This window comes from Azolla caroliniana, unplaced genomic scaffold (assembly GCF_043228905.1).
Source record: "Azolla caroliniana isolate FFs.n. ecotype wild unplaced genomic scaffold, voAzoCaro1.0.p SCAF_3, whole genome shotgun sequence".
Lineage (NCBI taxonomy): Eukaryota > Viridiplantae > Streptophyta > Polypodiopsida > Salviniales > Salviniaceae > Azolla > Azolla caroliniana.
In genome coordinates, this window is record NW_028230438.1 from 6776555 (window position 1) to 6920733 (window position 144179).

The 144179-nt window shown below is 41.1% G+C and overlaps 7 protein-coding genes across 14 annotated transcripts in view; 3 read left to right on the top strand and 4 right to left on the bottom strand.

Annotated features, from left to right (window-relative positions):
* LOC147866085 (uncharacterized) overlaps positions 1–3808 on the bottom strand; it is a 4509-nt gene extending 701 nt beyond the window's left edge. The window contains exons 1-4 of the mRNA XM_087316450.1: positions 3364–3808; positions 1828–1965; positions 564–632; positions 277–464 (exon numbers count right to left, since the gene is read on the bottom strand). Coding sequence (XP_087172576.1) covers positions 277–464; positions 564–632; positions 1828–1965; positions 3364–3657 — 689 coding nt within the window. The 5' untranslated portion in view covers positions 3658–3808. The remainder of the gene's footprint in view (positions 1–276; positions 465–563; positions 633–1827; positions 1966–3363) is intronic.
* Positions 3809–14371: 10563 nt separating this feature from the next.
* LOC147866086 (uncharacterized) lies at positions 14372–24784 on the top strand. 6 transcript variants are annotated; one of them, XM_087316453.1, is made up of 4 exons: positions 14372–14520; positions 14625–14702; positions 23091–23907; positions 24345–24784. In XM_087316453.1, exons 1-4 carry the CDS (start codon positions 14500–14502, stop codon positions 24449–24451), a joined length of 1023 nt encoding a protein of 340 aa, XP_087172579.1. In that variant the 5' UTR covers positions 14372–14499; the 3' UTR covers positions 24452–24784. The 6 variants fall into 6 exon arrangements, with proteins under 6 accessions (XP_087172579.1, XP_087172580.1, XP_087172578.1 ...); XM_087316454.1 differs by having other exon boundaries at positions 14373–14520; positions 23086–23907; XM_087316452.1 differs by having other exon boundaries at positions 14390–14520; positions 14630–14702; positions 23086–23907.
* Positions 24785–41893: 17109 nt separating this feature from the next.
* EMF1 (embryonic flower 1 (EMF1)) lies at positions 41894–42717 on the top strand. Its single transcript, XM_087316708.1, has 3 exons — positions 41894–41982; positions 42214–42662; positions 42704–42717. Exons 1-3 carry the CDS (start codon positions 41909–41911, stop codon positions 42715–42717), a joined length of 537 nt encoding a protein of 178 aa, XP_087172834.1. The 5' UTR covers positions 41894–41908.
* Positions 42695–51590, top strand: LOC147866088 (uncharacterized). 2 transcript variants are annotated; one of them, XM_087316459.1, is made up of 7 exons: positions 42696–44515; positions 46712–47999; positions 48173–48318; positions 48399–48798; positions 49240–50061; positions 50374–51347; positions 51385–51590. In XM_087316459.1, the coding sequence occupies exons 1-6, from the start codon at positions 42812–42814 to the stop codon at positions 51102–51104; spliced, it is 5091 nt and encodes a 1696-aa protein (XP_087172585.1). In that variant the 5' UTR covers positions 42696–42811; the 3' UTR covers positions 51105–51347; positions 51385–51590. The 2 variants fall into 2 exon arrangements, with proteins under 2 accessions (XP_087172584.1, XP_087172585.1); XM_087316458.1 differs by having other exon boundaries at positions 42695–44515; positions 49237–50061; positions 50374–51590.
* Positions 51591–65437: 13847 nt separating this feature from the next.
* Positions 65438–67752, bottom strand: NPQ6 (YCF20-like protein (DUF565)). Of its 2 annotated transcripts, none has more exons than XM_087316460.1 (2): positions 67147–67752; positions 65438–65862 (listed from the first exon to the last, which is right to left on the bottom strand). In XM_087316460.1, the coding sequence occupies exon 1, from the start codon at positions 67709–67711 to the stop codon at positions 67190–67192; it is 522 nt and encodes a 173-aa protein (XP_087172586.1). In that variant the 5' UTR covers positions 67712–67752; the 3' UTR covers positions 65438–65862; positions 67147–67189. The 2 variants fall into 2 exon arrangements, with proteins under 2 accessions (XP_087172586.1, XP_087172587.1); XM_087316461.1 differs by having other exon boundaries at positions 65438–65904.
* Positions 67753–70980: 3228 nt separating this feature from the next.
* On the bottom strand, positions 70981–74097 carry LOC147866090 (pentatricopeptide repeat-containing protein At2g39620-like). Its single transcript, XM_087316709.1, has one exon. The coding sequence runs from the start codon at positions 74095–74097 to the stop codon at positions 70981–70983; it is 3117 nt and encodes a 1038-aa protein (XP_087172835.1).
* Positions 74098–77815: 3718 nt separating this feature from the next.
* On the bottom strand, positions 77816–79947 carry LOC147866091 (uncharacterized). Its single transcript, XM_087316462.1, has 2 exons — positions 78950–79947; positions 77816–78774 (listed from the first exon to the last, which is right to left on the bottom strand). The coding sequence occupies exons 1-2, from the start codon at positions 79820–79822 to the stop codon at positions 78166–78168; spliced, it is 1482 nt and encodes a 493-aa protein (XP_087172588.1). The 5' UTR covers positions 79823–79947; the 3' UTR covers positions 77816–78165.
* Positions 79948–144179: the final 64232 nt, after the last annotated feature.

Here is a 144179-nt window from a genome sequence, read left to right on the forward strand (position 1 = left end):
GCCATCACTGATCCCGCAGTTGTTGATGTGCAAACCAAGCCCCTCTATTATATGTTCTATGATTACGTCTTTTAATTGTGTCTAACTGATCTTTCTTGATCTCACGTAGAACAATTCCATGTTAATTAAATTCAATTGTTAGCATTGCATTGTATGTGCTATTTGACCCATGTTTTGGCTTTCATATATCCACTTTGATGATGTAAATGATATTCCAACTCAATACACCAATAACATTGATTGAAATGCATTTGATTTAACACATGAGAAACATACTTCGTCAGCAGAGACGGTTTTTGTCTGCCAAACAATGTACTGCCATATGTTGTTCTTCCTGGTAAAGCCATCAGATTTGTGCCAACCAGGTCTATCTTCATTGGTTTCCCATCAAGCTGAACATTATTGTACCGATTCATTGCAGCAATAGCATCTGGTTTCCTTAGATATTCAACATCAGCTGTTCCCTGTTTGTTTCAGTTCAATAAGGTTCTTGGTAACACACTACTCAACACATGCATTATTTTAAACAGCACCAAAACAAAAGTGGAATGATCAGCACATACAATTGATCGTCCACTCCTATCATAACGAACTCCATGGTGCTTCAAGGTTCCCATTTCTGCAAAAAGCTCCTACATTTAATCCAATACACCTTGAGTTTTAATAAGAATCCTTAACAAGAGATTACCAGCACAATCCTAAAAAACTCGTTCAACTGCAAAACATTGTCTATCCAACTTTCCTAGCACATTAAATGAGAAACCAGCCAACATATGAATGCGTCAAGAAACAAATCAAAGAGAAAAAATAGCAGTCGGAAAATGCCAGTGTTCCCAAATAGAAAGCAAATTCTGAAACGGTCATGTAAGATGAGAATATTCAGCAAGTGAATAACGTAATAATAAAAAAACTCGCAAATCTGATAGACATCAGATAAACTAGCTTCCAATATAATGGATGATTTCCAATTTCCTACCTATTTCTTAGAGGTGGTTGGATATTTTAGAATTTCTGAAGAAACCTTTCCAGGTCATTGCACATGAATAGTGCAAGTTTCAACTTCCAAAATGGTCTAAAAAATATTTATGTTTTTATTGAGGATTCAAGATTAGGTTAAGGATAATTCTCTGAATTTCATTCTCATTTAGTAGATAATGTTTCATTTCAGCTAAAAGTCAAAACTCCAAAAGCATTGCTGTTTGAATCGCAGTCATATTGCTTGTATGAACAAGGCTTACAATGTAAGGGAAAGTAAAAATGTCAATGAATGAGAATGAAATAAAAGTACAAAACGTCCAGGAGTTAAATAAGAATATCAGCAAAGAACATTGCGTCTTTGTAAAAAAATTTGAAAGATGTTGGATTCATAGGTAAAACATAATGAACATTCCCAGGATGCTCCTGTTTCTTGCTCCAGTGAGCAAATTGAGAGGCAATATCAGCATGTACATGGTAAAAGTTCTCTCAAAGAATCTTCAGATGGACACCTGTCAATGTGGCAGGATAAAGTTAGATTCTTATTTCCAGAGTCTTTTAGTGCGATTACATTTGATTGATGAGAACAGGTGTGGAACAGTCATCACAGTGGTAGACTTTTCAAGACCATTACATGCAGACTTGTTTGTTCCCGGTAGTCACTATTCAACCATATAACTATTTACCAATTACAAAAATATGCAACATGCTCCATTTCACCTATTTGAGGATGATGCTTATGAGAGTTAGATGATTATTACAGCCCAAAGTAGCATCAATCATTATGTAAACAAATGCAATGAACATCACACACAAAGAACGTCAAAAAATGACGTGAACGGCCAAAATTACCTTTATATCTTCGTTGGAAACTCCATAGTCGAGATTTGAGATGAACAGCTTTGCACCAGTGTCAATTCCAAGGGCACACCCAACAGCATCTTCAAATAGATCATGTCGCAATCCTCCCGGCCGCCTTGAGATAAAAGACTGGCCATTGCATATAGGATACCGTATCAGAGACGCCGATTTACTATCTTTCATAAGGAAGCAATCTTCAAACATATCCAGAATTTATTCCAAGCAAGATATTGACTAGACCAGGGATCCATTTCAAAATTAAAGCACAACACTGACCAAAAAGAGCATGACCAGGCTCAAACACATTCCATGGATGGAAAAGACTAAATAGGATATGAAAATATTTGTTTTGTGTGTCATGTCAGTAAACGAGAGTCACCACCATTCAGAGAGAGCGTGTTTGAAAATAGGCCAAATAGATTAGAAATATCGGTTTGTGTATCACGTCAGAAAAACAGATACACCATCATTCAGAAATCACTGAAAGAAAATTTGAAAATTGCCAAAAGAAATATCATGGAGCAAAAGAGAATCATGTTCATCTCAAGTTAGACAATGTATGTAAAATTCATGCACAAGCTTATGTGAAAGCATAGTTCCACGAGTAAAAAAATCTAGTTACTCTGTTTTCTCTTCTGGCACATTATCATGTCGGCAAAAATGATTCTTCATATTCCAGAAAGTATGAAAATGAACTATGTCAGAGAAACAGCATTGAGCACAAAAATCATGTGCCTGCTCAGAATGATCTGCACTTTGCCAATTGAAAAGTTCTAGTAGCTAGATTTCTCCCAATATATTATGTCATCAAAACTGATTTGATATCTTTCAGGAAGGCCAATCCAGGAATTCACTTGAAGCATGAAAACATTAACATAGAAGCTGTCCCAGGCTTGAAGGGCCTTAATACCACTGATAATGAGAAAGACTAAGTGAACTGTGAAAATATTTATTTCTTCCAAGGAATCATGTTAGCTAGAAATGATTTACCATCAAAAGACCAGAAAAACTACAAAGAAAACCGATATCTTGTATATATCAGATAAGAGAGAATGATTTATACAACCTATCAAAAAGACCAGACTGAGAATTCATCTCAACTAGGGAACTGAATATTTATAATCCATGTCAACCCTCACAAGGAATCACACCATCAAAAGACCAAAGGAATGCTGATTCTTAAAGAATTACATGTCATAAAAACTCACTTTCCATCTACCATAAAGACCAGACCCAAAATTTATTCAACCAGGAAAATGAACACTTTACAATCAATTTTGAGGATGGCATGGATCCACATCGAAACCAATAAACCTAAAACTCTACAAAAGAGTGACGATTTCTTGCTTGACATTGTATAAGTGAAACAAAATTACTACGTTTTAGCGAAAGGAGTTCATTTCAAACCAGGAAAATAGAAAATAAAATCCATGTATATTAGGTTAGCAAAGGATCCACTTTATATATGATACAAAAGACGTAGAAATCTACGAAAAAAACTGATTTCTTCACAGATTCTTCACTTACTTTTGCAATATCAGAAGCCGCGGGACGTTTGGGACGAAGAAAGGAGACTAAGGCACGGCCATTACCGAAAGTCGAACCAGAAGATTGACGAATAGGAGGAGCAGACGGAGTAGGAAGGTCAACGAAACTGCTGGCAGAATCACCGAAACTTCTGACTTTTTGTCCTCTTCCACCACGTCGACCTCGACCTCGACCTCGATCTCGACCTCTTCCATCGCGCCTGTCTGATCCTCCTCCTCTGGAGCTGTGATTGCTAAGATTGATGATCTCATCGAGCGGCATGTCCAGATTCATATTCGCTCTTCGGCCTCTTCCGAAGCTTTCGAGACGGGAAGAGACGTGGTCGCAGGGAGGGAAGAAAGGAGGCCTCCGCAGTTTCCTTCCGAAGCTGGGAAGCGGAAGAAACGTAGATCCCTGGCAGTTTCCTTCAGAGCTCGAAAGCCAGAAGAAATGCGAAGGAAGAAGGAAAGGAAAGCTTTCTGCGCAGTTCAACTGTTCGAAAGCGGAAAGGAAACGCGAATTGCAGGGAAACGGGGAAACGGGGAAACGCGCGAAGGAAACGGATTTTTGAAAAATTGAAAAGGAAACGGCAAAAATGTTATAATTCTGGCGAAACGGCCGCTTAGTGTGAAATCAATGTTTTGGGATTATTTCAAAATTAGAACCGTACTAACTATTCATTGACATGCACGGAGAAAATCTGGGTTGTATGTTGGTTTCTTTGGGACAAAGCGGACACCAACGGTTCCAGGGGCGACCAAAAGAGAACCCTCTCACGAGGTGTTAAAGGTAGGAATCGGCAACAGCTCGGCTCAAACCTGAATCGAACCGTTAAACCATCTTAAAACGGTTGGGTGGTTTGGTTCGGTTTGGTTCGGTTTAGGCTTGAGCTTCCTTAACAAGTTTGAGCTCGGTTTGGGATGGGTCAAGACAAACCAAACCATTTTGGGCCAAACCGGTTAAGGGTTAATCAACTCGGTGAAAAACTGGCTTAGGAACCAATTTGATTCAAGTTTGGAAATTCCCAAACTAGTTAAGCCGAAACCAAACCATTGTCGATTCTTGTTTGAAGGTGAGGCGGTCTGCTAGTGTGAAGGCTCCATGAGGTAAGATTTCGTTCAGAGTGTGTGTGAAACATCGGATCCAGAGGACGATAGACAACAATATGTATATAGCTTGCACATGTGCGGGTTTTCACTTTCCCATATTTGTTGCATGCTAATGCCCATCATCAGTGTAGATCCAATAGGGTTGCATAACGTGCAAGTTTTCACTTGGCCATCTTCAATCATTACTATGGGCATCATCAATGTAGATTCAACGATCTTGCAGTTTGAAAGAGATTTGTGTCGAATACTCCACCTAGTTCATTCATCGCGAAATTCGACAAAGCTACCCCTCAAACCCTCTAAAACCCCCATCCTTTTTCATGTCATGGTTGTATCGTTCTTTAGCATGCCATGTTTTTACATATACACCCATATGCACCTAGATATAAGCATCTCTCCATTGCACTAGTTTTACTTATGATCTTTGTTGAACAATATGGTCAATTGAGGATCACCCTCTCTTCCTTTTTATTTTACGATACTTGTAATCTATTAGGTTATCATTGCAAGGTCTTAGGTTTCACACATTGCAATGCCTTAAGTTACAAACACTTCGTTAAATAACATGAGTTTTTATACTTTATTCAACATCTATGTGATAATTAGAGTGCCATACACCTAGCAAAGAACGTTGCTTACCACTCCCGAACTAAGCATATACATAGGAGGTATCACTGGTTGCGGGAGAAAGTGGATGAAGGGGACTTTACGGTTGTAAATATTCATACTGACGACAATGGATCCGACATGCTCACGAAGAACCTACCGATGGACAGACTCGGAGTTTGTTGACAAATGATAGGACTAGTTGATTCCCTCCTACATGAGAAAAGGGGGAATTTGCTAGGAATATGTCCCTCCTGTGGGAGGAGCCAACTGTTCGACCGAGTAAGAGCCGACTGTCGAAGACAAGGAGTAGATGTCTGGTCAGGATCCGACATGCTCACGAAGAACCTACCGATGGACAGACTCAGATTTTGTTGACAAATGATAGGACTAGCCGATTCCCTCCTACATGAGTGAAGGGGGAATTTGCTAGGAATATGTCCCTCCTGTGGGAGGAGCCAACTGTTCGACCGAGTAAGAGCCGATTGTCAAAGACAAGGAGTAGATGACTGGTCAGGCTGGTCGAAGACATGGAGAGTAGACAGTAGATGATTCAAGTCAAGAACAAGACCGACTAGTCGGACCGACCGGATGGTCGACGACAAGGCCGACTAGTCGAACCGACTGGATAGTCGACATAGGAGTCAACTAGTCAAATCGACTAGTCGATCAGTCAGTTGATTAGCGACTGTTACTGTTATTATTAGATAATAATAAGAACAAACATATTTGTAAATAGCCCATATTGTATATAAGTATAAATACACCTAGGACAAACATTATGAGATGTTTTGTAGTTGTAGAACAGAAAGTGTAGAATATAACGAAGTGTTGCGTAGATTGAGAGCGTGTGAGAGAGAGTGGCGGCAGTGTTCAACGAACTTGCCAAGAACCCTAAGTGGTTATCCTCTAAGTTTTAGAGAGAGTTGTGATCGTTCTTTATATTCTATGTTGTATAGTGGATCTCTATTCCCGTGGTTTCTCCCCGTTTAGGGTTTCCACGTAAAACCTGTGTATTGTGCATACTTTGTCTATTTTTTGTTGTTCTCTAATCCGAGTTGTGTATTACTGCATACTTTCCTCACAGATCTATGATCCCATCTCAACACTTTGATGGACATTGAGGCCACAAAACCCTACCCTACATTGACATCAATGAATGTCCAACGTACGAAGCCAAATGTTTTGGAGCCTAAGGTTGGTCTACTAGAAAAAATTGATGGGGCGAGGATGCGCTATCATTGGTTTATCAATTAGATCAAACTTATCATCCAACTTAGCCCAATGTTAATATGATGATTTTCGTCGAGTCAATCTCGTAGGCTCTCTTCCCTTAGGTCTGACACAATCCTCGTTCTGCATCTCTGGTTGAAACATCATCACCTCCTATACACAACATTTCATATGCTTTCCTTGTAGAGTTTGAATTCAAATTCAGGGATACAAATCATCATCCAATGACCCTTACAAGGCTCTGAATTCATTAATCAAGATATGTGTGTGGTCTCTATTTATATTGCGTGTAAATTTTGATAACTGGCATGTGATCTTCAATGGAACAGTCAAGCCAAGTGTGACTTCTTGTGGATGTTGAACGGAAATCAAGAATCTTTTGTTAAACAATCAGAACCTACATCATTGTCACAAGAAAATTCGCAAGCAAATTTTTATGACAATCAACTCTTTGAACTTCACAAAGCAAAGCGAGTGATGCAGGGGTCTCAATCTTTGCAATGATATGCAACATTGATATTAGCCCCACATGTCTTGTTGAGCTCACCGTGTTCTGAGGTAGCCAATACTTGTGTCCCAATAGAGATAAACTTAGCTCGATTCAAACCTCTTATCGATGCACAACATCGATATCAATGAGAAAATGATATTTGCCTCTATTGTGGTGACTCTAACCATCTTATTCGCCAATGCCCAATGAAGGGTTCACGACATAAAATCTACCAACCAAACACAAGTCAAAACTCCGACCAATACGAAAATGATAATGCTACCTACAATATGACCATGCAACCGGACGACACTTGGTATCCACCTTTATTATGCTCCTACCATTCATCTACATCCCTTAGAGGCTCTTTATTCAAGCCAAGTCTTTGTTTTGGATATTCCTTGATAAATTCATTATCTTTACTAGATTTTGGAGCGACAACTTGTTTCGTCTACATTGCATTCACCCGAAAACATAAAATATTCGTTGTTTGACTATTGAAACCAATATTGGTCAAAACCATTGATGGGCAAATGATTTCGTCGATTGCAGTTATGAAAGAAAATACCCTTTTAGTCTTTAAAATAGGTTCCCACCAAGAATAACTCATTGCCTCACCCTAACAGTTGATTATCCTCGGGCTCTCATGATTGGAGAGGCATAATCCATTAGTGGATTGGTCTAGCTACTCCATGACCTTTAGGATGAAGACATGTCCACAAAGTCAAGAAAAGCTAAAATTGAACCTTTGCACTTTGACCCCAAGGAAAAAAGTCTTAACTCGAACACTTTAACCTCCCCGAGTCGGCTTAGCCGACTTAGTTATTGGTCGATTTTCAGCCGTGGCCGAGTTTGCCATTGACTAATTCGGCTTATCTCTCCCTAGTCAGTGCTTAGTTGGCTCCTAACGATCCGACTCCTTGCGCAATATACGAATTCCGATTCGGACAAGCCGGCTACCATTTGGCTCTTCAGTCGATCAGCTTCAAGCCGATCTAACTGGCTCTCCATCCCATTTGTAGGGACTAGAGTCTCAACAAAGAACGCTCTATAGAGATCTTTGGTTGCGTCTGTTGCCGCATGTTGCCGCATGGACTTTCCATCCATAGTTTTTCTTGATAGGCCACTTCCTACGATTGTATAAGTTAGACGAAATGATATTAATTTCGGAACCGCGAATGATCAATGCAATACATGCTTCCATCACTTCCCCGACCTTGACTAAGGCCTTTGTCATTGCTTGGGCCCAGTGAGCATGGGTGTAGTGACTACAGTTTTGTCTTGATTAATATCTTTATTTGCACCCCTTACTCTAGCTAATAATATAATTTCCTCATTCACATCTTCTAGGATTTTAACTGTAACATTTTCTTCTCCATCCACCACTCACCTCTTTCTTTGGATCATGACAATTATAACATCATTAAATTCTTTATTCCAATTCCTACCAGTTCCTTAAGAGTAAGTTCTAGCTCACTATCAAGGATTCTATGTGGGATGACAATCTCTATGCTTGAGAGTAGCTCGAATGTCGGGGTTGATTTTGGCTTTGCTTGTTTGCGTTTTTCTTTCTCTATTTCTTTTTTTATCTAGGTTTTGGTGTTCGAGAACGATTTGCTTCATTTGCACTTTTGCTCTTCTCTTCTACTTGAACTTCATGGGTGTTCATTACAACAACTTTTTAAAACATGGTTAATGTGTCTACTAGGTCATTCCTATCATTCTAATTGTTGACCTCCCTTAAGTTCTTTGGTTAGACCTTTTCCAATACTTGCATTGTCAATCACCTTATTCCAGGAAACAATGCTAATATGAGGATGTTGTTGAGTAGTAAATTGTTTGTATCCTATTGGCTTCCATGTCTTCCATTAACTTTTTCATTCTACCTTTTGCAAAGTTGAATTGGAGAGGTTGTCGAGTTTTGGATAGATAAATCTTCCCATCTTGATAGATGATCATATTTCCATCAAGAGCTTCTTGATGACTCATGTAGTTCCTCTTTGATGTTCAATGTGACCATGGGGGCACTTGAACTAAAGAGGATGTAGTTCCTCTTTAATAATGAAAGTGGTTTAATTGAAGATTAGGAAGAAGTTCAAAGCATATCTAACTAAGATTATCCAAAGTCAATTGCAAATCAATATTTATTAGTGTATGTGTTGCTTCCCTGTACCTAACTAAATGTATTTAAAGATCAATGGAGTTTTGCCTCCCATCGATGTCATTAGCCTTGAGTCTGAACCAGCCTATACCCTTTTGATGGCAAATCGGGTGAAGGTGGTTGTCATGCACCTTCGAACTACTAACTTGCTAGCACTTGCCTATTAGTACTTAGTCTCTCTCTCTCTCTCTCTCTCTCTCTCTCTCTCTCTCTCTCTCTCTCTCTCTCTCCCCCCCCCCCCCCCCCCTCCCTTGCTTTACTCTCTCTTACACAAATAAGACATATTATCATTAACACCACTTTTTTATACAAAGAGGTTTAGCACCATACACGAGGAGGAGATAAGGGTTCGACTTACTTAGCACTTAATCCTAAGCTCTCTTAACTCTAATGAAGGATTAAGGGGATAGAAGAGGAGATCTTAGTGTAATAATAGAATAGACAAAACCCTAAGAATCAAGAAAGTGCTCAAAAGTCACCAAATGAATCATGGCTTTTATAGTTTTTTACAAGGCAGGTGTCTCCCTTTCACACTAGGTTTCCCATTGGCCTACATTGTTTCCTCTTTGGTCTCTTTTATCACCCTTTTTCCTAAGGTTGGTTGAGCTCGAAATCTCTTGCTGGCGCCACAATCTCCAACAACTAGTGTGCCGAGTGTCAGATACTTAACAATGTCATTACATAAAAATACCAAAACTCGAGGGAGAAAATGTGGCACACACCTCCTCGTTGATGCCAAAGAAAAGAAAAGAGGGTGAATGCAAGCATAATGGCCATAGTCAATAGAAAAAAATAAATCTAAACAAAAGAGGAAAAAAATGTAATATATTAACAAGAAAAACAATACCCCGAATATTGTTGTTGAACCAAAATGGTTCATCAATAACTAGAGCACTTGCTCATATATCATAGTTGGATAGATGCTTGTTTTCCCCTAGCTTGTATCCATGCATGGCTGTCACTTGGTTTTTTGGGATACTTGAACTAAAACTACAAGTTCCGTAGCATTAGCAAGATTATATGCAAGCACATGAGTTCAAATAATAGGATGTGTATAACCTAACCAAATAACAACATAATATAATTTTTCATGCACAATCTTGGATTTGGAAATGGTTGCCACTTCGTATTCAAGGCCATCAAAAATCTCGACGAGGGGTAGGGGAGGAACAATCAGATATGGAATAGAGCAGCTCAAAGCATAAGTTTCCAATATATGATACATGGAATACTGGATGTCACTACATATGAGGGAGATAATGACCAAATGCAACTTCATCGATTTGGTTAGAAATTATGTATGGACCAAGACGTTGATAATCCTACCTGTTGTAGGGCCTACTAGTTTTTATGTTACTTCATAAGAGCCATAATCAATCCCCAACTTGAAACCTATATGTTTTTGGTTACAAAACAAGACAATGATTATCTACAAAAAAACATTTGTGTGTCGTGAACGCCGTATAAGTAGTGAGAAAGAATAGTGTGAATATGTTGAAGTTTTTGTTTGTATATATACAATTAGGGGTAAAATCCTCAACATCCTATCCTATCAAATGATTAGAAATATTGCTTGCTTGGACCATAGAGGTACTAGGCATGCAAAGAGTATACAACTATATCACAAAGGTCGAGAATATGGTTGATCATATATTGCCAAAACACACTTGGAGATAGGATATAAAGTACAAAAAGCTAACAAGTGAAACATCATCTCATCTAGTTTGGTGCTTGATATTATGTAATGGCTTAAAGGATTTGGAATAAAAAATATATTGGAGGTCTCATGAGATGATGTTATAAAGTATGTGATAATTGAGGATAGATTACTAGAGGCACTAAGGATGAAGATGCAATATGTTGAAATGTCAAATTTGGACAATTACATTGCAAATAATGACCCCCAAGTTGGCCCCAATACACGACAAACTACCAGAATGTATCCAATCACATCTTATTGCCCCCCATGAACCTTTGCTCTAGTAGGGCCTTTTGTTATGGGCATGACAATATAATATCTTGTGGTAAGTTGTACCGTAGTATTCTTTACACACAAGTTATCCTCGTATGTAGAATACTATGGTACAACTTACCACTGGATATTATATGGTCATGCCCGCAACAACCTTAGCCCTTCTTCAAACTCACTCAGTTGTTGAGGTAGCAACAAGGCATCATCACCTTAGTATGGATATATGAAAGGTGTGCAAAGAAAACCTAAAGGAAGAGGATTATCACGTAGTTATTGCATGCTCAAGATATAAGCTTATTTGCAAAAAGTATGACTACTTGTTCGACATGTGTGATAATTTAAGTGTCATATTGAAATCTCCACCAAGAAGGGTGAGCACATATGTTTGTGCAGTGTCATCTCATAGAGAGATTTTACTATAATAGTAACTCCCCATCTTAGGAAAGGAATGATGTAGCATGTTTATTAGGTCCTGTAAGTTAAAACTGACCTCCTTGTGGATGATAAAAAATCTATTCGACAAATTGGATTTTTAAGAATGTTCTTCTTAAAATGTTACTTATTTTCAATAACAAAGTCATGTGCAGCATAGAAATTTAAGCCTCTTATTAATAACAAATTAAGGTTGCCAACCATTGATAAGGTATCGTCGATGTTGTGGCATTTCTCAAAGTTTGTGCTCAAAGGAAGGATCTTTGTGAAGGTTATAGAATACATGCATATATTGTGAGAAAAGGGTTGCTTGAAAAAAGCTTGTATCTAGCAACCAATTTGGTCAACATGTATGCTAAATGTGGTGTTCTTTTGAAAACACAAAAAGTGCTCGGAAAGTTGCCAACCCGAAATGTTATATCGCGGAATGCGTCAATTTCAAGTTATGCACAACAAGGCCGAGTTTATGAAGCTTTAAAAGCTTCAAAACAATGCAAAATGAGGGCATCTCTCCTCATACCATCAACTTTATTTGCATTTTCAAAGCAGGTAACATAGCAAGAGATGTAGAAATGGGCGTAAAAATTCACGTAAAGATTGTTTCTAAGTGGTTTCCATTAAAAGATATCGCACTTGGAAATGCACTAGTGGATATGTATGCCAAATGTGGTTTGATTATTAAAACGCAATATGTACTTGAAGAGCTTCCAGTCCGAGATGTAGTTTCTTGGAATATTATTATTGATGGATGTGTGCAAAATGAACAAAATAACAAAGCATTGAGAATCTACGAACGAATGTGAGGTGAAGGTCTTACTCTAGATTCATGATGAGGTCATGAAAAGGAAATTGTTGGAGAATAATGTTTTCTTGCCACTACTTTGGTTCATATGTATGTTACTTGGTATGCTTGAGAAAACAATAAAAGTACTGGAATACCCTCATCTTCGATATGTGTTTGCTTGATCAGCCTTTATTGTTGGCTATGCTCAACAAATCGGCTATGATGAGAGTACAAGGGAATCGGTTGGTATATTTGTTTATCCAACACAACTTTTGTATTTCTTATGATTTCATAATACCAAGGTGTATCTTTTTAAGAAGAAAAAAAAAACCATTTATTATATTTTCACTAGAAGAAAAAGAAAACCATCTAGAATTTCCCCCTCATGTTCCGTGACATACTAATTGTGACATCGATAGACTTTTCCACATATCGACAACATTTCAAATTATTCTTCTTAATAGAAAATTTGAGAAATTCAAGATTTTTTCATGGATCCCAAATTAGGTCCGCAAATGTTGCCAAACTTGATGACCCATAATCAAGACATATGTCATTGCATGCACTAATTCAAAACACGAATTATCTGCACACACACAAATGTACAATCATCCATGTTGCTAATCGTGCATATATGTGATTCAAACCGAAACCGAAATCGTGTAGACAGCCAACTCGGAAGACTATACTTGTAAATAGTCAAAATATGCCCTTATGGGCTACACTTGTGAATAACCCAAAAGGTGTACTAGTATAAGTACTTAGGGCAATCATAATATGATGATGTGTTACTGTTAAAGTCCACTCAGAAGGTTGTTGCCTCTGTAACTGCGTAACAGTGAGTGAGAGCGAGAGAGTGTGTAACTGTGTAGCCGTCTGTTGACGAAGTAGAATCTTGAGGTCGTTGCCTCAAAGCTTCTAGTTGTACTCCTCCTTTTAGCATAATGATTTTGTTTCTCGAGGTTTGTGGACCCCCGTGGTTTTCCCATTTCGGGTTTCCACGTTAAGATCGTGTGTCTCTGTCTCTTGTGCTATTTCTGTTTTCGTACTCTGTCTGAGTGCATTCTACTTTACGTTTCCTTGCACTTGAACATTCGAACGATAAGTCGGTTGTGGCCGGTCACGATTCTCAACAAGGTATTGAAACATGAGTAAACATAGGCAACACAAGCACAAACATTGGCACATGCACATGCACAAGCACAAACATTGACACGACAATTGACAAGGAAATAGAGACTTGGTACCCTCTAGTCATGGAGTCGAGATGGCACATAGAGGTATCGGAACATGAGTAAACATGGGCAACACGAGCACAAGCATTGCTATGAGTTTAAGCATTGGCATAGGCACAAGCACAAACATTGATATGACAATTGACAAGGAAATAGAGACATGGTACCCTTTAGCGATGGAGTTGAGATGGCATATAGAGGTATCGAAACAGGAGTAAACATGGGCAAGCTCAGACACAAGCATTGGCACAGGCACAAGCACAAACATTGACATGACAATTGACAAGGAAACCGAGACATGGTACCCTTTGGTCATGGAGTTGAGATGGCACATAGAGACATGGTACCCTCTAGCCATGGCGTTGAGATGGCACATAGAGGTATCGAAACATGGGCAACACAAGCACAAGCACGAACATTGACATGACAATCGACAAGGAAACCGAGACATGGTACCCGCTGGTCACGGAGTTGAGATGGCACATAGAGACATGGTACCCTCTAGCCATGGAGTTGAGATGGCACATAGAGGTATCGAAACATGGGCAACACAGGCACAAGCCTAAGCATTGGCACATGCACATGCACAAACATTGACATGACAATCGACAAGGAAACCGAGACATGGTACCCTCTGGTCATGGAGTTGAGATGGCACATGGAGGTATCAAAACATGAGTAAACATGGGCAAATTGAGACACAAGCATTGGCACAGGCACAAGCACAAGCACAAACATGGACATGACAATCGACAAGGAAACAGAGACATGGGTACCCTTTGGTCACGGAGTCGAGATGGCACATAGAGGAATCAAAACATGAGTAAAAGACACCCATATGAGGCACACACCCCCCTCCTTCCTCTTGGGAGTAAGGATTTTTCATTCATTTTTGTCCATGTTCTGCTAATAGTAGAAGAATTGTCTCTATATTTCTCAGTTCCCCTAAAGTAAGTAAGAGAAGGTCTTTGACAATATGCCTCTTTTCTTGTTCCTCTCATGGGTCTTCTTTCCTTTCTATGTTTTTTTTTCACCATCATGACCCTATGAGGGTCTCTGTCTCTGTCTCTGTCTCTTAAATACCCTGCAAAGCTTGCCATAGCCGTAGCCATTGATGCATGTCTGCTTGCTCCTGGTAAGAAGAATCCATCTCCTCGCTTTCTTACTTATTCTCTGCATTATACAAGAGTTTATTTTGCCGTTTTTCTTCTGTTTTGATTGGTATTGACATAGTTGCAGGACAGATGCAAGGAAACTGGGGATGGGATGCAAGCGAGGAGGTCCATCTCTCGACTACATCCAACAATCACTGGCAAGGTATTTCATCGAATTCATTAATGTATTTTCCATTCGAATGCTTGCATTCCTTGTGCTTATAAATAAATAAATAAATAAATAAATAAATAAATAAATAAATAAATAAATAAATAAATAAATAAATAAATAAATAAATAAATACATATATTTTATGTTCGTATGTATATATGCATGCATCTATGTATATATGCATATGTATAACTCTAACCTTCTTCCATAGTATGGGAACCCATGCAAACATTTTAATCCTTTACATTGAGGTGTAGTATTAACCTTGTCTCACGCGATTATAACAGTTGGAATGGTAGAGCTTAATCACATGTGTTATAGATAGCCCTATTGGAAATTTATTTGACATATTGAAAACAATTTTTCTTTGTTGTCTTCACATATTCCATTTAGAGGCACATGTAGTAGCCTTAATGAAGGCTTTATACGTAATCAGAGACGTATATTACAAGGCTAAGGTAAAAACCTTCATATTGTGTGATAGTAAAGTGAAAGGATGCTAAACATGTGTTAAAGTATGAACATCAGAAGATTTCTTAAAAGTGATAGATAATGTACACTCGTGCTCAAAAATGCTGCCCATTCGAGCAATGATCTCATGCCACATCAAAGTCCTAAGATTTGTGAAAGTACGTACAACACTTAAATTATGACAGAAATAAGGAGTTAAGATTTAATACATTTATATTCCACAGACAATTTAATGATATAAAATTTTTCCTTCTGCTTTTATACTGTTTGCATATGGAACTAAAAACCATTATTGACTTAGTTTCTTCAGTAAAACATTTCTGGAACAGGCTCCTTCCATTTTGAGGGGTTATTCCTTGTGTTCATAAAGCCTCAACCTTGTAAAAGAGATAACATGGTTTCAATGTTGGAATATGGTACATTGTGTACATAGGTATTGGAGGTTCTAGTTTGCTCTATTTGATGGCATTGCTGTTGCTGTTGACTTCATGACATCTGATCTCGTAAGGTTGAACTAAATATGAAGCTTTCAAGTGAAGGGATCCCTAAAACCCACTTAAGTGTCTTTAGTGTAAGGAACTTGTTGGTTATACAAACAGCCCGCTTAAGTGACTTTAGTGTCTTTTGTAGAGTCTTGAGCTCTCCGGGTCATGGATTCTATGATCGTCTCCGCATTGGAGTTGTGGGTGTTTGTTTCTTTACATTCTGTCATGTTGGGCAGTATAGATGTGAAAATAAAAATTGTTGCTTTTCTATTTCTATTTTGTTTCTTTTTAATCTTGAACTGCACCCACAGCCTAGTTTCCATCTTGAACTGCACCCTCATAAGAAAAGAAAATCTTCCCCTATGTAGCTACATATTGTTGGGATTTGATTTATTATCTTCTCTTTGCGAGGATGATAATCAACCTCCACTTTCCCATAGATGTTGATTTTGCTACATAACTGATGAAGAATCCACATGTAGTTTTCTTTATGTATTTGCATATGTTCCTCTCTAGCAAGTTCTGAACCTTAAAAATTGGCTATAATTTTCTGATTTGTTAAACATTATACACATGAAATAAGAAGCCAGACAAAAGTACGATACATCTTATCAAAATCTTTGAGGACTGTCCTTGCAGTATGGATCATTTCAACCTAGATGTTGTTGGTTAAGAACCATGGGACTACCTCAATATCTCTATCTATGTTTTTCTCTATGTGCAAATGTACTAGTGCATACAATGTTTGTATTTGCTCTTACACACTTATGAAATCCATTTTATTGTTTTGGGATAGGAGAATCCTTGTTCGCTTCTGTCTAATAATGTGTGGAATGGTATTCTAAGCAACATTTTTTCAAATTCACTCTTATGTATACAAACCTAGCTTTTGTACATGCCTTAATAATCTGTTCGGTGCTTTCAAAATACGAGTGCTTTGATAGTTTGCTGAGTTTCATCCACATTACTTCAACAATGCGCAAATTTGCACTGTTGATTACCATTAGTATCACACTATGTCATCCTAGTGGTAAATGATTGATGTCAATTAGTACTTAAAAACTGAATGCCATTTTGATACTAGAAAAGAGATGCCATGCATGTATGTTTGCATGCTAACATCATCATGTTATGCACAGGTTTTGTAACCCCTTCCTAAGCAAAGAAGAACTATCATAGCCATACTAGGATTTGATCTTTGTACCACAACTCTTGGGCATACCTAAGTCTACTTGGAAAGAGTTTTAAAATGTCTAAAACATTTTTTACAAAGTTTATTGAAGTCGAGAAACAAAGGCCGTATACCCTCCTATTTCTTGAGATGGGATCACATCCCTTTGAGATCATGGCCATGGAAAGAGTTGTCAAATATATGCTTAAGGTTCAAAAAAGACCCTCACATCGACTTCCTAGAATCTCATGTGAAGCAAGCAAAAGGTCCAAAAGACTCATAAAAGTAATTTTTTGTGTTCCGGTTGTGTGCAAGATATAGAAAAATGGTTTGGACGATGGGATGCAACATGCTTTCTTCATAATGCATTAATAGATTCCTCTATAAATGAGGTGTTTTGCAACACTAATGTGTCATGGCATGGGAAAAATGTGGAGGCTCACGCTTCACAAATTATGCGACATATGTTGCACCTAACTTGGCTAATGGGGAATTTGCACACATCAATACATATTAGAGTCCATCAAGTTGTTTGACATCTGAATCATGATTTCATACAACTTAACTCACACTCTCTACGATGTGAGATGGGATGTTGGGGTAGAAGTGGTGAGATTAGTGGACTAAACAAGTTTGGGAGTCTGAGTATCATAGTTTGATACAATGCTTTGCCTTTGATCATATTCGATTATGTTTCTCACACATTTTCAACCAAACCCAATCCTTAACACAAATTTCTCCCAAAATCATTGTGTGCATCCTCAATTGCAGCATTCATTAGTAAAGTTCTTGAACATTGAGAGTTGCTACTCACTTTCGCATGTATTACGTGAAAATGTTATATTTTTTGGTCTCATAGGTCATATTTCACCTCCAAAGGTGATAATAAAATCTGTGTCTTCGCACTCTATATGTCTATATAATTTGTTACATCAAACATGCTTATTTTACTTTAGATCTTCTAATCTCGTTGTTTTTATACTCTTGGTGATTCTTACCTCTTGGCATTGCAACACTTTGGGATCACAGGCATGTTTTGATAGAAAGGATATATTAGCAATTGTAGTAAAGACACAAATGGTTAAATCAAACAAGAACCCTTATCTACAATAGCTCTACAATGAAATATTTTTGCCATTTTGGTAATTGTACTAATACCTCAACTGGATGCATAGCTAAGAAACTCTAGAAATAGATTTCATTTTCTGTCTAAATCTAAGTTGAACACTACACTAATTTGGGAAAGGTTTTATTAATGGATTGTAGTTAGTACATATTTTAATAATGCCGTCATTAGATCCTGTCAATGTGTTTGGCTTTCCGTTTAAACATCTTTATACTGATCATCCCAGAAGTTCTATCTGTATCTCTTGAGAATCTCAAGTTATTTGTATTGTCTACAATAGTTATATGATGTATGCTGGCTAAACATTTAGAATGTCTTTTATTAAGTTCAAAGAAAATGTTAGAGAATCTAGGAAAGTTGTTTGTAGGGATGTTTTGCCTAATATAATTGGTACCTCAAATAAATATGGTAATGAGTCTTTTCTACATTTTCCATCAAACATGGTGAGGACAACTTTGCTAGTGCAAGCGATTTTTATTAATTGGGCCTGTCATGTGTTGCGGTTTTTTGGATGAGTGCTTTCCACCCTAGAAACTATAACCTAGAAGGTAGAATTCAAAAGCTTCATATTAAACTCCTGTTTTATAGAGAGTTCATTTGGATTGTCCATATGCTGATTGTATCTTTAGCCATAGTTCTCCAGCTTAGAACTGGCTAATATTGATACTTGCCTTCATGGGGAAACTACTCCAAAAAATCTTAATGTAGCACATTTAGGACTTTTAGGAAATTTGCCTATAGACCTAATTACTATCTGTCCTTTGCATATAAGGATAACTTGAGCTTGATTTGATCCATCTTAAAAGCTCTTGAAGTTTTAGAGATTCTTCCTTCTCATCTTAAAAAGATTTGGTTTCATATGTCCATAGCTTTAGCTAAAAAGTATTTGTGAAAAAGTAAAATTAGAGATTCATAATAAACCTTGTTGATGTGGCACATGTTATAACAGTTCACTATTTTATTTTTCTTTGATTATATCTCTAATCTGTTGTAAAGATACTAAGTTTAGATTATATTCCTCTTAAGGATGCATGCATTTATAGTACTATTGAGCAAAATATCTAGTTTTGGCCCACACATGTAATGGAGCTATCTATAGGAGTTCAAAAGGCATGCTTAATACTTACCTATTTAGAAAAGGCTTGATTTTGAAAGTAAATTTATTGAAGATACCTTGTTTAAAACAAACCTTTAGTGAACTTTAAGCTTAAGTAGCAATCCCTCCCACATAGTTAAGCTGAAGTAATTTCTTCTCATGATTATTTCACAAGTCTTATAATTTTAGATCGAATCCTATGTTTACCTTATCTTTATGCAACTTGAAAGTTTCACAAGAAACTTAGAAAACTGAGGTTCATTGCTAGCTTCTTGAAATATTTCGTTCACAAAAGTTGAGTCTTAGTGGATTTTAAAGCTTTATTAGCTGGAGTTAACGAGCTTCAATGCAACTAATGAAAAGAAGTCAAGTTTCTTATGAAAGTAGTTGTATCTTAGATTAACTTTGAATGAGTTCTCAAAATTATAAGAATCTTTTGTTTCTTGTACTCCGGAAGACCTTTTTGTGTTCCTATGCTGTTGGCGTTACTACTATCTTCTAAGAATAAAGCTCTTATTTTTTATTGGTTATTCATATCACCTTATTCATTTACTTTTGTCAAGCAGTTTATTCTTTTGATTCACTATGAAGAATGTTTCTTATATCATGAGTGGTGTTTTATGAGACTTCAGCTAATGGATAACACAAAATTATTGGAAATATGTTTTGAACATAAAAGTAGGGGTCTTTTGGTTGATCTTGTATATTTTTTAACAATGTATTCACCATGTAAATGCTTGTACACGTGTGTATAGTTTTTAGCAGAACTTCATCTAATATAGTGCTAGACTTGTTTATGGCTGAGGCTACCCCACTCTTGAGAGAAGTAATAGAAACTTAGTATGGTGTAGATTCTCTTTGCCTACATGATAAGGAGCAAAGCATCGGTGTCCATGATATAATCCGGGCAGAGATGGGAACAACTCCTATAATCACCGAGGCATTGTTCCGATCAGTGACATGTATCCAACATCTTTGGGAGCTCCCTAAACGAAGGTATCCAAGTGAAGATGAGAGATAGAGAAAAGATAGAGAGGAGAAACAAAAGAGAAAGGAATGTTATATTATAACATTAGGAGAACAATACCAACTTCTTAGATTCCAACTAAAAACTCAACTCTACATAGAACTTTTTTCTTTCTATGACTCTAAACGAAAAATAGACTTCCCTTCTTCCCTCCTACCAAGACTTTTCTCACTTCTTATGGACCTTCTATCCTCCCTATTGCTAAGAATACCCTCCTATTTATAGGTTTTTAGTTGCATTATTCTTGCTTTTTTCTTTTCTTTTTCTTTTTAAATATCCTTGAGTTTATGTGAGGCGTTTTTTATATCAGTATTTCTTCTCTGTTATCCCAAATTTGTCATAAAAGACGTTTTTGGAGAGCTCTTGTTATCAGCTTTTTTATGCATCTTTTCTTTTGAAATTTGGGTATCCGATATAGAATTTATGAGCTTTTTTCTCTACCTAAATCTTCATATCCACACTTTGCTTTTTCTACCTTTTTCCTGTTTTTTTTCTTTTTTTTTCTTTTCTGCTTTTTTCTACTTTTGAAAAACGCCTCTAACTTTATATCCCTTCAAGTTTCTTCGTCCATTAATACTTGATCCTTTTATATTTCTCTTTATTATTAGACATCTTAGCATCCTGCATATTTGCAATAGTCTTTTCTTACGAACAAAGATTGACTTCACACCAAGGTTGGCACTTAAGTCATCAAGACAATTGGCTGAAAATGGAGACATTCATTGTTGGTATGCTGAAATGCAGCAATGGTTTGAGTCACACGCCATAAGTATAAATGCACTATCCCCGGTCCAATATAGCTTGGACTCTCCCCATCTAATTATGACCAAAGTGGAAAAGAACAGAGTGATCCAAACTGATATTATTAACTTTGAAAACAAGATAACATGGATCAGCCCCAACATATCACTTGGTATGAAGATGACCCACTACAAGACACACTTTTTACACACATCGGAGAATGGATTCATCATCAAGCCACCTTATATGGACATACATCTATCCTATGCGTTGCACAGTGTGATAGGGCAGTCGCAAACTTCATCATATCAGTTAGAGATTGAGGTAGGTAGATATACATGAATACTGCTAGAAGAAAGAATTTGCCAATTGTGTCATCAAGGAGTGAAATCCGAAGAACACTATGTTTGTCATTGTACTGTCTTTTATGAAATCAATGAGAGATACCATTGCCTCTTTGAACAAGGCTTTGGCCCGCCACGCAAGGTAATGGAATATGAGGACCAACGGTGCCTAGGAATTTTCTTGCTAGAACTCAAGAGACATAGGGAAAAGTTGTTGATTGACAATAATACAGCCACACAAGCTTATCCACAAAGAACAATCACAACTTTCTGTAGCCCCATCACTCCTAATGCGACAAGTCAATCAAGGGATACACAAATGGGCTGCCAACCAAGACATAACAAAGGGGCTACAATAGATCATACAATAGCAATTTGTCATGCACGTAGGCCCCAAACCCATGGACCATGACTTCAACACCCTTGTCATTGATAGATAAAGGCCACTATCTCCTACCATTGCAGGTGATTCCCTTGCTTCAGAGACCTCTCCATTCTAGATTGACCTATGCCAGAGATCTTTCAAAGACAAAAGTTATAATATATCTAACTTCAGAATCTCACATGTGCTGAAAACCAGATTCCCTCTTCTCTTTTTATCTTATTTGCTTTTATATCTACTGGCGAGATACTAAAAAACGAACAAGAGCAAAATCTGCTCATTGGCTTGGGTGTTAGACATCAAGAAATGGTTTAAAAGATGTGGATTGTAACATTATTGGAGCTCCCAACTGATGCTATGAAGTTTGTAATCATCAAAGGAAGGGTAATGGAGGCATTGAAGACAAAATGGCAAGATACTAAAAGTTCAAAACTGCAATGTGACATTCAAAACATCAACCCTGAATGCTGGACCCAGTACAAGGGAAGAGTGCTAGAAAGCATCGAAGCACATCATAATACATACCACACCCATGAGTCCTCGTGCACGAAGAGCCCTTTCACTTCTTCGAACTTGCTTGCACGAGTTAGGCATGGAGGTAGCATCATCGTGTCAAAAAACAAGAAGGATGAAGATATGCAGTAAAGAGAATGACTCTCACTTCTCATTTGCTTAGCATATAATGCAATTCATAAAATTATGAAGACTTGTTAAGGGGGTGTGGTATCATGGGTGCCATACTCAAAGCACCACATAGAAGGTTGGACACATATGTCTGTACAAAGTAGGATATAGGACAGAGACATACAATGTAAATTCCAGTCCCATGAGTGTAAGTTGGCCTCTTCATGGGCAATCACAACTTTCTTTAGCCCCATCACTCCTACTAATACTCTGGCCCCATGGACCACGATATCACCACCCTTTTCAGTGACGGATAAAGACCATTATCTCCCGTCATCGCAGGTGCTTCCCTCGCTTCGGAGACCTGTCCATTCTGGATTGTTCTATGCTTGAGATCTTTGGAAGACAAAAGTTATAATATATCTGACTTGAAAATCTTACATGTGCCGATAACAAGATTCTTTAGTCTCTTTTTATCTTATTTGCTCTTTTTCTTCTACATAGTAACATTTATTTTATTTTGATTTGTTGTTCCAAAGATGAGACAACACTTAAGATGTAATCTCTTGTTTGGTCTTATAGGCCATTTTGGCCTCTTAAAAGACGTTAATATATATCTTTCACTGTGTCTTTGTGGCTGGGGTTTTACACCATAGAATCAAAGTCACAAAATTGAGATAACCAAAGTTCAATCCTCAACATGGGCTTGGCCCACCCCATCCCTGAGATCGTATTTGTATCCCATGGTCGTCAATTATATATCTATTTATCTCAGATGCATGCACTTATTGCTGTCTTATAAAGGTAAAGGTATTCTTTTTAGCATTGATGTGGAGGTTTTGCGTTCCTTCACAAAATTATCACGTTATTGTTTTTATTAAGAGAAATTTGGCTTTGATTTTTTTAGGACAGTGGGAGACAAACAATCATTCTGACAGACCTGGCCATTGGAAAGAAGGTGACAATTGGGATGGTTGGAATACAAATAGAAGTCTTGAGTTTGAGAATATAATGACATGGGATGATTCAGGTGCTGTCGAGGCTTATCACATTTCAAATGAGCGCCACAAGGCCTTTTCAAGGGGTTTAAAATATCCGATCCCTCTCCCTGGTCCTGATCTCTACATCCAAACCATAGATTGGGATATCCATGAATCGTTTGAATTACCAGACTCAGGTGAAACCACTTTAGAAACGGAGGAGAGAAGTGGGCAGAGGAAGAGGGGCAGGAGGGGTTTTAAGGGTGATAAGAGAGGAAATAAGCAATTTAATAAGCAAGATGATGAATCCTCTCATTGGAAACAAGCAAACCGACTGGCCAGTGAAAGTGGCCAGCCGCAAGCTGTGAGTGGATGGGGGCGAGACATATATAGGGGCTCCTCTAAGGCTGAAATATCTAGACAGGAAATGTATCATACCACACCAAATGCTGAAAGACAAGAAAGGCATGATGGAGAGAGATATTATGGTGCATCAGGTCCAGCTTTTATGGAAAGACCCTCGTATTGGAGCCATACAGATAGGTTCAAGACCCCCCAAGAATCACAATGGCAGCACCCAATAAGCTATAATTATTCCCCACAAAACCACTATAATTACCGATGGCAACAGCAAAACATCTCTGGAGATATACCACGAGGATGGTCATCACCACTGGTGAAAGGTGTCCGTGAGAGTCATGAAGGCGTCAATCCGCATTATCGTTATCAAGTTGGGCAGACTTCCTCAGGTGGCAGATTACATGCTGAATTTATTTTGGGTTGTATAAAGCCTAATATTCCAGTTTGTTTACCTATTCTAAATTGGATCCTAGTGTTGTGCATGAACCATTTAATGTCATATTTCGGATTCTGCAGTGCTATATTTCAGATGGCTAAGTGTCATATCTTCGACCAATCATTTGGTATCATACGTCTGATACTTTAATGCTATAGTTAGGATGTTCAATGTTATATCTCGAATCATTCAATCTTATGTTTCTGATTATTTCATGCCTTAATTTGGATCCTGTCGTTATTTTATTTTGGTTTGTTTAATCTTATATTTTGTATCATTCAGTGTTATAGTTTGGATCCTGCAGTGTTTTACCTTTGAGTCATGTATTTGGTATGTTTCATATAATGCTACATAAAAATGATGAGCTGAAAATGAGGATTTTGACTCCAGGAGATGAATGGGCAGGGCAATATGGATCAAACAATCAAGTATTCAAACCATATGGGCAATCTAGCAGAGGACAGAGACATTTGCATCCGGCTCCAGGCCCATGGTAATGGTTTGTCACAAGAGTTACGGGAGCTGTCTTGAAGTGGGTTCACGTATGAAGTATCAGGTGGCTAGCCCATATATATATATTTGAATGGGATGTCTATTCTATTGTAAATTAAGTCTGTTAAATTTAGTGAATTTTGCTACTTGCACATGCAGATTGAGTGGCTATGTTATTCCCTGTAAAAATAAATAAATAAAGCATACATAGTACACTGAATTAGTCTACACATTAATGATGATTTGCTTCAATAAGAATAATGGCAGACTGACTGTATATAAGAGATGTTACCTATACTATGGATTTTTGTTCGTAAAAATGTGAACTTAAGAAGTTAGGACACATGTTGGTCCTTGTCAAGGAATGTTGTATGTTGTATTTGCACATCTGTGGATAACGTGAAGGTTATTAGAACACTTAAATAGTTGATATACTACCTTTGAATGAAAATCCATTGAAGTCTATTAGTTGTCTTTGTTTGATAATGTAGGATTGTTATATGAATAAGCGTTGATCTTATGTAGAAGCCTCTAGGTCCATCATAGCTTGTAAAGGAAGGTGTTGTATATTTGAAAGGGATTTGTTTTTTATCTTGATGTATTTTGCTTCTTGATGAGCTTTGTGTAACGACAATTTACTGTTTGTGACACGAGAGCATTTTTGGTAAGGTTCATTTCTATGCAAAGGCCAAATTTAAATTTACTCAAGCATATGAATGAAGCATGATTGAAGTTCTAGATGCTCATTGATCTAGATTTGAGATAAAACCATTTCGGTAGTCTTTTCAGACTCTGGATGGAATGCAAAAGATGTCTTTGTGATTCTTGTTCATAATCCAACTGTTGTGAAGATTGTTGAGGTAAATAAAAATGCATTTGCTGCTTTCATGTTTAGATGACTCCTCATAACGGGTATCGGTTTTTCACTGAGTGTAGAATATATGTGACTATGAGTCGTATGTATGCATAATAACAAAGCTAGTAAATCATTCTCATACACAACTTCTGGAGTATAGTCGTTTTGAGAAGCAGAGACATGTTAGTACATTGAACCGTTTTTTTGGCTGAATTGACTCAAGAAGCTTTTTTTCTATGAAGAACAAGTAAACTTCTCTAAAACAAAAGGTTGATCAGTTGGGTAATAATGTTCTCATGGAAGACACAATAATTGTTCCTATGGATGATATAATATCTAAAGTGAAATTGGAAGATGTATTATTTTTCTTCAAGTGTTATGAAGCTTCAGATTTGTTGGTGTGCGAGAATGTTTGATATTCATATCTGAAACTGTGTTATGGAAGGAAATTGAATGGTGTCTAATCACAGGTCACTATTTCTCCTTTTACTGTTGAAGATCAAATCAATATTAGAATCATATGAATTTCATTTGCTACTATTTGAGTTTGTAGATGTAAATTTGTCTTCTTGTAATTCTAGTGATTCTAACAAATGATATAAATTGCACCAATGATAGAACAAGTCTCGTTTCAACCAAAACGTTGATATCATCTTTCTATCATTCTTTCTAAATGGTAGCCTTGTGCTCACAAAACCAGCTGCTTGAAATGTATATTTTAGGTACTTGCAGCAAATTAAAGTTGGATTGAAATATGAACTACTATATTGGAATGAACCTATGGCAATGGTTAAACTTGAGTTCTGTAAAGAATTTATGTCTTTTAATGGTGCCATGACGCCAACTTGAGAGGGAGAGAAAAGAGTGGTATCATTATAGTGTTTCACATATATTAATTAATATAATGGTATGTTTTCACACATGCACAAACAAAACATTATGGTTGGGGGTCTTTCTTCATTATGGTTATCATTTCAAGCAAAGTTCTTTGTTTGGAGACTATTGATAGGGGGACTTATCAAGATTAGCTCTAAAAAGACATGGAGTAGCAACACACAATTATATCTTTTGCATAGTTCAAGTGGAAGATAGTACTCATTGTTTCTATCCTTATAGTTCAAGTCGTCAACTATGCTTATATGTTATCTTGAGTTCATAGGTGTGTTAATCAGCAAAGAGACGGAGAAAAAGTATCCTTTGCAAGATAGGGAAGAGCATACCAACATTCAAGTCATGATAGTGATATACAACATCGTCTAGTAGCAAATTGCTGGTTCATCCTTTTGTCCTTTGGGGCAAATCAATTTAGTTTTTTTGTTCGTTGTCTTGGCTCACTCAATTAGCCCCACCTAGATTGCATAAATTCCCATAGGGTTGCAACATGGAACCTCGCCAAGTCTAATGTTTCTTTCGAACTTGATTACCAAACCATAGGGGATAAATTTAAGATTTATTAATGGTGCTTTGTTTAGGCACATTAGAGTTAAATGATATCCTCCTTTTTGTAAAGGGTAAAAAATCTAGAGAAATATTGAAATTACCACAAAACAAAATGGCATTCCAAAAATTAGAGGATGTCGTGAATGCAACCAAAGGAAAAGTAAAGCAAGACAATCACCTTTTCGTAATCTTCGAATTTTGTTTATTGTTGTCCTCTTACTATTAGTGTCTCCAAAGCTAGCTTCAAACTCCTTTATAAATCCTTCAAAATATTCTAATAGTGGTGACTCCTTCTCCAAGAGTGGTGCAAACCATGCTAACGCAGTACCGGTTAACAAGCTACCAACCAGTCCCACATGAGCAACATCTGTTGGGTAACGACTAAGATGTAATTTAATCACAAGTCGTACCTGATTTAAAAATCCATGAAACCGAGACCTTGTACCATCAAACGGCCGGAAGACTAATCTTTGGTTCTCTTGATGGGGTTTGAACTTCCGCTGTATGTCATTGGAGTAGACTAGTCTCCAATTGATGCACTTGTTGAGAGAAATCTTTATATTGTTGTTCTTCTCAACACTTGTTGTAGGTTCCCAAGCAGTCTTTGATTTTCTTGCTCCAATGCCACGAACTTAGTTGTTAGCATGTCGAGCTCAGACAATATGCGCATATATTCTTGCTTGCCCACAGGCTCCATAGTTATGAGAGAAATTTGCGAGATTTCTTGAATAAGAAAGATAAGAAGAAGAAGTTGGAGAAGAAGAAAGAAGATTCGGTTCCAACTGTCGTGACTTGAGAGCAGGAGAGAGAGAGAGAATAGAAGAAAGATGATGATAGATGAGAGAGAGGAGAGAGAGAGAGATGAAGCAACCACCTTGGTTGAATCGAACTTGCATCCCTTGCTCCACAATTTGGCCGACCAAGACCAAATTCTTCGTTATGGTGGGTACATGTAAGACATTTTTGATGCAGGTTTGTTCGCCGTCTTTCCTGAATGGGACATTGCTGACATGCCAAATCAAATGAGTGGTGTCGTCTCCGGTCTCGACATAACCGGGTCAATCCGGCTCTCGTAAGTCTCGGAACCATTCTTGATGGGATGTCATATGGTTCGAGGCACTAGAGTCGACAAACCATACATCTTCCGGATTCGAGGCATTAGTCGAAGTAGAGGCCGACATAGAATTTGCTCTATGTCTCATCATGAACATTCCGACATAGTCTTCATAATCGGAGTTGGTGGCGTAATTTGTGAGTTGTCGGCTTGTGGAAGCCGACTCATGCTTCTTCCTTCGACACTCTTCTTCATGATGGCCAATTTTTCCACAATATCCGCATTCGATCGAGGTTTGTCGGCTCGGACCGGAATGTAAGCTCCCCCTTCTTCCAAAGGTTCCTCGATGGCTTCTGTCTTGTTGCTGAAGTTGGGAGTTGTTGTCGTAAGTCGGACCTCGTCTGCCTCGTCCTTGGCCGAATCGGCCTCTTGGTTGACTGTGTCCTCTTCCTCCATTTGAATGTGTGTAGAGCATGTGGCCTTCCGAGGTGTTGCTCCTTGTTCGAACATGGTTTTGTTCAACCAACAACATGGATTGAAGATCGAAGAAAGAGGGAGGATTCTCCATTGCTAGGACGACGGTTCTCATCGTGCCGAACCGTGGTGCAAGGCCGCCGAGGCATATTTGCACCATCTCATCATCATCCATATTGACGCTTATTGAGCTGAGCGAGTCACAAAGCTCCTTGATCTTCAAGGTGTAGCTTGTGATGGACATGTCCCGTTGTTGGATGTTGTTCAACTCTTGGTGGAGTTGAAGCTTTCGTGCTGTCGTATTGGCGGCAAATATTTTCCTTATATTCTCCCATGCTTCCTTTGGCGTTGTGGCTTCTCGAATGTAGTCGAGCATGTGATCATGAACACATGTCGCCAAACAATACATTACTCAACTCGCCGCTTGCTCCCATGTTGAGTAGTCGACGTCCTTTGGGCCAGGTCAATTTTCTTGTGCTCCTTTGATGTAGCTCCAATAACCTTGACCGACAAGGTATTGGTGCAGCTTGTATTCCCAAGATGCGAAGTTGTTTTGGTCCAACCTCTCGCTAGGGAGAGCGCTCCCCATTTGAGTATTCCTAGTGTTCGATGTAGATTTCTTCCTTCTTCTTTTCTCTTGAATACGAGCTATGTAGCCGCACTACGATAACGATGAGCTGGTTCTTCTTGAACGTCAGCGTAGAGCACAACACACACGGATGGGCTAGATCGAGCTACCAAACCGCTCTGATACCATGTAAAGAATCGATGGTGATTCTTGTGCAGTGGAATAGGTTAGAGATGTGTGTGTTGTGTGTGTGTGTGTGAGAGGAGAGAGAGAGAGAGAGAGAGAGAGAGAGAGAGAGAGAGAGAGAGAGAGAGAGAGAGAGAGAGAGAGAGAGAGAGAGAAACACAAGATAGATAGAATAGACAATGGAAAATACTCAAGAAGATTGTATGTTACAAAGGAGATTAACCGACCTATTACAAAGTAGGAGAAGAGTGTTTTATATAGTCACTCTCTCTCTTCATTAACTACCGAAGTTCATGAGTCATGGGAAATTTGGAAACTCATTGTTATGTGTCATAGTTAATGTGTGAAGAGTAGTGATGTGACTTTTGACCTTTGAGTGTTCATACACTCTCAAGGGTATGTTCATACACTAGGCTAGGTTGAGCTTGATTCTCAACAGTGGATATACAAAATGTTCTTCTTTGTCATGTAGGGGTTATTACAACACTCTAACCCGGCCACAACTGAATGCTTAGAGTTTTTGTCTATGCTGACATATGACAACAAGAGAGAGAGAGAGAGAGAGAGAGAGAGAGAGAGAGAGAGAGAGAGAATTGAACCTTGTGTAATCACTGACCCTCGCCATCCCAAACATTCCAAATCACTCTCCGTACAAGAAATAAGGCGAGACTTCCATTGGGTTATCCATTGGGTATTGATGTTACAAATGTTCAATTGATTGATTGGATTGGTAGTAAATTGAGGGACAAATTTATGTATTGGAAGTCTCAATTATGGCCCTTTCATGTATGACTCAAAGTGGTGCAATGTATCTTGATACCCATGTTATTATATTTTTTGCCTTTACTTCCTTGGACTAAGAAGGCATTACAAAGCATGTTACAACCTATTCAGTTCATGTTGTGGCAGAAGGGAGAAATGATGGGAGTTACATGGATTTCATGGGACCATTTGGCTACTCCTAAAAGGTTAGGTGGTGCAACAATATTGGATTTGGAAAGGTATTTGATGGCTCATAGATTTACATTATTACAAGATATATGTCAACAAGATCAACCATGGATATCTATGATGCAATATTTTATTGAGCATGAAGGATTGGTGCATGGGAAAACAAAGATTCAAGCATCATGGTGGTCACTACTGAATGGAAACATTCCTTTAAGAGATTCAACATTTTGTATGTGGACAACATTTGGTAAGATCATGGCAAGATGCATTATCTCTTTTTGAATGGGGACCATCAAGTGATCGAGAATATTGTAATTCATTACAAAACGGATTGCTTGTTTCTTCTTGAGTGTTGTTTTGGCATGGGAAAGAGAAGTTGCGATCTCAATTCAATTGTTTATTTCGATTGGGGATTGTACATTTGGAAGATGTGGTTGATAATGAATCTGAAAGGTTGTCGGATTTTGAAGATGCCAAGAAATGGTTATGTATTCCCCCAAGTTATGGATTTATTTGGGAGAAATTACATGATATACCATTGTTGCAAGGATCTTTGCCATTGAAAACCAATTTTACACCTAGGGTAGATTGGCGGTTACAAGATGGTACACGCTTGTTACAGGTCACTACAAATGTATTGTATCATCATGTGATGACATCATTATCTTGGTTATCTCCTAAAGCAACGAAAGTGTGGAATGTATATAAGTCAGATGCAAGGTGGTGGAAAATATTACAACATGGTTGGCATTCCCATCTACCATTTCATGCAAAGGTATTCATACGGAGAGTCATGATTGGTGGGCTCCCATTAGGTTCGGCCTTAAAGAGACGAGAACCAGGGTCTGGCACTTGTTTCTTTTGCACCGTTCCATTGGAGGATAGTACTCATAGGTTCATTAAATGTCCTATAGCGTGTACCATTTGGAAGTACTTATCGGACATTTGGCAAGTTTTAACCCGTTGTTGTTTGAGACCTCAACAATGGGTTTTCTCTCAATATGTTCAAAATGGATCAAATGATGAGATGGAGATATTGTTCCAATTTTTACGTTATTGGGGTCTACAACACAAATGGAATATGCGTAATGCTTTCATGTTTGATAATAGACATGGGGTGAAAGCCTATATAAAGAAGCTTAAAGGTATTCTCATGTGGAATTTTTGGATGTTAGAGCATGTGGGGATCATTTCCTCAAATGCATATTCAGGTTTTTTAGTAGCATTCTAGAACGTCCCTCTCCCTACATAAGCATATGATAGGTAGAGGAGACTAAGAAGTGTTGTAACAAAGTGGATTTTACATACAATTAATATAATTGTGTGCTTTTACAAAGAGAGAGAGAGAGAGAGAGAGAGAGAGAGAGAGAGAGAATGCCTTTAGCCATCACCGACAGCCACAACTATATGACCACAATCCCCAACTCACTCTCTAACTACCTATTTGCCCTAGCTATATTTATACTTACATACTTATATCTCTATTTACAAATATAGTCCACAATAGGCACATTAAAGCTATTTACAAATATAGCCTAGTCAAATGAGTCTGATTCGACTACTAGCCGAATCAGCCGAATCGATTTGGACAAGCTAGCTATCATCCGACTCTTTAGTCTATCTGCTTCGACCGATCCGGTTGGTTCTCCATCCCATTCAGAGGGACTGGATTCTCAACATGATGAAGACGATTAATTCTTGAACTTATAAATATACATTTTGTATTTCTTGCATAATTTGTAATTTTTGACATACGATTTGATGCAAAAAACTCAGTGTGAAGTGTTTACTTATTTGGCATAATTCTTGTGCATTTGCCAATTATTGAGAGAGTTGTTGAACAAATGAGAGAGCAAAATCCTCGTACACTAAGAAATAAAATAAAATAGCTCGAGAATTGGCCCCTAAGCACAACTAGAGGCGGAGAACAAGCCACGAAGCATAGTAAGTGAGCAAGTAGAGAGCAAGGGAGAGTTAAGGTATTGCCTTTTGAATCTTTCTATCTTTCTGTCTATCTATGCATCGCAAACACGTCATGCTAACATCGGGCAAAGCATATAATGTAACATGGCCCCTATCCTATAATAGTGACACCTAAAATCATGTATTTATAAATCTATGTATGCACGATTGTGTATATATTGTCGAGAAATGAATCATCAATCCACAAGAAAGAGAATACGTTGAAATATACAACTCTGAAACATAGAAAATAGTGTACACAGATTTAACGTGAAAACCCTAAAACGGGAGAAAAACCATGGAGAACGGAGCTTCACTATACAATGGATATACAATGACGAGATTGGAGTACAACACTCTCTACACATAGTGTAAAACAGCCTCGCAGGGCTTTTGGCGTATGCTGTTTCTGAACACAGCTATGACGCCGCCCGCTCTCTCACCTCACGTTCACACACACTCTCTTCTCTGTCGCACTACTCTACAGAGACTCACACACTATTCTCTTCTACCTCGCTACATGTGTCTGCCCTAAGTGCATTTATACTTATACACTGTATGGGCTATTTACAAATGTAGCCACCATTCCTATTATTATCTAATATTAATAATAGTCTTACTAATCAAATGACTCATCTGTCGACTGTCGGAACGGTCCGACTAGTCGGGCTAGTCATCGACCATCCGTTCAGCCCGACTAGTCGGTCGTGTCTTCGAACTCGATCAGCTCTCTCTGAGTCGACTCCTCAATCGTCGGTTCTCATCCGATCAATCGGTTGCTCCCTGTCTTTGACTGTCGGCTCTCTCCTAGCAGTCGGCTCCTCCCACTGGATGGACATATTCCTAACATATATTTATTGTGTCCATAATATGCATATGCATGCAAGATTATGTATGAGTATGTATGTTCAAATGATTGCACATGTATGATTATATGCGCTTAAGATTGTGTGTATGCATGATTGCATGGACATATATGTGCATTTATGTTTAAATTATATGGTATGGAAACACCTCCTAAGGATATTTACTAATTACTTTCCCCCATTGATATTCACATGATTTGGTCATCGCTTCTCTATACTATTTTCCATTATGATGATGAATCTATGAACCATGGTTTTAACACCAACTTCGGAATAGTTCGAGTACTTCCATTAGTGTCCATGCAGTTTTAGGGAGAAGGAAGGAGGTGCAACCATAATGGGAGATATATATGGAAGGCACGTTGCTCTCTCGTTTTTCATCAAGTTAGAGCCTCACCAATTGAATTGGTAAGTAATATTTGGTTGGACATGGTTCATACTTTAAAGGACAATGGGATTTCAAAAGGTTTTGTAATCATTTCCCTCATTATAGTAATATAGTGAACATAGCTTACAAGGAAACTCTTATACTAGCATAAGTTTAGTTGTTGATAATGCTCTATTCCATTGTAGTGTCGTCTATTCTACTATAGTGTCATAATCCTCGATGAATATAACATTATATTTTTGCACATTGATCGTGAAACAACTATTTGATCAAATGATCTAGATATAATTGTCTATGTACAAGTTTTGGAATAACCCTCTTGTTATGATGATGCACATTGAAGAGATCACAAACTATCCCTCTTTTCGTCAAGCAAATTGTGCTATTGTTGAATAAGGCACATGAATTGATCTCACCCATTTTGCTAAAAACATTTCTATGTGGCAACAATAACAAAATGCTTTTGCTTTTCTTTTCTCTAAAGACCGGGTGATAGTAAGTACCAAAACAAAAAGGAGTAACTTTTTCTTGATATTAAATGATAATCATGAAAATTTGACTCATTATCATTAGTGGCATATTATAATTTGGCATTCATAGAAAGTTTGTAACCTAATATTTTTTATATGTTAGAACAAGAGGAAAATCTTGGGTTCACATGAATTTGCAAATCTACAATATGTTGACTTTTAATTGTATTCTTTATGAAGCATGCATCATGTAATTAAGATGCTTGGAACAGTTTACACCGAAAATCGAGTACTAAGGAGTGGCATCAAAGGCGATGATCAAATGGTACACAAGATATATGGTGATAACTTGGGGACACAACCATTTTTATCTATAAGTAAAGTTACCTAATGATGTAGTCTACTCAATGTTTGAATATGCATGGCACTTGGTGCCTTGTAGGTATTCGACATTGGGGTTGGTCATGGATCAAGTGCCCATTGTGAGACATTCTATGTGGTTAACGCACAGTGGCCCTCTTTCATAGTGACCCGCAACAACAGTTTTGTGAAGTCTGACAATATTGCATGCACACTTATATCATGGCATGCACCATTTCATTGTGAGTTTTTTTTTTTTTTGTATCTTCTTGAATGTTCTTGAAATTTGCCTACCGACAGTGATCTACGCTTAATGTGTTTAATGTACGCCAATTGTTCACATCCTTGGGCAAATATTGAGCCTCATAAACAAACAATATATACTTGGATGCCATGAATATAGCTTGAAAGCCCACATGAAGTTTCTTTATAAATTCCCTTTCAAAGCATAAATGATATATATATATATATATATTGTTCATAATACTTATGCACATGTGGTCCATACATTTTAGTTTTTTAATTGTCAACTGCCCACTTGCCTTTTTATTTTGCTACTATGTGGTCATGACCTCATTCCTAATAACAACCAACACATGCAAACCTAATGAATATATAAAGAACTGGGTTGGGGGAATTAATGTCATACATTTTATGACTGTGAAACTATGAAAAGAAATTTGGGTTGTGATTTCCAAATCCTGCAATAGTTAGCTCCTTTTCTTGGCAAAATGACAAGCTTCATTAATTATATTGTGAAATTCACGAGATCTTTCAAAACTAGGTTTAAAAACAACGAGATGTTTCCAAAGTACTCCCTTAAAATTTAGCCATTTGGATATTTAATGATTTTTTCTCTCCCTTGCTCACTACTCCAAAAGAATTGGTTGATTCCTATAGTATATGGATCCGATTCGATGTCAATGCTTTTTGACCGCATTCAAAAGTCGCAAGTCTATACGTGTACAATTATGTGATTTTAATTACACATAGTACATGTTTACATCCAATATAAACAAATGCATGGATAGAGAGAGTAAACAATTAGAAAATCAAGACTTTGGAAAAATATCCCCACTATCCAATGTCGTTAACGCATATCGTCATCACTTTATTTAATGGAGTTGGAATGCATGATCTCGTGGCCAAAGTAGCCACATAAAAAATAGTCAAATGTATATATGTATATATATATATATATATGTATAACAATGCTTACTTGTTCTTCCATATGAATGTGAGCATACTCATTTGTCACCCTTCATACTTTATCACCACGAACCAAAGTAATGGTCATTTGTTCAATCTGTATGAAATAAATTTATAATCAAGGCATTTAATGTTGATAGTAAGTTTTAATTTCATGTTGGGGTGCACTTAGGTTCACATGAAACCATTTGTTAATTCTTGAGAATTCTCTCTTTCATGAGAATATTCTTATAATAAAGACTTCATAGTTCTCATGGTTATGGTGCTACACTTATATGATCACACTACCTTTCTTATACTATTCAAGCGATTTGGGATCACTTTCAAGACAAGTTAATATATTCACTTTTAAGACACTACTATATTGATTCCCTATAGGTAGATGATATGTGGACATTTAAAAAATATAAGTACAAAGTGGTGTGCTTTGGAGACAATGATAAAGTATTGTAATTATAATAATAACATTAATAAGTGAGATCATAGTCTAGCTCTTTTTTTCTATTGTTAAAACTATAAAGCCTTACACTAGTGCTCTCTTTCAATAGTTTGGGGAATCCGAGACTTTGACCAAGAAGACGTGTAAGGAGTGTAACATACATAAGTGTATTAGTAACATTACCAATAATTATCTCCAATTCGATGACATCTCTGATGTGACTTAACATCATGAAACTGAAACAATCTGGTATGTCATGTTAAAACAAGTTAATTTCGCCTATTTAAGAAATGGAAATTGATCTATGAATGGAGAAATTGGCAACTGATCTAGTAGAGCCAATGCGGCCTCACGACACATGTTCGTTATGGATGGGTCTATATGGTCGCAAGATCAGTGCCATGGTGCAGGCTCTTAGATTGTACATCTCCTGACTGGTTTCACACCGGTTCATGGATTTCATTACGTAGTAGGCATGCGCCAAAGCTTTGTCGGATCGGTGCATGTCTCCACCACCACAAAAGACCGTTTGATCGATCGCTCAAGTATATCTATAGGAAGTGCTCCCGATGTACCGCACCAGGTGGTTAGGAGTAATCCGAAGTATGTTGACAAATTGGGCTTATAGAGAGTAGGGGTGGGGCTTGATTTTGTTGCCAATGATACTTGTTGATGATTCATGATTATTATAAAGAATTGAGGAGAATAAAGTGGCATGATTTGTTACTTATACAATAAGATGGATAGAGACTTTACATATACATATTATATATACATATATACATACCATATAGATAACTTTAGAGACTTTACATATATGTACATACATAAAACATATAATATGTATATTTGCCAAGTTTGTATATAAATTTGTTTTGAAAATCTTCAAACTATGTATATATATATGACAGCTTTATTCTCCATATCCTTCCTTTTTTATATGATAACATTTTCCATATCCTTTTTATATGCCAATCTTTTGGGAAAGAATAATGACCCCCCCCCCCCCCCCCCAAAACATAAAATATGATTTGCAAATTTATGCAGGCAATGTGTTTTTCATGATCAATTATGATGGATAATGATTAATTATATTGCCTCATTGAATACATTAGCCAGTATATATTATTTGTATATAAGCTAATGTTTTTATAATGTGCTATTGTTGAATCAATTATTATAGCCAGCGATACATAACATCAAAGCTTTCTGAGTATGAGAAACGCATTAATCCATATGTATATATTTGTAGCCATACATATATCGTTGGTGCTTCAAATGATTATAGTTATGAATTAATTAACTGCAAACAATTATGGGACGATTGAACCCATAAATGGATACACAATTATTGGACCATTGAACATAAAATTAATCCTCATATATTTGTAGCAATATTATCGGTGCTAAAAATTTGATTATACTTATGAATGAATTAACGGCAAACAATTATCGGACGGTTCTATGATATAATCACGAGAATTATAATGGAATAGCTATAACAACATATAAGTATAAGGTAGTTCAGAGAACCAGCTATTTAATATAACCAGTATGTCGATATAATTAAAAGAGGAGAATTGAAGGATCGATGGTTAAATTGGGTATGCATATAATTTTGTGTGGATTAATTATTACACAATTTGATCAAAATGCTCACAAACATCAAGCAAATAAATTGATGAATAATGTAATGAGTAAATCAGATGGGGAATTATAGATAAGTCTCTGATTCATTTATATGATCAAATAACAAGGATCACAAATATGTACAGTCAGAGAAAGAAAATCTGAGGGAAACAGTATCAAATTCTTTGTTCTGGCTTAAACAGATGATTATTCAGGGAATCGTGAGCATGTCGGTTGATACAGTAGAGAAATTTCTGGCATTTCTCAACATGCAGTAAATTATAACCGAATATTGTTTTCGGTAATGAGACAAGATTATGCAGGGGGATTAATGATAACGGAAGTTTAAAAGAGAACAAAAACTCTCGCAGAATAATAACAAAAAAGAAGAAGAAGAAGAAGAAGGAAAGGAGAAACATGGAAGAGAGGTGATTTAAGAAGGAGATCAAAATCAGTGAGACATGGTTGATTAGACAGACAATAGGAAGGAAGAAAAAAAAAAACCAACAGACAGTAACTGGTTTTTTTGTTTTTGTTTTTAAAGAAGAGAAAATCAAACCCTAAACCTACCAAATGAAGAAGAATTGATGATGATGACGGTGATGGCGATGGCGATAGAGTGCTGCTAAGTTTCCATGTTGAAATACATAATAACATAACAAAAATTTGAATGGAAATACATAATAACATTACAAAAATTTGAATGGTTTATATGTTATTATTATTATGTTAGTTAATGCAGATCCCTATACATACATACTGATGAAATAAAAGAATTGATTAAGTAGCATCACTTTGTCTGTCACTTAATTAATTAATACAGTACCCGCCTCCTCCACCTCCACCCCCACCCCCCACCCCAGTAATAATAATAGCGCCTTTCTCTCTCTAATTCAAATGCTTGTACTGACTGTAGTAGTATGTATGTATTCATCTGTCTCTCTGCTTATGTATATATGTATACATATGTATGTATGTATGTAAAATATGTATATGCAGGCATGTATTTTCTATGTAATTATGTATGCATATATTTATGTGTAATTCCAGCATATATTTATGTATGTATGTATATATATATATATATTTATGTGTAATTCAAGCATATATTTATGTATATGTATGTATAATTTAAGCATAGAAGTGGTCGCAGAGCTACAGAGTTGCAGAGGAGGAGGCAAAGAATACAGTATTATTAATTAAGCTATAGATTAGGCAGGCAGGCAGAATTAGGAGCAGATCCAGGAGAGCATGACAGTATTAGGGTAAAAAATTACTATGTATTAATTCAAGCATACATATATGTATAACTGAAGATATATATATATATGTGGTAAATGTATGTATTAATTCAAGAATACATACATACATATATATATATATAAATGAATACATATATGTATATATGTGGTATGTATGTATTAATTCAAACATACATATAAATATGGTATGTTATGTATTAATTCAAGCAATACGTATATATAAATGAATATATATATATATATATATATATGGAATAATTCAAGCATTACATATAAATGAATATATGTGTGGTATGTTATGTATTAATTCAAGCATGGATGTGGTAGCAGAGAGTGCAGAGTATTAATTAAACCCTAGATTAGACAGGCAGAGCTCTCCATGTGGATGGAGAATTAGGAGGAGATCCAGGAGAAGGCATGCAGTATTTTTTTTTTTTTTAAATACATTAGGGCAAGTATTTTTTTATACAGAGGGAGAGAATTTTAAAAAAAAAGGAAAGAAGCAGACTAATTACTATTATAGTCTATAGATATGTATATATGTATGTACATACATATATGAATTGGTATTAAAAAAAATAGAGATTGATATAGATAAATAAATGATTAATGAGCGATAAAAAAAGAGAGCAGAAGAAGCAAAACACATGTGAATGAGTTGGGAATTAAATGAATGAATGAATGAAAAAAGAAAAGAAAAGAAAAAAGACAGAGATGATCAGACTAGGAACCAATAAAATATGTACATAAATGCAACAGAAGAAGAGAAGGAAGAAGATGGAGATGGAGAGAGAGAAAGGAAAGAAAGGAAGGAAGGAAGGAAGAAAGAAACAGAGATTACATAGTTTTTATTACATGCATTATTATCAGAATCTTTGGGAAGTAGCAAAACCCTAGACAAGAAAACAGACTAGTTATAATTAGTATCAGTATTATTATTATTATCAATCAATCAAAATTTTATTATAAAGTAAGGGGGCCAAAAAAGAAGCAGGAAGGATTTTGGAGATGGTGGGTGTGATAATAATCTCTGTGTTGTGTGTGTGTTCATGATTTCTTCTTCACTTTCTGACAGAGAGAGAAAGAGAGAGAGACAGACAGACAGAACTGAACTGACAATTAAATTATATGTACAATACACATTACATAGACAATAATATGTATATATATATATATGTAATGTATGTATATAAAAAGCATATATAAATTATAATCAGCCATGAAAACAGAAATGAAAGACACAATTATATTGTATGCATAATAAATATATATCATCATGATCATCAAAAAGCAAGCAAAGCACCATTAACAGAAAGGAGCAAAAAAGCAAAGCAGAAACCCCTGGGAGAACAAAATAGATAAATAAATAAATAAAAAAGCAAAAAAAAAAAAGAAGGAGAAGAGAAATACATAAATATGTATGTACATACAATAAGAGTTTTTAAATAAAAATAAAAATAAAAATAAAAAAGCAATAAAGAAACAAGAAGAAAAAGAAAAAAAAAAACAGCAGAGAAAAGCAGAAAAAGAAAGCAAAAAGATGGAGAGAAGAGAGAGAGAGAGGAAACTTGCAGGAGAAACGAAAGGTGAAGAAATCAAAAAGCAAAACAAAGAAAAAAAACAAGGAAAGGAAATGAGAAGCCCAAAAAAGAAGAAGAAGAAGCAGAAGAAGAAGAAGAAGAAAAGCAGAGATGGAGAAGCAGTCCTTTTCTAAAAAAGCTGAAACTGAAGTCTGAGACCTCAGATTTCTCTGGTTTTTATTTTTTATTTTTCTCTCTGCATAGTACGTAATATACTCGAATGCATTCGCAAAAAAACATTCTTTCCTCAAATGCATGGAAACGAATGCGTATGTTATCAAAATATTCTCCATGTTTTTTTTTTTTTTTTCCTTTACATTTTTTTTTTACCTTAAATTGTTTTTTTTTTTTTTTTTAAACCTTTTATAAACAATGAGTACAAAAAGTATGGTATTTTTACCATACATACTTTTTTGAGGTTGTTTACCATTCTCGAATGACTGACTGAAGCATTCGCGAATGCTAAATGCACGTATGGTACGTATAGTTCATGGTGATCTTATTTTCTTTTTCTTCGTCACTGATTAATTTAATGTGTTTTTTTTTTTTTTTTTTTTCCCCCGGGAATAAAAAGAGAAAGAAAAGCAGAAAAGACAGACAAAAAGAGAGAGAGAGAGAGAATCGAGGGCTTGCCAGCTCAGCCCTAGCAGATGCGCCAGCTCACCTGCGCGCGACACGTGGCCTCAGGGGATTAGCCAGAGAGAGAGGGAGGTAGAGGGAGAATCGAGGGCTTGCCAGCTCAGCCCTAGCAGAGGCGCCAGCTCACCCGTGCGCGACACGTGGCCTCAGGGGATTAGCCGAAGCCGCAGGATCGTAAGGTACGTACCCTGCAATAAATTGCCTATTATTTATTATTTATTATTTATGACTTAATTACTTCTATTTATTATTTATAACTTATTGCTTATTATTTGTTAATTTGCTATTTATTATTATTATTTTGTTTTTTTTATGGTTCGCCGGCTGAATCGTTTTTCTATTTTATTTATTTGTTTTGCTTTTTAATGTTTTTTTTTGTTATTTATTATTTGTGACTTATTTTAAATAAATTTTTTTTTTTATGGTTCGCCGACTCAATCGTTTTTTTCATTTATTTTATTTTTGCTTTTTATGTTTTTTTTTAATGTTTTTTTCGAAATGGTATTTTTATCGCATCTGCGCAAATGGATTATGGAATTATGCAAATAATAATAATAATATTATTATTTTTCTACATATATAATAATTAATAATCTGCGTCCTATTATTCTGATAATTCCCGATAATTCGAATAATTTAATACTTTTTGAAATAATAATAAATGGGAAAAAGCAAAAAAAGCCGTACAGAGTCAACATCAAAGGCTGCCTTCTTTTTCTTTTCTCTTCTTTAATTTATTTTTTAATTTATTTTTATTTTAATCCTCTCTCTCTTCTCTCTCTATTTTTCTTCTTCATTTCTGATCTTTTTCTCTCTGTTTCTTTCTTCTGTGTTTTCTTTCTTTCTTCTTCTGCCACGTTTTGGAGCTATGGTTTCTCTGATCCTCCTCTCTCCACTACTGTTTCTTCTTTAATCTCTCTGTCTCTGTCTCTGTCTCTGTCTCTGTCTCTCTCTCTCTCTCCCTCTTTCTTGCCTGTAATTTGATGCATTCATTCCTACTTCCTCCCTACCAAAATCGGAATTAATGATCCCAATTGCTGTTTCTGTATCAATCGGCCTCAAATTTAGGTCAGATCTAAGCAACCTGTATCATCGGGTGAACCAGAAGCATCACCATATATAGCTAGCTATGGAGGATCAATGTAATGGCGAGATGGAGGAGGAGCCTAAACTTCAGAGAGAAGATCAAGCCTTCACTATAAGGTAAGAAAGCTCTCGTTTCTCTTTCTTTCTGATTCCGTCTCTAAATAGATAAATAAATAAATAAATAAATAAAAATAAAATAGAATATATTGATCTACTTTTAACCTAAAAAAAAGCTTGAACAGTCTGCATATGATAATGAAAGTCACATATGTATGTATGTATGTGATGATAATGTTTGAAGATCTATATTTTTCTGCAAATGATAATGAATTTGAGCCCCTTTCTCAGAGGCTATGTGGCAGCCATGAGAGAGCGAGACATTAGAAAATGCTGGCCTTTCACCTCTGCACATCTGGAAGCTTCAATGAGAGGATTATCACATGGCCCCAGCTATGGCGATGAGGAAAGCAAAGACTCACCTCATCATAAGCATCATCACCACCATTTGCTGCCACCATTCTCCCCCCCTGTTTCTAATTATAAGCTCAATTTTAATGAGGGTTTCTTCACATCAGAAAAGAGTGCTAAAAAATATAACAGGAATACTGAGGATAATGATGATGATGATGATGGTGAGGATACAACTCTGGAGCCGCATGACACAATCCAGGTACAGATTGAGTTATTAAGCAAATCATGCGACAATGATAATCAAACTATTTGTGCTACCACGATTGCTACACATGATCATGATAATCCAACAATATGTCTCCCCAAGAAGAAGAAAACCTTGAATTGTAAGGATAACAGTGAGAAAACTAGTGGATTGCATCATCAGCATGGTCATGTTGATCACCATGTCATTGCCAGTAGGCCCTTCCATTTATTAAACCCAAAGCCTACTCTGCAAAGCCGGCAATCGATCCGAGAAATCCGGCAAAGCATTATGGATCGAGGATGCCAATACTGCTCCGGCTCCGGATTAACCCATATGATAACTACTACTAACACAAGAGAATCTCCTGGTGATCATTATCATCATGATCATCATGTCATCCTTCACTCGTCACCCCGGACATCATCATCAGTAATGATGATGGCGACGAATTCTTGTGGTAGCATCAATGATGCTAATTGTGAGTGCCATGCTTCTACTATCAGTACTACTACTCATGGCTTTAGTAATCAGGATGTGGTAATAATGCCAGAGAATGTGAAAGAAGATCACATATTATCCGATATGCCATCAATAGGTCAGAAATCCTATGTTGTCATGGATACTGATGCATCACTAACTAGCACTACAAGAGAAGTGGCCGATGAGTCTCAGAACTGCGATATTACTCGTACCAAGATTGCATATCGCGAACAATATCTCTTGGCCGATATTGAGGCCAACAATAGTATTAAGGGATCCGCATCAAATGAATGTGCGACTGTGACAAGATGCCCATCATCGCGGACCACGGGCCTGGATTCTTCAGCTAATGTGCTTAATGCTGAGGTTCCGCACATTAATTTACATGAAAACAATAGAAATCCAGGGAGTAATAAGATTATTGATGATAAGGGCGCTCGGTTAGAGGAGGAATTAGGTGAGACTGTGATGGAGAAGAATGGATCATATGACCGCAAATTGGTGACCAAAGAAGATAGAAGAATTAGTGCTAGACTTGGTTGGATTCCGAAGACTACAGTTGAGCCAAGTATGCAAGATTCAAGTATTCGCGATCAAGGGACACCGCAACTATCCAGGACAAGTGCTATTAATTCAGATTCTAATGGTCATCAAGCAAGTGATGATAAACACCTAATTGATGGAACAACCATTTCATCGAATTCTAACCCAATACTACGTACAAATTCCACAACCACACCTGATCAGAATGTAGTGACGAATAATAATAATACCTTGATACAGAAGTGCCCGATATGCCTTCGTTTCCAAGCATCATCAAATACCGCCTTGAATGCCCACATTGATCACTGCCTTGCGTCGGCATCGCCAATGATGGCACTGGAGCCCGTCGTGTCTTCTGCCAATGACAAGACAAAAGCAAAATCAATTCAAAAGGTTAAATCCAGGAAGATCAAATGTCGGTCTATAGCTGAACTATGCGCCATTGACAATAATCGAGTCGCAGCTCTTACCGCGCGGAAATTGTGCCCCATTAATTATACAGACCTGAATCATCGCCATAATGATAGGCAACTTTCCGATGATCATGAGGATCTCGTGTTGAAAGCCAAACTAGACGTTGGAATGAATACAATGTCGCCCACGAACCGAATACATGATCACCGTCGGAAGCGATCAAAGGTTGGCACTGGACGGACTAGAAGCTCATCATTCGATCATGACTCACAGCTTAAGATCAAGGAAAATATATCTCATGATCATTGTAGCAGAGATTCAGACAGTAGTCGCCATGATGATGATGATGATGATGATGATGGCGACGGCACTGATGATCATCAAATTATGAGTGAAGTGCGGTACAAATCTAGATCACAGGTGCAAGCATTGAAGTTGCTAATGCGGCGGCAGAAGCAGCTGAAGCAGGGGCTTACCGATCCATCTACAACCTTAGTGAAGACTCCCAAGATTTCACCAATGTCAACAGTTGGGCCCGCAACCTGCAAGTTAATAGTAAGAAGATCTCACTATGCCCTTATACATTAGTCTTTTTAATGTAATCTTCTCTCATTACAATTTACAATTAACAAAAGTAAGTTGAACAATTAGTTTGAGCATTGAATATGTATTCAAATGGATGTATGCAGAATACATTTTCTTAAAGAGATAAGAAACACTAGGTATAGATAACACAAGAAATACATTCTCAGTCCATTGATGTTTGGACTACATAAAATCATTTTCTAATTGAGCGTTAGTACACAAGTGACAATACTGGATTGAACAATACTTTTTTGTGTCCACAAGATGTAAGAAGCTTGCTATTAGATATTTTAGCGAGTTTAACATTTTTGAGACTATCATAGTAGAGACCGGAAGAGGATTCGTATGTGCGCATGCACAGAACAGATCATTATGATAGTATCATTAGAAGTGAAGAGGAATTGAAGTTGGTATATACATTAGCTAATATAAATGATATATATATATATATATATATATATATAGCCTTCGAAAATGGATTTAAATAAAGAATCAGTTGTCTTACAGAGATTATCTCATGATGGTGATAGCATCATTAGAAGTGAAGAGGAATTGAAGTTGGTATGTACATTAGCTAATATAAATGAGAAATATATATATATATATATATATAGCCTTAGAAAATGAATATAAATAAAGAATCAGTTGTCTTACAGAAGTAATCTGATGGTGGAAAGGGTTTGCACCAGTCACATGAAATATGCATAAAAAAGCTGCAACATGTTTGAATATGTATTTGGAAGCTTAGAAAATTCGAAACATAGGGAAGATTGGAAACTTTAGATTTAGCTTGGTGAATACTGTTAACATATACACCAACAAGCGACTCCGCCAAGTTAGAGTTGATGATCTCATACTATCGTCAATATAGCTTATGGAATCAGGATGTCACCTTTAGAATCCATGTGGGTTCATATCGGTGGAACTAGAAGGGGCAACTAGGTGAAAGAACTGATGGGTAGTCTCTATAAACTTTAGTGAAGTTGGAATTAGAACCCATGATGCCGTCGATAGAAGATTGTGCTGGTTGCGCTGTCTTCGCATTTTTCCATGTGCATGAATAGTGTTATATTCACACATCGTCAAAAGCATATCAAGGTGGAACTACATTCAAATCAGAAGAAACTGAAACTTGTGAATGGAGATATGGTTTTAATATTATGACGACACACTTTTGTGAAAGTTCCCCAACTTAGGGACATAAATCTGAAAAGTGGGATGGTTTTGTGTGGAATTATTTGATGTATCTTACGAAAATTTTAGTGATATATGCAACATACTGATTAAGTTCACATCCTCTTACGTTAATAGTATTGTTTGAAATTGGTATGAATACAAAAGACTGGTATTATCAATATCTTTAGAGCTGAATCCTTTTCAAGCCTTTGGTATTGGCATGATGCCACGAAAAGGATCTAACAGGGAATAGTGGATTCTAGTCAGCCAGACAATCGAAGATTGATCTGATAAGACCTGCACAATATCCTTATTGCCAAGGATAATTCAAAAACAAGGTAAGACATCACAATCACATAGCCAAGGATAATCTGAAATACATACATGAGTCAAAACAAATTTGTTTCCTTTTTCTGTTGCAAAATATTTGTATATCAACATGGACCAAATTCCATGCAAACAAAAGGAAGTGATATTGACTCGTATATTTCTTTATTCATATGACAAAATGTTTAGTGATTGTCTAGATCTATATGCTGCAATCATCAAAAACAATGCAATGTGACAGTCATTTGAAAAACCTTCTAACAATCCTCTCCATTCCAAAGCAAACTGCTACAAATACAAGGACAATCCAGTCTGTATTCCGTTCTCCGGTTCACTATTTAGTCTTCGACTGTTCCAGAGAATTAGAACAGATGGAGTTATATATAGAAAAAAGACATACAGCTTTGGCTGCTACATAGCGATATCGCTGGTCAAATTTTATATCTTCAAACATTCATGATAACAATTAATTTGCTCCATTCCTAATAATTATATAGCCTAAGCAGAGCTGTTATTTTCTCTTTCAACAATTGACCTGTACGCTTTAGCCAACTATAACATCATTCATCTTCATATAAAAAATGTGTTTCCTTATGTATGAAACAAAGGAAATGGATTTATCTAAGGCTGACTTGACTAAATCCTTTTGTTGTCTTCCCTCAGGATCAAAGCAAATGTCAGCTTGTCCCAAAATCAATTACTCCGTCAAGCAGGTCAGTGCTGTCCCAGCAGTTTAAATCGAAGAGTACAAAGAATCTTAATGGGAAAAGGAGGGGAATCATCCCAGGTTCACATGACAAAGAAACTGGAAGTGGGAAAAAGCAAAAGATACCAAAGATTCAGAACAGATTCCGTAAATCCAAGAAGAATGCCATTGAGTCCCTAAAAGCTACGGGGGTGGAGCTTAAAAAATCATCTAAGAAGACCCTGAAAAATGCCCGAGATGACCTGAATGGCAAAATAGGTCAACCTTGTAATAAGAATCTAGTTCAAGGCTCCTATAGGCAAATGCTTCAAGCCATTAGGGCTGATGCGCCAGCGATAGATCAAGCCACAGAACTGAGTTCTGCTTATCCAGACCTTTCGGCGAAGCGTTTGAAAACTGCAGGAAATACAGAATCAGCTGAATACTGCTGCAATCACAAGGATGCGAAACAATCCTCAAACATTCAACTAGCAATCACGGAGCACCGTCCATGTGATCCAAACGTTAATCACAATGTAGAACATTCGACAGTTGATATGTGCAATGTCCAAGCACCAGTCAATGAAGTTAACCACCCAAAATCAGATGTGGATCGTGCTATCGCATTGGAACAGTCCATAGTTAAACCACATGCTCTTGTAGATGAGATCTCTGAAGTACTAGAATGTACTGGCTCCATCAATCATCGATTGTTACCTGCAATTTCATCCATGAATATTGGTGCTGAAGTGACGATAGGTCAGGAGATGAGCAACAACATTGGGGTTTCTGCATTACCCGGATGCAATGCATCTGCCTCACTTGATCCTCTTTTGGCCCTAAATTCTGGAGGACCACAACTGACTACGAGTGTGCCACCTTTGCAAGGATTGCACCACTCATGTCGTGATCCAACGGGGAACAATCATTCTTCAGATCAATTTACACCGCAGAAGTTGGACCTAATACAAAGGATAAGGTCTGCCCCTGGAACACTTGATAATCAAAGAATGCTGAAAGCTACTAGTTTCCCACCAGCTACAGTTGCCCACAATAAAAACTTCCAATATGCAACTGTCTCAAATCAATGTGAAGGAAACAACCAAAAGAACCACTTATCACTCAATGACCAAGAAGACTACAGAGCACTTGTCCTAGTCAACTTGATCAATCCTATACAAACAAATGGAGTTGGCCACACATCAGCCCCAATTACTATTAACCATGGACATCCAACAATGGAGCTTATCAAGACTACAGCTGCAGGTTTTTTGTTTTATTTTTGTTTCAAGATATCTTTCAATGGCATCTGCACAATTTCTCTATTTTTCCTTCTCCCTTGTATTGGTTACATACATCTTTCAATGGTATCTGCACAATTTCTCTATTTTTCCTCTTCCCTTGTATTGGTTACATACAGAAACTATTATTGTCTGCAGGAGGACACTCTGGAAATCATCCTACCTTGAATGAAACCCATTTCCCAAATCAAAGTTCTTCACGATTTGTTTTCCCAACAAATCATATTCCTATTCAGAATGTAGCCCAGCTTCATACTAGTGATCCAGTTGTTGGAACACATCAGGTATGCTTCTTGTGAACTACATGTTTTTTTGAACACATTTGATGCAAAAGTGTATGAAAACAAAGCCTGCCCAACTACAGGATGCCGAGTTAGGTTTTCCCAGAAGCCTACCTCCATGGATGGAAGCTGCAATCAAAGACACACAAGCACCATCATTTCCACCAGGAAATAACCCTGACAATTGCTCTACTTGTGCATCAGCGCTGAGATGCCCTATCAATACCGAAACATCCAGAGCCTCTCCGGTCTTTGACATTAATGCAAAGCCAGTTCTCCGCCTCATGGGTAAAACCATGGTTCTTACACAAGGTGGAAATGGGCAAAACCAGGTGATTGACACAAGCTCTGGTTGGTTGGATAGTCGACAACCAAATCTAGAGTACATTAATTTTCCTCAGAAAAAGGGGCCTCAAGAACAGTATTGTGATCACCTAGGAGTTCGGAATGTGAATCTACAGCAGCTAATCGACGGTCAAATTGGTAGGTTTCCAGCTTGATTAGTCTTCTTTTTCCTTTTACATAAGAAACAGCTAAATTAGTATAAAAGACATTCAAGGAAACTCAAATGAAGTACATATATAAGTATGCTTGTCTGTCTCTGTATTGGAATGCATAGAAATCTATGAATATGTACAGACGTAGAAGATTTATGACTAGTACAAAAAACTAAACCTATGATCAGCGCGTATTGAAATGAAAGAACCCTGATTCTGGACAAAGGAACAAAAAGCTAGGAGTCATTGAGATAGGAAGATTTCCACATGTTTTCTAAGGTCGAACAATCAAAATGGATGATCTAGATGAAAAAGCTATTTTGCATTTGAGAGATTGTATGAAGGGATGCGGTTTCTATTTAACACGAGAAAAGAATTTGACAATTTCACGTTTTCGTGCACATCATCTATTTTATATGCAAAGTAGGATTGGGGAGAGCTCTTCTTACCAGCGATTCGCTTGTACCAGCACAACGATATACACAGCCTGTGGAATTTGCTTGCACATTTCAAACAGGAGGCCAAAGTAGACAAATTATTAGTGGCTCATCATCTCAAGAGGTTCAATATGCATCAAAGGTTATTACCCTCCAAACTCCTGTCTTTCATCAGGTGAATGCAAGAAACAATATGTATATTGAACAAGGAGACCAGTTTCCATATCGATATTCGCATCATTCACATCAGCCAGCTCCAAGCACATCCTCAACCATACATACAACACGAACCGATGATGCTTACCTTTGCTTTCAGCAACAGACTAGGCTGAAGGAACAGTCTTTCCATCATCCCCCTCATTCTTATCAGTATTCTTCTCATCCATCTCAATGTGAAGCCTTGAATACTCAACGAGACATCCAACAACACATTCATTCATCATCACAACCTCGATTAGACACTGGAAGAGTTAGCAAATCTTCTGTGAATACTTCGGTGGACATACAAGGCACAATGATGAACAACCCTCAAACAGTGAATATGAGTAGTAATAGTAGCAAGTGTAGTACTACTACCAACTGTCATTATCCCTCGTGCTGGCTGCCCAATGCAGAAAAGAAGTATTACAAGGTTAACCAACCTGCCGAAGTAGTCGTCATAGATGATGAAGACATTACTAACATCAGCTCTATCAGTAAGTCGATTCCAAGGCTCTTTGGACAAGATTTAAATCCCATGGGTATAACTTGCCGGCCACAAAACACAATTAATGGCGCTCATCCGTCTCTGAGAGAAACATTAATAGAACCAGGTAAGGGTTCCATTGCTTGATGAAAATCATTATAGCTATATATGTATACACATAAATAGATAATCAAGGGATTCCTTGTGTTCTATATCCGGGCATATTTGATAAAACCCATCAGAATATCCTGCATTCTCCCATTTGAAATAAAATGAATTATATCTCTAGTTTCAAATGATGCCATATAGCATACCATTCGTAGAGATCTTGATGAAGATATGATTCTCTAGACTTCTCATACTCAAGGTATTTTAGAAACAATGTCATCTAACCCTTTTCCCAAATGATCTAAGAATGTAATTTGTTTTTATTTTATAGGACACTTCATCCAAAAGAGATTCGTACACAACTTATCAACAGATCATGTGATTGGTTCCACCATACAAAATAATATTATGTGTGGATTGAAGCCGTCGAGGCCACAAGAAATTGCACCAGATTATTGTCATGATGGTCTCCCATCCAGAGGCATGGGTGAGAACTTCGGGATGGTCATAAACCCAAAGAAGAGAGCAAATAATAGTACGTATTCTGTACAATTAGGTGGAAGAAAGTGCACCACGAAGAGCAATAAACAAGTATTCGTGTCGTCAAGTGTTAACGGGAGTGGCCCCTTTGGCCACCATGTAGTTCAAAGGAAGCCCAATAGTTCTGCCCCTTGCAACAGGAAACAGAAAAGGAAAGCGAGCAATGGCTCAAATCCCATTCGCATAATTAGCAATGCCATGAACGATGCACCTAATTATGCTTTCTTCAATGCACATACAATATCAGACCTTGCTAATTCTCCTCTAAACTCGGAAGGAAATTTAGTGGAGAAATGTAGTGTAAACATGAACCCAGCAGAAGTGGATTGTCAAGATCCAAGTCAATTCATGTGTACTCCATCCATTATTAACAAGACGGCTACACAACAAGGAGATTGTATGGAAGAATCAAGGTTTATGAATAACCTAACCGGACTATCGTCAAGTCTCCAAACTATAACGAAAACAACAAGGAATCGGTTTCAATTCCCAATTACTTGGAGCTGCAATGCTGATGCTTAAAAATAGATGTAATTTAGATCAACCAATGCAAAAAATAGCTGGAAATAAACCAAATTCAGCACAAGCAAATAACTGAATGTATCTCTTGCCAAAGGGGAGAATGCCGTAGCTGAATGTATCTTCTGCTGAAGGGGAGGCTGCCATAACTGAACAACAGATCTGCTGACGGACCGCTTCCACACTTGAATTGATCTGCTGAAGGCCCAATTACCAATAACTGAATGTGTGATGTGCTGAAGGAAGGTCAAGAACCAATACCTGAATGTGTGATGTGCTGAAGGAAGGTCAAGAACCAATACCTGAATATGTGCTCTGGTTGAATGGGTTGTTAATCTGATGTTTGTTGTAGCTCTAAATTTGTATTGCATAACATGACTATATGAGGCCTTTTTATGGATGACAAATGATAATGATGATTATCATTAGACTACAGTGATGTTGTAAGGTTAAAAAAAGAAGAGAAATAAAACACATTTTCTTGAGAAATCGGGGAAGTTTTAAGGGCTATTATTTTGGTAAACATTTCCTTCATTTGATTCTTCATGGCTTTCATTTTATTATGTGGTTTTCTTCAAAAATCTTTTGCAATGTATATTCACTCTTCTTCGATTGGTATGTTAAGAAAGTATTATCCAGCTGAAATACTTAAGGTCTGCCATGTACTTGACAAAAATCCAACTGGGGTGGGGGGCCTATAGATGGGGACTTGACACAAGCCTTTTGTTTTGCAATTTCCTGCCCCAAATTTGGCCTTAGAAGATGTTAATATATCTTTCTTTCTTACTTTTATTCTTTCAAGAAGGAAGAGAGTGGGGGGTGCCGTTTCTATTATACGTAAACCTTTCTATGTCACATTCTAAGAGGTGTGGGTAAACCTAATATGTAAAGGCAAGGAATTAAGGGATTTTACCCTAGTGATGGGTGGTACTTTGGTGGAGCTTACAATTGAATGAGCACTAACCTTTCACTCTTTTGTCTAGATTTCTTACACATACTTAGGTCGAATGAGATGGTGGTATGATGTGCACGATTGTCATATATTAAAATCTTGGATGGGACATAAGCCAAACACTGTTTTGGTATGCATATACATTATTGGTCATGAATCAACAACATATCGTCGTCGGGCAGGCAGGGTTTTCCTATATAGAACCAGAGTTTTACATGAGGTCCACATATTGTTCTGTAAAGCCGACGGGCACGTGGGCATTTCAGGACTCAAGCATTGGGCATTCTAGGAAAGAAAGATTATACATTTATGTCTATTTTCTTTGAATAGGACAACAGGCAAAGCAGAAAAACAAACTTTAGGGTTTTCCTTCTTCTTTTCCAAACAACTTTAGGGTTTTCCTTTATGTTACCATATCATCATAATAATAATAATAATGAATTGATTTTATGTGGTAGCATTGTCACAATTTGACTTGATTTAGATATGTATTGTTTTACCACACATTATGTGAGCCTTTATTATTTGATAAGACATACATGTACATATGTAGTATATATATATATGAAGCTTTCCCGTGCAATGAATTGAATGCATTTACTTTCGTTTACTTTGGTTTTTCATACGCAATTTCCAATGCTCCGTTTTTAATCTCTGAAAACCCTAGCTCAATAAATAAAATCAAAACGCCCAATGTACATATACGAAACAGAACAACTTTGAACCTCTTTATGCATTAATTTTAGACCTAAATTATAGTTTTAGTGGTTTTTTACCTTGATCAATCTTGCTTCAAGTTCAAATTATTTTGCAAGTCTTTAATTCCTATACTTGTTATTAATTAGTTATAGATATTGCGATTTCAATTTAATCAGAGCATACATGATTGACATAGGTGACATCTTCCGATGGAGCACTTGATGAGTACACTACTATGAGACAACAATAAAAAATGATGAAGACTAAGGTATATACCTTCTTTCATTTGAAGGCAGTAATCGATCCTTAACATGATCCAAGATACTATTCAAATTTGTTTGCGAGACCAAATTATGAAAAGAAATGAAGTATATAAATTTTAATATTGAATTGTGATTATTGTAATTGGGATAAAATCATTAACATATTCCATGATAAATGGAGGCAGTAATCGATCCTTAACATGATCCAAGATACTTGTTCAAATTTGTTTGCAAGACCAATGAAATGAAATTCAAATTTGTTTGCGAGACCAAATTATGAAAAGAAATGAAGCATATAAATTTTAATATTGAATTGTGATTATTGTAATTGGGATAAAATCATTAACATATTCCATGATAAATGAAGGCAGTAATCGATCCTTAACATGATCTAAGATACTAGTTCAAATTTGTTTTGCAAGACCAATGAAAAGAAATTAAGTATACAAATTTTAATATTGAATTGTGATTATTGTAATTGGGGTAAAATCATTAAACATATTCCATGGATTTATCGTATAGGACATCTTCCACTAATTCCTCAACCATGTCTGCATTCTTTTGATCCTCCTCGTTATGTTGGACGGTGCAGGAAATCTAAAAGTCTACGTCGTTCTCATTGACAGTAGTATTCATCATTAAAAACTGGTAATGAATGTGGAAGTAGGGATTTAATACCAATTTAGTATATGAAAAATCACGGTGAAGATTAACTCAGTGTCCGGATGAAAAATCATGCTGAAGATTAACTACTTTCTATATAGAAGATCAAATACATCTACTGAGCTAGGATTATTCTCTAGTTTTGGACACTGTGGGAATGAAATGATGTATGTATAGGAAAGGCGGATGAATGCATGCGGGATTAATATACATATATGACCGAATGACCGATGGATATAGATATATTTAGATTTTAACTATGTATCTGAAGAAATGAATTGCCACTGTGATTGAGTCTATGTTATTAGATATATTTAGATTTAACTGTGTATCTTAAGAAATTAATTGACACTGTGATTGAGTCTATGTTATTATATATATTTAGATTTGACTGTGTATCTTAAAAAATTAATTGACACTGTCATTGAGTCTGTGTTATTAGATAATATTTAGATTTAACTGTGCACCTTAAGAAATTAATTGACACTGTCATTGAGTCTATGTTATTAGATATATTTAGATTTAACTGTATATCTTACAAAATTAATTGCCACTGTTATTGAGTCTATGTTATTACATATATTTGGATTTAACTGTGTATCTTAACAAAATTAATTGATACTGTTATTGAGTTTATCTTTACCCGGACTTGGCGATGAATTGCAATGAAATCACAAGCCCATTAGATTGAGGAGGAAGTTTTGTATCATCAGTAGATAGATTGGAGATAATATAAGAGCTTCTGAGATTCAAGACAAATATCACTTTGTATCATGGGAATACTTTGTATCATGAGATTCAGAATCATAGAGAAAAGCCAACAAACATATTCTTGGTTTGCAAATAGCTGTTTTCCGGGTAAGAATGGAGTCTATCATATTAATGGGGATCATATTTTTTAAGCTAACAAGGATGTAGTGGGCAGGAGGTGTCTTGTCACGTCGCATGTATGGGCTATAGATTGATTCTTATCAAGTTAGTAGTTGGTAGTTGGCAGTTGGTAGTTGACAGTTAGTAGTTAGTAATAGTTCTTAGTAGTTTGTAGTTAGTAGTTTGTAGTTAGTAGTTAGTAGTTAGTAGTTAGTAGTTAGTAATAGTTCTTACTACTTAGTAGTTAGTAGTTAGTAGTTAGTAATAGCTCTTAGTAGTTAGTAGTTAGTAATAACTCTTAGTAGTTAGTAGTTAGTAGTTAGTAATAGCTCTTAGTAGTTAGTAGTTAGTAATAACTCTTAGTAGTTAGTAGTTAGTAGTTAGTAGTTAGTAATAGCTCTTAGTAGTTAGTAGTTAGTAGTTAGTAGTTAGTAATAGCTCTTAGTAGTTAGTAGTTAGTAGTTAGTAATAGCTCTTAGTAGTTAGTAGTTAGTAGTTAGTAATAGCTCTTAGTAGTTAGTAGTTAGTAGTTTAGTAGTTAGTAGTTTAGTAGTTAGTAGTTAGTAGTTAGTAGTTAGCAGTTAATAGTTATTAATCGATTATTATTAGATTATCCCATTAATGGAGCGTAAATCACTGACAATTTCATCACTTCTACGAAGAAGAATCATCACATTTATCTGTCAATGTATAACTTTTTAGATTATCCCATTAATGGAGCTTAAATCATTGACAATTTCATCACTTTGATGAAGAATAATCACATTTATCTGTGGGGTTTGTGGATCAGATCATCAGAAAAATAACAGACTTAATGCAATCAAGTGTGCTACTATAAACCAAAATTATGTTATTATAGAGGATGGTCAATGGCTATGGAGGCTCAATGTGAGGAATCGTAACATCACGATCTCGATTAAACCTAAAAAATGCGATACCCAAATCTCTGGAATATAACTCCATTTGACATGAAATGCTAATCCCATCCCTGAATTCTACGCAATAAATTGTGCCATTTTTCATGGGTTTTTTTGAAATTTTTTACTATTATACATACCCCAGTTGACTCAAATTGCATACAATCATAGAATATTCAGCTACTGGATCGCACTATTGACATACCCCAGTTGATTCAATTGCATACAAATTACAATCATAGATTCAATATTCTGCACAATTATTCATCCTAAAACTCGAGTCAATTTTGTATATGGAGAGATGCAATTACACAGAGCTTGCATATTATTTCCATTGTAATGCATGCATGAATTTGAATATAAATGAGCTATACCGCTGCAGTGAATTAGCATTAAGGAATTGCATAACTATTTAATAAGCAGAAATCAATAATTAGCTATAAATAATGTGATTGATGTTGATATAATCCCTTACTGATTAGTCCTGTAATTAAAAGTCATTATCATTCTAGGTATACGCTGCATCTAGCGTTAATAGTAGGCATTAATGAGAATGCCCAAATAATTATATGGTAGCAGCCCATACTAATTACTGACATAATGCTGATATTGCCACTAATCATTCAATAATCATGGTGCTCATCATAATCACTAGGCAACTAATCACATTGCTAATTCTTGTGATTACCAGTAATCACAATGCTAATTCTTCACAATGGAGGCCATCAATTCTCTGATTATCGGAACATCCTCAACTATTCGACCTTCTTCTTCCACCATCACTCGGATCAATGTCATTATAAGAAATTAAATCTATTATTTTTGTATCGAGAAATCATCTGGCATGAATTGATCTATTCGATAGAGTCCTTTGATTTCGTAAAAATGTAAGAGTTCCTCGGATCAATGTCATTATAAGAAATTATGTATTATTTTTGTATCGAGAGATCATCTCGCATGAATTGATCTATTCGATCGAGTCCTTTGATTTCGTAAAAATATTTAAGAGTTCCTCCGATCAATGTCATTATAAGGAATTATGTATTATTTTTGTATCGAGATATCATATGGCATGAATTGATCTATTCGATAGAGTCCTTTGATTTCGTAAAAATGTAAGAGCTCCGCAGATCAATGTCATTATAAGAAATTATATATTATTTTTGTATCGAGAGATCATCTGACATGAATTGATCTATTCGACAGACTTTGATTTCGTAAAAATATAAGAGTTCCTCGGATCAATGTCATTATAAGATGCTCTAAGAATGTCGAAAAAACTGCACCAGGCTCCTTGTCGTGGTCAAATAGCTCATTTGTTTGGGGTTAAGGACTTGGCCTTATAACTTGACCAACCAAAAGAAAGGTCAAGCACATTTTGACTTCTTCATGTTTGAAAAAGAAAGAAAATCTTTATTGAAAGAGGAGACACTTGACCAACAAAAACAAAAGGTCAAGCACATTTTGGATTCTTCATGTTTTGAAAAAGAAAGAAAGAAAGAAAGAGCTTCATTGAAACATGGCACAAGAGATGCATTACAAATACAAGCAATGAGAATGAAGAAGAAGAAGTAGTAGTAGTAGTAGATCAAGAAGACATGATATGGAAAGAAAACAAAACAAGGATTTTTACAAGCAACTGGACCAAAAACAAACTTTGGAGTGAGTCAAAAGAAAGAGAAGGCTTTTGATAGTATACAACAGACAAATTGTTAAAGCAAAGGAAAAAACAAAATATGCAAGCCTTAATATGAAAGGCAATTAATTATGGAAGGCAAACATTGAAAGAGTGTGTGGCCTTATCACTTGCTAGAAGTAGTAAGTAGTAGTAATAATTTATGAAGTAGGCAGTAGTAGTAATTTATGAAGTAGTAAGTAGTCATAATTTATGAAGTAGCTAGTAGAAGTAGTAGTAATAGTAATAGTAATTTATGAAGTAGTTAGTATAGTGGTTAAGTATTAGTAATTTATGAAGTAGTTAAGTAGTTAAGTAGTTAAGTAATAATGGGTTAGTGTAGTAGTGGTTAGTATCCTCTCTTCTCTCTACTCACGTGGGTTGGAAACTTTCCCAATTAAGTAGACAAAAACTTAATAATTTCATGCTATTAAGTTGTAGAGAAGAAATGGAAGTAATGATCATTTACAAAGAAGGGACTCCATATTGCAAAATTTAAAGAAAAGAACAAAGACCTTAATATGCAATGTATTCTGAGATACAAGCCACCGTCTTTCGAATATTCAAATGCAATTTGGACATTGTACACAGAAGTGGATAGGTTTATTTGTTCCATTGAATGTTTTCATTGGAGTAAAAGCTTATATTGGGGAAGAAGCTTTTATGACCTTTGATGTACAGGATGATGGTAGGTTAACTTTCACACATACGAAAACTAATCCGTTTAGTTTCTGTTTGCATAAAGAAGTGAGGCTGATCACAAATGATAAATCAAATTGAATTCGTTTTGGAATATTTGGATTATGGAAGGGAGACCAATATCTCCATGAACTTGGGAAACTAGAGAATTGCATTGGAAATGTGTGTTCATATATAGTTACACCAGTTAATGGTTAGCAAATGGGGAATGTAGAAAATATCTGTCCTTTTTGTACGAATCTAGTAGAGACTGCTAAGCATTGTTTGTGGAGTTGTGACTTTGCAATGGAAATATGGAAAAGAATCATAAGTCTGTAGACATGGAGAGCAATATTATGGGTAGCGGTACAAGAGAAACCAATGGTATATGAACAAGAGGATGTTGCATATCTTCTTGCTACGAGACATGGTTTGATACAAAAAACATTTATACCTTTGAATCTACAAATACAAATTGATAAACCTTGAATATAGCAATTGGTAAGTAGTAGTATATTTGGAAGGCTCAATGTTTGAAGATATTCCAAAATGCGACTGAAAGACCTACCCAAATCATTTTTGAGATATGGATAGAGATTACAGTGCATAATTGCAAAGGTTCTTTTGATAAAACAAAAGGTAACATGCAACAAGCGGAGCTCAAACGATTGGAGTTCATGCCATATGGTGCAAAGGAACATTTTATAGATGGATTTCTGATAAGGTCAAGTGGTTCTACTCTACACCAACGTATTTATTTAAGCCGACAGTTAGAACTTAGAAAGGGGCTCATTACCGAAAGGTACATGTTTTATGTATAGCCTTAAGGCGTTTCTTAATACTAATGTAGTATTTGTTTTGCAAAAAATAAGACAACAAAGACCTTATGAGAAGAGCCCCATCTAACAAACAAATTAGTCCAACGGTGAATAACAAATAAATGACAAGCGACTTATAAGTGATAGAGCTTGTAGCCACCTCACTTTTTCGAGCAAACATTATCACAAAAAAGAATGCGTCGAAAACACAATCGTCAAAGTTGAAGTAAATTTGTTGTTGTTGTTGTTACGATTATATATAAACATAAACTACGTTTGAGGTCATGTAACATCGACGATCATCTTGCAGATTTTGGAGAATACCAATAGTATTTCAGAGAGCTTGTTCTTGCAATAGTTACCATTCAAACCTAATGATTCAATATTGACATTGTAATCATTTGCTCCATGATTATGTTTTCTACATTAGGAATGGAGACATATTTGTACTAGAAATGTGCAAAATACTCAATCCACATGGTACAATTTAATTTATAGCCTTTCTCTACTACTTTCCCTTGCTTTCCAAAAACGGTTACTTTCGAGTTTTCTTCGTAAAGCATCCGTATTTGACACCATCTCCACATGTATTCGGCACTTTTATAACATTTCTTCAATATTGTTGGTTGTCACCTTAATAATATATCCTATTGAGGCATTTTCCTTCAAAATTTAGGAAAAGACATTCTACACGCACTCACTGGCTCAAAGTGAGATAAAGTTGTGTGGTCTTTATTGATGCACTACGCTGCACTCTTTTTGTTTTCTCAAAACATCCGAAAATTATTTTGGCATTCTTAGTCTCACATCTAAAGCGAACTTACATGACATATCACTCTCATGGGCCATGGCCACCCATTAAATCTTAATGCTCAATAGTGATTGTATTGAATGAGACTTCCACAAAGTCATCCCACTAAATACACATATCAATAAGTGGATAGCGAAAACCACTAACAAACACATTAGATGTAGAATATATGCTTTGTAGACTAGACATGCATATAATATATAAGATTTACATATGTATATATATAATATGTGTACGTAAAATATACACAATCTACGTGTGGATATGTAAAGAATTATCATTTGTTTGTCTAAGAACCTTTGAAAATGTCACATGACATGTAATAGTAAGTCTCGAATAGAAAACTTTTACCCATCAACTTGGATATTGGGGAAATCGCATCCGTAGACAAGTACGTTTGTAAAAGTACACACCAAAATAAAACATAACTTGTTGTATTGATATGTATGTGTGTGTGTGTGTGTGTATATATGTATATATATATACGTATGTATGTATGTATGTATGTATGTATGTATGTATGTATGTATGTATGTATGTATGTATGTGTATGTATGTATGATTATAATTTATGATGTAGATTCGTAACTAGTAACAATTCCTAATAAGGTTGATTATCATGATTTAAAAACATATACAACATGTACCAAATATTTCATGCCTCCTACCTAAGCCACCCTTAATAAATAAATACTCTACTAGTGTTTCGCTAAATTAAATAATTGCGTGAAATTTGAAAATTAAAATTGTTTATCTATATTGTGTAAGTAATTAAAATAGTTTGCATTGACATTGACTCATGAGTGGAACTTTTGTTTTGTTTTTCCACTCATGTGCTCAGAGAGCTTAGCATTCTGAATAATAAATTTCAAGAGGAATGCCTAAATATTACTAGCAATGGAAATCGCCGCTTTCCATTTCACATTCCTTAATAATACATTTGTCATAGACGCACTTATACTAAATCTTTCACGGGAAAGGTAGTTAATGAAATGGATTCATGACTTTTGTTGACATTGAAGGCGTTTCGCACCAACATCACTTGCTTTTGGGCCCAATGTATACTAGTGATGAAGCGAATGTGCTTGAAACACAAAAGATGGCAAATGTTCAATCGATTTATGTCAAAGCTATGTATGTATGTATATATATATGAAATTTGATTGTTATATTTTGTAACAATTTGTCCAAAGTACACACACTTGTTTGCATTATTATGTCTTTATCATCTCACAATTTGTCTTTTGATGCACATGTATTTCTTTTCATATATGTGTTCTTCAAGAGTGAATACGATCAACGCCAACTCTATCTTAAAAATTGAACCTTAATCAGGAGGTATGTGATCATCATCAAAACAAGTGAGACCAATTTTGAGGAGTTCATGTGAAGCATATGAAGAACACACGAATTGGATCATTGATCAATGACTATGTCATGTCATACACATAGAAATATCATCCTTCTATAATATTATGTGGATTTATGTAATTAATATAGATTACATCATCTTTCTACATTGTTATACTTTTTTACTATAGCAAGCTATTATATTATGTGGATTTATGAGAATGTCTTATATTTGTGCTTTTGGAGAACTCATAAAAGTTTTAGAATCTAAATGGATTGCCAAGTTAGAATTTGTCATTCTGATAAGACATGTTTTAAAATCATAAGTCCCATGCCACACATCAATGTTGTATAAACACATTATGCATTTTGCTAACCAGTATATGTACATTGTATAGGCTTCTTGGTAAGAGAGTAAACCATCTATAAATTAGTATAATCATCGTTTTATGTTGGGATTTCATATGTTTCTAGACATGAGCGTGGAACTTAAGAATTTGAGGCTACAAATAAATTCTGAATTATATCTCGACAAATCCCATGAAACAATAGGTTGCACGTCATAATCCTAACATTGACAAGTTTCGGTATTTAATAACGGTGCAGAAATAATGTTTGCCCAGTTTGTAAAACAAATTGATTTTTCTATTATGAAGGCAAGGATGAATTATTCAACAATCGACACATGTCACACACAACTCTTTGAGATGATAATAGATTAGGCTCATTTGTCCTCGTATTAATGTCCATGCATGGAGTGCTTCTTGACCATACACATTATTCAAAGAGTGATAATATATTAGGCTCATTTGTCCTCATATTAATGTCCATGCATGGAGTGCTTCTTGACCATACACATTATTAGACGTTTATACTATATTGTGTACATTATGTTTTTTGTCATTGTTTAAGTTTAATAGTTTGATGCCATTATATTTGTTAAAATATAGGGGATAGTTAGAACTTAGATCTTCAAGACCCAAAGCAAATATACAATATGAGTTGTGACTACACCTTTGTAACTCCACTTACTTGCTCCAACCTCTCCACAATCTTAGCTTTTGAACAAATTTGTCAATGACTACATTGAATGATTGCGTCATCCCATGAGTTACATGATTATCTTTGGAGAACAACAAATGAGGAAAACAAAAATATTGTACATAGTTCACAAGTAGGAATCGGCAATGGCTCAACTCAAGCCTAAACCAAACCGTTAAAGCTGTTTTTAAATGGTTTGGCAGTTTGGCGGTTGGTTTAGGCTTCTTGAGCTTCCTTAACCGGTTTGAGCTCGGTTTGGGATGGCTCAATCCGACAGAACTGATTGGGGCCAAACCGATGAAAGGCTTAATCGGCTTGGCTAAAAATAGGTCCTAAACAAGTTTAGGCTTAACCGGTTTCGTTAGGACAATGCCAAATCAATTAAGCCGAAACCGAACCGCAATTGATTCCTATTTGCAAGCTATAAACATCTCATACCAACAAAACCATCTTGTATCGCATCACATATGTTATCAAAGACATGTTCAGTTAATAAAAATGTGAATAGCACATGACTATTGTATCTATCTCCCATTACTATTCTCCAACCTTATGTGTTTGTGTGTGTGTGTGTGTGTGTATATATCATGTGTGTGTGTGTGAGAGAGAGAGAGTGTGTGTGTATAGACAGATACATAGATACATAGATACATGAAAATTATGATTTGCAATAAGGTGAAGATTACAATGTCATTTGACCATAAAGTGTGATTGCTTAATGCATTGCAAATTTTCTTTATTGTGGCAATGCTTTCAAGATAAAGGTAAACATTATGTTGTCATCAAAGGACTCACTCTGTGAAAGAAAACATTGATGTTCATATGGTACTTAGAAGCTTGAAGGCCAAGTGTCTATTCTGTATTGATATTAGCAATTGTCATAAAAAGAAATTGGCATCGATTATAACCCTTAGCCTTCCAAGCTAATGATGCGGGTTCGATTCCCGCTACCCGCTAAAAATAGAACGCATGGGTGAAAGGGTTATCCAAAACGATCTTGCTTCGCCTAGACTTTTTTGTGTGGTGGTTAGTGCTAAGTTAAGTAGATTGAAGGTCCCTAACTCTTGAAAATTGTGGTTTAGATTTTTGGACTAATTTATTAAAACCTTTTTTTAAGTGTGCCAATATAGAGATTGTACCTATAAAGACAACCTCGTGCGAAGTTTGTTGCACAACACCCTTATTGCATAAAGACATTGTATGTCCCATAATTCCATTTAGAATTGTAACGATTCTTTCCTACAAGGATGAACCAATGTTTCCACTTCTTTCTTCTTCTTTTTACAAAAAAAATAAATAATTTGAGAAGAGCTTTTAAACAAGAACATGTTTCTCCAAAGAAGGATATCAGCTCCACGTTATTAACGGATTTGATAGCTCCAAGCCATATTACATGTTCATCTTGTCTCTCATATCACAATATGAGTATATACTTATATGTATTGGCATATGCCAACTTTGTTTGTTGGTCATGTGATATTTGTGACAACTTTGTTTGGTTAATCAATGATTCAACCATGAATGTGTAGTACATATTTATTTATATTTATATTCAACTTTTACATACTCCATATTGTTTCTTTCCTCTTTGGAAACTGGAAAAATCTTTTTCCTCACTTTTGACATTTCCTACTTGCTACTTTAGTCTACCCATGTTTTCAAAATCACCATTATTTTGCATTATATGTGTTATCTTCCAATGAACATGTATAATACACACAATGCAAAAGGAGATGTTAGACAAATCATGTGGATGTGGCAAGCTACATTGTACATGTTTTGTGTTATGTTTGTCATTGTTATCCAAATTAATGTTTCAAGGGGTCATATTTATGGATGCTGATTACGTTTCCAATTTCATGGCAATCATCCAAGATAGAGACATATAGGGGGAAAGAGATGGCATTTCAATGTTCTCAACAAGTCATTTATACAACCTATAGGACCCTAAAAGAGCGTGATAAAATGGTCATCTTTTGATGCAAAGGTCGAGCCACATTTGACTATAAGTATTTTCTTAAGGTCACTTCTATACTTAAATAGAGAGCACACATAGATGGTGTTTCAACTTGGAGAATTCGTGTGGACTCATAAATAATTGGTGGTGGGAAACACTGTTGGATGCATGTGACTACTTCACATAGTATGAGATACAACATACTTGCTCTCCTAGTTAGGGCAAGTAAAGTATGAAAATGTATTGAACCCTAGAGAGTCTTCTCTGAGATCCATTCTCGACAAAAAAGAGAAGGATCAGATCTCTTCATATGTCAAATGACATGGAGAGCAAGAAGATGTTCCATTTGGTCATGATTGCATTATAAGGCAAATTTTGATGTCTAATAGAAGCATACCTTTCATTGTGTAGTTCAAGCAATGCTCACACATTCCACTTTTAACCCGAAGTTTGTGTCAAAGTGGTTGGCTAGAATTTAGATTTTTGTTTTTATTTGAATTTTGTGTATTGTTGCTAGTATCCCAAGCTTGGATTGATATATATATATATATATATATATATATATATATATATATATATATAACATATATGAGAGAGAGAGAAAGAGAGAGAATAGAAAAACATCATTAAAAGAGAAGTCCAATGTCTCAATGAGTACATGTTTTGTATACACAAGCATATAAAGGGCAAAGAAGGCTCCATTGTGCTGACATAATTTGGACACAAAACATCCAAAGAAGAAAACGCATCAACTCATTAAAGTTAAAGATCATCATCTTTACTACAAAAAACTAGAGGTTTTAAGTGAGTTTGCATGCTACCTTGATTGTTTTACACTGTAGCACCCACTCAATGTTTCGATTGTGTACACTGCAATAGAGAAGTAAATATTTGGACGGATTGTTAGACCATAGTAAAATAAGCTGTAAGATAGAGGGAACACATTCAATCTTTGCCATGGGCTCAGCATCTTCCCATTAATTGTATTTTATCTTGTAAATACATACATATTTACATATATACAATTTGGCTTGGTGGTGGTTTACACCATACAAGAGTCATAAAATCAAGAGAACGCAAGTTCAATCCATCACATACTTCATATTTTGATGTCCCATGGACATGAAAGCGACAATGAGAAGTTGTTCTTGCAAGTACTTCCCCACCTAATTGTAGAATACACTACCCAAGCTTTCAGATGGCGATGAAATCCTGAAAGACTAAATGTCTCTTAGATTGTGGAATGGGTTTTGGAACTTCTTTATTTTGATTGTACCCCTCGTGATGCATATTTCATTGCATTTCTGTTCTATTCACCATTTTGCCCTTCTGTCTTTCCTTGATATATAGAAATTATATCCCAATCTCATGTAGATAAAATGTCTCCTTTGTTCTTATATAGGCCATTTTGGCACGCCAAAGACAAATAATTTTGTTTCTCTTTGTTCAAAAACACGACGAAATGCTTACCAGTACATGATATCTGTAAACAAATTCTATACAAATATTAAGATTAATGATCACGCATAACTCATCTCACAAAGCAAATTAGTATGATTTAATGTCATTGAAGAATTAGATGTTAGATAGACACTTACAATAAAATCTGAAGGCACTTACTTAATGGAGCTCATTTCCGATGAATCATGAAGAGAACACATGTGATGTGTTATGCATTTACATATATGTTCATGTTCTCTACTTAAAGAGTTTTAGATACATGAATAAAAAAATGGAAGCAAAAAGAAATAGATATAGTTCCAATGCTCTTAAGCTACAACATTATAGTTTGTGTCGTAGGAAGAAAAACACAATTGTTGTAATCCATGATTGTGAGGTTAGAGTTCAAGAGTTCAAGGGGTACATGTATAAAGTTTGAACCAATGGACGGAAATTCGCATTGCTCTCGAAGATATCACCTCCAGATGTGAAGAAGAATTCATCTTTAGTAATAAAGGCATTCAGGCATTGTTATCTCATATATGCAGAATTCGAGTACTGGATGGTAGCTTCGCAAATCACCACTCTATCGTTAGTGTCACAATTCAGCCCTCTTGCAGGAAATCACTATATATGCCAATAACACCATGAATTGACTAAAGAACTTAGCTGCACATAACAAAAATTGGATAAACTAAGCATACACATTTTTAAGACCAATATCCTATGTGCTTTCAAGTCAAAAGTATGCATGTGATGGTAAGAAGGAAACTATTATATACATAACTTCACCTCGACTCTACCCATACCATATCAGGGAGATTCAAATACAATTACCCTCCATTATAATCATAATTGGGCACCTATAGCATTTATCCTAGTCTGCAATTTTGGATTTTAGTTTCACTAAATTCTATTTTATATAGTAAGTTGGAATAAATCACTCTCTGATAGCTTGATCCAGACTTCATGCACCAGGAGATGCAATAAAAAAAATGTAAGCTATGGCAACACAACAATGTGTTGGCTTACAATTGGTTTTTGAACTCATAGCATCTGGAACTTACAATGTAAGCCAAAGGGTGCCATCTTCTTTTCATTATTTTTTTGCTTGCCATCAGATTTCATTGGGAATATAATTGGTTGGTCTCATGTGTCATTATTTGGACTTTAGAAGATTTTACCATAACCTTTACTTCAAATTTCTCTTTTCTATCAAGCTAAAGAGGTTGCCTACCCATCTCATTAACATTATCTTCACTAATTATCAAAAGATATATTGATGCATCTATATATCTCATGCAACCTGAAGCCATTGACATTTGTCGTATTAATATTTCTTTTCACCTTATTAGTAGAATTCATAAAATTCTTGAGCATTAGAGTGTCACTTCTCATCGCATTACATGAAAATGATTTTTTTGGTCCCATATCACATATTTAAGCTCAGAAACCTATCTATATATCTGATCCACCCAAATCGATGCCCACCCATGTCCTTAACAATTTCTTCATCAACGATGGAAAGGTAAAGGCATTCCCAATCTGAAGTCATAATCTATCAACATTGATCCAGCCATCTCATTCAGATTTTGCCTGAATCGATTGCCAACTTGCCTGATTGAAATTTTTTCAAATAAAACGCATCTATCAAACAATCCATCTCATCCAGCCCATGCCATTCCCTACTCACTTGGTTTAACATTTTGTTCACTAAAGATGGACTGAGTTACCTTGATGTTATGTGATGTGATGGCCAGATTAAACTAGCAAGCTTGAATGCATCAATGAACAGTGCAAGGAAAACGTATCAATTTATCTATGTATAATCTCTACCAAACTACCTTATCCAATCAATAATCACTGGCTACTCATTATCATTGTCTTCATTAGTCATACAAAAAGACTCACCTTGATATGATGTGATGTTGATATCGATGGAAATGTATTCAATTCAACTAGCAAGCTTGAACGCATCGATGAAGAGACCATAAGAGAATCCCATCTTAAAGTTATTGAGAAGGGCAACAGAGAAGGTGGGCCGGGGCCGAGAGTAATAGAATCGAGTCACATACTCAGTGAAAAGAACACATAAAACTGCGGCGATAACATCGTTTACACCCAATGCGCCGAACGAGAGAGATATGGTCTGAGCTACATAGAACCCACCCAGCAGAGAAATTCCGCCGAAGAGAGCTCTTCGGAATGGGCTCCGAAAATACCTCTGCGATGCTTTGGGTATGAGCCGGATCGCGTCGACGAGCCTACGCCGATTCTGTGGAATCTCTTCTCCTTCTTCTTGCCTTAATGCTCTCAAGACACCAATCCATGCCTTTCTTCTGCTTCTGCTTCTGCTTCTGCTTCTTCCAGAGCTCTGTTCCCCGGTCCAATAACTTGAGGAAGAGGAAGATGAGAGGTTAGGGTGGTCTATGGCTATGGCCAGAGCTCTGCTAAACCCTAATCCCAAGCCCTGCATCCTTGCCTGTCTCCAAAGAGAGGAAGAGACAGAGACAGAGAGATATGTATGGCATGTGAAGTTATTTACAAATAATAGAAGAAACATGTGTTGAGTGATGAGGAAAGAAAGGATTTGAACCCAAGACCTTCTTCCACTTGGGAAGGTTAAAATATGAAGTTTAAGACCTTCTTCACTTATAGGCAAAAAGATCAAAAGAAAAATGCAAGTAGCAATCGGCAATGGTTCGGCTTAAACCGAACCGAACCGCAAAACGGCAGCTTAAACAACTTAAATGTTTCGGTTCATGTTCAGGTTCTTTGTAAACAATTCGGTTTCGGTTCAGTTCGGTTCGGTTCGTTGGAGCCATTATTGGTTTAATGGTTTTCGGTTTTAACAGTTTGAAACCATGGTTCAAATGGTTCAAATGGTTTAAATATATATAATTTGAAATATTTAAAATTAAAATGTGAAATTTTGAATTTGACCTAACTTGAAAACCAAAACCGAACCATGAAACTGCGTTTTTAACCGTTTAACAGCTTAAAGGTTTGAAAGTCTCTAAAACCGTTCAGTTTGAGCTTCAATTTTTTGTAACGGTTCGGTTTAAACGGTTTCGTGGTTCGATTAGGTTCAGTTTAAGTTTCAAATTTTTTAAATGGTTTGAGTTTGACACTCTTCGAACTAAATTGAACCATTGCCAATTGTTAAATGCAAGAACCATTTGCTTGTTTGGGTCAAGTAGCGAAGAATTGTACTTCAGACTCCTGATTAATCTAGGATTGTACTTGATACCCTAACTCGAACTTTGAGTTGTCGAGACATCAACACTGGTAAGGGTTACATCTTAGGTGTGTGTCTTTTTTATGCATGGGATCAACACAAACAGGTGGAACATCTAGTTGATGCCTAAACTATGGGTTGTGTTTCTTTGACAAGAAAGCAAGGCCAACGATTTTTCCCCACATTTTTGCCAAAGTTGTGCATTATAACAAGACGAAATGACATATAGTATCAATAATTAGTTGATCCTGATAATATTGACCATATCAATGGTATTGCACATTTAGTAAAAAAACAATGTACGACATCGCACATAACCCAAACATGAAAGTGATGACTAACATCCTTGCACCCAAACCCATATGAAATATATAACTTCAGCAATGTGCAAACAACATACATGATCACATGCATTCTTGGTATATAGTTGTATCATAACAATTTCTGATTTCAATTCCTTGCCATAGTCAACCATCATCCCTACCATTCAAAATGTTATGAACGATATCTTTGCCCACAATAAATCCATATTGCATAGTGTGAACAATAGAATATAGCATCTTTGAAAGTTGATTTGTTAATACTGCTATAAACAAGGAAATCACTTGATTGATCGTCACATGTACTTATAGGATGTAGGACTCCTAGCTCTTTTCAGACGAGCGTTCACTAGCAGAGTTATTGTGGGCAAATTACAAATGACAGTACCTTCATGTTTCCAATGGAAGTGAGAACTTAAGAGATTCTTAATGTTGTATTTTCATCTATTGTACATAGTGAAGAACAAACCATCTTCTCTACCTAACTTCCTCCATCTTACTTCATTCCTTGAATTAGGTGTTTTGGGCTAATATAGTAAGTACTAAAATTAATGTATTGCTAACTTTTTTGGAGATGTATCAAGACTTGGATATAAATGTGTGATAAAGATTTAATGTGGCTTATATGGTCAAGTTAGTCCATGAATTCACATTTGGGCCATGTGCATGTTCTTCGTGTCCAACAAGTGAGAATGAATTCTTTTTGGATAGACAATTGATCCACATATTAACATTAGTATTTACCCTCTATCCGTCCACCTTCTTAGCATTTAATTCACATTGTTGCGTTGATCAAAAGCCCAAACAACATTTGTCGAGAAATGCTAACCAAATAATCACGATTCACAACCTACAATTACTAGAGGTGTATTATTATTACAATGATGTTGGATAAGTTTCTTTATTTAGAATATCCATGGTTTAGAATCAACAATTTAATTGTTGATTTCTTTCATCAAGGAACCTCGATCTCACCATCCTTGTCATCAAACAATAAAAGGCATTAACCTTGCTTTGCCTGGACTTTAGATATCCATAATTGAATGAAATACGGCAAGCCCTATACATGGTTAAAACCATGAACTTGTTAGGACTACACATTTTCAAGAATCCATAGCCAATGCCCCATGTCAACATATCTTAGGTCATGCCTTGGCCTATATACATTCACGAAAACCCCACATGTATAATAATATCCAAATTTTAGGCTTATGAAATACTATAAGATAATAGTATGAGTAGAGAAAGACCCTGCATGAAATAAAGACTAAAGCATGATAAAAAAGAAGCCAACAGAAATGGTTGAGGTTGTTAATCTTGCATGTTTATCTTACAACGCTAATAGAAATGGCTGAGCTGGTTAATCTTACATGTTTATCTTACAAAGCTAATAGAAATGGCTTGCTTGATAATGTTAAAGAGTTAATTTGATTTTTGATAAATTAAGATCAAGGGACCTTTCAGGTCTATAAAATAAATAAAACAGTTGAATATGGCCTCTCCACCCTACTAATTAGCCCCAAGCTGTTATCCATCATTGGCATGAGGCCTGGATGCATCCCATCCCATATAAATATCATACAGACATGGCTCTACACTAGATATCTAGGAGAGATACCATGGCTGCTTAGCACTCACAATGGAGGTGAGAGCCTAGCCCTTTATCTAACCACGAAACCTTAGGTCTATGTCCAGACCAAAGATTATAACCACACTTTCTTTATTAACCCATGTGTCGAACATGTACAAAGTGATGGGTCATTCTCTGGGTTATTGACTTCTTGAGGTTATCCATGTGCTCATAACATGATCCCTCTTCAATAAGTTTCTTTCCAAATTAATGATGTCAACAGCTATGTCTTCAACATGAGTAGTTGATCTCCATTCTTCCACATATTCTCGCACACTCAGATGTAAAAGAGACCATGTTGATGAGCCATACACATAGCACCTAGCGAGAGAAAAGTATGCCGCACCATAGATGCAATCATCTTGTTAATCACACTAGTGTAATGAGCAACCATGGTTTGCAATACTCCAGTGCTTAATCTATCACCCATAGAATAGATAAACTCTCGCACAATACTTTGTCGCTTTTGGAATGCCTTTTGATTCATACAAATCCACATAGCATATTCTAAAATTGCATCGACATGAGGTTTCTTTCAGTGGCTTAAAGTTTAGAATTTACTGCATCTCAGACTCTACAAAGATGTTACATATATGAACATATGTGGCCGCATTGTTTTCATTCAGTCGCAATGCATGGTCAAAAGCTCGTCTTCCAAGGTCCATATTTCCCCACCTTTGGCATGCACTAAGTAGAGTTTGCCACATGAAAATATCAGGATCAAATTGCAACATATTCATCATGGCTACTGCTACATCTAATTGACCCACTCGACCAAGAAGGTCAATCATACAAGTATGATGCTCAACCGTAGGACCTATTTTGTGGTCTTTTGTCATAGTTTTGAAGCATATCTGACCCTTATCAATCAGCCCTGTATGACTGCATACTGTAAGCAAACTTGTGAACGTTGTGTCAGATGGTTTCAGACCATCTTCTAGCATGTTATTAAAAATAATAAAGGCATTACTACTCTCACCAAACTGAGCATAACCCGCAAGGAGGGTGGACCATGTAATCTCATCCCGGACAGGGATGCCATTGAATACTTCCTGGGCCCTAGTGAGAAACCCACACTTTGCATACATATCCACCAATGCATTCCCAACAACATGATTTCCTTCAAACAAACCCCTCATAGAGATCTCGTCATGGAGTTCTGATCCCTTATATCTTGCTCCAATGTTGCTACAAGCTTTTAATATGCAAACAAATGTAACCGCATCTGGTATTGACCCATCCAATCGCATATGTTCAAAACAAGTTAAGGCTTCCTCCTCCTTCCCATGTTGGACATATCCAGCAATTAGTACCGTCCATGAGATTACATTTCGCATTGAAAGCATATCAAAGACCTCTTGTGCCTCATCCATTAGACCCCATTTTGCATACATATCTATCAAGGTGTTTGCCACAACGTCATTGGTTTCCAATCCACTTTTTGCAATCTCGCCATGTATTTCTCTTCCCTTCTCAATTGCTCCGCTTAACATACAGGCCCTCAAGGTGCACACGTATGTAACAGCATCAGGATTGATGCCTTCGAATTTCATGAGTTCGAAACATGCCAATGCCTTGTCAACATTCCCATGTTGAACATATGATGAAATCAATGAGGTCCATGAGACTACATCATGACATGGAAGATGGTCAAAAACATCTTGTAATTTTGTGAGCAAACCACATTTGCTAAACATATCAACTAATGCACTTCCCATCTCAGTTCCAAATATCCCTTCTCGAGCAATTTTATTGTATATTTGTTGGCCCTTTCCTGCGTCTTGTATGATGCCACAAGCTTTCAAGCCACAAATATGGCTGCCAACATCCAAGCTCACACCTTGAAGTTGCATTTGTTCAAAGCAGTTTAATGCTTCCTCACCATCTCCAGCTTCAATATACCCTTCCATCAGACTATTCCACGTGACAACATCTCGTATTGGAAGTTGGCTAAGCACTTCCTTTGCACAAAGTAAAGAACCACACTTTCTATACATGTCAACCAAAGCGTTCCCGACAATTAAGTCTCCTTCCAATGATTTCTTTGCAATCTCAGCATGGATTTCTCTGCCTTTATCTATCAACCATCTTCCATCACAAGCTTTCAGGCAACAAACAAAGGTAAATGCATCTGGAGAAAAACCCTCACATTGCATTTTCTCAAAGAAAATCAATGTTTCTTTAAAACAACCATGCTGCACATATCCAGCCATAAGCGTGTTCCATGAAATCCTATCTCGTTTAGGAAGGTTATTAAACACATATTGTGCTTCTACAAGTTCTCCACACTTTGAATACATATCAATTAATGCATTGCCAACAACAGTGTTCTCATCAAACAAGCCTTTCATAGCAATCATGCCATGAATTTCTCGGCCTTTTGCTAAATTCTCTATGCTGCTGCAAGCTCTCAAGCAACAAATACAAGTGACAGAATTCGGTGATATGCCTTCATCTTGCATCTTCTCATAATAGTTGACTGCTTCTTCACCACACCCATGTTCAATATATCCTGTTATAAGGGCGGTCCATGCAAATACATTCTGCGCCAATATTGGGAGAGTATCAAACACTGCTTGTGCCCCTGTAAGAGAACCACATTTGACATACATATCAATTAAGGTGCTACCGATGTTGAAATCGATTTCCAAAAGTCCCCTTTTAGTCATATCACAATGTATAATTTGACCTTTATCTAAGTCTCTTAGGCTACTACAAACTTTTAATATGAGCATGAAAGTAACACCATTAGGCGATATACCACTCTCCTGCATTTGCTCAAAATAGTTAAGTGCTTCTTTACTGAAACTACAGTCAATACATCCAGAAATGATTGCGGTCCATGATATCACATTCTGAACAGCAAGCTTGGTTAACACATCATGTGCTTCTTCAATAAATCCACAAGTTGCATACATATCAATTAATGCATTTCCGACACGTATATCCTCCTCCAAATATCCTTTATTCATGATCTCATCATGTATTTTTCTTGCTTCGTTTATGATTTTCAGTATTTTACAAGCTTTTAAAGCACAAATATATGTTACCAAATTGGGACAAACATTTTCATGTTGCATTTGCTTGTAGCATTCTATTGCTTCATTTTCTTGACAATTTTTTGCATATCCTGATATCAATGCATTCCATGAAACCACAGTTCGAACCGGAAGATTATTAAAAACTTCTTTTGCCTTCTCTAGCATACAAAATTTTGCAAACATGCTAACCAATGTATTGCCGACAATGTTATCTCTTTCCAACAATCCAACCTCACAAATATAATCATACAATGCATGGCCTTTCTGAACTTCGCCAAGATCCATGTAAGCTTTAATTAAGGAAACAAATGCAATTGTGCTAGTTCCTTGGACATCTTCTTGAATTTCCTTGCATATGATGAAGGCTTTATCTAGTTTTCCTTGCTTGATACAATCTTGGATGAGATAATTCAATGAGAAAACTCCCTTATTGCTTACCTCGTCATGACGGATATGAGCATGCGAAGGAGATTCTAAAGAAAGCGCTGGAAGACTGCCAGAAGTCCTGCTTCTACCATTGATGCCCAGGCATCTCTTGGCTTCTTTTCTTTGGGAGGGACTGAAAGGAAGAAGCATCCATGGTGAGATCGAGTGGTCGGTGCAGAGATGAGAGTGCTGTGCAGAGCATTCCATGACTCATGTCTCTGATTGTGCGAGAAATCGGGAGGTTCTTGGGGATAGAATTAGAATTAGAACTAGAACTAGAACTAGAATTAGAATTAGAATTAGAATTAGAATTTTTATCGTCCATAAAGAGGCCAATTTTGATAGGACTCACACGAGACGTAAATTAAGTACATCATATATTCATTGAAATGGGTTTCTATGTGTATGTGAACCATGGACCCCCCAAGTGTCAATGTAACCATTTCATTCATGGGGTAAACCTCTTTTTTGGTGGACATGTCGGACATATTCATTATAAGTTTTTTGCTAAGTTCATGCGGATAAAGTGGATGATGATATATGATCTTATGTTAAGGCAAGGTTGAAGGCGATCGTCGTGATGGTGTGTTGCCAGTAGCCATGGTTTTTACGGTTTAACATGTGCAAGCTTAAGAGGAGTATTCTTCATGGTTTAACGGTTTAACATGTGCAAGCTTAAGAGGAGTATTCTTCATGGTTTAAACGGTTTAGCATCTACAAGTTTAAGAGGAGTATTCTTCATGGTTTAAACGGTTTAGCATCTGCAAGTTTAAGAGGAGTATTCTTCATGGTTTAAACGGTTTAGCATTTGCAAGTTTAAGAGGAGTATTCTTCATGGTTTAAACGGTTTAGCATCTGCAAGTTTAAGAGGAGTATTCTTCATGGTGTGTCTTGTTGGTGATGGATGGGGTGAGAAGAAAAAGTCCTCAACAAGAAATATCGATTGGAAAACATTTGTTGATACTCCACATGATGAAGAGAAAATCAAAGGGATATGTATAGTTGACAAAGAGCTCGCCTCTGATTAGTTAGATTGATGTGGTTTTATCTAATGGAGATTCGACTACCCATTCTGTTAGAGTTATGATCTAAAGTAAGCATATGATAAGGATAAAAGCTAGATAGAAAGAAAGGAGAGAGAGAAAGAAGGGTGTCGATCCACCCGACCATCCCCGAGCGAAGGGATCGAGACGGACTCGAGCCTCAATCGGCGTCCCATACCACCGTCGTGGCGTCAAGTCGTACCTAGTGCTGGCGCACTCTCTACAAGAGTTGACCCACCACAATGTCAGAGTCTTGACGTAGTCAAAAGATGATGAAATGAGGGTAGTTAGGCCTCATATGTATAGCGATACCCCAGGCCCCCAGGCAAGTTCACAATTGGCCTAATGGGTTGTCTCAATCCTAAGGATTAAAAGTAATCCTCCCCTTCTTTACACTCTCGTTTAACCCTCACACTTATCCACGTGTATAGAATACTACGGTAAATTCTCACCATGGGATATTATATGGTTATGCCCGTAACACATTCACTCATGGGATGCAAGAAATCTGGGGAGGATCAATCATTTCACTCATGCTCACCTCTGATTAGTTAGATTGACGTGGTTATATCTTATGGAGATTCGGCTACCCAGTCACTCATGGGATGCAAGAAGTATGGGGAGGATCAATCATTTCACTCATGCCCCTGATCTAGAATTTGTATATTCCTCCTGAGTGAATGGGTAGCCGAATCTCCATTAGATATAACCACGTCAATCTAACTAATCAGAGGTGAGCATGAGTGAAGTCTAGGGAGGATCAATCATTTCACTCATGTCCCTAATTTAGAATTTGTAAATTCCTGAGTATCAAGTGACTCAAGAAATGTGCAGTTCACCAAGGTGCCTAATTCATGAAAAGTTGGTCTCATTAAGCTTCTATGAGAATGGTTTCTTTTGTGTTCATTTGGAAGCGGAGACCATATATGGGTGTATTGTATACGATTTTCTTAATAGAGATTTGACTTCACAAGTTCATGATACAACCTTCTATTGCCCACCCCTATGTAGTGTATTGCAAGTAGAGATATCCTTCTTGCTATGAATGTAAAATTGGTTAGGGTTATCCTAATGAAACTAGGCAATAAATTGTAGAGATATGACTACATTTGGAGAAGGACCAACTTATCTCGACCTCTTATGGATTTTATATGCAAGGCATCCCCAATCATGTAAACGAAATGTTAAGGAATGTAGTAGGATGAAGTCTTGCTATGAAGTAAGACATTGGGACCTAAAACCTATACGAAAGTTCGTAAGCCAACTCATCACGTGGTGTATGACATATTGGTCTAGGCATACTAGTATATATAGATAGATATTGTTTAGCATCCATACGGTGAACCATAGGGCATGAGTAGACAAGTGTTCTTGACGTATGTTTCCTTGCTAAGAAAGGATATTCATGGTCTTCCACTTAAGCAATGTGCAAGATGTGGTGGACGATTGGAAATGGTCCCACACTTATTATGGACTTGCTCATTCCCTACAACATTTGTACAAAGACTAAGTGCATGTCTTTATCACATATTTCCTGGCCAGAGGTTTGGGAAACACTTTTGGTTATTTGGACAAATTCCGAGCGCCCTATTCAACAATCCCTATTTTCTCCAATTGACACGATTTTGGGCACTCTGGACCATTTGGACAACCCACAATAATAAGGTCTTTGATCTATTAAACCAACTGCATGAAATTAGCGTCTTTAAGCAATCCCTCGGGCAATCTCTACTTGATTGTCTACAACTTAGAGACATCATACTGCAAATTTACAATCTTTACTTCGAGTGCTTTTAAGCTCTTTAGTGTCTAATCAACACTTGTATATTTATTTATATTCTTTGTGGGTTTTCACCTCACTTTGAGGTTTCCCACTAGTAATAAAAGTGTTACTAAAAAAGAATAAGAAGGGATATTCATACTTCGGAGCAAAAACTCTTATGTGGTTGGTGTATTCGCAATAAGAATACACATATGAGCTCAACCTTCTAAGTGGTGCCTTAACTCTGACACTCAACTTATCACCCCTCTCAATATGTCATCATAGATTTCACAAATTGCACTATTTCCTAAGAATGTAAAAAGCAAGTGATGTCCATCCTCTACTAGACCATCACATACCTTACATGCCTTTATATTTGGTGCATTCGATCCTATAATGCATCTTCAATACCTAGCTTGTGTGGCACAATGTGGAGAGGTGTCTAAAAGTTTATACTCATGTTGGTAATGAGAGAAGGTTGGAGCAAGACATTAAGGTCTCAAGTCAATCTGAAATCCCATAGACAAAGTCATCAAGAGGCCTCTTCAAGAGTTAATACTCATGTTCATAATGAGATAAGGTTAAATACAATCATGAGACATTCTTTCCTTATATTGAAACCAAGATTTAGGGTTGATGAATGCAATGTAATATTATCATTCTGTCCTTTTACAATCTTCCCATTGATTCCATTAATCTTGTAGCTACAGATTCATAACATCACTTGGAGGCTCTAAGAGATCCTCCACAACCCACCGTTTGAATCATTGTTTTATGCTCTTGTATGTAAACATAGGGTATTGATGAGGTTGGATGGTCCCCACTACCATCATTGTTGTTTTCTCCACATTCACAATTAGTCTACTAATTTGACAAAATGTTATTGATGCTCCAAGTAAACATAGCATCCAATTAACATAGTATATATAGAGAACCACATCACCCACACACAAAACCAAAAGGTAACTTGTTGCATAAGTTTTGCATCATCTAGTTTTTGGAAGTGTGTTGTGGGTAAAGTTCAATATCAAAGTTCTAGATCATGGGATAGGGTTCTACCAAATATAGCAAACAAGTTTCACCCATACATTAGAGAACCACCTTATGAGAGAGGCTAAATTTGTACATGTTCATTGAACCAATTGTTGCTAATGTTTTGTGTTAAACCCATGAACCAAATGGTTAGCAAAAAAACTAAATTTGCACATGTCCATGTATGAATGATTATGTACCAAATTCTTTGCATACGCTCCATACATGACCTAGTTAGAGGTACTTATGTAAAGATATGATTATTATATCTCCATATGAAGAAGTCACCACCGATTTCTCTCTTGTGTTGAAAATAAAAATACAATATCTAAGCATTTGTTGTGAGGTTAATGCCATTGAGCAAAGAGGGCAAGTGAGAGTGGATCTCGTTAATGTTGAACATATTCAAAATGTCCTTGCAAATTGACATTATTCTTATCATACTAGACTTTTCTTGCAAGATTTTCGTCCATTACTCGACTTAGTACCAATCTCTGAAGTGTACATTGGTGTTATAGAATAAAAATCATGAATATTTGTACCTTTCTCACATGGATTCCACATGCTACCTTCGTCCCAAAATGGTCTCCATGATAAGTCACGTTGTGGCAAAAACCATGGTCTTATCGAGGGTTGAGGTGGGGGGACCCTGTTATTAATCAAATTGTTGCCACTATGATCCGCGTGTTGGAGAGGATTAAACATTTGGAATGGGAATTGAGTGAAGCCTTCATGGAGTAGAAATTCTGGTGGTTGACTTTCTCTTAAAGGTACAAACATGTTGTTGCCCATCATTCCTAAAGATGATGCCATGCTAGAAGGCCCAAGCATCATAGGATGCGGAAATCCATTAGGTATATTATCACTTTCATTGGTTTTAATTTTCATAGTTTGTTTTAGTGGAGACATCAGTTGTCCTCCAAAACGCTTTTGCATTGAGTTAGAACCCGCATTCTTCTTGTATCTACTCACTTTTCCACTTTCGATGAAACCAAAAACCTCCTTTCGTGATCGGAAGCGGCGATTCGAATTTGGATCAATGTAGTACTGTGAAACCATTAATCGCACACCATTAGAATTGTTGCTCGCGAAAGTTGAATTTGTATATATCTAAGAGTACAAAGAACCACACTAGCGCAACTAGTTACATTATCCCTATAGCGCAATGTTAAATTGTTGCCTTTACAACTAGTATAGTAAGGAAACTGGCATAAGTAGTTACCTTATCCTTAGACCCTGCACTATTACCACTACCCCTAGTTTTAAGCTCTGTGACCCAACCATGTGGAAGCCAATCTGGAGAGTTGATTACTTCGACTTTTCGGGGTTGGAACCGCGGTATCTTGTCACAAGAGACAAGTGCATCCCGACTAGGATTAGTGGGCAAGGTATCAGGCACCCACGAAACTTGCATAGGTGTTGAAAAAATCTTTGTGGTTCCATACTCGATTATGGAATGAACCTTTGTGATACTCAACTCGGATGTGGAAAGAATCTTCGTGACTTTTGGCTCAAGTGTGGACCGGGTTTTCATGATTCGTGGCTCTGATGCGGAGTGAATCTTCGTAACTCCTGACTCCGCCCCGGCGGGGAGAATCTTTGTGGTTTCCGACTCTCTTTTACTAGTGGTAACAAGAGGAGGAGGTGCATCGTCTTCTCGTATAACATTAAAAGCGGCTTTATGTAAACTTATGGTAGGAATGTCCGAAGATTCATTACAACTCACAATGTTGTTGGGCAATGATTGGGTACATACAACCTCATTGGGCAAGTTCTCATTACACACCATGGGGTTGGTCAAAGATTCATTACATGCTGAGATGGGAGGCCCAAATTGGTGGTCTTTTTTTGCCTCTCCTTCTTGTTGGGCACTTAGACCACAATGCCTAGCAGTCCATCTCTGAACAATACCCTGAATCTCTTCTATGAGACCTCCCAAGCTATCCTTACCATTATTGTCTGAAGGAGAAGAGGATTGGCCTATGGAGAGACATGTCCAATCATTTGAAGAGGAATTATGCCTAACCCTAATCCATTCTATGGATTTTCTTGTTTCTTCAAGGAATCTTCCTAGATCTTGCATTGGGTTGTCCATATCAGGGGAGAGAGAGAGATCACTTAAGGTTATGAGAGCAGAAGGGTTTAACTCAATTAAGGTTATCCGAGCAAGTATTCAGCTCATTTAAGATTGAGATTAATTAAGAGAATAAAGATGAGTTTCTAATAGTGTGGTTAAAAGTAATGATCATTAGGGGGTCTGTAAGAAATCCTCTGTTACTTGAGAGAGTAACGGTGGAGTGTAAAAGGGTTCTCTTTCTCTATAGAGAACACTCTCCATTTCCCAATATAATCAATGGATCCATACACATACTAATACACACATTATACATACATAATACATACATACATACATACATACATACATACATACATTACATTACATACATACATACATATACACACACATTTTTCTTTTGCTTCCCTCAATCCATTTCCCCATCTTAGTTGGATACATCATACATACACACATTCTCCTATGCTTCCCCATCTTTGTTTGGATATATATCATATATTTCCATATCTTTTCTGACTACATTGCACATACACATATACATACATGATACACCCATGCATGAATGTAACTAGTTCATAGGTCACGCCACTACAACTAGTTTACAAAGGCTGAAAACATACCCATCTCCAAGGCCTTTTCTCTATGCAATACAATACCCCATGCATACATACAACTATAGTTGGTTCATAGTTGAAGCAACTACAACTAGTTTATAAAGGTTGAAACAACTCCCGCACTTGAAACGCCTTTTCTCCCTTCAATACAATGTCCCATGCATACAGTTCAAACAATGGATATCCCATCATGTTTGCCTTACTAGATCGTCATATCCTACAAATGTGCATACAATCTAGACAATGGATACCCCATCATGTTTGTCATACAACGTATTCATGCCATATCATACTTCGTAGTCATGTCATTCATGTCATAGATGCAAATGTGTACAGATATGTGGTTGAGACAATAGACCCCTCCACTAGTTCCACATGTGATTATGCCTAGCTCGTATAACCTTGGTAAGTGTGGAAATGGATGCCCCAATGAATTAGAAATAAGGTTACTCATCGTATAAAATGTCAATCAGAGTCAATATGTGAATAGCTTTACACTACAAAGATAACACAAGTTCTAGATGCAAAATGACAACAATAGGCATACAATAAGATTGTCAACCCCTACCTATTAATACATCCTAGATCTTTGTTCAACCCTTAATCATCACATTGTTATCAAGTCAACATTTTTCTACAAGCCAATACGTGTTTCGTGTCATGTGCTAAAGAAATTGTACATCTATTTTTCCAAATACACTTGTATTTATTGTTTTCATGTCATGCCCTCACTTATGTTGTCTTTCCCAAGATTTCCATGTCACTTTCTGTGTTCCTTTAAAGTAGAGACATGCATAAGCAGAAGCAAGCACACTCGCTTCACTCACTCAAGTCTCACACCCATACAAGGGCACAAGCAATATATATATATATTGTACTTAATTTTTTGAGTTTCACATACTATGACTAAAAACTAATCTTTCCATTGCTCTTTGTGTGTTTATGCACTTAGCATGCCAACCATTGTACTATACATATAGACACGAGTGCATTTATTCATTGTTTAGCCTCCCATTAAAGAAAATTGTTTAGTCGCTCTTTTAGTTGAACACACAAGCATATGAATGTGCATAGATATTAGCTAGAGACCCATTTATTTATGTCTTATTAGCTCTCACCTATGTGTTCATTGTATAGATTTCACATGCTTCGACTAAGTTTGGTCATGCAACAAATTTTACAATCATGTTGTTAATACATAGTTACCGTCTATAGATGCACAAGTGTTGGTTATTCTTTGAAGGGTCTTTCATGGAAAGTGCATGTACATATGATAAACAAACCACTTATTTTATAATATTTTGTTCTATTGAATCACATAGTATGCAAACAAAATAAATGCCCACTCTACCATGCACATAAACTGTGTTGTAGAGATATCATACCATTGTGTTTGAAATACTGAACCATGAGTATGGTTATGTGTCTATCAACCTCACTTCTAAGGTGTTGCAAAGTACAATTATCATTTTGAGATAGTATATGCATATTCATTGGGATCCTCATCAACAAGGTCATGTTTGTTAATAAAATCGAAGCACCCTTCCAAGTTACTGTAGCTAGTTTTGCTCATTCAACATACTCCATCAATGTATTTGGGTCATTTTTTATACAATTGCATCACTAAGATAAATGAAACCATGCACATCAACCTAAGTTCCATGTTGATATAAATCAAAGTTCCAAGTAGTAAATACCCAAAGATATATATGATTTCGAGTAACAAGAGTAGACATGACATGTGTCAGCACATACATACATACATACATACATACATAATGTGAGAACTTGGGGTGGTAACCATATTGAAATCAGCGTCGTATGCACCACACTATGCACACCATCCAAGGTACATTTCAATGGTTACACTCAACCCTATCGTTTACCCAATGTAGAAAATCATCGCCAATCTTTCTCTAAGAAACCAATTATTGGAATTATAAAACATAAAACAAATATGTTTATGTTTGAGTGTTATCTTGATGCCAAATTCTTGTATCATTTCAATGGTTACACTCAACCCTATCGTTTACCCAATGTAGAAAATCATCGCCAATCTTTCTCTAAGAAACCAATTATTGGAATTATAAAACATAAAACAAATATGTTTATGTTTGAGTGTTATCTTGATGCCAAATTCTTGTATCTTTATTAAAGAACATGATTTACAAACTAAAAGGAAACATGAAATAAACTTGTTTGATGTTCGGACTTTAAGAACATCATGCATTTTTTAATGCTTCAATCTGCACATAAACTCTTGAAGTCATATGCCTTTATCAAGTAAAAAACGTTGTTTCCAGAGCATACTAACAAATAGTTCGACCATTATTGTTTTATTATGTTATGCTCAACAAATCTCTATGCACTGGAACTAAAAATTACTTAAAAGTTTCTCAATGTTCCCGTTTCAATCACACCTTGAGTAATCTATAACTTTTTTATTGTTTCATCTTCAACAACATCTTGAATGTTTATCAAATCAAAATTTATGCCTTTGTTGTTTTGGTTTAGAACGACATTTCCAAATATGCATGAGAAATATATTTACATATGCTTTCAAGAGTGAGGTAAAAATTGGCACCCAAATAATGGTAAGCCAACATTACCAAGTCCTTCTAAATTAAAACTTGTAATAACTTTTTGTGAAAAAAAAACTTATAATATCCTTGACAAGGATCATTCAAAGGCAAACAAGTTCTTATGTTAGCAACATGATAATATCTCATGAATGTTAAATAACATATATGTTAATGGAGTTAAGGTCAATTCATTCTTACATAGCAAGTATGAACATAATGGGTTTTATTAAGAGTAAATGTTTTGAACAAGCATAAACATAAACACACTGTGAAGAAAAGCGTGGAATATTGCTTGGCCATAACCGAGTCTTGAATCACAGAAATAGGAATGAAACATAGAAATGGGAATTAGAGAGTACACCAAATATTTACATGGAAAACACTAATAGGGTAAAAAACCACGGGAGCCCACAGACTCCAAACTATCACTATATGAGAAAGGTACAATATGAAACTCGGAGGCAACGACCTCGAGCTCTATTTCTTTGCAGAGCGGCAGTTACAACAGAGTATCACTCTGTATCTCTCTCTCCCTCTCTCTATACAGCAGTTATGCACATACAAAATATGACAACAACTACCAACACCTAAAAGTGATTGCCCTAAGTCATATATATATATATACTTATATGAACTTAGGGCTATTTACAAATATAGCCTCAATAGGCATACTCAAAACATATTTACAAGTATGTCTTCTCTTCCGGTTCTCACCGGGTCCTCTTCATTCATAATCGGATCCCATCCGGAGGGACCGATTTCCCAACAATCTCCCCCTTCACTTTGGCATGGGATGTCTCATTAGCTCGATCCACTTTCGGCACGTGTCCAGGTTGTCGGTCGTCAACACCTTGGTCAGCATATCCGACCCGTTCTCCTCTGTGTGGATCTTCGTCAACACGAACTCTTGATCTTCTACTCTCTCCCGGATCCAATGGTACCTCCGTTGGATATGTTTCGTCCGGGAATGGCAGGCTGCGTTCTTTGCAAAGTGGATGACACTTTGACTGTTGCAGTAGAGCCAATATTCCTCCTGTTGGATCCCTAGCTCTCCGATGAAGTCCTTCATCCAGATTATCTCCTTGTTGGCTTCTAGAACTGCCATGTACTCCGCCTCCGTGGTTGACAACACAACCATCTTCTGCAGCCTTGATTGCCATGAAACATCTCCCCCCGCATAAGGCATGACATATCCATCAAATTTCTTCACAAACACATAGTGATCGGCCTGTGTCTTGTGGTACCTGTGGTTGGTCATGAAGGAGTCAAACTTTCGGTACCATTGCCGGGGAGCTTGCTTAAGTTCGTATAGGCTCTTCTTCAACTGGCACACCAGGTGCTCCTTACCTTTCTTCTCAAATCCTTCCGGTTGATGCATGTAGATCTCTTCTTCGAGGTTGCCATGTAGGAATGCCGTCTTGACGTCTACTTGCTCTACCTCGAGGTCCATGCTTGCCGCTATGCCCAATACCATCTGGATGGATGTCATCTTTATTATCGGGGAAAGATCTCATTGAAATCCACTCCTTTCTTCTGTTAGAACCCCTTCACCACGATCCAGGCTTTGTATCTCGATGGGTTTCCGGCATCTCCCGGTTTCAGCTTGTACACCCACTTGTTCCGGAGTGCCCTCTTTCCTTTTGGCAACTCCGTTAGTTCATATGTGTGGTTTTCATGCAGGGAATCCATCTCATCTTGCATGGCACTCAACCACTTGTGGTTGTGGGTGTATCTCTTTGCTTCTTGGAAGCTTTTCGGCTCCCCCTCATTGGTTAACAACACATGCTCTGCATCCGGAAATCTCCGGGGGGCTCTTCTCTCTCTGAGAGAATATCTTCGTCCTTGGTTTCTGAATGCTGGCTCCTCCATTTGTTCCTCATCCTCATCCAATTCGGGATCTTGTCCGGTTCCAGTGTCTTCTTCTTCGGTCGGTTCGGTTTCTTGTCCGTATCTGGTCGGTTCGTCGAGTGTCATCCGGTTTTCAACTAGGTAGATCCTTGTGTCCTTGAGCCAGTTTTCATTGGATGATCTGGAGTTCATCACCATCTTCTCCGACTCCCAGTCAGCAATGGTCCTGTCTTCCATGAAGACTATGTCCCGACTTCGGAACACCTTCTTATCGACCAGATCCCACACTCGGTAACCGAACTCGTCATCACCATATCCAAGGAATATGCATGGCCTAGACTTCGGATCTAGCTTTGCTCTCTTGTCCTTTGCAACATGCACATATGCGAGACACCCGAACACCTTCAGATGTTGGCAAGACACGTCCTTATCGGTCCATACTCTTTGCGGTGTGTCTCCGTCCAAGGGTACTGAGGGTGATCTGTTTATCATGTAGGTCGCCGTCGTTAGCGCCTCAGCCCAAAACGTCTTGGGTAACTTTGCATGTGCCAGCATGGTCTGGACTCTCTCCATCATGGTCTGGTTCATCCGTTCGGCCAACTCGTTTTAGTTCCGATGTCTTCGGCACGGTAAATTGGAGCCAGATTCCCTTCGATCGGCAGTACTCCTCAAACTGCCCCCGGAATTCTCCTCCGTTGTTCGCTCGAACCGCCTTAAGCTTCCGGCCAGTTTCTCTTTCCACTCTTGCGTGGAGTTCCTTGAAGACGGATAACACTTGATCCTTCGTCTTCAGTGGTGTGACCCACAACTTCCGGCTATGGTCACCTATGAACATCACGAAGTACTGCGCTCCGGCATGTGACTTCGTGTCCACTTGACACACATCGGTATGCACCAGCTCCAGTGGTGCATTCTGTCTCATCGGTGGTCTTGACCGGAAGGAGGTTCGGTTTTGCTTGCTGGCAAGACAATCAGTGCACTTCTCAAGTTGCACGTCCTTCACTAGAATGAGATTGTCTTTGACAAGTCTCTTCATCCCTTTCTGGCTCATATGACACAGTCTCTTGTGGCACAGCTCACCGGTAGTATCCGGGCATTCATCAAGTTCAGTGTGTTGACATTCCGGGCTCGAGCCACTAATAGGCTCCCTTTTCTGAACTTCATGACTCTGTTCCGGATGCTACCCGTGTAGCCTTCATCATCTAGCCGACCGACTGATATTAGGTTCAGTCGAACCTCCGGAACGTGTCGAACATCCTTCAACAACAACTTGCATCCGGTTGATGTCGCCAACAACACATCTCCTATGCCGACAATTCGGCATGTACCTTTATTCCCCATCCGGACACAACCATGTAGGCTGAGAAGCACCTCCGGTCCGGTGTCAGGTGGAACAATGCTCCAGAATCGACAACCCACATTGTCTCATCGTCGACAAGGTTTAACTCGTTCTCTTCGGTAATGAGCATCAGTTCTTCTTGACTTGTCGTGATTGCCAATGTTCCCTTCCAATCCGGGCCTCTCCATTCTGAACCGTTTCGGTCCAAACTCTTCTTCGAATCAGTAGTGCCAGTTTCTTTCTCTTTTCGGAAATGCCGACAGTTCTTCTGGAAGTGTCTCGGCTTCCTGCACATGGTTGTTTACATACCTGTATTTAACGTTTAAATACGTATAATACCTCATAATTTGTATAGTACGTACTATACCTCAATGTTGTTTAGTCAAATATCATGTACATTTTTCCGATACGGTATTTAACGTACATTTGAAAAAATAGGTATAATACGTATTTATAAAAAAAATGTAAGTAAAACCCCATCAAAAAGCAAAATTAAAAAAATAGTGAAAAAGAAGCAAAAAGAAGGAAGAAAGAAGAACAGAAGAGATAACGATGAAGAAGAAGAAGAAAAAGAGAGAAAAGAAGATTGAAACCTGTCCCGACTCTAAGTGTGATGATCACAAAAGATAGAAGAAGAAGATGATGAAGAAGAAGAAGAGAGAAAAGAAGAAAGAAACGTATAGTGAGTGTGATAATCGTAGATGATTCCTAAATCTATGAGGGCATAATCGTAAATAATTACAATTTGAAGTAGAACATCGTGATACACACACTAATTAATAGAACAAGTGAATGTCGAGATTCATATTAATAAGTATTTTAGGATGTGAAATGTTCAAATGTCTTATATGCATTTTGGGATGTAGAACTATAATGTACATCACAAATTTGTGTAAACATAGATGCTTTTTACAATATTACATATATTTTTTAGAAAGGTAAGTAAATTTCAAATTCTAGAAGTATTTAACATACTATATGTAAAATACGTTGTCGTAGTGTATTCCACACACTACGTGAAAACCATAAAATAATATATCCGATTTTAGATAAATATAAATAAATAAATAATATATCAAAAGAATTTATCACGTGCATAGAGCATTTTAACCATGCACCTCCACGTAGATAAACCCCAACTTTACCATTGTAATAATTTATCTTTGGTGTTATAAATATAGATTTAATACGTATAAGACCTTTATTTACACATACCTTTATTAAAAGGTAAAAATCATGTATTCTTTAGAGTGTGAATATTTTATTTACACGTGACATTAAAAGTGACTCATGCACATCTAGCGTGCATGAGCCCTATATTTAGGAAATGACAAAGCATCACATGCACATTTAGTGTGCATGGGCACTTTAGGTGAAAAAGCATGAAGCCATGCTTAGCCTCTTCCATCTTTATATAAGGAGGAGAAAAATATGTATATGGTTGTTGATTAATATACGAGGATTGATCAATCTAATATATTCGTGGGATTCACGAATTTTGCCATCTAATTACTCTTAGAATCTAAATATTGTTTTAAAATACACTAAACTCGTGGGATTCACGAGATTACTATCTTACTTCTCTTCCTATTACTCATAACTAGCCTTAAGTTGTATTCCTCTTCCTCCTAGTCAAAAACCTCGGCGGTTCCCACCCGACTCACGCAACGATCCGGAGCCGAAGGGCTCGACACAGTTGGTGAACCCGACGTGAAGTCCGGGTGGCAAGGAGATGGAAAATCAACCGGAGGCTAGCAACATGATGATGATGTTCGAGCGCATGCTACAAGAACAATGTGCGATGTCGGAGATAGCGGCATCAGTGGAGCGGCTCGTGCAACGAAACGGGCAATTCAACGGGAAAGACGTGTCGCGGTATCTTCGGGACTACAAGGCGGAGATGCTACGGTGCGGAATATCGGAAGGACTGCAAGTGACGTCCTTCAACCGGGTGGCGACCGACGGGCTTCAAGCAAGCATCCATGGGCTACGACAGCAAAATCCGACATGGGAGGCGTTTGAAGTAGAGCTAAAGAGGGCGTTCGCCATCGAGGATTCCTCCAAGGCGACGCGAAGGGGATTCGAAGACTGGGTGGAGACGCCGGACAAGGGATTGAAGGTCGTTGATGTGTTTTCGGCATTCGAAAGCCAGTTCGGGAGGTTGTCCGCGAGGGATCAAGCTATCCTCGTACCGGACAAGGTGATCATGTTCTTGCGAGCCGTGGACGTCCGGGACCGGAAAGATCTCGGAGTGCTCTTGGAGGACACGACCACGGAGAGCGGCCTCACCGAAACATGGGAAAGCGTGCGGGATATCGTCGCGCGATACACGAAGAGGGGGCAATGGCTTGCCGACGAGGAAAAGAGGGTTTCGGAACCGATTCCGAAACCGAGAACCGGATTGGAAGACCATCAACTGAGGGCTCGAGAGACTACAACCGAGAAGGCGATTGATGCATCTACGGTGGAGCAACTATTGAAGGAGATGGAGAATCTGAAGATCGCGATGGTGAAGAAGTCGGATGACCGCCCCACAAGCTCCAAGTATACGGACCGACGGTGCATATGGTGCGATAGCGCCGAACACGATCGGAGGGATTGCGACGAGCATAAGGAGGCACTACGGCGGGATCTCATCTACTACGAGGGAAACCGGATTCATTCGATGGACTCTCAGAAGCCACTCCGACCGAACTTCCGTAAAGGCGGCATGAAGAAGGTGCTCGAGGAGGAATTGGCGGCAAGAAGCAACTATGCGACAACCGCGGGAATATGTGTCGGGGAGTCATCGAGAGCAAAGACGTCTTTTTGGCCGGAAGTTCTAGAAAACACCGAGAAAACCGACTCCAACGAGATCCGAAGCACCGCGGAAGGCGTCCGGGAAGCTACGGGATGGGAGTGCCCTGTCGATAAGAATAGCGTATACGCCCTGTGTCAATTGCATAAGGTGTATGTGGACGAGAAACGACGACGCACGGAGGATGCGGCCGGGCCATCGAAGATACCGAAAAGTTGGAACTCCGGAGGTAAGGGAAAAGAAAAGGCGACTCCGGCATTCAAGCTCGCCTCGGACATAGAACAACAAACCGACTTGAAAAGAGTGTTCGAGGAAAGAATCTTGGATAGCCGGGTAGATTTCTCGCTTCGGGAGCTACTCGGAATAGCAAAGAAGGAGTTCCACGATCTTCTTGTGGATCTCGTGAAACGAAAAAGACAAAGTACGGAGGAACATGCTCCAAGGGTGAATGCGAACACCGTTTTAATGAACGACACCGAAGTGGAGGACGAAATTCCGAACTCCCACTATACAAGGCCACATTGGGCACGCGCGACTACGGAGACTCCGGTCCGAATCGGCAACATCAAAGAACCCGTGCTAGCATTGATTGATCACGGGTCGGAGATCAACTTGATGTCCAAGGAGTTCTACCGGAAGGGGAAGTGGCCTATTAACACCAACCATGGATGGAAGATTCGGGCGGCCACCAAAGCAACGGAAGATCTATTTGCGGCTTGTCCGGATGTGACGATGAAGATCGGGGATGTCGAGATCGACCAAAATTTCTTCGTGCAAGATGAGGTTTCACATTCCGTCATCCTCGGCCAACCCTTTATCACGGCATCACGGATGGAGACGAAGGTGCTCGATAGCGGTGCGGCTTTTGCGCGAATTCGGAGCCAAAACGGTGGGAAATCCGTCCAATTCCTAACGGTGCCGGCAAATCACGAAAGGAACAAGAGGGAACTCTTGTCCCAAGTGAGAATGGATTTTTAAAGCGGACTGTTGCGGAGTGGGGAAGTGATAGTCCGAGAAGCCCTGATACCCCACACAGGAAGAAAACTCTCGGAGCAAAACATGTACGAATCGGTCCGGATGGGGCATCTACGTACACGACCGTAACCGGAGGATTGAAGAAAGGATACCGACAAGTGGAGGATAAGTTGCGGTCGGCATCAATAATAAAAGAAGATGAATAAATCGTGGGGATAGTCGAGGAAGTGTTCTATGGGAGCACGCTACAACGACTTGAAGAGCTTGCGGAAGATAAAAGCCAAGGGAACCGGGTAGTCCCGGTGGAATCGGTCGAGATGTACGAGATCATTGCGAAAATGGAGCCGGATACGCTCCGCAAAGAAGAAGCAATGGTAAGTACGAAATACAAGACCGTGGAGAAGAAGGTGAAACCGGCCGCGGGACCACTACCCGCCGATAGCGAACAAAAGAGGAAAGAAGTCTCGGGAGATCCGACACTTCGGAAGACTGTGGATATCGGACATGCCTTCACGGATGAGACCCGGAAGAAACTTCGGATCGGTGGAGGTGGGTTCCTATTAAAGAAAGAAGAAGAGCGGTTTTGCGAGATGTTGGAGCAACACGGCAAAGCGTTTGCATTTACATCAAGGGAGATAGGGTGCGTCGATCCGAGAATAGTGGAGCTGATGGTGATCTTTACGATTGACCATGTACCGTGGAATCTGAAGCCGATTCCGGTGCCACAAGCGCATATTCCGAAAGTCATTGACTTGCTCAAGGAGAAGGTGGCGATGGGGATTCTAGAGCCATCAACTGCTCCGTACTCAAATCGATGGTTTACGGTTCCGAAGAAGAATGGGTCACTCCGATTTATCCAAGACTTGCAACCGGTGAATAAGGTCACGATCCGGAACTCGGGAGTCGGTCCGATAGTGGACGAATTTGCGGAAGCTTTTGCCGGTCGTGCGATATACTCCATCGGAGACCTATACTCGGGGTATGACCAATTCCAACTAGCCGTGGAGAGCCGAGACATCACAACCATGCGAACACCGATAGGATTGGTCCGAATGTGCACACTACCACAAGGAGCGACAAACTCGGTTGCTCATATGATGAACGCGATGAACAAGGTGCTTCGAGACTGCATTCCGGAGATAACGATGCCGTTCCTCGATGACATTCCGATGAAAGGATGCGCGGTAGAAGAAAAAGATGAGACTATGGATGATCGGGGATGCCGAAAGTTCGTGGTCGACCATATTCATGATTGCGAGAAAGTGTTGCGAAAGCTAGAAGATGTGCACCTAACACTTTCCGGGGAGAAATTGGCATTCGGGCAAGAAGAAATATTGGTGGTCGGACATCTATGTGGGCCCTACGGCCGAAGACCGTCACCAACAAAGATCGATGCGATTCAAGCTATGGAGGAAGTATGCGAGTCAACATCCGAAGTCCGAAGGTTTCTCGGTGCATGTGCATTCTATCACATATGGATTCCGCACTATGCACATATAGCGGACCCGCTCTACCACTTGTTGCGGAAAGGTAAGAAATTCGAATGGAAACCGGAACACACCAAAGCCATGAAGAAATTGAAGAAGACACTTCGGAGGGCGGAGGCACTTAAGAAACCGAGCTATGACCGACCGATCATAGTAACGGTTGATACAAGTCCAACCGGTATCGGGTGGGTCATCAATCAAGCCGACTCGGATGGTTCGCGGTATCCGATCCGATTCGGAGCAAAGGTTCTCAACGAAAGGCAACGTGGATATGCGCAAGTCAAAAGAGAACTGTGGGGAGTCGTGTCGGCGATAAAATCGGATCGGGATTATTTGATCGGAGCCGAAGTGGTGATCGAGACGGATTGTCTTCCGATACTCGGGATGATGCGGTGTTGTACGATACCGGATGTAGCTATGCTAAGGTGGGTTACATATGTCAAGTCGCTTAATCCGGAGGTTCGACACATCTCGGGGAAGGACAACGCGGTAGCGGATATGTTATCAAGGGCTCGGTTCGGAGACGACATAACCGAATCGGATAATGAAGAAGTTTCCGAAGACTACTTCGCGTCGGAGCACATATGCCGAGTGAACGTAATCCGAGAATTCCGGGAAGAAGAATACGAGGGATAAAGCTTGATGATCGGAAAGATGTTACAAGAGGCCGAGGATTCAACAAACGATAAAGGAAGAAGAGCCGAGATCCGAAGGAAGAAGAGGCAAGTCCAAAAGTTCTTCTTGGAAAACGGATTAATATGGAGGGCGCCGAAAAGACCGGATGGTATACCACTTCGAGTAGTCGGGACAAAAGAGCAACGAAACCGGATAATGTCCGAGTTTCACGAATCCGATTGGGCTGGACACCGAGGAACATGGGCAACATTTGTGAAGATCAAGCAAAAATATTGGTGGAAGAAAATGTACAAAGATATCGCGGAGTTTACCGAAAGTTGCGAGAAATGTCAAGTCTACTCCAGGGTTCGACATCGAGATGAGTTACATCCGACGTTCTCACCGACAATCAACTTCAAGTGGATGGTCGACATAGTGGCCATGCCGACCGGGATCGGGCAAAAGAAATACTTGGTATTAGCTCGGGAAGATCTCACGAATCAAGTAGAAGGTCGAGCGCTTCAGAGGAAAACGTGTTCCGCGGTATGCCAATTTCTTTTGGAGGAAGTATTTTGCAGGTACGGGTGCGTAGGACAAGTGATTGCAGACCGGGGAGAACTCGACTCGGACAAAGCTAGGGGATTCTTCGCTAAACACGGAGTTCGGTTATCGCTGACAACGACATACAATCCGGAGGCCAACGGGAAAATCGAACGAGGACATAGTCCGATCGTGAAAGCACTTGCGAAGGCATGCGATGGAAAGGTGAAGGACTGGCCGCAGATGCTTCCGTATGCACTATGGGTGGATCGGACGACGCATAGTTCCATAACCGGTTACATGCCGGCAGAACTCATGACCGGACAAGCACCGGTAATGCCGACGGAAACTGCGATCGCAACATGGACAGTGCTACCGTGGAAGGAAGAGATGAGCCGGGAAGAACTACTAGCGGTCCGGATACGACAACTAGAGGGAAGACCAGCAGACATAGCGGAAGCAATACGCCGACAACAAGAAGCACGATTAAGGAACAAAAGCCGGTTCGACACAAAGCACCGACTACGACCGAGGAGGATTGAAGAAGGAGTTTGGACCATCAACATACAACGATGCGGAAATTCGCGAAAAGGTGGTTCGGGCCATACGAGGTTCGGAAAGTCTTCGACAACGGAACGTAATGACTGTCCGAGTTGGATGGAACAATACTACGAGTGCCTTTAGCCGGGAAGCGGGTGAAGATTTTCAAGAAGCGGACCGACGACAAACCCTATGTGATCCAAGCCAAGGCCGACAACGAGGAGCAATCGGACGAAGACCACGGTGATGCGGGAAGCGAAGAAAGTGAATTACAACTCATAGTCGACATAAGGGGAGAATCGGAGGAAGCTTTGGGTGAAGACGGATATGGGGGATCGAGAACTTCGGCACATACCGGAGGATGTGCGGGTTCGGAGGGGGCGAATGTCGTAGTGTATTCCACACACTACGTGAAAACCATAAAATAATATATCCGATTTTAGATACATATAAATAAATAAATAATATATCAAAAGAATTTATCATGTGCATAGGGCAAGATTTGAACCATGCACCTCCACGTAAATAAACCCCAACTTTACCATTGTAATAATTTATCTTTGGTGTTATAAATATAGATTTAATACATATAAGACCTTTATTTACACATACCTTTATTAAAAGGTAAAAATCATGTATTCTTTAGAGTGTGAATATTTTATTTACACGTGACATTAAAAGTGACTCATGCACATCTAGCGTGCATGAGCCCTATATTTAGGAAATGACAAAGCATCACATGCACATTTAGTGTGCATGGGCACTTTAGGTGAAAAAGCATGAAGCCATGCTTAGCCTCTTCCATCTTTATATAAGGAGGAGAAAAATATGTATATGGTTGTTGATTAATATACGAGGATTGATCAATCTAATATATTCGTGGGATTCACGAATTTTGCCATCTAATTACTCTTAGAATCTAAATATTGTTTTAAAATACACTAAACTCGTGGGATTCACGAGATTACTATCTTACTTCTCTTCCTATTACTCATAACTAGCCTTAAGTTGTATTCCTCTTCCTCCTAGTCAAAACCCTCGGCGGTTCCCACCCGACTCACGCAACGATCCGGAGCCGAAGGGCTCGACAACGTATTTTATAAGTATTTAACATCTTAAAAAATGTAATTAACATATTTTTAAATTGGGAGGTACTATACGCGTATTAATACGCTAAATACGTATGGTATCCATACCATATCTAACATACCTAACAACCTTGTTCCCGCAATAGAAGCACGTGGGCCTCCACCTTGACTTCGACCTCGTCCCCGATTTGTCCCGGTTTTGGGGACCCCGATACCGGCCTCTTCCCTAGTTGTGGTCATCTTCCGTGACCAAGGCCTTCGGATCGGTTCCGGACTCCTGGTCCTTTTGGTGAGCTTCTTCATCTAGCAAGCTTGACTTGACTCTTGCTAGGGACAACTGTTTTCCTTCCGGCCCGGCGTTGCCCAACGTGACAACTAGTGTCTCCTAACTATCCGGGAGGGAACCTAGCAGGAGTAATGCGAGTACCTCATCGGCAAGAGGTACTTCCAACGAGGTTGCTTGGTGGATCAGTCCTTGGAAGACATTCATCTGCTTCGCCATACTGGAGCCATCCTGGTACCAAAGCCTCACTAGCTTCCAGAATACTGAAACCCGATTAACGACATTCTTGTTCTGGAACATGATGCCGATCTTATCCCAGAGTTCATGAGCCTTGCTCTCTTCATTGAAGTTGTTGTACAGGCTCATGTCAATGAAGCATCAGATGTATGCCATCGTCTTCATGTGCATCACCTCCCACACTATGGCGTTGATCTTATCCGGTCTCTTGTCCCCGAACTGAACCGACAACCAAAGATCTTTAACCACCAGCATATCCCTCATCTTCGACTTCCACACTAAGTAGTTGGAGCCAGTGAGCTTGAACATGCCGCCGAACGATTCTTCCATTTCCTGTGTTGTTCACTCTGATACCAGATTGTGAAGAAAAGTGCAGAATATTGCTTGGCCACAACTGAGTCTTGAATCACAGAAATAGGAATGAAACACAGAAATTGGAATTAGAGAGTACACAAAATATTTACGTGGAAAACACTAATAGGGTAAAAAACTACAGGAGCCCACAGACTCCAAACTATCACTATATGAGAAAGGTACAATCAGAAACTCGGAGGCAACGACCTCGAGCTCTATTTCTTCATAGAGCGGTGGTTACAACAAAGTATCGCTTTGTATCTCTCTCTCTCTCTCTCTCTCTCTCTATACAACAATTATGCACATACAAAATATGACAACAACTACCAACACCTAAAAGTGATTGCCCTAAGTCATATATATATACTTATATGAACTTATGGCGATTTACAAATATAGCCTCAATAGGCTTACTCAAAACATATTTACAAGTATGTCTTCTCTTCCGGTTCTCACTAGGTCCTCTTCATTCATAACCGGATCCCATCTAGAGGGACCGATTTCCCGACACACACACACACACACACACACACACACACACACACACACTCTCTCTCTCTCTCTCTCTCTCTCTCTCTCTCTCTCTCTCAAACCACATTATCGTATTAATTGCATGTGAACAACACTGTGCAATATTGCAATACAACATGAAAATTTAGAATGCCAAATATATTCTAAGACTTTATCAAGCTACAAAATTAAAGCTCTCATTTCTTCTATCAATGTTTTTGGCTTCCATCCCTAAAACTCTTTTTTAGTTACATCAATGATTGATAGCACACAATCTATTTCAATAAACCCAGGTTCACATGGGAACACTAGTGTCCTCTTCCTCTTCATACCCCTGGTCTGTTTGGGTTTCTTTGGGTCTGGATTCAACCTTATGTCCTCTTGCACACTCAGAAAGGCTTCCATTCTGTTTGTTGGTCTAGCGTCTGAGTTGCAAGATATATCTTACACCAAAGACTCTTTACCTCTGTGTTTGTTACTACTTCTCTGGTTGGGATGAGCCCAACAATATCAATTGCCACATCTACTAATTGTGCCACATGCTTCATCTACTTGATCAAGTAGACCCGTAGAGTCGGTTGCTACATCTACTCTCAAAATGGGGTCCTTAGAACAAATAACGACATCAAAAGTTTCCACACATACATAAGCCTTTGCCACAAGTGATTCATATCCTTTAGTTTTTGCAACGTAAAAAAAAACGAGCATAATCACACTCATAGAATAACAAAATTATTACAAACAACGACAATAGGATAAAACAACATTCCTTGACCAAAACAGAATGTTTCTTGAATATTTCTCGACAACATCCATTACATGTCTTTTCCCCGATGGAGCCCCCTTCTACAACCTTTTTCTAGAAGACTACCCATTTTGCAAAGCCTCTTTCACCCATTGAGCAAGTATGGTTTCCTCCGGCAACATATCCACCGCATCCTCTTCCTTCAAAAGCTCATTAGCAGCTTCTTTCGCTACCTGTTCAAGAAGAGGTGGATGTGGTTCTACAACATCATGTAGGGCTAGGGGGGGTTGTGTAAAGAATCAATAGATGGATTCTTGTGAAGCGGAAGAGATGTGAGTTATGTGTGTGTGTAAGAGAGAGAGAGAGAGAGAGAGAGAGAGAGAGAGAGAGTGAAACACAGAGAATACGCAAGGTAAAAGTATATTGACAAAGGAGAAAGACTCAACATAATACAAGGTGGGAGGAGGGTGCTTTATGTAGTCACCCTCTCTCTTCATTAACTACAAGCCTCATGGAGCATGGGGAATGTGAAAGCTCATAAGTTATGTGTCATAGAATATGATTCTATGACTCATACTAAATGCTAGAATACAAAGTGGTGACATAATGGTGACTCTTGACCGTTGGAGTGTCTCTTCACTCTCAAGGTGAGTTCACACACTAGACCAAGTTGAGCTTGATTCTCAACACGCCCCCTCAAGCTCAAGTCAGGTCGGTTTCAGACGGTATCCGAAATCCGCTTCAACTCGCGTTCCGGAGTCCGCGTCGACTCGCGTCGGCTCACTTTATGCGGAATTGCGGAATCCGTGCTCCAGCTTGCGTTGTGCGTAGTTGCGAAGTCTGTGCTTCGGCTTGCGTCTTTCTTCGCGGCTTTGTGCGGTAGATCGACTCTTCGCTGCTTTGTTGCGTGGTTGCGGAATCCACACGTTATTGTGTAGTGTCTTCAGTACTCCCCCTCAAGCTTGGCAGGTCAGGGATCGTCAATCCGAGATCGGTCATGAATTGCCATAGCTTGTCGGCTCCTAAGGCTTTAGTGAAGATGTCGGCTGTTTGAAGATTGGTGCTAATGTGTTGTAGGTCGACATCGCCAGCCAGAACGCGCTCTCGGATGAAGTGATAGTGTACTTCGATGTGCTTTGTCCGCGCGTGGAACACCGGGTTCCGAGCCAGATAGATACTGCTCATGTTGTCGCAGTAAAGGGAAGTCGGATCCTTGATGGGTACGCCCAGATCCTTCAAAATCTTCTTGAGCCATACGGCTTCACACGTAGCTATGGCTGCACCCCTGTATTCCGCCTCCATACTCGAAAGAGCGACGGTAGGTTGCTTCTTGCTACTCCAGGATATTGCTCTGCTGCCGAGGGAGAAAACAAATCCGGAGGTTGATCTTCTATCAGCTTTGTAGCCGGCCCAATCGGCGTCTGTGTACCCCTCGAGTCGTATTGGCATCGCGGTCTTGTAGAGGATGCTGCAATCCATTGTGCCGCTCACGTAGCGTAGAACTCGCTTAGTGCAATCCAAGTGAGTATCACGCGGTGTTTGCATGAATTGGCTAAGGAGACCGACCGGATAACTGAGATCGGGTCGTGTGATCGTGAGGTAGATGAGACTCCCAATGAGTTGCCGATACTGAGTCGGCTCACACGCTTTGGTGCCGGAGTTCGCATCTAGTTTGAGATTACGATCGCGCGGGGTTGCCACGGATTTGCAGTCAGCCATCCTGAACTTGTATAACAAGTTGAGGATGTAGTGCCGTTGAGAGATCATGATTCCGGGCAGAGTCCGAATTACCTCGATGCCGAGGAAGTAGTGGAGCTCCTTCATGTCCGTCATCTCGAACTTGTCGGAAAGGAGGGATTTGACTTTATTGATTTTGACGAGATGCTCACCTCCAATGACTAGGTCATCCACATATAAAATGATGACGATCGGACTTGCGGAATCGCTTCGTATGTAGAGGAAGTTGTCCGATTTTGACATACGGAAGCCGATTTGATGAAGATATTGCGTTATCTTCGAATGCCAAGCACGCAGTGCTTGCTTGAGGTCGTAGAGAGGCTTCTTGAGTCGGCAAACCGCTTTCGGATGGGTGCTCGAGTTGAAGCCAGGTGGTTGGATCATGTACACCTCCTCTTCTAATTCGCCTTGTAGAAAGGCGTTCTTGACGTCCATTTGATGGAGGTGCCACCTTTTCGCCGCGGCAATCGCAATTACGGTCCGCACCGTCGTCATCTTTGCCACCGGGGCAAAGGTCTCTTTGTAGTCGATGCCATGCGTCTAAGCGTATCCTTTCGCTACGAGTCGAGCTTTGTAGCGGTTTACGGAGCCATCGGCGTTATACTTCACCTTGTAGATCCATCTGCATCCGATTGCCTTTTTGTGTGGTGAGGTGGGAACGAGATCCCACGTCTCGTTCTTCCGTAGTGCCTGCATCTCCTCTTTCATTGCTTCGATCCATCGCGGGTCCTTCACGGCTTCCGAAAAGGTTTCGGGCTCCCGTACTATCGCTACCTTCATCATAAAGGCGTAATGGTACGCCATATAATCGTTGTAGCCGAAACAGCTTACGGGGTTCTTTTCACGAGTAGATCAGCGAACTTTTTCATTTGCAGAGATGAGGGCTTTCTTAGCTCCGATTGGTACATTGAAGCCGCCGAACTCACTGTCGAGTGAGTGAGTCGATTCATCGTCGTCGAAGCGATTGTCTTCGTATTCCACCATTTTCGCCTTGCCTTTGTCCATCTTCGGGCTAGGCCGTGATGTGCTTTGATGGCTCAAAGGCTCTTGTGGTCCGCTCAGTCGGGTCGTGATCGGACTTTCTTCGATCATGCGCGTAGGGTGATCTTCATCCTCGATCTCTTGTTCGGCAGATTCCGGGTCGAGCGGAGTTGGAGGCGAAGTTGTCTTTGGTGCGTACCAGGATGTGGACTCGTCAAAAACTACATCTCGACTTACTCGAGATTTTCGAGTTGAGGGGTTGTAGCACTTGTACCCCTTTTTCTCCAGTGAGTATCCCACGAGGACTTCGGGTCAAGCTTTTGACGCTTCTCGTCGGGGATGTGCACGTACGCTATCACGCCGAATATCCGGATGTGAGATAAATCCGGCTTCGTTCCGAAGTATTTTTCGTGCGGAGTGACCTCGTGCACGCCGGATGTTGTGCACCGGTTCATTAGGTAGACGGCCGCATTTGCAGCTTCGGCCCAATATGACTTGGGCATATGCTTCTCGTTCATCATGGCCCGCGCTACTTCGAGGATGTGCCGATTTTTGCACTCGGCTACTCCGTTTTGTTGCGGAAAGTGTCGGCACGTGAATTCTCGCCGAATTCCTTCCTTCGGAGATACGCCGTGAAATCATCGGATAAGTACTCCTTGCCGCCATCTGATCGAAGGCATCGTACATGTCGGCTCGTGGCTTTCTCGACTTCATTCTTGAAATTTTGGAAGTGTCCAAACACTTCGCTCTTTTGCCGCATCAGGTAGATCCAAGTGTGCCTAGAGAAGTCGTCAATGAAGAGCACATAATATCGGCATCCCCCGAATGTAGCCGTTGTCAGGAATAGTACTAAAGTAGAGATGGAATTAGTACTAAAGAAGAGCAGTACTATTAGTACTAAGAGGATGGGACTGCTTAAGATTCCCGAGAGAGGAAGTGAGAAGAGGAGAGAGAAAGCGGCTAAGAGGCTTAAGACTGGCGTTGAACCAATTTGGTTCAAAACAATGCCTTGTGCCTCCTTTTATAGTGTTTTTAGGAATAATCCTGAAGCTTCTAGAATGTTCCAGAGAGATCTAGAATATACATCAATTTTCTATGATAAAGCATAAATGAAAATAATATTCTTTAAATTACAATTCATAGTCTAATGGTAAGAGCTCGACCCATGTAGCATAAGGTCATGGGTTCGAGTCTTGCCATATCATGACACTATCTCCCCCTTAAAGACGGTGAGTGGAACGAGTCGGCGCTGAGTGCGGACTGGGTTTGTCCGGATACTTTCGGTGGAAATCAACAAGAAGATCCTAAGCATTGGAAACATGCTCGACGGGTTCCTGTAAGGTAATCACCGCTTGGATTCACCTTCTTCTCTCGGCCACAGCCGATTAATCGCGGATCAATGTAGCAGAAAATAGGAAATACAGAGAAAGACGCGATACACAGGGATTAACGTGGAAAACCCTATACGGGAAAAACCACGGGAGTGCGAGACTCCGAACCAAACTATGCACCGCTTGGATTCACCTTCTTCTCTCGGCCACAGCCGATTAATCGCGGATCAATGTAGCAGAAAATAGGAAATACAGAGAAAGACGCGATACACAGGGATTAACGTGGAAAACCCTATACGGGAAAAACCACGGGAGTGCGAGACTCCGAACCAAACTATGCACAGAGAAATATACAATGGCGAGCTGCAAGGCAACGACCTTGAGCTCGCTGTCCTCGCCACAGGCGGCGGAAGTACACAGAGGCGTCTACCTCTTCGTCTCTCTCGCGCTCTCTCTCTCTCTCTCTCTCTCGGCTGTTCTCACTTCGCATGGGAAAAATGAGCAACAACATACTATACTGTTTGCCCTAAGTCATATTTATACACATATGACTTTCGGGCTATTTACAAATATAACCTCAAGGGCTCTTGGCAAACATATTCACAAATATGTCCCCGCATCCGGATCTCTCTCTCCGGGTACATTCGTCATCCGGCTCCGTAGCCGGGGTCTTCAGCATCCGGCTCCGTAGCCGGGGTCTTCAGCATCCGGCTCCGTAACCGGGGTCTTCATCATCCGGCTCCGTAACCTGGTACTCTTCATCCGGCTTCATGCCGGGTACTCTTCATCCTACGGTTCCGTAACAGCCTCCGGGCTTGCCGTCATTCATCTCCGGACATCCCATCCGGAGGGACCGAAATCCCAACAAACTCCCCCTTCACTTCGGCATGGGATGTCTCTCCAACCCGATCCTCTTCCGGCATGCTTCCAGCTTGTCGGGTGTGAGCACCTTGGTCAGCATATCCGACCCGTTCTCGTCCGTGTGGATCTTCGTCAGCACGAACTCCTTGTCTTCTATCCTTTCCCGGATCCAGTGATATCTCCGCTGGATGTGTTTCGTCCGGGAATGGTAGGCCGCGTTCTTCGCAAGGTGGATGGCACTCTGACTATCGCAGTAGAGTCGGTACTCCTCCTGCTGGATACCGAGCTCTCTAATGAAGTCCTTCATCCATATTATTTCCTTGCCGGCTTCAACCGCCGCCATGTACTCCGCCTCCGTGGTTGACAACGCAACCGTCTTCTGCAGCCTCGACTGCCACGAAACAGCTCCTCCTGCAAACGTCATCACATACCCTGATGTGGACCGGCTGGTATCTGCATCAGCCGACATATCCGAATCGGTAAAGCCGTCGAATTCGGGCTTATCGGAGCCGAATCGGAGGCACACGTTTGCCGTGCCCTTCAGGTATCAGAGTATCCACTTGACCGCGTTCCAGTGCTCTTTGCCGGGATTGCTCATGTACCGGCTCACCACTCCGACTGCATATCCTATGTCCGGTCTTGTACACACCATTGCGTACATCAAGCTTCCGACGGCAGAGGCATATGGTACTTTCATCATGTCCTCCTTCTCAGCCTTTGTCTTGGGGCTTTGCTTGCTGGACAACTTGCAGTTTGCCGGGAGGGTTGACCCGACCGGTCTTGCTTCCGACATGTTGAACCGGTGAAGCACCTTTGTCACGTACTTCTCCTGTGACAGCCACAACTGCTTCTTCTTCCGGTCCCGGATGATGTGCATCCCTAGTATTTGCCTCGCCGGACCCAGGTCCTTCATTGAGAAGGTTCGGTGAAGTGCCTCCTTCAGCACCCGTATCTTGACCTGGTCCCGTCCGACGATCAACATGTCGTCCACGTACAGGAGGAGTATTAGAGAGTCTCCTCCTTCGAACTTCTTCACAAACACGCAGTGATCAGACTGCGTTTTGTGGTACCCTTCGTCGGTCATGAAGGAGTCGAACTTCCGGTACCATTGCCGGGGAGCCTGCTTCAGTCCGTAAAGGCTCTTCTTCAACCGGCATACCAGGTGCTCCTTCCCTTTCTTCTCGAATCCTTCCGGTTGCTGCATGTAGATCTCTTCTTCGAGGTCACCGTGAAGGAATGCCGTCTTCACGTCCATCTGTTCTACCTCGAGGTCCATGCTTGCCGCTATGCTCAGCACCGTCCGGATGGAGGTCATCTTCACTACCGGGGCAAATATCTCGTCGAAGTCGACGCCCTTCTTCTGCTGAAACCCCTTCACCACGATCCTGGCTTTGTATCTCGGGGGGTTTCCGGCATCTCCCGGTTTCAGCTTGAACACCCACTTGTTTCGAAGTGCCCGCTTTCCTTTCGGCAACTCCACAAGTTCATATGTGTGGTTCTCATGCAAGGAATCCATTTCGTCCTGCATGGCACTCAACCACCTGCGGCTCTGGGTGTCATGTTTTGCTTCTTCAAAGCTCTCCGGCTCCCCCTCGTCGGTTAGCAGAACGTGCTCTGGTTCCGGAAATCTCCGGGGGGCCCTTCTCTCTCTTAGAGGATATCTCCGTTCCGGAGCTTCGGTAACCGGTTCTTCCGATTCTTCTTCATCCGAATCTATTTCGGGATCGGGGCCGGTTCCGGTATCGTTTTCATCTTCTTCGGCCGGTTCTGTTTCTTCACCGTCTTCGGCCGGATCCTCGAGTGCTAACCGGTCCCTTGCCGGTCGGGACTGCTCCTCGTAGAGTTTATACTCACCGGTTGACTTGGAGCTCTTCATCTTCTTCTCCGACTCCCAGTCGGCGAGTGTCTTGTCCTCCATGAAGATGATGTCTCGACTCCTGAATATCTTCTTGTCCACCGGGTCCCATACTCGGTAGCCGAACTCGTCGTCGCCGTAACCGAGGAATATGCATGGCCGGGTCTTTGGATCTAGCTTTCCTCTCCGGTCCTTTGCCACATGCACGTATGCGAGACACCCGAACACCTTCAGATGCCGGTAGGACACTTCCTTACCGGTCCACACTTTCTGCGGCGTGTCTCCGTCCAAAGGTACTGAGGGTGATCTGTTTATCACGTATGTCGCCGTCGACATTGCCTCAGCCCAAAACCCCTTGGGTAATTTCGCATGCGCCAGCATACTCCGGACCCTCTCCATTATGGTCCGGTTCATCCTCTCGGCCAGCCCGTTTAGTTCCGGCGTCTTCGGCACAGTAAACTCGAGCCGGATTCCCTTCGAGCGACAGTACTCCTGGAACTGCCCCCGGTATTCTCCTCCGTTATCCGCTCGTATCGCTTTCAGCTTCTTGCCGGATTCCCTTTCCACTCTCGCGTGGAGTTCTTTGAAGACGGACAATACTTGGTCCTTTGTCTTCAACGGTGCCGTCCACAGCTTCCGGCTGTGATCATCAATGAATGTCACGAAGTACTGGGCTCCGCCATGTGACTTCGTTTCTACCTGACACACATCAGTGTGCACCAGCTCCAAGGGTGCGCTACGTCTCGTCGGTGGCCTTGAGTGGAAGGAGGTCCGGTTTTGCTTACCGGCCAGGCAGTCGGTGCACTTCTCCAGGTGCACATGCTTCACTGGAATAAGGTTGTCTTCTGCAAGCCTCTTCATCCCCTTCTCACTCATGTGGCACAGTCTTTTGTGCCACAGCTCACCGGCAGTGTCGGCTGCTACATTCAGCTCTTCCGGACATAACCGGGCATTCATCAGGTACAGAGTGTTCACCTTCCGGGCCCGAGCCACTATCAGGCTCCCCTTGCTGAACTTCATTACGCCGTTCCGGATGCTACCCGTGTAGCCTTCATCATCTAGCCTCCCGGCCGAGATCAGGTTCAATCGGACCTCCGGAACGTGTCGCACATCCTTCAGCAGCATCTTGCATCCGGTTGATGTCATCAGCCACACGTCTCCTATGCCGGCTATCCGGCACGTACCTTCATTTCCCATCCGGACACAGCCGTGCTCACCGGCTGTGTAGGATGAGAAGTATTTCTTCTCCGGGGTCAGGTGGAACGACGCTCCGGAATCGACCACCCAGGTCATCTCTACACCGGCAAGGTTCAGCTCCCTCTCTTCGGTAATAAGCATTATCTCTTCTTCACTTGCCGCGAGTGCCGTCGTTCCTTTCCGGTCCTGCCCTCGCCGATCCGGACCTCTCCGGTCCGTGGCTCCCCGGTATGCACCGTTTCTCTCCGGTGATTTCTTCGAATCGGTGTCGTCGGCTCCGTTGTCTTTTCGGTAATGCCGACAATTCTTCCGGAAGTGCCCCGGCTTCCCACAGTGGAAGCATGTGGGTCTTCCTCTTGACTGCGACCGGGTCCCCGACTTCTCCCGTCTTTGCGGACTCCGGTTCCATTGTCTTCCCCGTTCCGATTCGGCAAGCAGCGCCTTCGAGTCGGAGGCCGGTTCTTTATCTCTCCGACGCGCTTCTTCATTTAGAATACTTGTCTTTACCGTTTGTAGGGACAAGTTGTCTTCCGTGCAGGAGGTGCTGAGAGTCACCACCAAGTTCTCCCAGCTGTCCGGCAATGTACACATCAGGATGATGGCTTGCATTGCATCCTCCAACGGGAACTTGATCGCCGCAAGCTGGTTCACGAATCCCATGAACGTGCTTACGTGTTCCACCATACTCTCGCCGTCCCGGTACTTGAGGTTCACTATCTTTCTCATCAAGGAGGTCCGGTTCAACGCATTCTTCCTCTCATAGAGGCCCGACAGCTTCTTCCACATCTCATAGGCGTTCGTATCGTTCGCCACATGTTGCAGGACACTTACATCGACATATTGCCGGATCGTCGCTACTGCTTTCCGGTTCAGGAGCTTCCACTCCGACTCAAGTACTCCCTTCGGTATTTCCGACCTGTCAATCGGTTCGTACAGGTCCCGAACAATCAGAAGATCCTCCATCTTGATCTTCCAGTCGGCGTAATTCTGTGCATTCAGCACCATCATCATCGGCTGCCCGCTGCCGCCGCCTTCCATTTTCCGCAACAGTCGCTCTGATACCAGTTTGTAAGGTAATCACCGCTTGGATTCACCTTCTTCTCTCGGCCACAGCCGATTAATCGCGGATCAATGTAGCAGAAAATAGGAAATACAGAGAAAGACGCGATACACAGGGATTAACGTGGAAAACCCTATACGGGAAAAACCACGGGAGTGCGAGACTCCGAACCAAACTATGCACAGAGAAATATACAATGGCGAGCTGCAAGGCAACGACCTTGAGCTCGCTGTCCTCGCCACAGGCGGCGGAAGTACACAGAGGCGTCTACCTCTTCGTCTCTCTCGCGCTCTCTCTCTCTCTCTCTCTCTCGGCTGTTCTCACTTCGCATGGGAAAAATGAGCAACAACATACTATACTGTTTGCCCTAAGTCATATTTATACACATATGACTTTCGGGCTATTTACAAATATAACCTCAAGGGCTCTTGGCAAACATATTCACAAATATGTCCCCGCATCCGGATCTCTCTCTCCGGGTACATTCGTCATCCGGCTCCGTAGCCGGGGTCTTCAGCATCCGGCTCCGTAGCCGGGGTCTTCAGCATCCGGCTCCGTAACCGGGGTCTTCATCATCCGGCTCCGTAACCTGGTACTCTTCATCCGGCTTCATGCCGGGTACTCTTCATCCTACGGTTCCGTAACAGCCTCCGGGCTTGCCGTCATTCATCTCCGGACATCCCATCCGGAGGGACCGAAATCCCAACAGTTCCCAAGTACATTCGCTCGGACTATAACCGAGCCAATCGACCAAATAATAAAGTTTGTTTCGAAAAAGTTTGGAATCGAGGATGGCTGCAACTTCATGCTCCGGGCCAACGTCCAACTCCAGCGGGGGCGGTGGTGGTGTCACATGATCGGGAATGATGTTTGCTTTATAAGGTTCAAGAAGAGAACAATGGAAAACCGGATGTATCTGAAGCTGCGGAGGGAGATCAAGGCGGAATGTGACATCATTAATCTTACCCGTAATACGGAAAGGACCGAGTCGTTGATAATCCAACTTGTCGCACGGTCGAGTAGTCTTGATGTGACGACGTAAGAGCCATACTCGATCTCCGATGGCAAAAGAGGAGGGAATCCGATGACAATCCGCATAAGTCTTCTGTGTGTGTTAAGCATGACAAAGGTGAGTAGAGAGATCCATCTGGATCTTGCGTAGCCTCTCCAAATGATCCTCGGCACGAGGGTTGGTAGGTAGCTCCGGGGTGTCTATCACCGACCAACGAGGATGGAAACCGGTATAAGTGAAAAATGGGGAGACCCGAGTCGAGGAGTGATTAGCATTATTATACGCAAACTCCGCAAAGTGGAGAATCTCGGCCCAATCGTCCTATTGATAACTCAGGAAACACTGGAGATATTGCTCCAGCGCTTGGTTTGTTCGTTCCGCCTGCCCGTCGGTCTGAGGATGGTAGCCGGAGGAGAGGTTGCAGGAGACCTTGAGCATCTTGAAGAGATGCTGCCAAAATTTGGAGACAAATTGCGGTCCTCGGTCACTGATGATACTGTCTGGGAGGCCATGATGCCGAAATACCTCACGCATGACAAGGTCGGCGGTTTCCTCGCTAGTGATGGTTTTAGTACACGGCACAAAATGTGCCATCTTCGTATATCGATCGACGACGGTTAGGATAGCATCGAACCCCTTCGAGACCGGCAGATCTGTGATAAAATCAAGAAAAATAGACTGCCACGGCTTACTTGGAATTGGTAAGGGTTCCAACAAGCCATATGGATGGTGTCGTGGCATCTTTGCTCGGCAACAAGCATCACAGGTCTGAACGTAGTCGTCGACAAAACGACGCATGTGGGGCCACCAAAAAGATCGCTGCACTAGCTCGAACGTCTTAGTACTACCGAAATGTCCCGCCGTATGGGTGTCGTGACAATGCTGGACGATTTGAAGGCGATAGGACAATTGGGGACATATACGCGCTTTTTAAAGAATAACAAACCATCATGATATTCGAATTGTCGGTAGTCAATACCTGGTTGTTGAGACTGAGAACAGGATGCCCGAGAAGTATCAATGTGCGCTAGGATGTCTTGAGCAAAACTATCTGTCTTCAAGGTTGCACGTATGTCATCGGTAATCCGTGAATCCATCAGGGTGTGAAAAATCCGCGTCATGTGCAATCGTGTTGGTCCCAAGATTACTTGCTTTTGATTAACAAATGTTGCATCACGAGGACGAGGTGCAAGATATGAACGCCGTGATAGTGCATCTGCTTTTCCTTGCTGCTTCCCCGGTCGATATGTGATTTTGAAGTCGAAACGCGTGAGGAATTGCGCCCACCGAGCTTGCCGTCGATTTAGTACTGGAGTGTTCTGGAAATTAGCAAGATTTTTATGATCGCTAAAGACAATGACCTGATGTGGAGAGCCCTCTAAGAAATGCCGCCATTGCACAAATGAATCCACGATGGCTAATAACTCCTTGTCATGTATTTCGTAGTTGATTTCCGCGACATCGAATTTGCGTGAATGGAAAGCCACAGGATGCAACTCTTCTTTATCTCCTTGTTGAGAAAGGATGCTACCGAGGGCGAAATCTGATGCGTCGGCCTCCATGATGAATGGTTTGCTTGTATCCACATGAGCTAGAATCGGTGCTGATGTAAAGGCTTTCTTAAGATGCCGAAAAGCCATATCTGCTTCGATGGACCAAAGAAATTCTTGGCCCTTCTTCGTAAGTTGTGTGAGAGGTAAAATAATCTTTGAGTAATCCTGTATAAACTTACGGTAGATGTTAGCAAAACCTAGAAAACATTGTACATCTCGTACCGACCATGGAATTTGCCACTCTAGTACAGTTTGGATTTTAGCTGGATCCATGGCGATGCCCTTTGAGGAGATGACGTAGCCTAGAAATTCCACTTGCTTGCAGTCAAAGCTACATTTTTCTAGCTTGGCATAAAGACCATTCTCGCGGAGTCGCTTTAGTACTAATAGTACATGAGAATCGTGCTCTTCCTGGGTCTTCGAATAAATCAATAGATCATCCAGATAGATGATCAAACAAATATCCAAGAGGTCTCTGAATATATCATTTGCCATGTGTTGGAAGACTGCGGGTGCATTGGTTTGGCCGAACGGCATAACAGTATACTCGAAATGCCCATACCGCGTGCGAAAGGTGGTCTTCCATTCATCTCCCGGTCGGATCCGCACGAGGTTATACGCTCCTCGTAGGTCGATTTTAGTAAAAAACTTGGCACCATTAACTCGCTCTAAAAGACTTGATATAAGAGGAAGTGCATACCTATTCCGGATGGTGACTTTATTCAATCCGCGGTAATCAACGACGAGACGAAGTGAGCCATCTTTCTTTTTGACAAAGAAGATGGGTGCACCGGCCGGAGATTTCGAATGACGGATGAACCCGCTTGCCAAGTTCTCCTCTATGTAGGCTCGAAGGACTTCTAACTCGGTGGGTGACAAGTTGTAAATTGGTCCCCATGGTGGTTCGGTTCCTGGTTGTAAATCGATGGGACAGTCATAGGGACGGTGATGAGGAAGGGTACCGGCTTTTACCTTGTCAAATACATCGACATAAGGATGATATTTTACCGGAAGTTGTATTGAGGAGTCCTTAATAGTGCTGGAAGGATGTACTGATATTGCAAATAGGAACATTGCCTCCTTGGGTCCTTCTTCGCGTAGTTGATGGAGTGAAATGGTCGAAACTCGGTGAGTAGATTCTTGGGGTGCTCGATATTGGACTTCTCTTGTTCTCCAATCTATGGCTAGATTATGTAATTCAAACCAAGGTAATCCTAGGACAATGGGATGCTCTGGACTACTAATTATATTAAATGATATTACACACACAAAACTACCTAGGACAACTTGAATGGGTTCTGATTCTTCTACAATATTCCTGGAAGCAATGGGACGACCATCAATGACTACTACAGATGTGGGACAAGGAAGTTTCTTAAGGATATCTGAGAAGCTTGGGCAAAATTTCGATCCATGAAACAGGAATTAGCTCCGGAATCTAAAAGTGCTAGGACCGGTACTGGGGGAGTACTTTTAGTACTAACAATGAGTTGGGCTAGGAACACATTGCTAACTTGCTTGGAAGGAATGGAACCACTAATGGGCTGTACAGATCTGTTGGGAATCGACGCTTCGATTCACCTTCACCACTCGGCCACAACCAAGTAATTGCGAATCAATGCAGCAGAAAATAGGAACCAAAGAGAGAAACACACGAGTACACAGGGATTTACGTGGAAAACCCTAGATGGGAAAAACCACGGGAGTACAAGACTCCAAGCCAACACTATACAACGAGAAGTATACAATGACGAGCTGCAAGGCGACGACCTTGAGCTCGCTGTCCTCGCCACAGGCGGCGGAAATACACAGAGGCGTCGTCCACTTCCTCTCTCGCGCTCTCTCTCTCTCTCTCTCTCTCACGGCTGCTCCCTCTTCACTCCTCTTGAGTGGAAAAACAGAAAAATGATCAACAACACTAAAACAGTTTGCCCTAAGTCATATTTATATATATATGACTTTGGGGCTATTTACAACTATAGCCTCAGGGGCCCATAGCAGACATATTCACGGATATGTCCCTGCATTCGGATCGCTCTCCGGGTACATTCGTCATCCGGCTCCGAAGTCGGGGTCTTCATCATCCGGTTCCGAAACCGAAACCGGGCTTGTCGGCATTCATCTCCGACATCCGACCATCCCATCCGAAGGGACCGTAATTCCAACAAACTCCCCCTTCACTTCGGCATGGGATGTCTTTCCAATCCGATCCTCTTTCGGCATGCTTCCAGCTTGTCGGGTGTGAGCACCTTGGTCAGCATATCCGACCCGTTCTCGTCCGTGTGGATCTTTGTCAGCACGAACTCCTTGTCTTCTATCCTTTCCCGGATCCAGTGATATCTTCGCTGGATGTGCTTCGTCCGGGAGTGATAGGCCGCGTTCTTCGCAAGGTGGATTGCACTCTGACTGTCGCAGTAGAGTCGGTACTCCTCCTGCCGGATACCGAGCTCTCTAATGAAGTCCTTCATCCATATTATTTCCTTGCCGGCTTCAACAGCTGCCATGTACTCCGCCTCCGTGGTTGACAACGCAACCGTCTTCTGCAGCCTCGACTGCCACGAAACAGCTCCCCCTGCATACGTCATCACATACCCTGATGTGGACCGGCTGGTATCTGCATCAGCCGACATATCCGAATCGGTGAAGCCGTCGAGTTCGGGCTTACCGGAGCCGAATCGGAGGCACACGTTTGCTGTGCCCTTCAGGTATCGGAGTATCCACTTGGCTGCGTTCCAATGCTCTTTGCCGGGATTGCTCATGTACCGGCTCACCACTCCGACTGCATATCCTATGTCCGGTCTCGTACACACCATGGCGTACATCAAGCTCCCGACGGCTGAGGCATACAGCACTTTCATCATATCCTCCTTTTCAGCCTTTGTCTTGGGACTTTGCTTGCTGGACAGCTTGCAGTCTGCCGGGAGGGTCGATCCGACCGGTCTTGCTTCCGACATGTTGAACCGGTGAAGCACCTTCGTCACGTACTTCTCCTGTGACAGCCACAACTGCTTCTTCTTCCGGTCCCGGATGATGTGCATCCCTAGTATTTGCCTCGCCGGACCCAGGTCCTTCATTGAGAAGGTTCGGTGAAGAGCCTTCTTCAGCATCCGTATCTTGACCTGGTCCCGTCCGACGATCAACATGTCGTCCACGTACAGGAGGAGTATTAGAAAGTCTCCTCCTTCGAACTTCTTCACAAACACGCAGTGGTCGGACTGCGTTTTGAGGTACCCTTCGTCGGTCATGAAGGAGTCGAACTTCCGGTACCATTGCCGGGGAGCCTGCTTCAGTCCGTAAAGGCTCTTCTTCAATCGGCATACCAGGTGCTCCTTCCCTTTCTTCTCGAATCCTTCCGGTTGCTGCATGTAGATCTCTTCATCGAGGTCACCGTGAAGGAATGCCGTCTTCACGTCCATCTGTTCTACCTCGAGGTCCATGCTTGCCGCTATGCTCAGCACCGTCCGGATGGAGGTCATCTTCACTACCGGGGCAAATATCTCGTCGAAGTCGACGCCCTTCTTCTGCTGAAACCCCTTCACCACGATCCTGGCTTTGTATCTCGGGGGGTTTCCGGCATCTCCCGGTTTCAGCTTGAACACCCACTTGTTTCGAAGTGCCCGCTTTCCTTTCGGCAACTCCACAAGTTCATATGTGTGGTTCTCATGCAGGGAATCCATCTCGTCCTGCATGGCACTCAACCACCTGCGGCTCTGGGTGTCATGTTTTGCTTCTTCAAAGCTCTCCGGCTCCCCCTCGTTGGTTAGCAGCACGTGCTCTGGTTCCGGAAATCTCCGGGGGGCCCTTCTCTCTCTTAGAGGATATCTCCGTTCCGGAGCTTCGGTAACCGGTTCTTCCGATTCTTCTTCATCCGAATCCATTTCGGGATCGGGGCCGGTTCCGGTATCATTTTCATCTTCTTCAGCCGGTTCTGTTTCTTCACCGTCTTTGGCCGGATCCTCGAGTGCTAACCGGTCCCTTGCCGGTCGGGACTGCTCCTCGTAGAGTTGATCCTCACCAGTCGACTTGGAGCTCTTCATCTTCTTCTCCGACTCCCAGTCGGCGAGTGTCTTGTCCTCCATGAAGATGATGTCTCGACTCCTGAATATCTTCTTGTCGACCGGGTCCCATACTCGGTAGCCGAACTCGTCGTCGCCGTAACCGAGGAATATGCATGGCCGGGTCTTTGGATCTAGCTTTCCTCTCCGGTCCTTTGCCACATGCACGTATGTGAGACACCCGAACACCTTCAGATGCCGGTAGGACACTTCCTTACCGGTCCACACTTTCTGCGGCGTGTCTCCGTCCAAAGGTACTGAGGGTGATCTGTTTATCACGTATGTCGCCGTCGACATTGCCTCAGCCCAAAACCCCTTGGGTAATTTCGCATGCGCCAGCATACTCCGGACCCTCTCCATTATGGTCCGGTTCATCCTCTCGGCCAGCCCGTTTAGTTCCGGCGTCTTCGGCACAGTAAACTCGAGCCGGATTCCCTTCGAGCGACAGTACTCCTGGAACTGCCCCCTGTATTCCCCTCCGTTATCCGCTCGTATCGCTTTCAGCTTCTTGCCGGATTCCCTTTCCACTCTCGCGTGGAGTTCTTTGAAGACGCACAACACTTGGTCCTTTGTCTTCAGCGGTGCCGTCCACAGCTTCCGGCTGTGATCATCAATGAATGTTACGAAGTACTGGGCTCCGCCATGTGACTTCGTTTCTACCTGACACACATCAGTGTGCACCAACTCCAATGGTGCGCTACGTCTCGTCGGTGGCCTTGAGTGGAAAGAGGTTCGGTTCTGCTTACCGGCCAGGCAATCGGTGCACTTCTCCAGGTGCACATGCTTCACTGGAATAAGGTTGTCTTCTGCAAGCCTCTTCATCCCCTTCTCACTCATGTGACACAGTCTTTTGTGCCACAACTCACCGGCAGTGTCGGCTGCCACATTCAGCTCTTCAGGACATAACCGGGCATTCATCAGGTACAGTGTGTTGTCTTTCCGGGCCCGAGCCACTATCAGGCTCCTCTTGCTGAACTTCATTACGCCGTTCCGGATGCTACCTGTGTAGCCTTCATCGTCTAGCCTCCCGGCCGAAATCAGGTTCAATCGAACCTCCGGAACATGTCGGACATCCTTCAGCAGCATTTTGCATCCGGTCGGGGTTGTCAACCACACGTCTCCTATGCCGGCAATCCGGCACGTACCTTCATTTCCCATCCGAACACAGCCATGCTCACCGGCTGTGTAGGATGAGAAGTATCTTCTCTCCGGGGTCAGGTGGAACGATGCTCCGGAATCGACCACCCAGGTCGTCTCATCGCCGGCAATGTTTAGTTCACCTTCTTCGGTGATGAGCATGATTTCTTCCTCACTTGCCGCGAGTGCCGTTGTTCCTTTCCGGTCCTGCCCTCGCCGATCCGAACCTCTCCGGTCCGTGGCTCCCCGGTATGCACCGTTTCTCTCCGGTGACTTCTTCGAATCGGTGTCGTCGGCTCCGTTGTCTTTTCGGTAATGCCGACAACTCTTTCGGAAGTGCCCCGGCTTCCCACAGTGGAAGCATGTGGGCCTTCCTCTTGACTGCGACCGGGTCCCCGACTTCTCCCGTCTTTGCGGACTCCGGTTCCATTGTCTTCCCCGATCCGATTCGGTAAGCAGCGCCTTCGAGTCGGAGACCGGTTCTTTATCTTTCCGACGCGCTTCTTCGTTCAAAATAATTGTCTTTACCGTTTGTAAGGACAAGTTATCTTCGGTGCAGGAGGTGCTGAGAGTCACCACCAAGTTCTCCCAGCTTTCCGGCAATGTACACATCAGGATGATGGCTTGCATTGCATCCTCCAACGGGAACTTGATCGCCGCAAGCTGATTCATGAATCCCATGAACGTGCTTACGTGTTCCACCATACTCTCGCCGTCCCGGTACTTGAGGTTCACTATCTTCCTCATCAGGGAGGTCCGGTTCAACGCATTCTTCCTCTCGTAGAGGCCCAACAGCTTCTTCCACATCTCATATGCGTTGGTGTCGTTCGCCACATGTTGTAGGACGCTTACATCGACATATTGTCGGATCGTCGCTACGGCTTTCCGGTTCAGGAGCTTCCACTCCGACTCAAGTACCCCCTTCGGTATTTCCGACCTGTCAATCGGTTCGTACAGGTCCCGAACAATCAGAAGATCCTCCATCTTGATCTTCCAGTCGGCGTAGTTCTGCGCAGTCAGCACCATCATCCCCGGCTGCCCGCTGCCGCCGCCTTCCATTTTCTGCAGCAACTTGCTCTGATACCAGTTTGTTGGGAATCGACGCTTCGATTCACCTTCACCACTCGGCCACAACCAAGTAATTGCGAATCAATGCAGCAGAAAATAGGAACCAAAGAGAGAAACACACGAGTACACAGGGATTTACGTGGAAAACCCTAGATGGGAAAAACCACGGGAGTACAAGACTCCAAGCCAACACTATACAACGAGAAGTATACAATGACGAGCTGCAAGGCGACGACCTTGAGCTCGCTGTCCTCGCCACAGGCGGCGGAAATACACAGAGGCGTCGTCCACTTCCTCTCTCGCGCTCTATCTCTCTCTCTCTCTCTCACGGCTGCTCCCTCTTCACTCCTCTTGAGTGGAAAAACAGAAAAATGATCAACAACACTAAAACAGTTTGCCCTAAGTCATATTTATATATATATGACTTTGGGGCTATTTACAACTATAGCCTCAGGGGCCCATAGCAGACATATTCACGGATATGTCCCTGCATTCGGATCGCTCTCCGGGTACATTCGTCATCCGGCTCCGAAGTCGGGGTCTTCATCATCCGGTTCCGAAACCGAAACCGGGCTTGTCGGCATTCATCTCCGACATCCGACCATCCCATCCGAAGGGACCGTAATTCCAACAAGATCTAGGACTGCTGTCCGACCAAACGACTCCTATTTTCGCTGGACTCAATCGTTTAACTCTTCATCTAATTGACTAAGGATTTCAAATTTATTTGAGATACTTGGGCTATTAGTACTATGAATACTATCTGACACTCTATTAGTACTATGAATACTATCTGACACTCTATTAGTACTATGAATACTATCTGACACTCTATTAGTACTATTAATACTAGCAGACACTCCGAAGGGAAGAATTGACTCGGGTTTAGTACAGGCGACGATTTGATTTACCTGTCTTCTTGGCCTATGGGGACAATTGATGGCGATATGCCCTGGTCCACCACAATAAAGACATAATCGATTGGCACGTCGTCGTTGCTTTTCTTCTTCCGATAACGGGCCGCGTCGACGCATGGTGTCGATCTCCATCGGTGTCGGAATATTGGCTTGAGGTACATCGCGTGCAAACGGTTTAGCCGTGACTGAGGCGTATGTGGGTTCTGGCCGAGAGCGTGGTATTTGTAATTGATGTTCCGAACGCCGTTCGAAAAGACAGTTGTCGCATCGGACCGCTCGACTGATTGCCTCCGTAAGAGACTTTGGTTCTTCGGGGAAGGTTAAAAGCAAGTCTTTGACATCGTTGCGCAAGCCGTAGCGAAACTGCTCCATGAGGGCCTGATCATCCCAGGGGATATCTGAGGCGAGTAGATGGAAATCAACCGCGTAGGCAAAGGCTGGACGATCGCCTTGACGTAATCTTCGGATCTTGTTGATCGCCGTCCTGATGCTATCGGTATCTCCAAAGCAGGCTTTAAACTCACCAATAAAATTTTCAAAGTTATTAAGCAAGGGTGATTGTTTTTCTAGGAGCGGAGCGAACCATGCGAAGGCTGAGCCGCTAAGTAGCGTGCCTATTAGGCCGACTCGAGATGCATCAATGGGATATCGGGAAGGATGCATCTGGATGACTAAGCGTACCTGATTAAGGAATCCCCGGAATTGCGATCGCGTTCCATCAAATTTCACAGGAAGTCCAATCTTGGGCTCTTTATGAAATCCTTGGGAACTTGATCCTTGTTGTTGCAACGCTGCTTCGAGTTGTTGTACCCGTAACGCTAACTCCCCATGTTGTTGTTGCGTTTGTTGTTTTTGTAGAGCGATTTGTTGCAGATCCCCTATCAACCGTTGGTTTTCTTGTTCCAGGGCAACAAACTTTTCTTTTAGGCACTGTAGCTCGGAGAAAACGGATTGGTATTCTTGGGCGCTAATAGTAGCCATAGTATAGGGAAAAGGGTAGGAGGATGAGGGAGAGTGACAAGTAGGCTGGAGGAGAGAAATTGGTTCAAACTGTCAGGAATAGTACTAAAGCAGAGATGGAATTAGTACTAAAGAAGTGCAGTACTATTAGTACTAAGAGGACGGGATTGCGTAAGATTCCCAAGAGAGGAAGTGAGAAGAGGAGAGAGAAAGATGATGACAACAACTAATATATTATGTGAAAAGATAAGTACAAAGCGGCTAAGAGGCTTAAGACTGGCGTTGAACCAATTTGGTTCAAAACAATGCCTTGTGCCTCCTTTTATAGTGTTTTTAGGAATAATCCTGAAGCTTCTAGAATGTTCCAGAGAGATCTAGAATATACATCAATTTTCTATGATAAAATATAAATGAAAATAATATCCTTCAAATTACAATTCATAGTCTAATGGTAAGAGCTCGACCCATGTAGCATAAGGTCATGGGTTCGAGTCTTGCCATATCATGACAACTGTTTGCGTGCCCATACGTCGGAATGGACTACATCGAGTAGACCTTTGCTCACATTCCGCTCTTTCGGGAATGGGTGTCGGTGTTGCTTGCCGAATTGGCACGCTTCGCATACACCTTCAATCTCCTTCTCTTTGAATGTTGGGAGTCCGATGACGACTCCTTTCGATTTCATTGCTTTGAGTTTGTTGAGATTGATGTGGCCGATTCGCTTGTGCCATAGCTCTATGTCGGAGTCGGCTTTCGTGCCTTTCGCGAACATGGCGGATTTCATCTCGCGTGAATCGAGAATGAACATCCGGCCCTCTCTTCGTCCGCGTGCGATGAGTCGGCCCTCTTTTTCGATGAAGCAACCGCCTTGATTAAATCGAACTTGCATCCCTTGCTCTACAATTTGGCCGACGGAGACCAAATTCTTCGTAATGGTCGGTACATGCAAGACATTTTTAATGTAATTTTGCTTACCTTCTTTTCCGAATGGAACATTTCCGATGTGCCGAATTGGGTGCGTAGTGTCGTCTCCGGTTTCGACATAGCCGGGTCGGTCCGGCTCTTGAAGTTCTCGGAACCATTCTTGATGCGATGTCATATGGTTCGAGGCACCGGAATCGACGAACCATACGTCTTCCGAACCGGAGGAACTAGTTGAGGTAAAGGCCGACATAGAGTTTGCTCTATGTTTCATCATACGATCGGAGTTGTGCGCATACATCCCGCCACGATCTTCGCAGTCGGAGTTGTGCCCGTAGATTTCGCTATACTCTTCGTAGTTGGAATTGTGTGTGTAATTCGTGAGCTGTCAGCTTGTGGAAGCCGATTCACGCATCTTCTTTTGGCACTCTTCTTCGTGGTGGCCGAGCTTTCCGCAATATCCGCATTCGGTTGCGTTTTGATGGCTTGGGCCGGAGTGGAAGCTCCCCCTTCTTGCGAAGCTTCCTCGTTGGCTTCCGTTTTGCGGCCGAAATTGGGAGTTGATGTCGTAGGTCGGACCTCATCCGCCTTGTCCTTGGCCGAATCGGCCTCTCGCTCGTCCGCGTCCTCTTCCTCCATTAGAGTGCATGTAGAGCATGTGGCCTTCCGACTCATTGCTCCTTGTACGCACGTGGTTTTCTTTGACCAATAGCATTGATTGGAGCTCGAAGAAGGAGGGAGATTTCTCCCGTGCTAGAACGGCGGTTCGCATCGCCCCGAACCGTGGTACGAGGTTGCCGAGGCATATTTGCACCATCTCATCATCATCTATACTTACGCTTATTGAGCCGAGCGAGTCGCAAAGCTCCTTGATCTTCACGGTGTATGTCGTGATGGACATGTCCCTTTGTTGAATGTTGTTCAACTCTTGGCGGAGTTGAAGCTTCCTCGCAGTCGTGTTGGCGGCGAAAATCTTTTGTAGATTTTCCCACGCTTCCTTTGGCGTCTTGGCTTCTCGAATGTAACCGAGCATGTGGTCGTGAACACATGTCGCAAAACAATACATCACGCGGCTTGTGGCTTGCTCCCATGTCGCGTATCCGGGAGCCGCTTCGGCGGGTCGGTCTTCATGCGCTCCTTTGATGTAGCTCCAATAGCCTTGTCCGACAAGGTATTGCTGCATCTTGTACTCCCAAGATGCGAAGTTGTTTCGATCCAACTTCTCGGTAGGGAGAGCGCTCCCCATTTGAGTATTCATTATGTCGATTCTTCTTCTTCTTCTTCTCCCTTCGAATGCGAGCTATGTAGCGAAGCTACGATAGCGATGAGCCGGTTCTTGGTCGTCAGCGTAGAGCACAACACACGATCACGATGAGGTGAATGGGCTAGATCGAGCTACCAAATCACTCTGATACCATGTAAAGAATCCATCTCTTGTGTGTGTGTGTGAAGCGGAAGAGATGTGAGTTATGTGTGTGTGTAAGAGAGAGAGAGAGAGAGAGAGTGAAACACAAAGAATACACAAGGTAAAAGTATATTGACAAAGGAGAAAGACTCAACATAATACAAGGTGGGTGGAGGGTGCTTTATGTAGTCACCCTCTCTCTTCATTAACTACAAGCCTCATGGAGCATGGGGAATGTGAAAGCTCATAAGTTATGTGTCATAGAATATGATTCTATGACTCATACTAAATGCTAGAATAAAAAGTGGTGACATAATGGTGACTCTTGACCGTTGGAGTGTCTCTTCACTCTCAAGGTGAGTTCACACACTAGACCAAGTTGAGCTTGATTCTCAACAGGTTGTGTAAAGTTAGAGGACTCAAAAGAATTATTGCATCAAATGTTAAAAAACATTGCATGTCAAAATTACGCACTTGGTTGACTATTTCGTTATTCTTGGCAGTTTTGCCTTGTTCAATGCACTCATCGACAAGAAAAGAATGAAGTTGATTTGAAGGAGATGTCTACGTTGGGCTCTTACTATCACCCACATCACCAAAAATCTTCTCATTTATTGCAACGTCAACTTGGCGAAACACATCATGTAGGTGAGTTAATGCTCAAGATTCTACAACATGGTTTAGATAATTAGTTATTGGTAATGTATGCTTAATAGCTACTACTACCTAACTCTCACTATAACTTTAGATCGTTAGCTAGTAGTATTATACACGTAACTACCACTTTAACTAATTGGAATAAACCTTAGGTAATTAGCTACCAATTATCTATGAAATTAGCTAATTAGTTGTTAAGTATCTAGCACTCGACACAATGGTTGTGGAGATTGTGGCGCCAAATAGAGACACCGAGCTCAACCAACCTTAGCAAAAAGGGGGATAGAATAAACCAAGGAAGAAACAATGTAGGTCAATGGGCAACCTAGTGTGAAAGGGAGTCACTTGCCTTGTAAAAAGCTATAAAAGCCATATTTTGTTTACTTTTGTAGCTCTTCTTTATTCTTAGGATTTCTCCTTTCTATTCTAAGTGTACTAAGAGCTCCTCTTCTATCTCCTAAATCCTCCATTAGAGTTAAATCAGCCAATTTAACCCTAATCTCCTCCTCTTGTATGGTGCCTCACCTCTATGTAATAAGAAGTGGTGTAAATAATATATTTCCTATTTAGATTACATTCTTGTTTATGATAGAACTAGAATTAGAATTAGAATTTTTATCATCCATAAAGAGGCCAATTTTGACCTATGGGACCAGAGTATATATGTGTTCTTGATATGTGTCTCCTTCCTAAGAAGGGGTATTCATACATTGAAGCACAAAGTGTCTATGGTGAATAAAGCATATACATATGAGCTCAACCTTCTAGGTGGTGTCTTAAGTATGGCACTTAAGTTATCACTCCCTCTTAGTATGTCAACATATCTTGAAAGAATTGCACTATATGTTGAGCATGTGAAGAGCAAGTGGTATTCATCCTCTACCATGCCTTCATTGCATACTTTACATGTCTTCAAATTCGAAACATTTTGATACCATGATGTAACTTTAATACCTAACTTGTGTGATCGAGTGTGAGGTAGTGTAAGGGCTCTACGACCATTACTACTCATATTGGTAATAAGATTTAAAGGTTGGATACAATCAATAGGCATTCTTGCTTTATATTGAGACCAACATTCAGGGTTGACATTTGCAATGTAGTATTCTAGCTTTGTCCTCTTAGCATCGTCCCATTTCATCCTTAATGATTCCACCAACCTTCCCTCAATCATTACATAATGCATAATGTGAAAGTGTTTTTAGAATTCAAGCTATTGAACACTACAAGATTATAAGGTATGGAGCATTAACATCCAGAGGGCAAGAACACGAACCAAGGTCTTGAGGATAAGTCAAACTAAAAGCAAGACACGTGGAGAAAAGTAAAAGAAGAAAAAAGTGGGCCACCAAAACACAATCTGAAACAAACACTCATAAACTCATTTGTTTGGAATCCAAATATCATGTTCAAATATAGGTTGGAAAGCTTGTAAAGAGAGCTATTTGTAACTTTTTAAAGCTCTAAATGTGGAGCTCGGATAAGGGAGATATGACGATTAGAAGATCGTTGTGTCATAGCTAAGAATAAGAGATGGAAAACTTCTAAAAATAGCGTAAAAAAGAAAGGAAGGGAAAGTTATCTAGTAGAGGAGACCTTCATATAAAGCAAGAAGACTAAGGTGGTGGTGGAAAGGGAGGCTATTTCATGTGGTGTTTTCTTGCCCATTTATGGAGTGAGGTTTAGTTGTTATCAATATATCTTTGTAGCCTTGGATTTATGTATCTTCTTTCTCTATTCCTTCCATCATGATGGATTATTCATTATCAATAGATCTTTGTGGTTTTGGATCTATATATCTTCTTTCTCTCTTCTTTCTATCATCACTCTTTCACATAGCATCGCCTGAAAGCTCAAAAAGATCATCCACACTCCATCTTCTAAACCATTTCCTTATGTCAACAACCCAACCGGATGAGAGAATCTTAGTCTTATGATTCTTTTGTAGCTTACATCCAACATTCCAAGCATGATGTGGTAATCGATGATTTGACATATTCTTGACTTTTGTAATGTATTTATATACTCTTTGGAGTGCCAATATTTCTATGGGTCGAACATCTGTTTCGAAGAGCATAACCTGGTAAGAGGTAGTGCATTTAACTCCTAATTTCCTCCTTAAAAACATCATTTGAATTTTCTCAATCTCATTCCATACATTAAGAGAGATAGTGCCACCACATACTTCTACTCCATAAAACAATACTTGAGTTACCGTGGCATTGAACACCATTAGTTTTACTTTCCATCCACAAGTATCACTTTGGTTGCATTGGTTCTCCAAAAGGTAATATGATTTCCAATGGGCTTGGAGTCTAGAATCAAAGCATGCACTCCATTTATTTGTGGCAGGTACATCAATACCAAGATATTTAAAGCTTCAAACAAATTGTATGTGTTCACCTCTATATGTGAGCATAGGGTAATGATGAGGTTGGATGGTTTGCACTACCATCATTTTTGTTTTCTCCACATTCATTGCTAGTCCAACTATGGCAAAATTCTTAAAATACCCCAAGTAAATGTTGCTTACTATCAACATCATATGAGAAGAGTACCACAACATCTGCATATAGAAACAATAAGATAACATGTTGCATCAATTTGGGGGCATTCAATCCTTCTTCTCTTGTAACCTTATTCACCACTTCTTCTAATTTATTAGTACATAAGCCAAAGTGTGTGGGTGATAGTGAATATCTTTGCTTGACCCCCATGTTTCTTAAAAAAGTGTTTTGAGAATCCACTATCCATTTTTCATTGGCATTTAACTTGTTCATATAGGCGTGCACCAATACTCTAATGGCATGTCAATCAATCTCTACCATTCTATTCCAAAGCTCACTTTTGTGGCATGGTATCAAAAGCTTTCTTGAAATCAACGAAACAACAATAAAGTGTTTTTCCTTGTAGTGGACTCTCTTCCATGATTACCCACAATGTGATTAAGTGATCCACAATGGGCTATTTTGTTCTAAATCCTGCTTGCCCAAGGGCTCTTTTGCTTGTACTTTCAGCCTTGTGCTTATCTTTTGCTCCATAATAATGCTATATAATTTAGCAATAGTTGAGCTCACCATTATTGTACGATAATTTCATACTTGATTCTTATCTCTGGCTTTAAATATTGGTTTAATCCAATTCATAAGCCAATCATTTGGAAATCCTTGTTTTATAGCTTGCTCTATAATTGTCATTATCCAATGACAAGTATGTGTAAGAGATAGATAGGTAGATTCTATTATTGACTTCGGAGGTCAAATATGACCTATGAGACCGAAAATATTACATTTCACGTGATACGTGTGAAAGTGAGTAGCGACTCTCGACGTTCAAGAACCAATGAATGTTGCAATCGAGAGTGCACATTGTGTTTGTGAGAGAAATTCGTGCAATGATTGGGCTCGATCGAAGATATGTGGAAAGCATGGTCGAATATGATCAAAGGCAGAGCATTGTATCAAAGCGTGATACTCAGACTCTTGAACTTGTTTAGGGCAAAGTGTGCATAGCCAGCAACTCTCATCACTTGTGCCCCAATGCCTCGTCTCACATCGCAATGCATGTGAGCTAAGTCGCATGGAAGTAATGGTTTGAATGGCAGATAATGGGATGGGCTCTAACATGTATTGATGTGGATGGTTTCCCTATTCCAGGAAGAATATGGTTTTGTAGTTAGGTGCAACATGTGTAGTATAATGTGTGACGCGTTGTCATGTTGTAAATACTTTTGCTCAACAAAGTGGTTAAAAGATAGTAAAATATAGACACAAGATGGTTATGACACTTTAGGCATGATGGTGGATGCTTTAGTCGAAGGTAGATTTGAAGAATCTAGATGAATTGATGTGACATAGTCAAAGAGTGCCTTTACAATAGGCAGTCAATGTTTTCGTCGTAATATTTCAAGGGAATATTAAATTTAAATAAATAAACATTCTTTGGAAATCTTGCTTGACGTGCTACAAATGTCTAGAAGGGGTCATGGATAGAATCAAGTGTCTTCATACCCAAAGTACAAAATTTATCGGTTGCATGCAAAGGAAAGTGGCTGAAGTGTTACATGTGCAACATGTGGCAAGATACATGCAAGAACTAACAATTAAGCCCCTATAGTATATAAGTATAAGTGTGGAAGCCTTGAGAATAGGATAGCTTGAGAAAATTTCTCTTGATGTAGTGTGTTTTTATATCCGTCTTGTTAATAGATACTCTATTTTCATTCTCCTTTCCTGTTTTCATAGATTATGATGCATATCTTTGTTAATTCCAATCTCTTACTTGTTGTACATGAATGATTATCATAAAATATTGTAAACCCTCTTTGGTGTAGTGAGAATATATATATATATATATATATATATATAATATTATCAACTCTTGATATAGATCCTCCCCTCTCATATATCTTCATTGATTGTCTTTGTCATACCCATTCATCTCGTTTTGGGTTTGTGGTATTTCTTAAACTCAAAGATGTTGTTATGGTGCCCCATGATGATGTGCCTTGTGTGTTTCTAGATGTATTGTGCTAGAGTTTTGAGAGGCAAATTCTTGCGCTGAGCCTCCACATTTGTCCCATGTCATGATACATTCGCATTACAAAAAGTCCTCATTTACAAAGGAATCTAGTGACGCATCATGAAGCAAGTGTCTTGCATCCCATCGACCAAACCATTTTTCCATATCTTGCATCCAACCGGAACACAAAATTTTGCTTTTACGCGTCTTTTGGATCTTTTGCTTGCTTCCCATGCAATTCTAGGACCCAAGACTTAATATCTCCATTATTGCATGTGTTCTCAAATGCATAGTATGCTCGCTTACCCGCCTCTAAGCAGCGGGTAGCACATTCATTCCATCTATGATGTGAAGGAACTTCAAGGCCAATATATTTGAAGCTTTCCACACACTCAAGTGGCTCATTGTTGTACGTAATGCATGGTTTATCTCTTTTTTGGCTCTTCACAAGCATAATCTTTGTTTTAGAGCTATTGGCACTTAATTTAGTATGCATGCAAAAGTTTTCCAATACCTTCATATGCATTTGTGCATCTCCTAAAGTATTTTCTAAAAGCACTACATCATCTGTGTATAGAAAAAGCATAATGATAACATTCATAATGGCAACTTCTTCAACACATTCTTCCTTTACAAACTTGGTAACCATTGCTTCCAATTCATCAATGCATAGACCAAATAGTGTTGGTGAGAGTGGGAATCCTTGCTTAACACCAATAGTGCTATTGAAAAAATATGAAAGTCTATCTCTCATATGCACACAACATAAAACCTTCTTATATATTTGGGAAATTGCAAGCATATATTCACTTGGCACCTCGAGTTCTTCCATTCGCCTCCAAAGATGCTCACAAGGTACCATATCAAAAGCTTTCTTGAAGTCTACAAAGCAACAATATAAACCTTTACCTCTAAGGTGACTTTCCTCCATTGATACTCGAAGGGTGACAAGGTGATCAATGGTGCTTGGTGTTTTTGAAAGCTAGCTTGCCCATAAGCTCTCTTACCATTTTTTTCAGCCCATACACTTATCTTTGATTCCATTATACATCCAAATAGTTTTGCCATTAACGAACCAACCACGATAGTTTGATAGTTGTTTCCATCATTTACATCTCCACATTTATGTAAAGGTTTGATCCAATTTGTAGTCCAATCATACGATATACCATGTTGCAATGCATCATTAAACATATCGCTTATCCATTGACGTGCTTCCTTTCCCATCCACTTGAGCATTTTAGCCTTTATACATTGAAGATTGCTTACCTTGAGAGAGAGAGAGAGAGAGAGAGAGAGAGAGAGGATTAAGCACTAATCAACAAATCTAAGTAAGCTAGTAGCTAGAAGGTGCTCGACATTTAACACTTTCACTCCGTTCGCCACCAAAAGGGTATACACCAGTCTGGAATCAAGGCCAACGGCATCAATAGGAGGGAAAACGACACATTAGCTAGTAGCAATAATCAATTACCTAACTAACTAATTAGCTACTATTGTACTATGGTCTTAGCTAAGTGGCTACTACTCTACAACAATCTTAACTAATTAGTGATTAGTGGTACATCTTAATTATTTAGCTACTACTCTTCCACAACCTTCGCTATATAGTGAGTTAGCAGTTAGGGGTATAACTTAGCTATTTAGCTACCACTCTTCCACAACGTTAGCTATATAGCTAATTAACTACCACTCTACTATGGTCTTAGCTAATTAGAGGTTAGGGTACACATTAGCTATTTAGCTACTACTCTTCCTTAACCTTAGCTATATAGCTAATTAGCTACCAATCTACTATGGTCTTAGCTAATTAGCGGTTAAGGGTACAACTTAGCTATTGTGCTACTATATTACGACCTTAGATGTATACCTAATTAGCGGCCACTGTACTTCATAGTTTGTTATTAAGGAGTTAGGAGCTCCATCTTAGCTAGCTAGCTACAAATCTACTATGAACATTGTTATTTAGCGGTTAGTTGTACAACTTAGCTATATTGCTAATTAGCTACCACCACAACTTACACTTTCATTTATACACATTTGTAGTTGTAATAGATTAACAAACTTACTTGTTTGTTTTCTCCACCCTTTAGGGAGATTTGTGGAGCAATCCCCCACATACATTGTTGTATTGCAATAGATCATAACAAAACATATCAGGTGATATATATGTTGGCACTTTTGGAGGTGTACTAGCACGGTAACACTGTCATCAATGGCTAGCCCGCATGCGATCCACGGGGATTGCACGTTCAATGTACTTTGCCCTCCAACTGATACTTTTGGTAAGGGAAATGAAATGGTAAGGTCATATTCTTGTTTTATTCTAATCACTCCTTCCATAAATTGTAGTCGCTTTTTAAGGCAACATACCTTTTCTTCTTTATCGTTGTATCATTCCTAAAATGGGGATGAAAAGTTTATTTCTATATTTTAAAACTTACAAGAAATGAATATATAGAAACAAGTACAATGATCTTACCTAGAGGTCTAGAACAAGATTTTTTACAACATGCTTAAGCCCTAGAAGGTCCAAGTTCATTGTGAGAACCTAGATCTCCATCTCTAGTGGGATCCTATGCTTGGGATCTAGCGGCTCGTTCCTTTTGAGCGCACACTTTTTCTAGGTCAACCTTTGGTACTTCCAACGTCTCACCGACATTATTGATATTTTTCTTCATTGATTGAAGCAATTTCTCATTGCATCATCGACATTGGATATGTGGAGATGATGGTTTGGTCTCTTCTTAATTATTAGTTGAGAGTCCGTAGTTGCATCATCAAGTGCCATGCTCTAGAATCTCTCAATCGTTTCTTACAAATTCCCCATCTTGCAGAAACGCTCTATCGACGCCTCACCTGCAAGCGCTCATTGTACCATGTATAAATCTTTGTTAGCCGCTTACTTCGCAGATACATACAATTCTCATATTATGCAATGTTATGGCATATGCAACTAAGAACTCGTTATTGATTGGTATCTCTTGGTGCACTTTTTGATCAAGCATCATGGAGTCCTCTTAAAGGTAAGGACATACATGCTTGATCTTCACCTTCCCTTTTACACTAGTTATTTTGTAGACTAACAACTAATCTACATTAGTCATCATTTTCTCTGTTAGCACTGCAAGGTCAATACCATCAAGTGATAGATCATATATTCTATTGAAATCCTCCTTCCTCTCACAAAACTTGAATTCAAATTTAATTTAATTTAAATTATGAAAACACGTGTAACATATCTACATATCTGTTAGAAGGTGAAACATATGTTGTTTAACCACCATATTCCCACATTATAAAAGGGAATGTGTTCAACATAGTAGGAAAGGGAGGAACTAGCCACTTGAATTCAAATTTAATTTAATTTAATTTATGAAAACATGTGCAACATATCTACATATCTGTTAGAAAGTGAAACATATGTTGTTTAACCACCATATTCCCACATTATAAAAGGGAATGTGTTTTGTAAAAACAAATATCGTGTGGAAGCAATAGAAAACAGAAAACAGAAAATAGAGAACAGGTTTAATGGAGAACTTAACAGTACGCGGGAGAGAGAGAGAGAGAGAGAGAGAGAGAGAGAGAGAGAGAGAGAGAGAGAGAGCAAAACAAGAATCACTATTCGAAAATTATGTCAACACTCCGTACATCGTAAGTGTTCAGCGAACACTTTTATACAAGTCCATACGAACTGACAGAAGTACGGTGTACTTCAATGCTCACTCGAGCGTCTGACACTAACTACGAGAGTATTAACTCCCTAGTAGTCTAGCTACTACTAGGCTTTCGGTTACTAATGGATCCAGGTGCTCACCGACTCACCGATCCGTCTCGCTCACCGGCTCAAGCTTATTCAGCCGATCCGGCTCCAATTGAGCTTGCCGCTCAACACTCCCCCTCAAGCTCAACTTGAGGTCCGGTCGTAGTGTCAACGTCTGTGGCAACCGGTCTTTCTGCCCAGCTCCTTCTGGCGTCCCTCCGCCTTGCTCGCGCTCCTCGTCCGGTTCGGTTCTGTTTGCCGCGACCCCTCTTGTTCTGCGCACCTTGACCTCCTTGGTCGGCTTGTTTGCTCAACAGGCCCAATTCAGCTCCCTCACTGCTGTGACTTCGGTGCGTGCCGATTCGCCGATTCCTTCGTGTTGGCGTTGACTTTCACTGCCTTCTCGTCCTCTTGGCCTTGAATTGATCCGGTACTTCCGAATTTGTCTGTTGAACCGAATCGACTGTCTCCGATTCGTTCCAACTCTTGTCCGAATCGGTTGCTCCTGATTCATCTTCTGGTTCTTGGCCCTTCACCACATCGGACCATGTCCGGGTCTTGGCCTTCTTCTTCCTATTAGCTCTGTCCTTCTTGACTCTGCCGCTGCTACCGCTTGTTCCGACTTGTTCGGATGTGTCGAGTTCCTTTGTTGACTCGGCTCCTTTCTTTTTTTTGACTCTCCCTTCGTTGGTTCTTCCCTCACCGGTGCAATCGGCAGTCTCTTTGCCTTTGCCCGTTCTGGTGTCGAGATGTTGAACACCAAGCATTTCGGTGAAGTGCTGCAACTTGTCCGATCCGAGTGGTTTGGTGAAGATGTCAGCAACTTGCCGATCCGTGTGAACATACCGAAGTTCGACCTCACCGCTCAGGACACGCTCACGCATGAAGTGATAGTGCACTTCTATGTGCTTTGTGCGAGCATCGAATACGGGGTACTTGGCGAGCTGCATACTGCTTATGTTGTCGTAGTAGATCAGAATCGGGGTCAGTACCTCGATCCGTAGGTCTTGTAGTAGTCGTCGAGGCCAAATGGCTTCACAGGTGGCAATGGTAGCACCCCGATACTTAGCCTCAGTGCTCGATACAACAATTGTTGGCTGCTTTTTGCTGCTCCACGCAATAGTTGCGCTACCTATGGAAAACATATAATCGGAGGTTGATCAGCGATCTGATGCATCGCCGGCCTAGTCGGCATTTGTGTAACCAACCAGCTCTTCGGTTATACCGCGCCGGTATAATAGTCCCCGGTTCTTCGTGCCGCTCACATACCGCAATATTCTGTGTGCGCACTGAAGATGCTCTACGGTCGGCTTCTGCATGAATTGGCTAATCACACCGACCGGATAGCTGATGTTGGGTTGGGTGATGGTCAAATATATAAGGCTTCCGACAATTTGTCGGAACCATTTCTCATCGCAGGCCGGTCCGGAGTCGGAACGGAGCTTCTGGTTCCGGTCCCGGGGTGTAGAGATAGTTCGACATTCCGTCATGCCGAACTTGTACAACATATTCAACACATAGTGCCTTTGTGAGAGCAATATGCTGTCGGGGGTTCGGATCACCTCGATCCCAAGGAAATAGTGAAGGTCCCCCAGGTCCTTCATCTCAAACGCATCCAACAACTAGGGCTTGACTTGGCTGATTTCATTGAGTCCGGGTCCGGTGATGACCAGATCATCAACGTACAACAAGATGCAAACCGGACCGTCCGGACCTTGCCAAATGAACAACGAAGAGTTGGACTTGGAGGCCGCAAACCCCATCTTACGCAACCGGTGCGTGATCTTCGCATTCCAAGCTCAGGGGGCTTGCTTCAGGTCATAAAGTGACTTCTTCAGCCGGCATACCGCTGACTTGTTCATCTCCGTTTGGAAACCGGGGGGTTGTATCATAAAGACCTCTTCTTCAAGATCTCCTTGAAGAAATGCATTCTTCACATCCATCTAGTGAAGATGCCACCCCCTTGCCGCTGCAACCGCCAGCACCACACGAACCGTCGTCATCTTCGCTACCGGAGCGAAGGTCTCGTCGTAGTCGATTCCGTGGGTCTGTGTGTATCCCTTCTCCACTAACCAGGCCTTGCACCAGTTAACTGAACCATCGGCGTTGTACTTTACCTTGTACACCCACTTGCATCCGATCGGTTTATTGTGACGGGGAGGGTCAACCAGGTCCCATGTATTGTTGGCATTGTTGGGATTTCGGTCCCTCCGGATGGGATGTCCGGAGATGAATGACGGCAAGCCCGGAGGCTGTTACGGAACCGTAGGATGAAGAGTACCCGGCATGAAGTCGGATGAAGAGTACCAGGTTACGGAGCCGGATGATGAAGACCCCGGTTACGGAGCCGGATGCTGAAGACCCCGGCTACGGAGCCGGATGCTGAAGACCCCGGCTACGGAGCCGGATGCTGAAGACCCCGGCTACGGAGCCGGATGACGAATGTACCCGGAGAGAGAGATCCGGATGCGGGGACATATTTGTGAATATGTTTGCCAAGAGCCCTTGAGGTTATATTTGTAAATAGCCCGAAAGTCATATGTGTATAAATATGACTTAGGGCAAACAGTATAGTATGTTGTTGCTCATTTTTCTGTTTTCCACTAAGAGGGAGCGAAGTGAGAGCAGCCGAGAGAGAGAGAGAGAGAGAGACGAAGAGGTCGTTGCCTCTGTGTATTGCCGCCGCCTGTGGCGAAGACAGTGAGCTCAAGGTTGTTGCCTTGTAGCTTCACCAGTGTACATCCCTGTTCATAGTGATAGTTGGAGTTTGAGGCTCCCGTGGTTTTTCCCATTTAGGGTTTTCCACGTAAAACATCCAGTGTACCTTTCTCTCTATTGCTTTTCGTGCATTGTTGTATTTCCCGTTTTCTGTGAATCGATCCTATTCCTCGGTTGTGGCCGAGCACGGAATTTCAATAAAGTGGTATCAGAGCGACTGTTGCGGAAAATGGAAGGCGGCGGCAGCGGGCAGCCGATGATGATGGTGCTGAATGCACAGAATTACGCCGACTGGAAGATCAAGATGGAGGATCTTCTGATTGTTCGGGACCTGTACGAACCGATTGACAGGTCGGAAATACCGAAGGGAGTACTTGAGTCGGAGTGGAAGCTCCTGAACCGGAAAGCAGTAGCGACGATCCGGCAATATGTCGATGTAAGTGTCCTGCAACATGTGGCGAACGATACGAACGCCTATGAGATGTGGAAGAAGCTGTCGGGCCTCTATGAGAGGAAGAATGCGTTGAACCGGACCTCCCTGATGAGAAAGATAGTGAACCTCAAGTACCGGGACGGCGAGAGTATGGTGGAACACGTAAGCACGTTCATGGGATTCGTGAACCAGCTTGCGGCGATCAAGTTCCCGTTGGAGGATGCAATGCAAGCCATCATCCTGATGTGTACATTGCCGGACAACTGGGAGAACTTGGTGGTGACTCTCAGCACCTCCTGCACGGAAGACAACTTGTCCCTACAAACGGTAAAGACAAGTATTCTAAATGAAGAAGCGCGTCGGAGAGATAAAGAACCGGCCTCCGACTCGAAGGCGCTGTTTGCCGAATCGGAACGGGGAAGACAATGGAACCGGAGTCCGCAAAGACGGGAGAAGTCGGGGACCCGGTCGCAGTCAAGAGGAAGACCCACATGCTTCCACTGTGGGAAGCCGGGGCACTTCCGGAAGAATTGTCGGCATTACCGAAAAGACAACGGAGCCGACGACACCGATTCGAAGAAATCACCGGAGAGAAACGGTGCATACCGGGGAGCCACGGACCGGAGAGGTCCGGATCGGCGAGGGCAGGACCGGAAAGGAACGACGGCACTCGCGGCAAGTGAAGAAGAGATAATGCTTATTACCGAAGAGAGGGAGCTGAACCTTGCCGGTGTAGAGATGACCTAGGTGGTCGATTCCGGAGCGTCGTTCCACCTGACCCCGGAGAAGAAATACTTCTCATCCTACACAGCCGGTGAGCACGGCTGTGTCCGGATGGGAAATGAAGGTACGTGCCGGATAGCCGGCATAGGAGACGTGTGGCTGATGACATCAACCGGATGCAAGATGCTGCTGAAGGATGTGCGACACGTTCCGGAGGTCCGATTGAACCTGATCTCGGCCGGGAGGCTAGATGATGAAGGCTACACGGGTAGCATCCGGAACGGCGTAATGAAGTTCAGCAAGGGGAGCCTGATAGTGGCTCGGGCCCGGAAGGTCAACACTCTGTACCTGATGAATGCCCGGTTATGTCCGGAAGAGCTGAATGTAGCAGCCGACACTGCCGGTGAGCTGTGGCACAAAAGACTGTGCCACATGAGTGAGAAGGGGATGAAGAGGCTTGCAGAAGACAACCTTATTCCAGTGAAGCATGTGCACCTGGAGAAGTGCACCGACTGCCTGGCCGGTAAGCAAAACCGGACCTCCTTCCACTCAAGGCCACCGACGAGACGTAGCGCACCCTTGGAGCTGGTGCACACTGATGTGTGTCAGGTAGAAACGAAGTCACATGGCGGAGCCCAGTACTTCGTGACATTCATTGATGATCACAGCCGGAAGCTGTGGACGGCACCGTTGAAGACAAAGGACCAAGTATTGTCCGTCTTCAAAGAACTCCACGCGAGAGTGGAAAGGGAATCCGGCAAGAAGCTGAAAGCGATACGAGCGGATAACGGAGGGGAATACCGGGGGCAGTTCCAGGAGTACTGTCGCTCGAAGGGAATCCGGCTCGAGTTTACTGTGCCGAAGACGCCGGAACTAAACGGGCTGGCCGAGAGGATGAACCGGACCATAATGGAGAGGGTCCGGAGTATGCTGGCGCATGCGAAATTACCCAAGGGGTTTTGGGCTGAGGCAATGTCGACGGCGACATACGTGATAAACAGATCACCCTCAGTACCTTTGGACGGAGACACGCCGCAGAAAGTGTGGACCGGTAAGGAAGTGTCCTACCGGCATCTGAAGGTGTTCGGGTGTCTCGCATACGTGCATGTGGCAAAGGACCGGAGAGGAAAGCTAGATCCAAAGACCCGGCCATGCATATTCCTCGGTTACGGCGACGACGAGTTCGGCTACCGAGTATGGGACCCGGTGGACAAGAAGATATTCAGGAGTCGAGACATCATCTTCATGGAGGACAAGACACTCGCCGACTGGGAGTCGGAGAAGAAGATGAAGAGCTCCAAGTCAACCGGTGAGTATAAACTCTACGAGGAGCAGTCCCGACCGGCAAGGGACCGGTTAGCACTCGAGGATCCGGCCGAAGACGGTGAAGAAACAGAACCGGCCGAAGAAGATGAAAACGATACCGGAACCGGCCCCGATCCCGAAATAGATTCGGATGAAGAAGAATCGGAAGAACCGGTTACCGAAGCTCCGGAACGGAGATATCCTCTAAGAGAGAGAAGGGCCCCCCGGAGATTTCCGGAACCAGAGCACGTGCTGCTAACCGACGAGGGGGAGCCGGAGAGCTTTGAAGAAGCAAAACATGACACCCAGAGCCGCAGGTGGTTGAGTGCCATGCAGGACGAAATGGATTCCTTGCATGAGAACCACACATATGAACTTGTGGAGTTGCCGAAAGGAAAGCGGGCACTTCGAAACAAGTGGGTGTTCAAGCTGAAACCGGGAGATGCCGGAAACCCCCCGAGATACAAAGCCAGGATCGTGGTGAAGGGGTTTCAGCAGAAGAAGGGCGTCGACTTCGACGAGATATTTGCCCCGGTAGTGAAGATGACCTCCATCCGGACGGTGCTGAGCATAGCGGCAAGCATGGACCTCGAGGTAGAACAGATGGACGTGAAGACGGCATTCCTTCACGGTGACCTCGAAGAAGAGATCTACATGCAGCAACCGGAAGGATTCGAGAAGAAAGGGAAGGAGCACCTGGTATGCCGGTTGAAGAAGAGCCTTTACGGACTGAAGCAGGCTCCCCGGCAATGGTACCGGAAGTTCGACTCCTTCATGACCGACGAAGGGTACCACAAAACGCAGTCTGACCACTGCGTGTTTGTGAAGAAGTTCGAAGGAGGAGACTTTCTAATACTCCTCTTGTACGTGGACGACATGTTGATCGTCGGACGGGACCAGGTCAAGATACGGATGCTGAAGAAGGCTCTTCACCGAACCTTCTCAATGAAGGACTTGGGTCCGGCGAGACAAATACTAGGGATGCACATCATCCGGGACCGGAGCAAGAAGCAGTTGTGGCTGTCACAAGAGAAGTACGTGACAAAGGTGCTTCAACGGTTCAACATGTCGGAAGCAAGACCGGTCGGATCAACCCTACCGGCAAACTGCAAGTTGTCCAGCAAGCAAAGTCCCAAGACAAAGGCTGAAAAGGAGGATATGATGAAAGCGCCGTATGCCTCAGCTGTCGGGAGCCTGATGTACGCCATGGTGTGTACGAGACCGGACATCGGATACGCAGTCGGAGTGGTGAGCCGGTACATGAGCAATCCCGGCAAAGAGCATTGGAACGCGGTCAAGTGGATACTTCGATACCTGAAGGGCACGACAAACGTGTGCCTCCGATTCGGCTCCGGTAAACCCGAACTCGACGGTTTTACCGATTCGGATATGTCGGCTGATGCAGATACCAGCCGGTCCACATCAGGGTATGTGATGACGTTTGCAGGAGGAGCCGTTTCGTGGCAGTCGAGGCTGCAGAAGACGGTTGCGTTGTCAACCACGGAGGCGGAGTACATGGCGGCGGTTGAAGCCGGCAAGGAAATAATATGGATGAAGGACTTCATTAGAGAGCTCGGTATCCAGCAGGAGGAGTACCGACTCTACTGCGATAGTCAGAGTGCCATCCACCTTGCGAAGAACGCGGCCTACCATTCCCGGACGAAACACATCCAGCGAAGATATCACTGGATCCGGGAAAGGATAGAAGACAAGGAGTTCGTGCTGACGAAGATCCACACGGACGAGAACGGGTCGGATATGCTGACCAAGGTGCTCACACCCGACAAGCTGGAAGCATGCCGGAAGAGGATCGGGTTGGAGAGACATCCCATGCCGAAGTGAAGGGGGAGTTTGTTGGGATTTCGGTCCCTCCGGATGGGATGTCCGGAGATGAATGACGGCAAGCCCGGAGGCTGTTACGGAACCGTAGGATGAAGAGTACCCGGCATGAAGCCGGATGAAGAGTACCAGGTTACGGAGCCGGATGATGAAGACCCCGGTTACGGAGCCGGATGCTGAAGACCCCGGCTACGGAGCCGGATGCTGAAGACCCCGGCTACGGAGCCGGATGCTGAAGACCCCGGCTACGGAGCCGGATGACGAATGTACCCGGAGAGAGAGATCCGGATGCGGGGACATATTTGTGAATATGTTTGCCAAGAGCCCTTGAGGTTATATTTGTAAATAGCCCGAAAGTCATATGTGTATAAATATGACTTAGGGCAAACAGTATAGTATGTTGTTGCTCATTTTTCTGTTTTCCACTAAGAGGGAGCGAAGTGAGAGCAGCCGAGAGAGAGAGAGAGAGAGAGACGAAGAGGTCGTTGCCTCTGTGTATTGCCGCCGCCTGTGGCGAAGACAGTGAGCTCAAGGTTGTTGCCTTGTAGCTTCACCAGTGTACATCCCTGTTCATAGTGATAGTTGGAGTTTGAGGCTCCCGTGGTTTTTCCCATTTAGGGTTTTCCACGTAAAACATCCAGTGTACCTTTCTCTCTATTGCTTTTCGTGCATTGTTGTATTTCCCGTTTTCTGTGAATCGATCCTATTCCTCGGTTGTGGCCGAGCACGGAATTTCAATAGGCATCAAGTGCCCGCATCTCTTCTTCCATAGCGGCACGCCAATGTGCATCCTTTGCCGCTTCTGTGTAGCTCTCCGGCTCACGCACTTCTGCCACCTTGGTCATGTACGCATAGTGATGCGCCATGTACTCATTGTACCCGTACCGCTTAACAAGTTCCTTCTGGCGGGTTGACCGACGTAACCCACCGTTACCCGGTTTGAGGCCCTTCTTGGCCGGTTCGGTGTTCGGTGCCGAAGAACCGTCATTTTCCTTTCCGGAGTCGGATCCGCTCCGATCCGACTCATCAATATTGGTTTCATAATTTGGCATCTCCTTCTTCCCCTTCTCTTTGCGCGTGAACTGTCTCATCGGTTCCTTGCGGGGGAGAGCACGGTAGAGTCTTCACTACTCGCTGGTTCTTCTTCTGACTGGTCGTATTGACCCAGTCTCTCGTTCGGCCCACTCAACCGAAATGATTCCGGACTCACTTCTTGAGTCCCGGATTCATCATCTTCTAACTGGACTGGTTCAGGCTGACTAGCCTCATCCTCCGGTATCGGGTCGGGGTCAGAAGTCGGAGCTGGTAAGGCATACCATGATGCCGTCTCATCAAACACAACATCGCGGCTAACTCGGACCTGCTTCGTCCGGGGGTTATAACACTTATACCCCTTTTGCTCATGTGAGTAGCTGACGAGGATGCACTTCTCCGATTTTGCATCCAACTTCCTTCGCTTCTCATCCAGCACATGCACATATGCTATGCTGCCGAAAATCCGAAGGTGTCTCAAATTCGGTTTGCGCCCGAAATACAGCTCATGCGTGGACACCTTGTCACCGATCTAGTTTTGGATGTAGACGGTCGTCCGGACCACCTCCGCCCAGTAGAAATGGGGCATGCTCTTCGCTTCCAACATTGCCCTTGCCGCGTCGACAAGCGATCGATTCTTCCTTTCGGCCACACCGTTTTTCTCTGGTGTGTATCTGCAGTTGAACTCTCTCCGAATTCCTGTTTGTTGCAGATAACTATTGAATTGGCCGGAAAAATATTCTTTTCCACCATCTGACCGCAGGCACTTGATCTTCCCTCTGATTCCCGTTCCACCATGCTCTGGAGGTTCCGGAAACTGTCCAAGACTTCACTCTTCTGCTCAATGAGGTAGATCCATGTGTGTCGGCTATAGTCGTCGATGAAGGAGACGAAGTATCGACTCCCGCCAAGACTCGTGTTCTGTGCCGGTCCCCATACATCCGAATGAATAAGGTCAAGCTTGTTACGACTACGGTTTTGTTCAGCGGGGAATGGAAGCCGATGTTGCTTCCCGAGTTGGCAGGCTTCACATACTTGGGCCTTCCGGCCACTAAACTTCGGCAAACTGAAAACAACTTGTTTCGTTTGCAAGTCTTGAAGCCACCGGTAATTGACGTGGCCGATCCGCTTGTGCCACAGGTCGATGTCTGATTCGACCTTCTGTCCTTTGGTGAACAAGGCGGTGCCGACGTCATTGGTGTCGAGGATGAACATCCTCCCATCTCTACACCCTTGCGCGATAATCTGGCCCTCCTCCTCGATGAAGCACCCGAGGTGCGTAAACCGCACCTGCATTCCCTGGTCAACGATCTGTCCAACCGGCACCAGGTTCTTCGTGATAGTCAGAACGTGTAATACGTTCATCAACTTCCCCCTTTGTCCGACGTGGCTTAGGGGAACTTCTCCAACATGCATGATTGGGTGAGGAGTGTTGTCTCTGGTTTCGACAACTCCCAGTTGTTCCAGTTTCTCCAAGAAGGAGAACCACTCTTTGTGGCTCGTCATGTGATATGACGCACCGGAATCAACATACCACACTTCCTCCGATTTGGAAATGGTCTTCTTCATCAAGTTTGCCTCGTGCTTTATCACCAAGGCTGGCCCCTTACCGGTCTTCCCGGTTCCGGATCCTTTCGATCCTTGTGCATAATGCGAGCTTTGCCGGTTCTCCCGACCGGTTTTGACGGATCCAGATTTGTCCGAATCAGCGCGCTTCTTCCATCACTCGCTTTCTCTGTGGCCCTTTTTGCCACAGTACCAACATTCCGTGGCGGCTTTGTCTTGCCGGCCTCCGGCTCCACCTTGACTCCCCCTGCTTGTGGAAGTCCCAGAACTGTTGTCGGCACGGTCTCTGTGCCGTCGGTCTTGCCCTTGCCGGCCACCTCCATTGCGTGCCGACCGGCTCGTCCACCACGCCCACGGGGCAGATTCGCCTCCGTGTATAGCATCCGGCTGTCAGTGGGTGCACTTGTTGACGCACCGGCGTGGTTCTCCTCTACAAGGAGCATTGACTATAAGTCGAAAAATGACGGCGTATTCTCCCTCGTACATACTGCTGTCCGGAAAGCTTGGAACTTAGATGCCAAGCCCCCAAGACAAACCTGTACCATCTCGTCTTCCTCCACCATGACGTTGATAGAAGCAAGCGAGTCACAGATCTCTTTGATTCGGGCCGTGTAATCAGCCACCAACATGTCCTTCTTTCGGACATTGCTCAACTCCTATCGGAGTTGCAGCTTCCAGGCTGTAGTGCTTGCGGCGAACACCTTCTTCAGGTTTCCCCAAGCCTCTTTCAGCGTCTTGGCATCTCAAACGTGGCTTAGCAGCTGGTCTTCGACACTGGACGCAAAGTAGTACATCACTCTACTTGCCGATTGTTCCCACACCGGGAAGTCCTTGTGTGCCGCATCAGGTGTTGTGTTGTTAGCTCCGTCGACATAGCTCCAGTAACCATGCCCAAGTAGGTACTGGTGCATCTTATATGACGAAGATGCATAGTTGGATCTCTCAAGCTTCTCCACTAGAAGTGAGCTAGCCATTCCTCTATCCATTGTTTTTTTTTTCTCTTCTGTTCTTTACAAAGGTTAGGTTTTCTTCTTGCGAAAGCGAATGTTGGCTGCAGAGGTTCTCAACCCTCGCGCTCTGATACCATGTAAAAACAAATAGCGTGCGGAAGCAATAGAAAACAGAAAACAGAAAACAGAGAATAGGTTTAATAGAGAACTTAACAATACGCAGGAGAGATAGACAAAGAGAGAGAGAGAGAGAGACCAAAATGTTATTCGAAAATTATGTCAACACTTTGTACATCGTAAGTGTTCAGCGAACACTTTTATACAAGTCCATACGGACTGACAGAAGTACGTTGTACTTCAATGCTCACTCGAGTGTCTGAACTATCTACGAGAGTATTAACTCCCTCGTAGTCTAGCTCCTATTAGGCTTCCGGTTACTGATGGATCCGGCTAACCGGCTCCCTAGCTCACCGGCTCTTTTGCTCACCAGGTGCTCACCGGCTCACCGATCCGTCTCGCTCACCAACTCAGGCTTATTCAGCCGATCCGGCTCCAATTGAGCTTGCCGCTCAACATGTTTGGTATATAAACCTTGATAATCATATTTCTAGAGTATGATTCTAATCATAATCAACGTGAATGTGTTTGGTAACCATATTTGTAATATTTGATTCTAATCAGAGTAAAATAAAGAAAGAGATGGTGAGCAGAGATACGCGCGATGGCTGAGCGCCGAGCGACACCTGAGTCAACGCACAAAGGGAGTTCCGGTGTATCTTCCCTCGACCCGCCTATCATCTCTTCTCATATTTCAGGTAAGTTCGTCTCACTCTCCTTGTCAGACAATGAAAAAACCCTAGTGTTGATAGAAGTACAACGGTGTTAGCCGGTCGGCAAGGGAAGTCCAGAATGGGAAAAGGGCGATAATTAATAACCGGGAGTTGATTATATATAATATAGAATTATTATGATTTTGAGAAGCGAACGGACGGACCTGGAATCGGTATGCCGATCCGGATCCGGACCGGTTCATAGTTGGTTGTCGGTTGGCACTGGTTTGTACCTAGAGCCGGAGACCTATAAAAGGGCCCGGTCTGTTTGTAATGAATTAGCGGATAATTAATAGAGTGTTGTTGTTTTGTATCTTAATCAGTGTTAATTACCATTCTGTGCTTAGTGTAATTCATCTTACACGTGTATTGTGACTAATGATCTTGCCTATTCATAACCAATTAGGGTTTCATTAATAGTTCGGTCTAAGTTTATACCACCGCAACACCCCTTTGGTGAAGTGTCTCAAAGGGACACCCTGTGTTAGGCCATTGTCCGGCTCCTAGCGATAACACAGTTTTTGGCCACCATTAAGGTGACCCCCCTTTGGAGACGGAGTCGAAGAATGATACGTGACGAAGAATACTGCAACCCTCATCAACGCGAAATCGAATCGACAATGTGCGAGAACTGGTGGAAATGTAAGAAAGAACAATGGCGCGATGACTATTCGCTGCAGAAGTATGCAAGAAAAGCGGCAAATGATGGCAATGATGTGCGAGAGAACTGACAATATGTACAAGTGAGTGAGAAATTGAAGATTGACAATGTCTTCATCACAAAACGGGGAATCGATGAATCGACAAGGAAGTGTTAAGCATCCCTAATCCATGTTTATTCATAAGCAGAGACAAATATATCCTCTGATGTGTGTTAAAGTAGAGACAAATATGTCCACAGTTTACAAGTTAAAGCACACATGTGTCTCCTCCTAATCACCATTTCAATCATCATCACCATATCCACCTAGATCATTCTTAAAGAAGATGGAGAAGATGATGATGATCATGATGAAGGTGAATATGAACATGAAATGGTGTGTGGTTCGTGGAATCATGTGAAACTCTACCAAGATCATAGACATGAAATATCTTTATATGAAAACCATGGATCATTCAGTGTACCAGGCATCATGAGAATTATCGTCCAAATCACATATCTAAGGTAGAAAATGGCTCAGAAGAAAAGATTGGAATGTAGGAGACAAGAAGGCAGAATGGATCGAGAAACGAAGACAACGATGGAAAACGCAAACGGCGTGACGACAATGGCCGTAATGACAACGCAGCCAAAGCCCGAATCGGAAATGCCAAACGGAGACGACCGGACAAGGAAGACAGCACAGGGGAAGAGACTAATGACGACGGAAACGGCCGGACAGCCAGCCGAAAAGCGGCGACCAGACACAACGGTTGAACGGAGAAGCGTCGGCCGGAGAGCGGCCGAAGTGGCCGGATAGTAGTTGGAGCGGCCAGACAGGAGCCAGAGAGCCAGAATGGCTGGACAATGGCTGAAGAGCAGCGGGACAACAGTCGTAGCGGTTGGAGTGGCCGAATAGTGGCTAAACAACAACCGACGGCCAGACAAATGCCGGTACGAAAGCCAGACAACGACAGGCCGAATAGCCGAACAGTGTGGCCGGAGAAGCCAGAATGGCAAAACAACGGTCGGAGTGGCCGGAATGGCCGACGACAGACACTGGATGCCGAACGGGTAGAGATGCATAATTCCGGAGGGAGAGATAGTTGGAGCAACGGTTGGAAAGCGGCGACAAGACGGCCGGACAGAGGAAAGACGATGAAGGACGCTGGATGGAAACAACCAACAAGAGATATTGAGTGACGACCAACAACAACGACGACGGTGAAAAAAACAGAGACACGAAATGGACAACTGAATAGGGATGAATGGAAACCCTAGCCACACCAATTGAGAGTAATGGAGAAGGAAAAGGAACAAAGATATAGAGAAGGAAGCAGGAAATTAGAAGAAACGAACAAGGAAAACGCAACAACAAGAAGAAGAAGAAGGAAGGAATCGGAGGAGACAGCCAGATAGAAAGGAGGGAAACGACAGAAGCAAGAGAAAAAGAAGAAAACAAGAAAAGAAAAAAGAGGGAAAAAGAGAATGATAAGGGGCATTCGTGGAGTTTTGAAAACCTGAGGGCATCCGAAGATTTCATATACATAAGGGTACATAATTAAAATTTTAAAAATCAAAGGGCACCTACGGAATTTCAAAAATTTATGAACCTAATAAAAGAAATGGACGCGATCCACACGCGACTCACAAGATACAAAGAAGAATGCACATACATACAACGTTTTTTTGATGACCCAAATGATGTTACCGAAGTTCGTGAACCGACAGAATGGGAATGTTCGTGTCGATGAAGATTCGCTGACCGACGGAGATGTTCGAGTCAAGCGCTCCAATCAAGGGAGTCGATCGTTGATGTTACCAAAGTTCGTGAACGACAGAACGAGAATGTTCATGTCGATGACGATTCGCTAACCGACAAAGATGTTCAAGTCAAGCACTCTGATCGAGGGAGTCGATCGTTGAGAGGACCGATGGAAGTTCCAGTCGAAGAAAGATTATGATCAAGGCATGTGGGATCGATGTGCAAGGCACTCTCCCACGGGCGTGCCATATTGTGTTACCATACGAGACGTATGTGTGATTGATAACTATGATAAGTGAGGGTGAAAGATGTAATGCGTTGATATGTATGTGTAATGTTATACGATTATGAGTGTGAATGTAAGCGTGAGTGTAGTAGATACAAAGAGGTGTGAGTGAGTGACTAGGTGTGAATGCCAAAGGGGCTTGCACCCTTGTGGATCTACCCCTTTGTACCTATTTAACCCCTTATGGGGAATGAATGAATAGAACGATCATTTTCTCTCTCAATCTCTCTTGTCATTTCTCTCTCTCTTCCCTCCCCCTTAACGTTGAACCCCCTTGGGAGGGGGCTGGAGCCATTCTAGGCACCACCCCCCACCCAACAATGCTTCTCAATGATTGTCGTCTCTCTCACCATCAATCCCATAACTCTCATCATCCTCATCAAACACACCATCTCCATCACCAATCCTCATTACCATTAACCCTAACCCTAAAACCTACAACACTCATTGAATTGCCGGTGTCACCGCCGCAACAGCAACAACTAGAACCGGAGCAGCCGCTTGACATAACCATCCATAGTAGGCTCATGGCCAGTGAAGAAGCCATCCCACAACCAGAACCGGCACGACAACAAGGCACCGATAGTTAATGGCTACGATGGATAGCATAACAAGTGATCGGGGTCGTCTGCCAATTAGAAGCGGAAAAGAGAGAGCGCATGAAGACCGGTTGCTAGCCACAACCGAGGAGTTAGAGAAGGCCTGGTCAAGAATCCGGAGCATGGAAGAAGATAGAGAAGGCTAGAACAAAAATGGCCAAGTTGGTAATAGAAGGACCACAACAATCGGAACCGGTGGCTCTAGTAACTTTACAGAACAATAAGACCCCGGTGACTGCAGCAGGCCCAAATACTAATAAAACATCAGCACAAGAGCTCGCCACATTACGGGAAGACCTGGCAGCACAAGAAGCCTTACGAGCCAGGGAGCGATAATTGAAAAAAGCGGTCGAGGAGGAACAAAGGAAGACGGCCGACAGCCTCCGCCGAGCAGAGGAAAGCTTGAGAAAAGGTCATCAAGCGTATGACCGGCTGAAGGAAGAAAAAGAAAGACCCTTGCAGGAAAAGGACAAACTCCGGTGCTCGGCGGAAGTAGAGATCGAGCGAATCAAGGAAGAACTCTGGCAGCCGAAGGATCGGGAAGACCGTGCTCGCCGTCTGATCAACCAACGGCTGAAATAGAAAACAGAGGACTTTGATCGGTTGCACCGGGATCACAAACACTTGGATGCGGAACACAAGAAATTGATCACCGAAAGTGACCGGCAAGCAGGAGAAGTTACGAGAACTTCGGGATGAGGTTAACCAGACCGTGGTAGCCTTGGTAGAAGAACAGTCAAAGGGGGCTGAAGTAGCAAAGCAACTGGCGGAAGCAGCGAAAGAACGGGTAGAGCTGACCCGGCCGCACTCGGAGGCAACGGAGCGAGCTACAATGGTTCTGAACAAAGTTCACATGACCTATCAGAGCCAACTCATGCACTACAGAAGCCAAGAAGTGGTAACTGTGAGCCTGATCAAACAATTGAAGGACGAAAAACAAGCCACAGAGAACAAGTCGAAGATGGGGCTAGGGCGGATTCGGGACATCGTACTGGCATGGAGAGACCAGACGAAAAGACTGGTAGAAGAAAGTTTGGTTCAATGGTGGTTTCAATGGGCTAAGCAGGCGGCGGAGTTACAATCGTTGCGATCGGATGCGGAGAACCGACGGAAGGACGACGATGATTTCTATAAATTGGATGAAGAAAACATTGTTGCCATAAGGGAGGAATTGTTAGACGACTTCCTATCATTAGTTGGGGACAAATTGGCGGCGGTGAGGCGATTGGTGGAGCAGCTGGACGACGACCAGTTGGATACACAACTCCAGCTTGAGCGGTATGAACGAGAATGGCGACGGCAAGAAGTGGTCCGAAGAACTGCGACGATCAACATTAGTGATGAAGAGCAGTCCTCGGAGCAAGCGCTGAATGAAGACGGAATTGGGCGAAGCCAGCCGTATGTAACTCTGGAGGAGCAGTCGAAGGATGGAAACCAACACACCGAAAACCAGCAGCAGGAGGAGCCCAAGCCAATAGAACTAGAACTGGAGAGACCAGTGGAACCGGAGAGGCCAGTGCAACCGGAGAGACAAGAGAAACCAATGGAACCGGAGGGCCTAGTAGAACCGGAGCGACAACAAGAGCCGCCATAGCCGCAGGAACATCAGAAGTCGGGGCAACAACAGGAGGAGGAACAACAACAGCAGCAAACGACTGAACAACTTTCCGAGGAACCATTGGAACCCTTAGGTCAAAGCATTCTGGACATTTTGGAGGAAGAATGAAGGCCGGATCGTGGGATTCGACGTACAAGGTACTGTCCCACGGGCGTGCCATGTGTTAGCCGACTGGCAAGGGAAGTCCAGAATGGGAAAAGGGGGATAATTAATAACTAGGAGCTAATTATATATAATATAGAATTAATATGATTTTGAGAAGTGAATGGATGGACCTGGAATCAGAATGTTGATCCGGATCCGGACCGGTTCGTAGCCGATTGTCGGTTGGCACTGGTTTGTACCTAGAGCCGGAGACCTATAAAAGGGCCTGGTCTATTTGTAATGAATTAGCGGATAATTAATAGAGTGTTGTTGTTTTGTATCTTAATCAGTGTTAATTACCGTTCTGTGCTAAGTGTAATTCATCTTATGCGTGTATTGTGACTAATGATCTTATCGATTCATAACCAATTAGGGTTTCGTT

Bases quoted from the DNA above. Each gene is read 5' to 3' on its own strand.
- LOC147866086 (XM_087316451.1), top strand. From the start codon at position 14,500: ATGCATGTCTGCTTGCTCCTG. The intron at 14,703-23,090 runs GTATTTCATCGA...TTTTTAGGACAG, and splicing joins ATCCAACAATCACTGGCAAG to TGGGAGACAAACAATCATTC. The intron at 23,908-24,344 runs GTGGCAGATTAC...TTTTGACTCCAG, and splicing joins AGTTGGGCAGACTTCCTCAG to GAGATGAATGGGCAGGGCAA.
- LOC147866091 (XM_087316462.1), bottom strand. From the start codon at position 79,822: ATGGACAACCCAATGCAAGATCTAGGAAGATTCCTTGAAGAAACAAGA. The intron at 78,775-78,949 runs GTAACTACTTAT...ATGGTTTCACAG, and splicing joins GTGCAGGGTCTAAGGATAAG to TACTACATTGATCCAAATTC.
- LOC147866088 (XM_087316458.1), top strand. From the start codon at position 42,812: ATGGATCGAGGATGCCAATACTGCTCCGGCTCCGGATTAACCCATATG. The intron at 44,516-46,711 runs GTAAGAAGATCT...GTCTTCCCTCAG, and splicing joins CCGCAACCTGCAAGTTAATA to GATCAAAGCAAATGTCAGCT. The intron at 48,799-49,236 runs GTAGGTTTCCAG...TTATATGCAAAG, and splicing joins GCTAATCGACGGTCAAATTG to TAGGATTGGGGAGAGCTCTT.
- LOC147866090 (XM_087316709.1), bottom strand. From the start codon at position 74,097: ATGGAATGCTCTGCACAGCACTCTCATCTCTGCACCGACCACTCGATC.
- EMF1 (XM_087316708.1), top strand. From the start codon at position 41,909: ATGGAGGATCAATGTAATGGCGAGATGGAGGAGGAGCCTAAACTTCAG. The intron at 41,983-42,213 runs GTAAGAAAGCTC...CCCCTTTCTCAG, and splicing joins GATCAAGCCTTCACTATAAG to AGGCTATGTGGCAGCCATGA.
- NPQ6 (XM_087316460.1), bottom strand. From the start codon at position 67,711: ATGCAGGGCTTGGGATTAGGGTTTAGCAGAGCTCTGGCCATAGCCATA.